This window comes from Chanodichthys erythropterus, chromosome 18, assembly GCF_024489055.1.
Source record: "Chanodichthys erythropterus isolate Z2021 chromosome 18, ASM2448905v1, whole genome shotgun sequence".
In the NCBI taxonomy this organism is placed as follows: domain Eukaryota; kingdom Metazoa; phylum Chordata; class Actinopteri; order Cypriniformes; family Xenocyprididae; genus Chanodichthys; species Chanodichthys erythropterus.
This window is the reverse complement of record NC_090238.1, coordinates 34,744,753-34,864,261: the sequence shown is the minus strand read 5'-3', so window position 1 is coordinate 34,864,261 and position 119,509 is coordinate 34,744,753. Positions and strand designations below refer to the sequence as shown.

General features: G+C 36.4%; 5 protein-coding genes across 8 annotated transcripts; 2 read left to right on the top strand and 3 right to left on the bottom strand.

Annotated features, from left to right (window-relative positions):
* Nucleotides 1-5,574: 5,574 nt before the first annotated feature.
* On the top strand, nucleotides 5,575-11,157 carry crip1 (cysteine-rich protein 1). Its single transcript, XM_067368095.1, has 5 exons — nucleotides 5,575-5,734; nucleotides 10,079-10,173; nucleotides 10,391-10,448; nucleotides 10,746-10,798; nucleotides 10,892-11,157. The coding sequence occupies exons 1-4, from the start codon at nucleotides 5,695-5,697 to the stop codon at nucleotides 10,784-10,786; spliced, it is 234 nt and encodes a 77-aa protein (XP_067224196.1). The 5' UTR covers nucleotides 5,575-5,694; the 3' UTR covers nucleotides 10,787-10,798; nucleotides 10,892-11,157.
* A 14,686-nt stretch (nucleotides 11,158-25,843) lies between these two features.
* On the bottom strand, nucleotides 25,844-61,684 carry mideasb (mitotic deacetylase associated SANT domain protein b). Of its 2 annotated transcripts, none has more exons than XM_067367543.1 (13): nucleotides 61,574-61,684; nucleotides 52,164-53,974; nucleotides 46,298-46,606; nucleotides 45,238-45,595; nucleotides 43,943-44,009; nucleotides 41,101-41,243; nucleotides 40,846-40,949; nucleotides 36,331-36,406; nucleotides 35,789-35,877; nucleotides 32,964-33,110; nucleotides 32,751-32,873; nucleotides 32,171-32,376; nucleotides 25,844-29,941 (listed from the first exon to the last, which is right to left on the bottom strand). In XM_067367543.1, exons 2-13 carry the CDS (start codon nucleotides 53,628-53,630, stop codon nucleotides 29,716-29,718), a joined length of 3,315 nt encoding a protein of 1,104 aa, XP_067223644.1. In that variant the 5' UTR covers nucleotides 53,631-53,974; nucleotides 61,574-61,684; the 3' UTR covers nucleotides 25,844-29,715. The 2 variants fall into 2 exon arrangements, with proteins under 2 accessions (XP_067223644.1, XP_067223643.1); XM_067367542.1 differs by lacking the exon at nucleotides 61,574-61,684 and adding an exon at nucleotides 58,486-58,828.
* Nucleotides 32,316-73,757, top strand: ptgr2 (prostaglandin reductase 2). Of its 3 annotated transcripts, none has more exons than XM_067367547.1 (9): nucleotides 32,316-32,393; nucleotides 63,320-63,438; nucleotides 63,627-63,818; nucleotides 63,893-64,063; nucleotides 66,125-66,334; nucleotides 66,446-66,567; nucleotides 70,024-70,111; nucleotides 70,195-70,234; nucleotides 70,342-73,757. In XM_067367547.1, exons 2-9 carry the CDS (start codon nucleotides 63,436-63,438, stop codon nucleotides 70,404-70,406), a joined length of 891 nt encoding a protein of 296 aa, XP_067223648.1. In that variant the 5' UTR covers nucleotides 32,316-32,393; nucleotides 63,320-63,435; the 3' UTR covers nucleotides 70,407-73,757. The 3 variants fall into 3 exon arrangements, with proteins under 3 accessions (XP_067223648.1, XP_067223649.1, XP_067223647.1); XM_067367548.1 differs by having other exon boundaries at nucleotides 63,577-63,818; XM_067367546.1 differs by lacking the exon at nucleotides 32,316-32,393 and adding an exon at nucleotides 63,067-63,199.
* On the bottom strand, nucleotides 71,032-92,309 carry tmem62 (transmembrane protein 62). The gene is made up of 14 exons (XM_067367545.1): nucleotides 91,916-92,309; nucleotides 89,427-89,538; nucleotides 89,195-89,332; nucleotides 85,213-85,258; nucleotides 84,773-84,914; nucleotides 84,567-84,691; nucleotides 82,865-82,987; nucleotides 82,570-82,725; nucleotides 81,577-81,736; nucleotides 79,477-79,590; nucleotides 79,178-79,262; nucleotides 78,959-79,054; nucleotides 77,277-77,395; nucleotides 71,032-75,824 (listed from the first exon to the last, which is right to left on the bottom strand). Exons 1-14 carry the CDS (start codon nucleotides 92,090-92,092, stop codon nucleotides 75,504-75,506), a joined length of 1,914 nt encoding a protein of 637 aa, XP_067223646.1. The 5' UTR covers nucleotides 92,093-92,309; the 3' UTR covers nucleotides 71,032-75,503.
* Nucleotides 92,310-95,220: 2,911 nt separating this feature from the next.
* Nucleotides 95,221-110,536, bottom strand: hadhab (hydroxyacyl-CoA dehydrogenase trifunctional multienzyme complex subunit alpha b). Its single transcript, XM_067367132.1, has 20 exons — nucleotides 110,441-110,536; nucleotides 109,588-109,629; nucleotides 107,602-107,672; nucleotides 107,381-107,514; nucleotides 107,148-107,286; nucleotides 106,752-106,871; nucleotides 106,551-106,653; nucleotides 105,553-105,675; nucleotides 104,914-105,032; nucleotides 104,766-104,822; nucleotides 104,240-104,349; nucleotides 103,950-104,084; nucleotides 101,850-102,021; nucleotides 101,683-101,769; nucleotides 101,460-101,600; nucleotides 101,289-101,357; nucleotides 100,967-101,162; nucleotides 97,385-97,499; nucleotides 97,084-97,229; nucleotides 95,221-96,025 (listed from the first exon to the last, which is right to left on the bottom strand). The coding sequence occupies exons 1-20, from the start codon at nucleotides 110,505-110,507 to the stop codon at nucleotides 95,880-95,882; spliced, it is 2,292 nt and encodes a 763-aa protein (XP_067223233.1). The 5' UTR covers nucleotides 110,508-110,536; the 3' UTR covers nucleotides 95,221-95,879.
* Nucleotides 110,537-119,509: the final 8,973 nt, after the last annotated feature.

The following is a 119,509-nucleotide window of genomic DNA, read 5'->3' as shown; positions in this document are numbered from 1 at the left end:
AACCATGCCAGTTTGCTAATGCCAAATATTCGCTTACAATAGCGCTCCCTCAGAGACGTATGAATGTCTTGACCATTGACCGATGCTGTAACTGACTGGAAGAAGCAACTCTATTAACTTGCTCTTTCTATGTTTTTCAGTAGCGCAGCTGTAGCTCAGCACTTTTCAAAATAAAGTTGCTTATGGAGTTAAAGGTAGGGTATGTCATTTTCTAAGAGGTTTAATAGCGAGCCAGCTTTGAAAGCATAAGATCCCGTCAAAGCATCAGCGGGGAGAAAACAAAAGCATTAAACTACCTCATGTCTCAAAGCACGTAACGTTACAATAATAATGAAAGTAAACAACTTAAAGAGCGCTGACTTTTTCCACCTGACTGCTGCAGATTAATTTCAGTGCTGAAAGTGTTGCCATAGAAATGCACAAATTCAAGTCATGAACCGCTCCGAGTATAAAGTCACGGGTTTCCATCTCTTCCAAATTACGGTAGTTATGGCGTGAACACAGCATAAGCTTGTTGTTTTGGTTTAGGAGGAACTGTGGCTGCTGTTTTTGTTGCGGTGCTATTATAGTATGAAACGCGCTGATGACATATGGCCCTATAATACACGCGGCGCAATGCGACGCAAGGCGCAGCGCAAGTGTGTTTGCTAGTTTGCGTCCGGAGCCGTTCGCGTTTTCCCGTCCAGCGCCACGTCCTTAAATTAGTAAATGCATTTGCGCCAGTTAGCGCGCCCATGGGCGTGCTGGTCTAAAAAAGAGGTGTGTTCAGGCGCATTGCCGGCGCATTGCTATTTTAAGGAGCTGAAAATAGACTGCGCCATAGACCAACTCAAACCTGGTCTAAAGTCTAAAGTCAGTGGCGCAATATTTTTTTTGTTAGAGCGCGTTGGTAGAAACTGCGCCTCTGGGCAGTGAGTGTCGACTTTGCTTATTACACACAGGGATGCGCATCACACAAACATGCCAAATATTAAAAACAAAAGGTTTTCAGTGTAAAAGAATATCATTGTGTTGGCTACATAAATATAAAAACGTAATGATAAATAGTCATTGCGTGTATTAGAATTAGGCTACCTATTTTCAATTCAGCCTATTACTACTTATAATGATGAACGAAATTGGCTAATTAATTGAACAATCGTGCCAATACACACACATATATATTAACTGACTCATCACCAAGAAATTCCGCCATGTAAATAGCAATCCGCCATGGCGCGAGCGCATCTCGCTCTTAAAGGGAATGGGAGATGACACTCTGATTGGTTTATTGAACGTTACGCCCATTACTCATTAAGAGAATAGGGACAACCCATTTCAAAAATGCGCCCCGACTGTTTTTCCGTCGTTAAAATAGCAAAACTGGATTTGGACACGCCCTGAGTGCACCTGCGCCGTGCGCTTCACACTTTGTGTTTAGATCGTTAAAAAGCTGGAAGCTGATATAATTAACGTTATAGTTATCATTGTCGGTGTAAAAGATAACAGTTTTCAATGAGTAGAGCTGTTCTAACATTATGTTGCTGTTTTATGTGACATTATAAAGACATAACTAGCACGCACTTCAAACAAACAGAATGTATTGTGCATTGGTGTGGACGCTAATATAGTTATCGTTATAGTTATCGCTGTTGATGTGAACGATAGCAACCGTTTTCAATGAGTTGCGCTGTACTAACGCTATGTTGCTGTTTTTATGTAACATTATAAAGATATAACAAGCACACACTTCACATAAACAGCACGTAATTGTGCGCTGGTATGGACTCTTATAGTTATCGTTATAGTTATCGTTGTTGATGTGAACGATAGCAATTGTTTTCAATGAGTTGCGCTGTACTAACGCTATGTTGCTGTTTTCATGTGACATTATAAAGACATAACTAGTGCGCACTTCAAACAAACAGAATGTATTGTGCGTTGGTGTGGATGCTAATATAGTTATCGTTATAGTTATCGTTGTTGGTGTGAACAAAAGTAACTGTTTTCAATGAGTTGCGCTGTTCTAATGCTATGTTGCTGGTTTTATGTGATGTTATAAAGACATAACTAGCGCGCACATCGAATAAACAGAATGTATTGTGTGCTGGTGTGGATGCTAATATAGTTATCGTTATCGTTGTTGGTGTGAACAAAAGTAACTGTTTTCAATGAGTAGCACTGTTCGAATGCTACATCGCTGTTTTTATGTGACATTATATTTTGAATAGTTTTATGGCTTTGCTTAAAGGGTCAATTCACCCAAAAATGAAAATCATTTACCCTCATGTACCTATGTGAATTTCTTTCTTCTGCTGAGCATAGAAGAAGATATTTTGAAAAATGTTGGTAACCAAACAGTTGATGGGCCCCATTGACTTCCATTTGCTCATCATGTTTACCAGATGTTTTCCAGATGAAGAGCCCTTTAAAAGACAAATGCAGACATATGCTGTAAATATGGGTAGTGCAGCTAACTACTTCATCATAAGAGTAGTTTGACTGTGGCTGAACTAGTTTAAAATGAGTATGCTATTTTTTTTAGCTTCCCCAACACTAGGATCAAGCAATATTAAGCCAAACGCTTCTATTATTGTAGGCCATCTACAAACTTTAAAGCTTAATCCTTATGCTTTGTTGAAAAATAAACAGTTAGGGGAAGCGAGAACTCTGGCCTGCTCAGATCAGATAACGCTTTTGGTGATGGTAAGCAGACAATGATAATAGAGCTGGAAGAGACTGGAAGGAAAAATTATCTCTCGGCATGGATTGCTGGATCTACTGTCAACAGAGGGAGGAAATGAAGATCAGTGGAAAATCCTTGATGGTGAACCTCACAGTGTAACACTGGGAAAAGCCCAGTGAACAGGACCACATTACACTGGCCTGCTAGAGATGAAACGGTGGGTGGTTTGTTTGCTGGCAGTTGGAGCCTGCTGAGATGAAACAGTGGCCAGGCATCACTGGGTAAACATGGGTGGCACGATAGTTGGGAGGTTGCTGGTGGATCAGCTGAGGGTAGAGATGTCAAGATAAATCAAACACAGGAAACAAGAGACAGAGAGAGGGTTGCAGATACATACAGATAATGTGAACCATATATTTTCTGCATACATATACATTTCTATTCAATGCACAAACATACTACAGTGGTGTCCAACAGTCTGTGACCACATTGTTTTTTATGGTAAAGTCACCACAAAAGCAAAATAAACAATTCTTGTTTGTTTTTATTGAACATTTCAGTGTTTACTATAATTGATCTTGATATGGATTGATAATTGATTTTTCATGTGCCCTCATAAAGTTAAATCAAAATATCTTCACCTCCCTCTTGCAGTGACGTCTCTTCTCTTCTCTGATGACGTTTTTACTTTCTGAGGGCGGGACAACCTGTCACTCACATGAGATCACAGAAATAGCTAACCACAACCATCCAATGATCTAGTCAATTGCCACTGGACAAAATCCCGCAACTCCCTCCCTACATTTTTCTTTGTTGAAGAAGGCGTTTCAGATATAAGTCACAATAGGAAAGAAAAATATATCTCAAGTTCCATTTTATGTCGACATAAAATTCACTTTTGCATGGTGTTTGAACATAAATGTGTGTTGGCGGTCTGTAAACACAACCACCCTATAATGATAAAAATCCACCCACTCTTTTTTTTTTTAATCCCAAAGTGACATCACTTTTTTTTACAGGCTCCACCCACAACAGTTGACGGACACTGCCGTATTAGCATAGACCCCGCCCTGAATGTGTTGTACACTGTTCGCCATTGTCTCAGCAGCTGTAACGACAAGAATGTCTCATAAGTGATTGAGGTGTTTTGTGGCTGGATGTAAGAGTGAACATAACCGTATTTTAAAGTGTCTAAGATTCAGTGGATTAGTTTTGTTTTTAAAGGAAATGCGCCACAGATCTAATATACACATGCGACTTCTGTCCCTGCTGTTTACATTCACAGACATATCTGACTGTGTTTATGTGAACTTTGTGTGTTTTTGACAACCTTTTGTGTATTTAACAATTTAAACACAATAAAACGTGAAACAGAACTTAGTTTAATACTCACAGGACGCGCCGTCTGACAGACCGCTTTCTGTGCGCGTGCATCAGGTGTGTGCGCTCAGAAAACCATAAATTAGAAATTGATATAGCTTTAAAATGCATGCAGATAAATTTTCATGATGAAGAAGAACTGAAATGTCCCTGAGCGTGATAGCAATAGAGATGATAATCAAAACCAAACAGATGTTTTGTTCGTTTTTGGCAGAGTATCCGATGCATGCAGGAAGCGCTATTCTGGATAGGAGTGTTTGGATGTTTTTCCTTCCATTCTAAAATGGTTATTTACTACTACTTGGTTTAATAAATGATCTGTGGGGTATTTTGAGCTGAAACTTCACAGACACATTCTGGAGACACCAGAGACTTATATTACATCTCGTAAAAAGCGGCATAATAGGTCCCCTTCTTCATTATTTTTTTTTTCTTCTAAGACATAAAATATTTAATTGGTATGAAATAAAGACATTTGAATCACCCTGACTATTTTTTTTTTTCATTTCATAACAAAATATCAAAGTGAATTTTAATTCAAAAACATGTTGATCAGAGAACACACATATTAAAGTCTGTATGAATTACATTTTTGATTAAACGAATAGATCCAGACAAAATGTGTCATGTCACATGGTTAAACAGCCATAAAATGACATCAATGTGTTTGTTTGTTTGTTTGTGTGTGTGGTTTAGGTATTCCCTAAGTTGTGGGAAATGCCGGAAATCTGCTATCTTGTGGGGATATTTTTGGGGACATTACAGTTTGTACAGTATAAAAAATCATTATGTCATTATGTCTATGGAATATACCCATAAAATATGGAAACCCAATGTGTGTGTGTGTGTGGTTCTGCATATCAATAATGTAGGCTATTTCTCTGCCCTTGAAAACGTGTTGAGCAGTTGCCATGGTGCGTTTTATCAATTCAGAGGGTTGGGCAGAGACACACCTATCCTCTCAGGAAATATTTGAGCTGTCAAATACTGATGTTACTTAATTTAAACACACAGATACATTCACAAAAAATCTCCTCATAAACATACAGTTCTCTATATGCAATGCACTAATAGTGAATGAGCACGTTCAGATACACTGCTCTGGCTAAAAACAAACATTCATCTTAAAAACAGATTAGTGATGACCTGCATGTCTGGCACTTTACTGTTAGGCACGGTTGTCTGATTGTGAATGAGTCGTTCAGCATGGTCTCTTCTGAAAAGGAATGAAGGTTTGTGTCTAGTACAGGATCATATTTCCATCCATTTCAAACAAGCATAGAACTTAAGTGCAAACCTGATAAGGATTATTCACACACACAATGAATATCCGTTGTTTGTATCCTTTCTGCAAACTAATTAAAATCCAAATAAATAGCCTACAGAGTACAGAGTAAAAACCAAGAAAATGAGCATACATGTGATGAATCAAGGCGCGTTCTTGTGCACGCGCTCTCCCGCGCTCGCTCTCTCTCTCTCTCTCTCTCTCTCTCTCTCAGGCACCGTGTGCAAACTATTTCCACAGTCCTATAAATAAGGCTGCAGAGTGGATAGTCTCAAACCAAAGGCGTGGCTGTGTGCAGGTGGACTCCATCTCAACTTTATACAAGCAGGACTTTTCTCCTCCGAGGAACTAAATCACCGCAAACATGCCTAAATGCCCCAAGTGCGAGAAGGAAGTGTACTTCGGTAAGACTCGTGTGAAATATTCATATTTACATACAGGCTACTTTTAAAAAAAATGGGGGGAAAGAATGAAAAGAAAGTCAAAGTACGCTATTATGTTGTTGTATAATTTTTAATATAAATATTTCGATGTTTAAATGAATTTTTAATGCAACAGCACGACCAGGAAGAGAGCTGCATGTCAACTGATGCACGTGGACAGTATTTCCTGCTTTAAACTTTTCTAAAACAGTGTTTACTAAATAGCTTGTGCATACATATTTGCAGCAATAAAACATAACGTTTGCACATATTTGGGTTGTATGTTGCTGTAGGGTGGGTAGACTAAATCTTAAATTAGTTTTGAAAAACAGAAAATATATCATAGTATGAATGTGTAGTTTACATTATTATTTATATTTAATTAAATAAAAATAACATTAATATCAGGGAGGAGTCAGCACAGCCAATGCAACTATGCAAATGATATTGTCAGAGGCTGCTTTACATTGTAAAGTAACCTTTTTGCATTGTGCATTCAAACAAACTATTTGAATATTTTCTGTAGCATGAAAGCAACAAGATCATGTTTTAACAAACTTTACTATTTGGCTCGTAATCATCCAGTAATCAGATGGGTATTATTTGTGTAAAAGAATGCAAATGAATTTGTGTATATTTCTGAAGTTTCTGAGCATGCCAAGCTTTTCCACTGAGACTCTCAAATACTGCAAGTCTGGGTTTGGGTTTTGTCCTTTCAGTTAATTGACCATCCCCTTTTTTTTTCTTCTTTTTTTGCTAATTTTACAGTACGTTCTTAGCCAAAAGAAACATACCAGGCTGTTTTTAGTGGGTTTCAACAATCCAGCAGTGGAGTTACAGACATTTTCAGTCACTTTAAAACACAAAGTCTCTCGTCATGTTATTTATATCATTTGCATGTACAGTTTCTCTGAAGCAATGATAAAGATAAAACCTTCACACCGCATCTCACACCATCATCCATCCTGTTCATTTCTAAACCTGTAACTTTTTTTAACCATCACACAAAACCACCTTGTGGCTGTTGCTGGTCTTCCTTCACTCTGAGTTATTTAATGTTCGTATGGAAGCAATTTAATAACCGCAGCCTCTCAGAGAAAAATCCATCGTGAAGATATAAGATAGAGATTAGATACCGGCATAATCAAAATAACTATTTTCCAGCTTTGCCATAACTGCAAATAAAAAGTGGGTGTTCTGAAGTGTAATTTCAGTTATATATATATATATATATATACATGCACAAGTATGCCATAATTCAAAGGCACTGGTGATTTAGTCTAATTTTTGTGGTTCGCTCTCAGAGATTTGTTTGTTTTAATTACAATACTTGCAGTTTCTATAGGTAAAGTGTGTAATTTTATCAACATCAAACGGATCTCTAAAAAAAAAAACGACAGTTTTAAAACCGGTTTCCCAAACGCTCTCCTCAAAATTCTCCTATTGGTCAGTCAAACAGATAGTCCCGCCCCCAGAATCACACCATTGGTTTGAGTCAGTGTTGCTCTGTCGGGCTGGTCGTGAAGCTCAAACAAACAGAGCGATGTTTTGATAGCTTAAAGTCTGAGTGGAAGTCAGCTGCAGATTACAAATCTCTGTGTTGTAGACTTTACACCCAGTCTAGGACACTTTGCATCGATAACTGAGAGACAGATTAGTGTGTCCTCTGTGTATTTGACTGAGGGAAGTTAAGTAATTGCTGTCTTAGGTGTGGCTCAGATGACCAAACTATTTCTTGGCAGCACTGAAAGGGCCCAAACCCATCCTGGTGAATTCCTCTCTGCCCTGTTTGTCCTTTCAAAATGTTCTTTCTCACATGGACCATTGATTCTGCATCCAACTCTCCCAGTATGTCTGGATCATGTGTTCACACTCCAGTACTAAACAAAAGATCTTCCTGTGTCGTCCGCCGTAGTGTGACTAACTGTCTGAGCTGGGATGAGTATGACTCTTATTACAGCTGTTGTACACAATTACAGCAACAATGGGAAGTATGTGTTATCCTTCAACACTCTGCTTACGATGAAGCATTACTTGGTGTCTGGGGTCTTTGCCATCACCTCATCACTTTTTTCACAGATGGGAACTGTTAATCTACTCTTTGTCCATCCTTCGGTTTCTGCATGCCGAAAAGCTCAAACGAATCTCTTCTTTTGAAGCCATAAATCTGACATCTTTCAAAGTGGTCATGGTTGCAGACAGTTTTTGGCGTCCATGAGATGAGATGTAGACGCTTGCCCAAAACTTCCCTCGTTAAAGGCACGATCTCGCACCTCCCCGTAATGTAGACGCCTGAGCATGCATGACTTTGTCTTCCCTTCCCACTTCTTTTACGATGTTCATCATGAGGGTTGTTTGGAGAAATTTTTCTGCTGAGGGCTGCAGATAAAGACTTCTTTATGGCCCTTTTAAAAAAGAAAGGGAGGAATGAATTCCTTTGGGAGTGTCCTGCATACAGCATCCACACCCACCCATGTTCTCGCTGTCATGACTTTGAGTCGAGAACACAATACTCTGACAAGACTTGTAGCGTGCTGGACTGCCAGACTGTTGACATTAAAACCTCATCACGACTTTAATTGAACTACATAATGGCATTTTCCCATGTCTGATTGACTTTGTGTTCCCCAGACTCTTTTCTTAAAACAACTTAAAGGCTAATGAGTGATCATTTAGATTCTTTCAAGTTGACGATGAGGTCATAAACTGGCCCAGATGGAAACAAACATTTCTTTTTAGGCATTTTCTGCATTGACTTTTTCAAAGGAAATCTTTGGGATTCAGATAAATAGATTTACACATGTTAACTCCTTAACCCTTTTTGAGCATAGACGTGAAAATGCATTATTCAAACTTAAATCGTTGTTATTCAAGAATGCTTTGCAATATAGACCTAAGTTCGGTCTTGTTTTAAAGAAGACACAGCAGATTTTTGCAGAAGTGAAAGCCCTTAAATTTAAAGTATGAAAAAGTTTAAATTTGCTGTAAATTAATTGGACTGTACTAAAAAGTTTTTATTTTATATAAAATATATATTCCAAAAATTATTTTTACTCTAAAATCTATATAAAATCAAAGCCATATATATCTAACCAAGTTTTGTTCCAAATTTGAAGTTGATATCACAAAAATTAAAGTTCCCATGAGATTTTGTTTAGGTGTTGTACCAAAAAAAGCCACTGGGTGTCACCCACATTCCATAGTTTTTTTTTAATGCATTCTCCTGTAACAAATTAATACATTTCTGTCCAAATATCACTTCTATCACAAAACAGACACCAAATATGGAAACTTGAGATTCAGACCTTTCCGACGATATGCATTTTGTCAAGATTAGATAAGTTTTGTAAACAATGCCCACTAGGGGGAGGAGCCACTAAAAGAAATTAAAGTACCATTTCCATGGTAACGCATTGTCTAAGTTTTCATAGGATGAATGCTGAGTTTTTAAGCATTCAAATGATACCTACAGTAATTTATGATATTCACTGAAATATGTGATGCGAAAAAAAAAAAGCAATAAATAAAAACAGCGCCAAGCATCCCGCTTATAACACATTTGTTTATATGTGTTAAATAAAGCTCTGCTTCTCACTGATGATGCCAATTCTTAACCAAAATATTTAATTTTTTTATTCACCCTCACATTGATCCAAACTTACGGAAGGGGATTAGGGCCAAGCAATAATGAAAAAATAAAACCATCTCGAGATTAAAGTTGTTAAATTTCGAGATAAAATGTTGAGAATAAACTCATGAGTTTATTGTCAACATTTTATCTCGACTTTTTTTCTCAATTTCACAACTTTAATCTCGAGATGGTTTAATTTTTTATTATTGCTTGGCCCTAATCCCCTTCCGTACAAACTTGTATGACTTTCTTCTTCAAAACATAAAAGATCTTTTAAAGAACGTTGAACTGTTTTTGTTCATACAGTGAAAGTCAATGGGGTCAAAAAACTACACTGAACTGCATTGACGTTCATTGATTACAAGACAAAAAAAACGATCTTTTGTGTTCAATGCAAGAAAGTCACAGATGTTTTGAACAACATAAGGGTGAGTAAATGAAAATAAAATGTGCAGTTTTGGGTGAACCAGGCCTTTAAATATTTATTCAATAATTGACATTTTGGCTAAGAATTGGCATCACTGGAAAAGGAAGGGGTTGGTACCTTCAAAGCCATTTAATTCCCTAGGAACTTTGGATAAAAGCGTCTACAAAATGCTGGTACATTTTGAGAATAATGTGCACTGAAATCAATCCATGCTGGACTATTTTTATGTGGTTTCATGAATTAATGATGTTTATCATTGATGTTTCAGCGGAGAGAGTGTCATCACTTGGCAAAGACTGGCATAGGCCCTGTCTGAAGTGTGAGAAATGCAACAAGACCCTGTCGGCTGGCTCACACGCAGAGGTAAGTCAGTAGCAGAATTACACACGGACTTCTAACCTTTTACTTGGACAGATTAATGTTCCAGGCAGACTTAATGGAGTCCAGATAACTTTTGGCATACTTTTACCTCACATAAACACTTCAGGGGCTGTCAGAGTATTATGTCTTGAGGAAGGTCTTGCATAACGACCCCCGTTCAAGTCCATTAATGTACTGACTAATGTGTTTCACCTCACAGCATGAGGGGAAGCCCTATTGTAACAACCCATGCTACGCTGCACTCTTTGGACCTAAAGGTAAGTTTCTACAATGCTCTGTTTTGAGGCTATCTTTTACTGTGCTGGATAGGGTTACTGTTCAATTAGAGTATCACATGATCTACACAAGTGCTTCGCCTCATAAACACATGGACCGGAACTGCTGTGGAACCACTTTAAAATGTCTCTCATCACAGGAACTTATTCAAATGTATTGAATTATCAAGTTGTACTTAATGCAAATGTCTTCCTGCTACTTATCCAGAGAGTTTTTTTATTCCATCATGCATCCTTATTATTATTATATTTAATAATTTTTTCTCTTTTTGCCCTCAGGTTTTGGACGTGGCGGCACTGAGAGCCACACATTCAAATAGGCAATTGCACAGGTGAGTTTACCAAAATAAAATGGATCAATTTTACTTCTACTTAAAGTAGATGATATAACATGCACTAACTGTTCTCTTCTTTTCCATTTACAGGTTTTTCTCAATCTATAAGCTTGTTTTTAGAAGAGCTTGGTTTTTTTTTTTTTGTTTTTTTTTGTTTTTTTTAATATCCACCGATTGTTAAACCAAAGACAAATGACCAAACCATGTTTTAGAAAGTACTAATTTGTATAATCTGTTTTTAAAATGTTGTCTGCTATAGCAGCACACAATGATGTTTCATCGGGGGCACTAGTCAATAAAGACCCCTTTAAAATTAAACTGAACATTATATACATTAAATGTATGTTTTAAACCTCTACTGGTCCCTCACATTTTTTTCTCAAATGAAATAAAATATATTATAAATATATTAGTTCATCCATGAAACATATTTTTGCGTTGTTTTTTTATTTTAGTATCCCTTTTACAACAACTGTGTTTACATGGACACCTATTGTTTAAAATAATTCTGATTGATGACACATTGGCACATACCATCCTCCTTATTTTCTTTGTTTTAAAAAGCAGGCTTAATATATATGTATTTTGGGTCCTAATTAGGAGACCTAATCAGTGGAAGGAGTATATTAAATTGACACGATGGTCATTTATGAAACTTTGGCTGTCTGAAATCGCATACTTATTTTGAATAAGTGCTTACTTTGCGAACACCAAAAAAGTATGTTTTATGTAATATAAATGAATGAAATCTGGACATACAACATTTGCCATGTTGCCATATCATGTGACCTATCAGCGTCAGTTGCGTCACTTCATCGCAATTCACAAATCCTCTCCTGTGGCATCACGGGATAGCAAAGTGTCCATTGTATGCGCACTTCATCAGGTCATCCAGGGTACTTTTTGCTGAATCTTCTAGAAGTACTGTGAATTTGGACATACTTGTTTTGTTACATACTGTTTTTCGCCTTCTCTATAGTAGTGTTGTCAAAAGTACCGACTTCAGTACCAAGTTGGTACTGAAATTTTAAAAATGTGATGATACCAGCATTTCCCCTTTCTTTGAGTGCTGTTGAACAGGGTCTTCTGATTGGCCATTGTTTTCACACACTCAACAGATATGTGTGTGATTGGCTACAATGATCAATGCTTCAAAAACATGTTTGAAAGCAGGTGGATCAGCGGATCCCTAATAGATCTGCTGATAGATGCCTGCTTTCAAGCGCTCCCATGTGTATCTGTGAAAGCTTTTGGTGAAAAATGTGTCATTGATGTCTATTTACAACATGTTTTTGAAGTGTTGATCATGGTAGCCATTCACAGACATATCTGTTGAGCATGTGAACACAATGGCCAATCAGAAGTGTTTAAGAATCCATTCAACAGCGCTCCAAATGCTAGGGGGAAATGCTGGTATCGTCACATTTTTAAAAGTCCATACTTTGAGTAATTAGTAGGGAAGTATGCAATATCAGATGCAGCTCATGTTCAACAACAACAGCTCGTTCCGTGCGTCATTACGCCATTTCTTCATCATTGCACATACGCAGAACATTCCAGTTTTGTTTTTCAAGTGATTACATGTCCTATGGAACGGATTAGAAAAGGTTTAACCCTAATGTTGTGTTCGGGTTATTTTGACCTGAAAAGAATTTTCCCGTTACTTTGACCTTTTCGGGTTATTTTGACCTGAAAAGAATTTTCCCGTTACAATTACATTGTAACAACAATGGTGTTCCCGGTCATAAATGACCGACCTACAAAAAATTGCTTATAAATCTCCCATTATGCTACATTATCACTAAATATCGGATTCAATCTTTTTGTCAGCTTGTTTTCTTTCAATTACGACAGGTACTATATTTATTTTTGGAATTGATTGATCGTAGGTCTTATTTATCTGAGCTTATGTACCTCAGTTTTAGAGTGGATAATTTTGTCAATTTTATAAAAAAAATATGAAAAACATTTGCATTGTTTATCACATTAGTGTGCTTTAATGATTAAGCAGGAAATTTGTTTTGAAATTTTTTTTATTTTGGTTTTGATTATTTATTATAAAAAAGGCATAAAGTCACACTTGTGGTGTTCCCAGTCAAAAATGACCGACCTATAAAAATAGCTTATAAATCACTCAGTGGCGCAAAAAGTGGGTATGCGCTATATGCGGCGCATAGGGGCGCCGCACCATGGGGGCGCCAAAGCGATGGTTATTTTATTTTTTATTTTTTTAAATAATAAAAGTTATATAAATTTATATAAAAGTTATACATAAAAAAAAAGTTATATAAATTTTAGAGGACTAACAGGCTAGAGTAGGCGCCGGTGCCCTCATAAGATTCCATCATAGAATTTAGACATAAGGGTAATATCGCGAGTGGGCGGGGCGCAGCGCTGAGTGAGCAGCAGTAACGTAAGTGAGTTGTAATTGAAACTCGAAAAAGATGGATAAAGCAAAAAAGCTATCGGGGGCTAAAAATAGAAAAAGAAAGAGGGAAAAGGAAATGACATGTCAAGGGATGCGACAGCAGCTAAATAAGTGGATGGTGAAAGGCAACAGGTAGGATTTAAAATGTGACGTCTATGCTTGGAGGCTTGCAAATACGTTATTCATGTTAACAGATTAGCTAGCATTTGCTAACACTGGGAATGTAGCAGACAGAATATGTAGCTAGCTTAGAATATGCAAAACCGAAGTTGCTGAGCTGAAAACTGAAAAATATAAGGTAGCATGTACAATAAATGACAAGAATCTGGAAAACAACTTTAATATCTCTGGTTTACCGTGGAAATTATGCATATATTTGCTACCAAACATGGAGGCTTGCAAATATTAATGTTGACTGACAAGTGTTTACTTACTTACTGCAAAATAATGTTGCTGATATCTACATTTGGATTTTGGTTAAACCCTTTGGTACCAATCCCATTCATGACACATCTCAATTTTATTAAAGTAAAATGACAACTGGTAAATATAAGGTAGCATGCATAATAATAATGACTAGAAGCTGGAAAACATTACTTATGTAATAAGGCTGGTTTATCATGGAAAGAAATAGTTTTTTTTTTTTTTTTTTTTTTTTTTTTACATATGTGTACATATATAATTATGGTAGGCTTACAGTGGCTGTCTGATATACTTTAAAATAAACATTTATTATTTCAAACCCATACATGATGATGTCCAGCACACTTATTTTTTTTAGAAGTGGGGGTGGGGGGGGGGGGGCGCCAAAATTTTTTGCTGCATACCCCTCTAACACTGGATAGTTGCACCCCTGAAATCACTTATACTATTTTATCACCAAATATTGGATTCAATCTTTTTGTCAGCTTATTTTCTTTAAATTAGGACAGGTTTTGTATTTATTTTTGAAACTGACTGATTGTAGGCCTCATTAATCTGAGCTTATATTGGTCAAAATGACCGTCCATTGAAAATGAATGGGGGGAATTGAAAGTCAGAGAAACAATTAGTGTTCAGGAGCGTATTCATCATGTTCACATATATACATGTGTGCGATCAAAAATAAAGGCCTCTAACGTGTGAATACATGTACACAAACAAACTATTTTGAGTATTACAGGCTTTCTTTTGCACAGAGATGAACTTTTTCCTCAGATCAGTGAGGCCTACGATCAATCAGTTTCAAAAATCAATACAAAAAATTTAAAGAAAACAAGTTGGCAAAAAGATTGAATTTATTATTTCGTAATAAAATAGTGTAACAAGTGATTTATAAGTTATTTCTTCTGCAGGCCAGTCATTTTTGACCAGGAACACCACAAGTGTGATAAGGTTTTCAACACAGCACAAGGGTTGAACCATGCCTTACAATCCAAATTAATTTTCAGTCGGATTTGGCCAATTCATTCCATTTGACATAGTTTTTATTCCATATAAACGCAGCTAATGATTGTTTCAAACAGCACAAGTTTGCGTCACTAATAGAATCATATATGCATCATGATTTTATTACTTATACTTTCATTTTAGAAGCTTAATGTGATACATATTTCATGTTGAGAAGAAGAAAAGCTTTAGGTTACCAGCCAATTGGCACATTTTTTTTATTTGGCACTCGGCGAGTGTTAATATTGCACCCTGTACCCCACCATATATGAAAATACAAGATGGCTCATTAACAGAGCAATTTCCACTTTGAGAGAAGCTGAAGCCAACAGATGTTGATCTTTATAATGAAAAGCTAATCATCACTGGCACGCTTCCAGAAACAGGAAACAGATGCATGCGAGTAGGCAGTGTTAATGTAGAGTAACGCCTCAGAGCACAGCCACTTCCAAATCACGGCCGGCCAGGAAACAACCTGCCAGAGGGGTTAATCGGTAACAAGGTTACTGATTTAAGCGACTTTATTTAGAATACCCTTATATGGTAACATACCAGAATGAACACATGCTGAATCCCATATACATTTCGAGGTGATTGACTCAAAAGGGAGTGTCACTTCCACTCTGTGACTGTTTGACTGGCGAGCCTACACCCCTTCAACTCCTTCCCGCCATCCAACATAGAACGGCTGCTGGCGGGTCATAGGACAGCTGTCGCTATGGTAACAGACACAAACAAGACCCAACAGTGACTTGGCCAAGGCTCAGCATGTCTCTCTTCAGCAATGAACAACGATCCTTTATCATGCTGAGATCTGGAATGAAAGAATGAGACGGATGGAAAGGGTTGTTCCCCGCATTGCTATTTAAAATATTTTTCAGAGAAAGAAGTATTGAGCGCACGCATGCTGAAATGCATCTATTTTTACAGCAATTTAATTGAGATCAGGCAGCTGTGTGGGTTCCATCCCCTCACGCTTGCAACAGGAAGGATATTTCAGATTTTTTTAGATGTAATAACAGAACTGAAACTGCTGTTGAGCTGATACTCAAATAGAGAAACTGCCAATCAATCTGAATGTGCACGTCCTCGTCCTCTTGTTTAAAAGATAACACTCTCGCTTTCTTCACTCACCAGGGTTGCAACATCAGCACACTTTCCTTCAACGGTTTTATGACAGGATATTTTTTAAGTTCCCTTCTGTGAAGGTGATGCTAAAAGGGGATTATTACATTCGCCCAAGAATAACATTGTAGTTTTATGTGGTTTTAAGATGCTCAGAGTCACTGAGTTATGGAATTCATATAAAATTTGTAGCCAACTATATGGTACAAGTAATGGTGCTCTTTCCAGCACATTTCAGCATATCCTCTCTGTTTTTAAAATGACATTTTTACCACTGCACTGCTTATTTTAGGTTTCTCAAATGGACCTTTTTACAATGCATTTCCCTGCAAATGTCTTTTCAGTTTTAGTGTTTTCTCTGAACTGGAATAATCTGCTATTGGTTACAATTAAAGGTGCCGTAGAACGTCTTTTCAAAAGATGTAATATAAGTCTAAAGTGTCCCCTGAATGTGTCTGTGATAGATTTTTTTTTAATTAATTTTTTTAACTGCCTATTTTGGGGCATCATTAATTATGCACCGATTCAGGCTGCGGCCCCTTTAAATTGCGCGCTCCCTGCCCTCCTGAGCTCTCGTCTATAAGTGCAGTTATACAGTGCGTAAACAAAGTTCGCACAGCTAATATAACCGTCAAATGGATCTTTACAAGATGTTCGTCATGCATGCTGCATGCATGCATCGATTCCTGTGAGTATAGTATTTATTTGGATGTTTACATTTGATTCTGAATGAATTTGATAGCGCTCTGTGGCTAACGGACTAATGCTACACTGTTGGAGAGATTTACAAAGTTGTGTTTATGAATTATACAGACTGCAAGTGTTTAAAAATGAAAATAGCGGCGGCTTTTGTCTCCGTGAATACAGTAATAAACGATGTTAACTTTAACCACATTTAACGGTACATTAGTAACATGCTAACGAAACATTTAGAAAGACAATTTACAAATATCACTAAAAATATCATGTAATCATGGATCAGTTATTATTGCTCCATCTGCCATTTTTCGCTATTGTTCTTGCTTGCTTATCTAGTCTGATGATTCAGCTGTGCACAGATCCAGACGTTAATACTGGCTGCCCTTGTGTAATGCCTTGAACATGAGCTGGCATATGCAAATATCGGGGTCATACATATTAATGATCCCGACTGTTACGTAACAGTCGGTGTTATGTTGAGATTCGCCTGTTTTCCGGAGGTCTTTTAAACAAATGAGATTTATATAAGAAGGAGGAAACAATGGAGTTTTAAACTCAACGTATGTTTTTTCCATGTACTGAACTCTTGTTATTCAATTATGCTGAGGTAAATTCAATTTTTGATTCTAGGGCACCTTTAACTACATAATTTTGAAACCTGCTGGACTGTTTCCCTTAAAGGGGACCTCTTATGCAAGATTTATTTTGCGTGGTGTTTGGACATAAATGTGTGTTGGCAGTGTGTGTACACAACCACCCTATAATGATAAAAATCCAACCACTCTCATAAATCATACGCAGTGTCTCAGAACAAGCCGTTTCCAGATCAGTTTGACATCACATTAGCCACAGGCCCCGCCCACGAATGTTGACAGACACTGCCGTTTTAACATAGAACCGCCCTCAGTGAGTTCACAGCGAGTTGTACACAGTCCACCATTGCTGCACTGACAAGAATGTCTCCCAAGCATTTTAGGTGTTCTGTAGATGGATGGATTAATCCACATAGCTCTCTCCATTTACTCCCTAAATCTGAGTCACTGAAGACTAGGTGGATTAATTTTGTTTTCCAGGAAAATGCTCCCTCAACTCTACCGAAATTTGTTTACGTCTGCACAAATAATTTCACTCCAGACTGCTTTGTGAACGAATATCAATATAAAGGGACAATACAAAACAGAGGTTGTGCTAAAAAGTTACTCAAGGATAGATCAGTAAACTGTTCGTGATCCAGCTGTAATTACAGCCTCCAGAGTGATACTGGATATGGCAGTAATGAAGGTGAGAGCACTTTATTACAGTTCATCAGAGTTGATTTACGAATATAAAGTTTACCAGTTTATTAAGCACCACCCGAAAAGGCATAAACGTCTTTATATATTTGTTTACTATTAGTTGTAATGAGTGTTTCTGTGTAATTCGCTGTGTATGTTGATGATAATGCAAGGGAGAGAGAGTTTATGGATAATATTTTCATGCACACATGCACTGTGTTTTATTAAGCTCTTACAGTGATTTTCTAGAATGAAGACAGACGCTTCTTATTTTGTGTGAAGTACACATTTGCAATTAAAGGGCAAACAAGGCATTTGCATTGAAACGGCACTTTTTTGGTCGACCACAAAAAGTGGCAATTTTAATATGCTATAAGAAATTATCTTTTGGGTATTTTGAGCTAAAAGTTCACATACACAATCTGGGGACAACAGAGACTTATTTTACATCTTGTAAAATAAGTTCCCTTCAAAAAAGCAAAGATTAGTAGCATAAAACCAACGGTTACAGCACATCTTATCAGAGCAAACGAAAAACTGTGACTGACTGTATTTGTCGTCTGACTGTATGCACCAAACCGTGATGTCCATACCATATGGTTTGGGATGAATACATGTACCGGTAAACCCTTAAGAAATATGTATTCAAACTACCTTCTACAGCAACACACACACGGACTTTCTTTTCTTTATTTTATAGGTGCGTTCATGCCATGTCTTAATTACCATAATGTTTCTGAACTGTAAAAAGCCTTCACGTGTTTGTAGGACTTGCAATTACAATGCAAAACTCGTAATTTTCTGAGAGCTAAGACTTGTACCACACTGACCAGATCTAAGGGCTTCAACCCAATTCAACTACATGTAACATACATAACTATGACACTGTAAAATAAAATAAAAAGTGTTACCGATTTTTTTTTTTTTTGTAGGGATCATGAGAAGTTATGCAGTTAAATCTTAATAATTCAAGGCATATGTGATTAGTTTTATTGTGCAGAGCTCAGAGAAACTGCAACTAAAGCAACAGCACACCATTAAACATAGAATGAATTTTCCAAAAAGTTTTCCAAATAAATCTTTCAAGCGCATAAATTTGTCCAGGAAAGTACAACAGAGCTCCATTGATAGCAGACAGCCCTGCCAGAATGTGACATGAGGGAGAAGCTGTGGTTTGATGTTGAATCTGGTGCTCATCTCATTTGGCTCTACATAATACTTGTTGAATTAAATTTTCTGTCCCTTCAGTCCGATCTTATTGTATCCACCCTCACTCACTGTTCTTTCCTCACAAACGGCGAAGCAAGGCTGGAAGCAATCTGCTGCAATGAGCTGCACATTTCTCATCATGTTTAATGAGTAAGACAGTGTGTACTAGAGTGAAGTGAGAGACAGGAAGCTACGAGCACTGTGAGGTGTGAGCGGCTGCACATCTGTCTTTGTTACTGTGTTGATTAGCAAACAGGACAAGCTTCCTGCAAAATCCCAGCGGCCGGATGTGTTGATAACCGTTGAGTGCTTGACTATGTTTGAAATAGGATATTTCTTACAAAATACTGCACAGTATACACTGCATACTATTTTAAAAAAATAGTAAAACTGTGGATATTATTCCATAATGAATGATTCCATGGAAACTTTTATAGTGGTGAACGATATAACAATATATTTTTTTATTATTTAATTTGCTCAAATAGCAAAAGAAAAAATCCATGATAAACTGTAAAAAAAAAAAAAAAAAAAAAAAAGTGGTAAACTGCAATCGTTACCTTAAAAAGCTATTTCTACCTGATTTAACCCATAAAAAATGGTATTGTTGGTATAAATTAATGCATGTAGGTTTGTTTAGTGATGTTAAATAATATTTTTGACTTATTTTTGACCCTTGACCAGGAGTTTGACTGACAGGCGAGCTAACCAATCATAACGCCAGATCAAGTCAGGGGAGTTAGTAAATTAACGTTGGTGGTATTGAACTTGAAAAATGGTGTGTACTGACATCTTTCTGTGGTTGAAACAACATACCTTCTGATGTTCATTCGTGTTTATTTGATACATATATAAACTAGTAGAAAGAGATCACAAGCTGCTTGTCGGACGTAGCAACAGTAACTAAAGGGGGCGTGTCTTTGCGAACGGTCAATTAAGATTAATTTAGATGTTACCTTTTGTTTCAGTGTAGCATTTCCATGACTTTCCAAAAGAGAGAAAAAATAAAGAGATTTAGGGTACGTTTACATGACCACGATGTACTAAAAATGGAAAAGCTTTTTCATTGCGTTTTTCGCGTACAGACGACAGAGCTGTCAAAACGATCCTCATTCACATGGACCCACGCTGTATTATATTATATTATATTATATTATATTATATTATATTATATTATATTATATTATATTATATTATATTATATTATATTATATAAAAATAATGCTAGGCCTATAGTTGGTGACAGGGTTGCCCAGGGTTTTCACAACAAAATCTGCCCAATTGCTAGTCAAAAACTAGCCCAAAATTAGCCCAATCACGTTTCAGGGGGCGTCCCATGGTAAAAATTGCGTTCTGTGTGGTAAAATCTGTGGTTTTTGCGGGGTTCCCATGGTAAAAATCGCGTTCCAGTGGCTAAATATCATGTTATTTGGGGTCACTTCAACCCACGGACATGAAAACTTGATAACACTGGTTGGCAATGTCACTTTGTTAAAAAAAACAATACGCGCCTATAGACTGAACATGTAATACAAATGCGCATGACGTCACCGTTTTCACCAATTCTTGTTTTTTTGTAGTTTATATAGAGATGATAACAGTCTCGTTTTCAAAAACACTTTAAAACTTTCACTTTAAAACACGTTTTCAAAAGTGATGTTGTTGTGTGAATGAACAGCCAAAACGTTTTTTTTTTTTTTTAGTCAAAAATGGTGTCGTGTAAATGGCTTTCTCTCAGAAGAGAGAAAGATGTCAAATTTGCCATCACTTCCTCAACCATTGTATTAGAAACATCCTCACAGCCGTGTTTATTTGTTTTTTGAAATTTACAGCCAAGCAGGGCTGGGTAGATTACTCAAGAGATCAGGGACTTGAACCCCAGACCCTCAGATTAAAAAAGTCTGATGCTCTTCCGATTGAGCTATCCTGGCTCTTTAAATAACAGAGAAAGTCAGTGAGTCTGAACTCCTCCCTGCAGGCAGCCTCCCATTGTCTTTTACACAGTCCTTCTATTAAGAAAGTGGTAAAAACAAGATGGTATCCGGTGCAAATTACACTATAATTGTAGGTCTAGTTGTAAATATAAAGGGGAATTTAACTGTAAGACTTTGCCTCTGGTCCACTACCTTCTGAGAATTTTCCCCAAGACACAATGTGTCTATTAAGTTAATTACTAAGAGAGATTATAGGCCTACTCTACGACCACAAAATGTGTACACGTTTGATTTCCATGTTTTATGGGGACTTTCCATATACATAGTGTTTTTTATATTGTAAAAACTGTATATTCTATCCCCTAACCCTAAACCTACCCATCACAGAAAACTTTATGCAATTTTACGTTTTCAAAAATCATAATTTTGTATGATTTATAAGCTGTTTTCCTCACAAAGAATTAAGTGCATTTTAGTACAATTAAAAAAAAAATTTGTATGTTGACATTATTTCATGAGTTATTTTTTTTTTACATTTTGCATTACTCTCATGCATTATTGCATGCATTCATGCTAATTGCATTCTTATTACAATAATTTTCTTAAAAAAAAAAAAAAAAAAAAGTATTATGGTAATGAGATCACCAATGAAAACAAATAAATAAATAATCTTAATGGCATTTTTTTTTTATCTTGTGTAAAATGTGACCCTGCCAACCTGATTTCATGACAAAACATGACTGTTTTATGTGATTTGTATGATTTGATTTGTACGAAAACATCCAACAATTCATCAAATTGTGAAATAGTTATGAATTGCTATGAGAGCATGTTGAACCTGGACACATTTTTGTGAAATTCATCCAGTCAGGAGATTCATCAAACATCTGTTAAATGGATCTGTATCAAGTTTTATATATTTAAAGCAGCTCTTCCTCCATACACTATAAAAACGTGATTCCACAACTTTGCACAAAATTACAAATCTTACGCCAGTAAACATCTCTCCTGTACTGCTGTCTTTTTTAACATGCGCCATGGGGATCAAAATTCGTGGGCTTTCCATTGATTCATGAACAAACCTATCAAATCTGATACAAATGGCCTTCTGGAATTTCCTCCGAACACACTTTACCTGAAGCTTGCATTGTAGATTGTGCAGATCCAGTCCTTTGTGTGTCCTTTTATAAGATAAAACTGATCTCCTCTGATCTCTGATTGCTTCCATATGTTGTCTAAGATTGAAAAAAAACTACAATCTTCTCTCAACAGAGATTATGTTGGCCATATTGTCTCTGCATCTCTTCCAAGTGGGAGGAAAAGGGAGTGAGAATGTGCATGAAACCACCTCACACTGTTCTCGTTTGTCTCTCCCATAATCCCCTGGTGCGCACTTTGAAATACATCAGTCGGTTCTTTACCTACAGCCCAGAATCTGCAGTGTACCGCAGCAACAGTCAACACACCTCCGGGATGTTTCTCATCGTTGCATCAACAAACCTCAGTATGTGGTGGATGTGATTGGTGGCTCTGGTCAGTGTGCAGGTGGTGTTTATGTGTTCTCAACATCATTTCTTTGTCGAGACAAATGGTTTTGGTTTTGCAGTAAAAGTTTGTTCTGACATTTGTAGTTTTCATACGCACGCATAACTAAATACAGCTCTGTGAAACATAGGCCTACCCTTTCATTTGAAAGCAAAAAATGACATTAGTTTTTGTTACTCTGTTTGTTTGTGCATATTTAGCTGAGATGAATCTTGTTTATCTATCTCAATGTTCTGGACAAAATTACATAATTGGTTTCCATCTGCATGAATGCTTAACAGAAACAACTGGAGTGCATGATCTCATGGAGGATTATTTGGCAGATCTTGGCGCCATCCAATGGTAGAGAGAGAGAGAGAGACAGTTTGAAATCCCGAGCAAAGTTGAGCAAAACTGTCCGTTTGTTATATCTACATAATTACATTCCTCAAATGACCCGCCCTCCAACCCTCATGTTTTTATTTTATTTTCAATTGTTTATTTTATTTTACTGTCTTGAATGTGAAATGGTTCTGATGTGTCGAGTCTTATATGTCTGTGTCTTGTTGAAAACAAGAAAACCATTCAACGGCTCTCATCTTGATTTTTTTTAAACTAAATATAATATATATATATATATATACACACACTACCGCTCAAAAGTTTGGGATCGGTTAGATTTTTAATGTTTTTAAAAGAAGTTTCGTCTGCTCACCAATGTTTAATTTATTTAATTAAAAATACAGTAAAAACAGTAATATTGTGAAAAAATTATTACAATTTAAAATTACTTTGTAAAATATATTCAAATAAAAGTTATTTATTCTCGTGTTGGCAAAGCTGAATTTTCAGCATCATTACTCCAGTCTTCAGTGTCACATGATCCTTCAGAAATCATTCTGATATGATGATTAGTTTCTCAAGAAATATTTATTATTATTTTCAGTGTTGAAAACAGTTGTGTACTTTTTTCCTCAGGATTCCTTGATGACTAGAAAGTTCAAAAGAACAGCATTTATCTGAAATACAAAGCTTCTGTAGCATTATACACTACCATTCAAAAGTTTGGGGTCAGTAAGAATTTTTATTTTTATTTTTTTGAAAAGAAATTAAAGAAATTAATACTTTTATTCAGCAAGGATGCATTAAATCAATCAAAAGTGGCAGTAAAGACATTTATAATGTTACAAAATATTAGATTTCAGATAAACACTTTCTATTCATCAAAGAAAAAAAATATTGTACACAAATATTTTGTACAATTGTAAAGAATAAATGTTTCTTGAGCAGTAAATCAACATATTAGAATGATTTCTGAAGGATCATGTGACACTGAAGACTGGAGTAATGATGCTGAAAATTCAGCTTTGATCACAGGAATAAATTACATTATAAAATATTTTCAAATAGAAAACAGTCATTTTAAATTGTAATAATATTTCACAGTATTACTGATTTTACTGTATTTTTAATTAAGTAAATGCACCCTTAGTGAGCAGACAAAACTTTAAAAATCTTACCGATCCCAAACTTTTCTAAATTTTCTAAATATATATATATATATATATATATATATATATATATATATATATATATATATATATATATATATATATATATATATATATATATACAGCTATGGAAAAAATTAAGAGACCACTTAACATTGATTTCTGAACTTGGAGTGGTCTCTTAATTTTTTCCATAGCTGTATATATATATATATATATATATATATATATTCTCCACAGCTCTTTTTTTCAAACCCTGTAACAGACAAAATGGAGTTTTGCACGATTACACGAATGCACAAATTAAAATGAAAGATTTTACACAAAACTTGTTATAAAACAAACATCTACCTCATAACAATTTAATAACTACAAATGTATGATAATTGTCACATTTTTATGGGACTGAAGTTAAAAATAGACAAATTGTGTGTCTCTTTATTTTTGTAAAAATGTTTTCAGTTAAGATGTTTAACTGAAACCACAATTTTATGTGGTAAAGTACCCTCCATGACTATAATACACCTCAAAAATATGAATTAAAGGTATGATACTTCTTAACATCTTCTGCACCACTGTTAAAGAGACCTGAATGATGTCATTTCTGGTAAATGATGTCACATATGGGTCTAAATTATTAAAGGTGGAGAATGGTTGGCGTGACGGGGTTGATGGATGTAATTTTATAGTCTGATTTACATAAAATATCTTCCTTTTTTAGATTTTTTTTCACAATAAAGTAACACAAATAAATACTTACAATATTGCCAAAAATTACAGACACTGTGCACATTTTGTTAAATATTTTCTAAGTACAAATTCAGTGAAGTGCCTCAGGGACATGACAAAATGCTTAAAGGTGCCCTAGAACCAGTTTTTACAAGATGTAATATAAGTCTAAGGTGTCCCCTGAATGTGTCTGTGAAGTTTCAGCTCATAGATTTTTTTTTTTTTATTCAGTTTTTTGGGGCATAATTGACTATGCACCGATTCAGGCTGCGGCCCCTTTAAATTGCGCGCTCCCTGCATATATATTAATGATCATACATATTAATGATCCCCACTGTTATGTATGTTGAGATTCGCCTGTTCTTCAGAGGTCTTTTAAACAAATGAGATTTACATAAGAAGGAGGAAACAATGGAGTTTGAGACTCACTGTATGTCATTTCCATGTACTGAACTCGTGTTATTCAACTATGCTGAGGTAAATTCAATTTTTGATTCTAGGGCACCTTTAAATAATGTCATACCAACCATGCCACAAAATATCACAGGTAGATGCATTTATGTTAATTAAGATATGGAGTCTATATGCAATTAAATGTGACAGTTGTAGAATGAATAATACACGTCAATTTAGTGTCATTTTTGTTACCCTGTATGGCTGTGTTTTGTCTTTGTCATCAAGTCGTGTACGTTTAGCCAAGGTTCATATACAGCCACTTTTTGTATTCATGTTTTGCATGAATATGTTAGTTTAGACACAATTTAGCACCTCATTAAAGTCTAGTTATCATTTGATTTGTAAAATTAACTTTAATGTAACATGACTTTTCTGTTCCAAAACCATTTGGTGAGTCTCATATTTAACATTTACTGTAATTATCTGACGTATGCAACTACTTAAACTTGTGATATTCTTTCAGTAATAGTTATATAACCTGGTGTTATATTTATATTAGCCTCACTTGCCATTAAATAATGTTAAAATATGTAAATATAATGTAAAGATTTTAATTATGAACCAACTATTTATACATTTCATCATAAATTAATTTTTTTCTCACTTGCACATTTTCATATAATCACTATAGCTTTTCTAGTCTGAAAAATAATGTAGACAACAACACCATCATGTGGACATTCAGTGTGCTGCAAGAAAAAATAGAAATCTAAATGATTATCTTGATCTTTTTTATTCATGTCCTCTAGACATCATTTGGCCAATTGAAATACACTCTTCCTCCCCAAATACTGTTACAAATATTGTCATGTTTATTGTGTTTTTTTCCTTATTTATTATTCTAAAACACATGATAAAAACAACTGAAACACAATAAGTTATACTGTAGTAAAAAGCACTTCAGAGTTCTTTCCACAGCCATCATTAGTGTACAAGCCCCTATGAAAATAGCATAGAAAGTGTGCATACAGTTATAGAAGCCTTTTTCATACTTTATATTCCTCTACAGAAGAATTTCCCTTGGCTGAATGAAAGACAGAAACGGGAGGTGCACCATTACTACATTCCCCAAATTAATTTCACCATCATATTCATCTTTCGACAACAACGACAATAACAAAAAGCTTGGCTAAATCATTTCAACAAATGCCCGTATCTTCATATTAGAGCAAATCAGTCTTTTCACATATATGAACAAGTATATATAATATATATATTTTTTAGAAATAACAAAAAAAGACATTAAATAGTCTAGGAAGCTTCTTTTTCTCACTTGGCTTTGAGTTTGAAACAGTTTTGGTGCATCAACTACCCACAACCACGCATGCACACCCATGCAAATAAACAACCACACATGCATACGCACGTGCGCACACACATACACACACACACACACATTCTGCATAGAAGACTTCTGTGTTATTAGCAATAATTGGAGCTGTTACTGTTGGCTGTGAAATCCCCTGTGTGCCTTATCCTTTAAAAGAAGACTCTTTGTTGCCATGGAGACAAAGCCAAGTGCTTAAGTATTTGGCCAGTAGAGAGATAGAAACCCGAGCTGCTTGCAACTACCCTTAAACCCACCAACCATCAGATCTCACATTTGTTCTTACACTAAAACATAAGTTGATTATCTAATACATTTGTTCAAAGACGCTGAGAATAAAATAAAACAAAGTGGAGTGGGAGGGAACTCAAACGTCCCACTATTGCTATTGCACTTACAGTGTGGTTTTATAAATCACGCTCTCAGCAACTATATGCAATCTTCACTTAAACACAGGTAGCAAACGTCCAAAACTAAAAGTCAAATGAGAAAAAGAATCCCCCCCCCCCAAAAAGAAAACAACATAATTATAATAAAACAGTACAAAGCTAATAGTAACAGTAATGATAACAATAAATGATTATATCGAGGACAACCATTATAATCTGCGGAGTATAAAAAAAGACCTTTGTAAAAGTGATTGTCATGTAAAGATAGAAAGTGTCAAAAACATTGAAGGCATCAGCGAGGTCACCATTTAAAATTAAAGGAATAATTATTTCAAAAATGAAAACCCTAGCATCATTCACTCACCCTCGTGTCTTTCCAAAGCCTGACAGCGAACATGAACGGAAATGTTAAGCTGAATGTTCAACCTGGTCATTTCCATGAAGTGAAAATATATAGTAACACCAGGGGCGGCTGTCAAGCTCGAAAAAGTAAAAATAAAATAAATAAATAATAACAATAGTGGTCTATACTACTAATGCAATATATAAAATTAAGTAGTGCTGTCAAATCGATTAATCGCATCCCACATAAAAGTAAATATGTGTGTGTATATACACACAAACATTTGTTAGATGTGACTAATTGATTTGACAACACTACTTAATTTTATATATTGCATTAGTAGTATAGTAGTATTAGCATTAGTGTTGTCAAATCGATTAATCGCATCTAACATAAGTTTATATATTTATACACACTTGCAAACTTGTTAGATGCAATTAATCGATTTGACAGCACTACTTAATGTATTAGCATTAGTACTGTCGAATCGATTAATCGCATGTAAGTTTATATATGTGTGTGCTTATATTTACAAATTTTCATGCTAGATGTGATTAATTATGATTAATCGATTGGCAGTACTAAATGTATTAGCAGTAGTACTGCCAAATCGATTAATCGCATCTAACACAAAAGTTTGTAAATATTATATATATTAGGGCTGCAACGATTAATCGTGATTAATTGTTTGCAAAATAAAAGTCTGTGTTTACGTAATATATATATATATATATATGTGTGTTCTGTGTATAATAATTATGTATATATAAATACACACACATACAGGTATAAAGTTTAGAAATATATGCATGTATTTTAAATATATATATTTATATATATTTTATATTACATATAAACAAATATTTTATATATAAATATAACATTTTTCTTAAATATATACATGAATGTGTGTGTATTTATATATACATAATTATTATACACAGAACACACATATATATTACGTAAACACAGACTTATTTTGCAAACGATTAATCGCGATTAATCGTTGCAGCCCTAATATATATATACACGCACACAATTTATTTACAAACTTATATTAGATGCGATTAAGCGCGATTAATCGATTTGACAGAATACGAAGTCTTTTGCTGTCATTCACTAAAAATACTCTGCCATAACTCTTAAATCCCATGCACATACACCCACGTTATTTTATTATTTATATTATAATATATACTGTATTTATTAATGTATTGAATTATATATTAATAAATGTATTGTCAGTTATCATTTTTCATTTAAGTATCAGTATCTTTTATACTTTTGTCATTTTTTTTCTCATTTTGTTTCAGAGCCAAAATTCGCAATTAACAATTCGCTCCCACAACTTACTAATAAATCAACACTTTTTATTAATTCATTTCATCATTTTAAATAATTTGTGCGCACAATATAATAATTCGTTCCCCTGATTTATTAAATTGCGGCCATGTTGTAATAATTAGTTCTCTTGTTTTAGTTAAACCAAAAAGAGGGAACAAATTAGTTCAACGTGGCCACAATATATATATTTTTGTCGGCATGTCGTGAGGCTTTAATATTTCATTTCAGTTTTAGTTTAAGCAATTTTAGTACTTAGAACTTATTTTATTTCAGTTATTTTCATTTAAGATTTTCCATCTAATATTTATATTTTATTTCAGCTTTAAATCAATTAAAGAATATGATTTTTAATAGTTTTCGTTAACTTTAACGCTATCAAGATGAGTCAAGATTTCCTCACGCAAACCTATTGTTTGGCTATTTCAAGACTTGGAATATGACATAATAGTTATCTGGAGTACTTTTTTTTTCTTTATGGTAATTAAAAAAGAAATATTATATGGCAAAGAGAAGAAAGAACATCCCACTAAGCTTTTGTGTTCAACGGATAAAAGAAAGTCGTACATATTTGTAACGGCACGAGGGTGAGAAAACGACAGAATTTTCCATTTCAGATGAACTATACCTTTAAGATACTGAAAACAGAAAGCCCAAAAATTACAGCACTGGAGATCAGGCGTACAAGCACAGTTGTGCAAGCGTTTGGCAGTCACGTGGAAGAGAAATATACCGTTGTTTTCATTTCAAAAAAGGAGGAAAAGACTTAACACACACGCGCACTTGCTTTTGCGTCCGTCGACGTCCACAGCACTGAATCCATAAAGGTTCATTTCACGGGAGAACAGTGAGTGAGTTCTGTGCAGACACTGATAGATGTGCTGCGGTCAGATCGGTGTGTGTTGGATGAGTCCGAAAGTGCATTTTATAGACACATGCGCACGCATTCACACTGAGATGGCATGGCTTACACTCCCAATAGCCCTATATCTGAAAATTAAGCCCCTGAATGCTTCTACAGCATCGGTCTCCATCTTTGTCCGTCTCATAAACACAAGTAGCACACATACGCACTCACACAAACATCCTACGGGAGTGAGCCAGTCCCTGAAACTCTTCTTTCGGGATGGGATTTTGTTGGCTGGTAAAATCAAAATAAATAAGTCTTTTCTCAGTCACACATAAGGAGATTGTTAGCTAGTGCCAGTCTTCGTCATCTGCATCCTCCTCTTCCTCTGAGGAATCGTCACTGCTGGCTCGCCTGGATTTGCCCTGATCCCCCATCGCTCCGTTCTGCTGGGCGGCCAACATGGCGGCTGCCGCCCGCTGCTCGGCCTCCCTCTGCCGGAGCGCAGCTGCTTTTTTCTCCGCCTCAGCGTGACTCTTCATGTGGGCACTGCGGCTCTTCACTTTAAAGAAGATCCTGGAGAAAAAAAAAATGTTCAGATCTTTAGATCAGTGATTTGAACTCGAGAACTGGTGTGTTGAGAAATCAAGTCCCCCCAGGAAATTGGGTCTCTTTAAGGACCCCGAGTGATCCCATTGGTTCAACTGACTTTTAATGGGTGGTATTTTTAGCGCCTGATTATAATTCCTGCAAAATCACGTTATGATTTATATAATTTAAAATGCGTTGTAATGACCACTAATGCCTTTTAAATGACATGGTTCATATACTAGTATACATATACTTGATTTCTCATGACACCGGATCAGTAGAATTCACAAATTCATTTTGCAAACTGAGTGATTGTAAAGATCCGACTCAAAAGAATGATTTGTTCATAATTCAGAGATGCAGATCATTGAGTCAATGAGAACTGTATCAGTAGGATTCATTAAATATTCATTCAGACCATTTTTTTTTTAACTGCATTAACAGATTCATTGAAAACATCTGACTTTAAAAAAATAAATCATTCACAAATCAGACCTGCAGATTACTGAGTCAATGAATTGAACCAGAGAACCGGATAAGTCAGATTTGTGAACAAATCATTGTTATTTGGGTCAACCGATTCAATGCAAAGGTCTAACTCAAAGAATGAATCACTGATGAATCAGACATGCAGATCAATGAGTCACTGATCTGAACCAGAGAAACGGATCAGTCAGATCTGTGAACGCATCATGAGCAAATAAATCTATTTAGTCTTTTTATCCAAAGCATAAAACCCATCTCTATAAATCAGACATGTAGATCAATGAGCTGAACCTGAGAACCAGATCATTCGGATTCAGACTGGTTTTGTTAACTGGATCAACCAATTCACTGCAAAAGATCCAACTAAAAAGAATGCTTCATTGACAAATCAGAAAATTTCATATTGGGTTAATGACGTGACAGATCATTTTTTTGTCTAAAGGCCTTAATAATAAGAAAGAAAGAAAGAAAGAAAGAAAGAAAGAAAGAAAGAAAGAAAGAAAGAAAGAAAGAAAGAAAGAAAGAAAGAAAGAAAGAAAGAAAGAAAGAAAGAAAGAAAGAAAGAAAGAAAGAAAGAAAGAAAGAAAGAAAGAAAGAAAAAAAAAGAAAGAAAGAAAGAAAAAAGATATGTCATCCAAAGTATGTAAGGTAGTACAACTAGATCTCTTTTATTGAATCTAAAAGGTTTTAATTATACTTTGCTATATATAAAAGGTGTGTGTATATATATATATATGCAAGACGCCTTTGTAAGTGTTTGATTATTACCTCAGTTTCTTTGACTGTAAAGCTGAATACACAATACAATGCAAAAAAACAAAAACCCACATGCTACTTGGAAAAGCAAGCATTTTCCTGCACTGTTGTAAAAACACCTGAAATACCGTCATGAAAATGAAAAATGTGGTTCAGTTAGTAATGTCACAACTCTTAATTAATTACTCTCCAACACTGTAGTTCACACACTGTGACATTTAGAAAGTAATATACAAAACAGCACAGAACACCACAGATAAAAATAAAAACAAAATAAATAAGTATATTTTTAAGTCAATAGGGTACATTTAAAAAATGTAATAATTCGATAAATGAATTAATTTTATTGAATTATTTAATTTTTTTTAAATTTACCCTATTTATTTATAAATATACTTATTTACTTGCTTGCTTAATTAAACTGACCTTTTTTCATTTATTCAAATAAGATACATTTAAATGAATAAATAAAATAAGGTACATTTAAATATTTAATTTAAATAAATTATTTAAAAGTATCTTATTTTATTTACTTAAATTACTTAAATGTACCTTTAAATAAATCATTTAAATTAAATGTTTAATTTAAATGTATTTATTTAAAATGTACCTTATTTTATGTACTAATTCAATTTAAATTCAGTAAATAAATAAAATAAGGTACATTTAAGTAAATTAATAAAGTTAGCACTTTATTTTACAGTCCTGTTCCACATGAACATATTATGTACTTATTATAGCAATTACAATAACTGGGTAATAACTACTGTAGGTACTAACCCTGAACCTACACCTAAACCTAACCTAACCCTAACCTAACCCCATGTAGTTACCTTATATTACAGTACATTCTTGGGTAAGTACACTGTAAGCACACGTACTGTAAAGCCTTAACCTTAATAAAATGTCAAACTATTATCATTAGTAAATTGAGTAAATGCGTAAATTGAGTGTGTATCCCAATAAACTGACCTGCCACACTTCTTGCAGGGAAATTCACCCTCTTGGTTAGTTTGTCCTTTTCCTGTATTGCCGGCCCCAGTTTTCCTGCCTGCGGTTTCAGCGCGAGGTTTAGATGGTGGTGGTGGTGGAGGAGGAGGAAGAGGTTGACTGACCCCCAACGTGGACGGATCCCTAGTGCTGTCCTCCTGACTTCTTAAGACTAAGACGGCAGCAGCCTAACAGGAAACAAATGGTGAGTTTAAGCAAGCACAGCTGAACACACACAGATAGCAGACAGGGAACTTCCTCTGTGGTTGTAAGTTCAAACACATCTGTGTTCACCATTGTGCTCTTCAGCAAGTTAATTGCAGGTTCCTCTGACAGGACGGTCCCTTATAAGTGTACTATAAATGACATTGAATAAACTTGTAATAAAGTATACCACTAGATGGTGCTATAAATATCCTACAGTGATAAACTATGCATGACTATTGCCTCAAACCTCTGGCAGACCAGTTTACTTATTGTTGTTTCAAGTAGGCCAGAACTAGGGATGAACAAAAAAAATTTTTTTTTTTTTGTAACGTTGTACAAATGTCTCCAAACTCACATTTTCAGTGGCCTGTAAAGATTGTGTCACTCTGCCCGGGCTGTTTTCTTGTTTCCTGTCACATGACCCATCCCACTTCCTGCTCTCCTCGTCTTCTTTCCGTGATTCAAATTTCTGTGAACTCTGATGGAGAAGAAACATTACAGTGCTGCACTAGATTGTACGGAATCAAATCATTCAGGTGCACGTACACACAAAGCCACAGGAACTCACTTTATTGTCCACTTCCTCCTCTGTTGTGGCTTTAGTTTCTGGTGGTTCTGCTTCTCCATATATGAGTGTTCCGTTCCTGCCGATCTTCACCTGCTTTTTATACGTGTAGTAAAACTCCACACACTGAGCCACCGTCTTGGAGTTCACCTTAAAGTCAAACATTAAAATAATTCAGAATTACCATAATTCATGACTACATGTCAGTGGTGTTTTACATTTGTCAGGCAAGACTTCTGCGTTCAGGAAAAAGGTGGATTGTTAGAATGTTTTAAGTGTTTTTAGTATATCTATATGGTTGTTTGGATGTTCTAGTTGGTTGCTAATGTGTTGCTAGGATGCTCTGGGTGGATGTTAAGGTGTAGGGCTAGGCGGTATTACGACACTGTTACCGTGATATATAAAATATCTATTGTTGGAGATTTTGTCATATCGTGGTATATAAATATATATGACTATTGACACTTCAGAGTGATGAAATGCATGAATGAGAATATAAAGAGCGAGACGTGCTTGATGTTGAAAAGAGTTAAGCACAATACATAGTATCCTTAAAAGGAACTCTGTGTTGATTGCAAATTCAGTTCTCTTTCATGTCTTATTGCGCTTAAATGGTCAAATACACACACTTATGTCAAACTGCCCATCGCGTGGAGTATCCGTGTAAACACAGCCGGTTATGCATCAAGTGAAAGTAAACAGTTGGATGTGTATCAGTATAATGGATCCATGTGTTTAGTCTTAAACTATAATAGGCCTATACAAATTTTTCTTTACATGATGTGCAATAATACGTGCATGCATGAGATCACAAAAATCATGTTTTCTGTCAAGAGTGGACATTATATTAACATTAATACAGCTGGTATGATCCTGTTATCAGAGGGTTTTTTGAATCACAACATTATTCATGAAGATTCACATCTCTGTGTCTTGACAAAAAGTGTCTTACAAAATTTAAATCTCTATATTGTTTTATGTGAACGAGTAGGCATGATACTTTTTACATCATTTTGAAGCAAAAATTCTAGTCTACAACCTCCAATACCCAGAAGTCTTGTGAACACATATTTAATATTTGTGTTTTGGCCTTATTTCAGTGACTTAAGTTTTTTGTTTTTTCAATAACCACGCATAAAAGTTATTCCTTCAAAAACACAAACATGTACATACATGTTCCTCACATATTATTGTAGCCTAGTTTGTGCTGAATACAGTGTAATGACACTTTTTCCATTAATATGTTTATGAACAACTGAAAAAGCACAAATGTCAGGGCATGTCAAAACTTCTCCAGGGCCCCAAAAATCCTTAGGCTCCAGAGGGTTAAAGTGACAGCAGCCTAATAAACCTGCTGCTCTGTGTCATTAATGTAAATCAAACAAAAGAGAAAATATCTTGCTGCTCTTGACTGAATAACTTTTTTTTAGCTTTAATAAGAATAAATTTACATTTAATTCATATAGTGAAGACTATGCAATATTTTATTTTCTATATTTGCTTATCAAATTTGTGTACTATTTGTTAAAGGCTTGGTTCACCCAAAAATAAAAATTCTGTCATTAATTACTCATGTCATTCCACACCCGTAAGACCTTCGATCATCTTCGGTACACAATTTGAGATTTTTTTGATGAAATCTGAGAGCTTTTTGACCCTCCATAGACAGCAATTTAATTACCACTTTCAAGTCCCAGAAAAGTAGTAAAGACATCATTAAAATAGTCCATGTGACTACAGTGGTTCAACCTTACTTTTATGAAGTGACGAGAATACATTTTGTGCGTAAAAAACAACAAAAAAACGACTTTATTCAACAATTTCTTCTCTACTCTGTCATTCTCCTACACGTTTACATTGTAGAGACAGTGCAGCATTTCCGTGTTCTGCGTCCAAACACCAGCTCAGTATTGGCCGGCTCCTGTGTCAACATCACACGCATACATCGTGCTGGTCACTTGAACAGCATCGGCCAATAAGTCGTCGGCGTACTGACATAGAACCTAAATTAATTTGTTATTTTTGTTTTGTTTTGCCCCCAAAAAGTATTCTCGTCGCTTCATAAAATTAAAGTGGAACCACTGTAGTCACGGGGACTATTTTAACGATGTCTTTACTACCTTTCTGGGCCTTGAAAGTGGTAATTAAATTGCTGTCTATGGAGGGACAGGAAGCTCTCAGATTTCATCAAAAATATCTTAATTTGTGTTCTGAAGATGAACAAAGGTCTTATGGGTTTGTAATGACATGAGGGTGAGTAATTAATGAGAGAAATTAATTTTTTAGGTAAATAAACCTACTGTACCTTTTTTCTTATTTTTAATGAGATAAAATAACACAAAACAACTATCATGATAGATTATATATATATATATATATATATATATATATATATATATATATATATATATTATATTATATTTTATATATATATATATATATATATATATATATATATATATATATATATATTATATTATATTATATTATATTATATTATATATATATATATATATATATATATATATATATATATATATATATATATATATAGTTATTATGAAATAAAATTCCTCATATCATGAAATAAGAATTTGGTCATATCGCCCACCCCTAATAGGGTGTTGTTAGGATGTTCTAAGTGTTTTAATATATTGTGATGTGGTTACTTGGGTGTTGTAGTTGGTTGTTAAGATGATCAGGGTGGTTTCTAGATGGTTACTTACTAGTCAAGTCCCTATAATTAATAAATATATCCCTAAATCTGCATTGTAATATGATTTGTGTGGGAGACTGATACTTGGTGGTTTGTTCAAACCTGCACATACCAGTTTCTGGACCATGAAGAAGTCCTTCTTGTAGGCAGCGATGCCTTTGTTGAAGAAACGTCGTTCCTCTGGCGTCCAGCTGTCAGAGCCTGTGTGGGACAGACAAACGGTCCACACAATCAGAAATCATGTAGCTGCTTATAGACCACCCCCACCCGCTAACACAAATACATTCACGCACAAAGCACAGAGAGAGGGCAAACAGCCAGCACACACATGTCCAGACAAACAATGATGCCGCTGTCTTCTCCCAGGATTTAACAACATGCCACAGACACACTCCCCCTCCTTCCCTCTCACCCACTCCCGTACTCTACCCAGCAACCCACTCGATCACCCAGCAATCTCTCAGTCGAACCCCTCCCCTCTGCCATACTCCACTCCTCAGCTGCTTTTGTTTATAACGGAGACAGGGAGCATGGCTTTGAATGCCAGTGCAGGGGGTTACAGGGTACCGGGCCCGAATACCATACGGATTAACTCACATCACCTCGCCAAAAGAAAAGTGAAAGAAAAGAAAAGTGACGGTGAGAGGGACTTACCCGAGTAGTGGTAGTCAGCCAGGGGGTGCGCTTTGGGAAAGATGGGGTTTTTTAACAACAGGAGGGTGAGGGCTCCCTACAAAAATGAAAAAGAAAGTAAAATTAGCATGGTTGAGGAAACAAAACTGTCTGCGGTGTGTGGCAATAGAGACATGGTCAGGACATGTTATGTCCCAGAGTTGACACGAAGAGATTAATGAGGCCAGGAGAGATGCAATTCTGCTAGACCATCGCTATATCCTTAACAACATGTATAAAAGGCTTTTGCTGAAGGCGTTTATCCCAGCTGTGCAAGTCGCTGGATGATCCCTTTTGTTCTCTCTGCCTCGTTGCACCATACAGTTTCTCAGGGTGCGATAAATCGAGGACATCATCGTTTTCTGGGTCAGCGAGCTCTAACGTGACCTTTTTTCTCATTTATGGCCTTTCTGCCACTTTTATTCATGTGTACAGCAAGTGCCACAAGCAAGACTTGAACTCACATTGACTGCATAAAATCCACAGCTCAATGTGTCAGCCATACTTAATGTATTAATGTCACTGCACTGGATAACAAAACATAATAATACTTTAAAGGGGACCTATTATGCAAAATTCACTTCATTATAAAGGTGTCTGAACACAGATGTGTGTCAACAACCAGCCTATAATGGTGAAAATCCTCCCACTCCCTTTATTATAATCCCCATAAATCATAAACAGTCTCTTTAAACGAGCGATTCCAGATTAGGGGGATGCTCCGCACATGACTGGTGATGATCTGCCCTGTTAGCATAGATACCGCCTTGAGTATTCTGTTGTTGGATGTACCGATAAACATAAGCGTCTCCATAAGTCACTGAATTTTATTTCTAAAGGAAATGTGCCAAAGAAAGTCGGTAAAGTGTTATATATTTGCGCAAATCATTTTACGCTGGACTGCTTCACAAACGAGGGTCAATTCAATGCTGGATTTGCACAACAGATTAACATGAAGGCACATGCTAGTCGATGAGTTGAATCAACTCCACAGCAACTACATAAATGCAGCTCATTTGCATTTAAAGGGACACACACATGAAAAAGGCGTGTTTTTGGTCACACCCAAATAAGGGCAAATTTGACAAGCTATAATAAATGATCTGTGGGGTATTTTGAGCTGAAACTTCACAGACAGATTTTGGGGACACCAGAGATTTATATTACAGCTTGTGTTCATAGTTAATGTGATGAATTACACATGTAGTTAATAGGTTGTGGTTACTAAAAATCACCTTACGACTGTTATTTCAAAGTAATAGAGTGCTGCATGTATGTGTCTAAAAACCTGAAAATTAGTTTTCTTTGCACTTCCAATACTATTGTTCTGAAGTCAGTGTTTTTTTATGAGCTTTTGGGTAAGTGACTGAAAAAAGGCCTGTGGTGAGATATTTTCATGTTTTATTATATGACAAAATGCATCAGTAATGCCCCTCTCAAGCTTTTTAAGCTTGTATGTGTCTTGAGGTTGTCAGAGACATTAAACCCCATTTTCACAGACAAGGCTTAAACTGGTTCCAGATTAAAATGCATGTTTGACATGCTTTAAAATATGTCAGGGCAAGTTGCTTTCAGTTAAAACAGCTCAGTGCCATTGTTTTGTCTCAAGACAAAAAGTTTTTTCTAAGGCACGTTTATAAAAGGCACTTAAATGTCCTAATTTGAACGAAGGCATAATCCAGGCTTATTCTAAACCCTGTCTGTGAAACCAGACCTAAATGTCATCACAACGAGCAGGAAAATGCATCTAGTTGGCTTTCACAGATTTGTTGTTTACTTACGCTCTTAAAAACTATTCCAACTCAAACTCTCTAACCTGTAGATTTCAAATAAACATGCAATAATTCCAAAAGCCAATTGGAAAAAAATAATATTGGTAATGTCAACTTCAAAGTTGGCATCACCAACCCATGATAATAACCTTTAACATGACAGATTGCATTGCAGGACAAACCGTTGGAATTGAAATTAAAGGTCATTACTGTCTGATGTACCCATCTGTCAAAATATCTGTCAAAACCACATTTGCAAGAGGCACAAGACAAGTTATTCATTTGCATGAAACAAAGCAACAAACAAGGTCTAGCAACTTGACAAAACAAAACCCAAGATGCAATAAGATAAAACTATTAAAAGCAACAGCTTCAAACCATTTTCAGTACACCTCTTCTATCACTGAAACTCAGTAAACACCAAAAACCTCACAGACACTTCTCAGAGAGTCGAAGTGACTTTCATTTTCTGCAGAAGTAGTTCACATGTTATACGAACCACAAAGCATCAAACAGCATGTTATTTTGCAGTGTAACACGCGAAATTTGGCTCAGAAACCCAACGCACATAATTTAGTCATCTTCAGTGTGTCGTTCTGGACATGAGCCTGTGATTGACAGGCGGTTGCTATGGCGGCAGTGTGACAGCTCAGCAGTAAGCGGCTGGCTGTTGTGTTGTTGCAGCTGCTGGCTCAACTGAGCGAACGCTGAAAAGAATCATCAAAGCATGCACTATTTGTGTTTTTATAAAACACGGGTCATCAATTAGCAGTTGCATTGGTTTCACCTCGATTGCCAATCAGCGATCATACAGTAAATGAATAAGCTAGGGCTGCCAAATGATTAACAAATAGATTTGATCACACAATATGCTGTTTAATCAATCAAATGAATCACAATTAACTGTATTTATCAATATTAAATGTAATTCAAAAGCGCCATTTTGCATGAAAAGATGCAAAAGATTTATTAAAAGTTTATCGGCCACTTGTTGATTATCAAGTTCAGCGGACAGAAAACAGTCACAGTGTAAAGGCCGTTTACACCGAGAAAGATAGCTATAATGATCACTAAAATGGCTATTATTTTAAATTTAGAACTATATCTTTATCAGTATATTTATTGTCATTGGTATGAACAGGCCTTAAGAATGTAGTAGATGCACTTTTAGAGTCACCTATACTTCTGTTCAATGTTCAACTGTCCAAGTTCACTTATAATAAACTTGTTATCATCAATGTAAAAGGAGACACTAGTTATGGTCAGTTATGTTATGGACCAGTTAAGATGGGGGACTATAATGGACACAAATTAGTCACCTCCGCACTCTAAAAAAATAATGTGCTGGCTAGTTATGAAAACTTTCGTTTGGCTAACAAGCTACACTGAGTTAGAGGAACTTAATAATTTGTAGCATAAACTCAAAAAATTAAGTCGCTTCAACTACCAGTCCTGAAACCAATCTTGTCCATTTTAGTTCAAATCAACAGCTATCATAGCACATGCTGACATAACTTGTTTAAAATGTATATTTAATGAACAAGTAAGATATTACTCATCACTGGCATTAGCGCAGTCATTGCTTATAGAGTCAATGTAGTGTTTACCTTCATGTCTCTACTCTTCGGCACAATGGTAACCACAAAAACCTCAACATTACAGAAACTCTTTTAAATGTCAAACATAACAGCATTAAACACTAACAGGTCTTTCCCCTCACTAAAAACAAATAAATTAACAGTTCATTTCAACATTGATTGATTTGTTTTGCAAAAATATATGGCATTGTATAGTACAGTATAGTAGAATATATTAATACTTTTACAAGACAATAATCGCAACAAACAACAAAAAAAAAATGCATTACAGCATTTATTTATTTTTAGAAGGGTTATTTTAGCAGGGTTGCCAGGTCTGCATAACAAAACCAGCCAAATTGCTATTTTAAACCTGCCCAATCATGGCAAAAACTAGCCCAATTGCCTTCCGGGAGGTAAAAATCGAGTTGTAGGGGTGTCGCTTTTTTTTAAAAAAAAAAAACAACAACACGGTAAGACTGTAAAAGTAGCCCAATTCTGCAGGAAAACCACAGACTTGGCAACCCTGGTTAACAGTGAGTGAACAACTTTATATTTATATGGCACCTAACGGGTTAACTAATGTACAAACTGTACATTTCGGTAACACTTTACAATAAAGTTCAATGAATTTCCCTGAAATGTATATTCCACACATTAATGTGTGAAACAGGATTTTGGGGGATTTTTGAGTGTTCAGGTCTTTGCTGGAAAGGAAATTTAAAGCCTGGACTCCTTAAGACTTTAAATGAATAGCTTTGTCACATGCATGTTGTGTGAATGGCCTCAAGTAAAATGCTGTTCAAGGAAACAATGCAGACCATGTATTTTACATGTACAATTTTCCATGTGCATGTAATGTGTCTGCACACTTTGTCTTTTCAGGCTTTGTAATACAAAATATAATTCCACATAATTTAACTGCTTAAACTGATACTTCCTGTCACAGTTGTTACCAAGAAATCCTTAAATGACTCAACAAACTGCTCATTCAGATCTTTCACACATGTGACATACCCTTCATCCATTGCTCTGACTAATCAGCATTTTAAGAAGAGGAGCAGCCAGGTGTAAACAGGTTTGATTGGTACACAATACAGCAGGAAGTGCAGCTATGCCAGTGTGCTACTGCACCATATGATACTCACCATGATTTCACCCTTGCATTCATACAGGCAGTGCATAGCCAGCTCCTGATTGGTCCCTCCTCCGTACAATGCACTCGAGCACGCCAGGTGCATGAGGTCATCCACTGCAGGGACAAGTCCAGGAAAAGATTACAGTCATGCAGATTTAACTATAAATAAGTAAGGCAAGCTGTAAAAATTTGCAACTTCCTTTAAATTTATTTGATTAAATAAATAGATAAGAGAAGTTAATATGGTATTGTGTAAGTTGTAAACCTCTTTGCTGTTGCTGAGTATTGGCCTCCAGGTCAGGCAGTGGCGCCCACACCAGTTCAGCCTTGTGTAGGTCGTGTTGCGCTGCTGAGCGCTCTCTCAGCTCTGGGACCTCCGCTTGATACCGCAATCCAATGTTTATCCGACTGAAAGAGAGAGAGAGAGAGAGAGAGAGAGAGAGAGAATATAAACAGGCTGCTGTAGCAATCCACACGCAAAAATACATGAGGCCACTAGTGAAAAGATTCTATTTTACACTTTTCTAATTTCAAATACAATTGTTTTTACTAATTATATTATTAGCATGAGAATTTGAGTGATAAGTTGAATAGAACAATTAAAGGGATAGTTCATCCAAAAATGAAAGTCATTTATTACTCACCCTCATGTCTTTGCACACCCCTAAGACTTTAGTTCATCTTTGGAACACAAATTAAGATAGTTTTGATGAAATCTGAGAGCTTTCTGACCTAGACTGCAATGTTATTACCACTTTCAAGGCCCAGAAAGGTAGTAAAGACATTGTTAAAATAGTCCATGTGACTAAAGTGGTTCAACTTCAATTTTAAGAAGTGACAAGAATACTTCAAAACAAACCAAAATAATGACTTTATTCAATAATTTACTGAGCCAGCATTCTGATGTAGAACCTAGAAGCTCTGAACTGTGTTTACACAGCAACAGCATAGGTAACTGACATGGAAGAAGAAATTATTCAATAAAGTCATTATTTTTGTTTTGTTTTGCACACAAAAAGTATTCTCGTCACTTCATAACATTAAAGTCCCCCTGTAGTCAATTATTTTATTTCTTAAAATTCATCTTTTATCACCAAAATATCATATTTAAATGTTTTTTCCAGTGGAAAAAAAATCTTCATGCCTTAAAATAGCTTGAATGTAACTCTACACCCTTGCCTTTATTTAATATACACGAGTCAATGAATATGCAAATTAGCCCCGCCTCCATTTGCTCACACCAGCTCAGAGATCCACTCAGTCAACTTACTAAGGTAAACACTGCACAATGGTATCGCTTTTTACAACATCGGACACATAACAGTAATTAATATGATTAGCCTTTTGCTTGACTACATTATCAAACAGCTAATAATGTGTTGCTAATGTTACACAAACCATGTTCCTGTTCACCATCTCAGAGGCAGACAGCTGCCTTCTAAAAATCAGCATCCTTTCAAACGCTTTGTACAACTTAGAATGTCAAAAAAAAAGCATTTAGTTCATTATTGACATAACATGATTGGTTACAAGGTAGTTTGTGACGTCACAAACACCACTGATTGGGTTTGAGACTCTTTTCACTGCAGTTTTAAGGAGAAAATCCTCAGCAATGGTGTTGACTTATGAATTTGCACATGGTTTGTCTTAAAGCATATTAAAAACACCATATAAACAACATAAAGAACCTGATTTTCACCACAGAGGGTCTTTAAGGTTGAACCAACAGTCACATTGACTATTTTAACAATGTCTTTACTACCTTTCTGGGCCTTTAAAGTTGTAATAACATTGCAGTCTATAAGGAGGTCAGAAAGCTCATGAATTTCATCAAAAATATCTTCATTTATGTTCCGAAGATGAATGAAAATCTTACGCGTTTGGAACGGCACAAGGGTGAGTAATTAATGACAGAATTTTCATTTTCGGGTGAACTAACCCTTTAAGATGAAGTTTGTGCAAAGCCTGATTTGAGAATGTAAGAAGCTACAAGGGGTTGGAAATGATTGGAAGCATGCTACCACTGAAGCATGTCTATAAAATGAGAAATTCCTGAAAACAAAATCACATTCCACTCCAGTTCATTCCACAGGTAGTCTGTGTTGTATCTAAAAGTGTCTGGGTTGAACCAGAATCATTCAAAGACCATCAAAACTTTTTCAGACTGTTGTTTGAATTAATTTATTGCTCATCTCACTGTCAGCTCTTTTTTTTGAGAACTCAAGCATTCATGAGAGTAGACTCTGACCATGGGTATTTGCATAAAATTAACACCCCATGTTTTCCAAAGCCAAATGTTCCAGTATCTGACTGCCAAGGTCTGGGGATAAGACAAGACAGATTGTGTTTTATTATTTTGTTCCAGGATGTGCTCTCGTGGTGCATTGGCCAACTCCAAAATGAAGGAATCTGCAGCCATTCACAGAGAGTTTGTGTCTGTGTATGACTGGAAGAGAGAAAGAATTTCAACCGAACACTGTTCTGACCATTAGATAAACCAGCTGGTACCAGTCAGAGATGATATCCCATAATTCTCTCTGCTCAGCCACCATCCCCCTCCTATTCTGTTCTTAAAAAGAGAGCTCTGAAATTTCCCATGTATACGATCCAAGAAACCCATTCAAAACACACTAACAGAGCAACTTGCGCATGACATAACAGCTCCCCAACCAGCTCCAAAATGAGTTGTAACCCTGAACTTTGCATCTGCAGACTACAAATTACCACTTACCATCAGGTAATACCAACATATCAGCACTGTAAGGCTTGTTTACACCACATGCATTAGCAGTGTGTGAGAAAAAATGCATTAGCATAAATGCAACAGCAGGCTCGAGTTGTGCTTTCACATTCAATATGTTTATGCTGTATAAAGGTGCAACCCTGCAGAAAATAAATGAAAGTAATTTCTGCGCTACTATATTGAGTAATAACTGCCATCAAAACAGTATGCTGAATGGAATCTAGTATGAAAGTAGCAAAAAAAACAAAACAAGTCAAGGTTAACAAAGTAAAGAAATGATCATTTGTCCAGAAGCGTAGGCTAATTAAGGAAACTTGTGAAGCGTATTGTGTGGGGGTGTTATTTGAATAGCATGTGTACTTACGGCTCAATGCTGACAGGTGTAGCCTCACTCATAGCAGAAAGAACTGGAGGGGTTATATCACTGCTGTCTGAACATATATATAAACAAAAAGACTTCGCTTAGACTCAAAGTAAACACTGTTTCTTATATATTCTTCTGATCATGATATGCATAACAATTATGTCTAACTGCATATAACCAGGCTTGTTGAAATATATATACCAAGTCTGTTCCAAAACCTAATGAGGTGCATACTTACACATAAGTGACTGTTTAGAAACCTATTCAGATTGTAATACGGTTAGGACACTGTTTTAGAAGATTAGTTAGCATCTAGGCGGCCTACTAGGTTTTGGAACAGCACTTAATTCTAGGTTGCATTTGGTTGTTAATTTCAAGTAATTCAATTCTAAACTTATGACCTGAACTCTATGTATAGTAGTATGTAAAGGATTAGTTCATCTTTATTGCTTCAGTCGAAAAGAAATTAAGGTTTCTGAGGAAAACATTCCAGGATTTTTCTCCATATAGTGGACTTCAACAGTTACCAACAGGTTGAAGGTCCAAATCAGTTTCAGTGCAGCTTCAAAGAGCTCTACATGATCCCAGATGAGGAATAAGAGTCTTATCTAGAGAAACGATCGGTCATTTTCTAAAAAAAAAAAAATCTAAATTTATACACTTTTTTTAACCACAAATGCTCATCTTGCACTAGCTCTGGATTGCGCCACTCATTACGTAATCATGTTGGAAAGGTCACGCTAACATAGGCGGAAGTACCGATCCAGTGTCTACAAAGCAAACGTGTGCAAAGATTAAGTCAAACAGCCTTTACAAAAAAAGGTAAAACGACGATGTTGGACAATTTTGAGTTTTTCACCCTACTGCGGTACTTCCACCTATGTCACGCGTGACCTTTCCAACATGATTACGTAATGTGTGGTGCATCACAGAGCTATACGAGCAATACAAGCATTTGTGGTTAAAAAAAAGTATATACACATTTTGAAAATGGCTGATTTCATTTAGCTAGATAAGACCCTTATTCCTTGTCTGGGATCATGTAGAGCTCTTTGAAGCTACACTGAAAATGCAATAAGGACCTACAACCTATTGGTAACTGTTGAAGTCCACTATATGGAGAAAAATCCTGGAATATTTTCCTCAAAAACCTTCATTTCTTTTCAACTGAAGAAAGGAAAACAAACATCTTGGCATGACATGAGTAAATGATCAGGAAATTACAATTTTGAAGTGAATTAATCATTTAATTAATTTTATCTGTGTACATTGCAGAGGTAGTAAAAGGAACTCACTGGAGCGCAGAAGGCTGCGGGTGGCAGATTTGGGAGTGGCAGGTGGGGGAAGCCCCTGATTATTTGCTGCTGCAGCAGCAGCAGCGGCCGACAGGAAGGTAGAAAAGTAAAGACCCGAACCCTCTCGAACCGGGCTGAGGATGGGCGGGGGAGTGTAAGGTGGCATGTTGAGGGGGTTGTCGACCAATCGGACAGGTGAACGTAAGTGACTCTGGTAAGGGGTGATGCTGGAGTAGACTGGTGGGACAATAAAAGTGCCAAGTTTGGGTGGGGGAATAAAGAGAGGTTCTGGACGAGGCCGTCGTTTGGCTTTGGCTGATTTGGCGTCAGCTTCACTTCCACTCTCTGTTCCACCATTCTGTAGAAGAAATTAGATGTTGGCAAGATGAATAGTGTGGAAACATTTAGGGGTGTAACGGTACTCAGAAGTCACAGTTTGGTATGTACCTCGGTTTGGGGGTTGCGGTTTGGTACGATTTCAGTACAATAGGAAAAATGGTCACATTTTAGTTTAGGGTCCATTTCTCACTATTAACTATGACTTTTTCCTCAATAAACCCCTAATTACCGTTTATTAATAGTTAGGTAAGGTAGTTAAGATTAGGTATTGGGTAGGATTAAGGGTTGTAGAATATGGTCATGCAGAATAAGGCATTAACATCTGCTTTATAAGTATAATAAAAAGCCAATATCATAAAATGCATGCTAATAAGCAACTGAAATCACAGTTTGTTCCACCTAGCGGCATTTACCGTACAGTCCGGGACGAGTACATGTAACGTTACACCCCTAGAAGAAATACATACACCATATGCAACCTGGGTTATCTTGGTGAGTCTTGTCAGAAATCATAAATCTGGTAGTGAAATGAGGTGGGGGAAGGTTGGATTAGGGTTCGGAGAATGGACAGTGGGGGTCGGGAGAAATTTGTGGATTAATGGGGAGTTTTAATCCAGGGTTTAACAGAGGGGATGGAAAAAATACGAGGGCAAATAGAGAGATCATGGGCATAAAAGGTGCCCTTGATGTTTTGATAAGATCGGTCAGTTTGTGAACTCACCTGGCCTGCGCTCTCAGACAGAGAGTTCCGCAGTGAACGTCGCCGTGTAACAATCACAGAGGTCTTGTAATCGGAGCAGCTCATGTCATGGCTGCCCAAAGGCCGTGAAGGCCAACTAGCTGAGAGGGAAGCCTGCTCGTGATCCGGGGATGAGGAACCAGTCTGCCTCACTGGCACAGATACTGGAATAACCAATGGCATGAGGCTGTCATCTCTGGGTCGCTTGGCACTCATCTGATCCACCTCAGCTGCCCCTCGACCTGGACCTGTTGGGGCAACAGGGGGGCTCCAGGGCCTGTGTGGCTCTTGCTGACAACACAAGATTAACACAGTCAAATTATAGGGTCACAACACCCCAAAACACATTTTTTGAGATGTAAACAGACTCTACATTACTGAAAACACTACAAAAGGCTCATAAATTGGTTATTTTTGCATTTTTCTAAGCAATTTCGTTCTTCCAGGTTGAAAAGCAAAGTCAAAGCAACATCACAGAATGTGAGGTAGAAGCGTGCTTTCGGAATGTGTGACTGGCTGCAGGCATGAATCTACGTCAGCTGGCCCTGAGCTAATCTCTGAATTTATTCATGAGAATGAGCTCTTTTAACCCAATCACAGGGTGATTGGTATAACGCATGAGATCGCATTGCAGCGGAGAATTCAAACAATATGCAAAGAGCACACGAGATCGGTTTCTGCACGGAACGCCGCAATGAGTTTAACAACACTCACCACGTGGATCATATGGATCAGATACAGATCGGAGTGAGTGTGTTTCAAGTTTTTAAATCGACATATTTCTTATCGGGGTGTTTGATTCTGGGTTTTCAGAGTCGATTCCCAACTCCCACCATAGGAATCGATGGAATTGACCCCATTTGCTCCATTTACTTTATGTGAAAACAGGGTCGGCAATAAGAATACAAGATTGCGGTCATTATTACACACTGAATGTAGGCTATTCTTATTTAATAGACTACATATTTTTAGTATCTGGAACTCTGTTCAAGCAGCTTTTTGTGATGAAAATGCGCTTATCACCCTCACCCTACCGTTTAGTTAAATTAGATAATTCATTAAAGAAATCACTATTACCTTCTCTCTCATTTATTTAAAAGGATTAGTCCACTTTTAAACTTTTCCTGATAATTTACTCAGCCCCATGTCATCCAAGATGTTTATGTCTTTCTTTCATCAGTCGAAAAGAAATTAAGGATTTTGAGGAATACATTCCAGGACTTTTCTCCATAGAGTGGATTTCAACAGCTCCAAAATTGCAAGTTTCAGTGCAGCTTCAAAGGGCTTTAAACGATACCAGAAGAGGAATAAGGGTCTTATCTAGCGAAACGATCTGTCATTTTCGAAAAAAAACACCACTGTTTATGCTTTATAAACACAAAATATCGCCTTGAACGTACTTCCCGTTTCTGCATTCTTCAAAACATTTACGCTGAATGTCCTATGCCTTCCCTATTCTACTTACGGAAAAAAACGAAACTGGCACCGCATTCATCACTGTACAATGTTAAGCAGATAATGACGTCAACTTGCCTTGGCTAAAGGTAATTTAAGATTAAGGGCGTTTGTTTTGCTCCAAAAACAGGGACTTAATTTGTTAAGGTTCGGTTGGCTTTCACAAGGCAACATTTCAAAGTGTACCAAAATGTGTTTATGCGAGTAAAACTGTACTCTTATTGGTCAGAGTTTCCTCATCCATCAGGATGATTGACAAGTTCACTCCATGAGCTTATTGTGGCTTTATTTGTGTCTGTCGAAACACATGCAAACACAGTATGAATGTAGCCTTCATTCCAGCTGTTAAATTATATACTACATTCATATTAATGCTGCAGTAAATTGCAGTAAATACGCTGAATGTCCTACGCCTTCCCTATTCTACTTACGGAAAAAAATGAAACTGGCACCGCATTCGTTCTGTAAGTACAATAGGGAAGGCATAGGACATTCAGCGTAATGTTTTGAAGAATGCGGAAACGAGAAGTATGTTCAAGGAGATATTTCGTGTTTATAAAGCATATACAGTTGTATTTTTTTCGAAAATGACCGATTGTTTCGCTAGATAAGACCCTTATTCCTCGTCTGGTATTGTTTAAAGCCATTTGAAGCTGCACTGAAACTGCAATTTGGACCTTCAACCTGTTGGTAGCCGTTTAAATCCTCCATATGGAGAAAAATCCTGGAATGTATTCATCAAAAACCTTAATTTCTTTTTGACTGACGAAAGACATGAACATCTTGGATGACATGGGGCTGAGTAAATGATCAGGAAAAGTTTATTTAAAAGTGGACTAATCCTTTAACTCTGAAATAAAATTCGGCCAAGGCTTTTTCTTGTGACTTTTCACTCTTAAGAATTAAGTAAGCTATTGGCAGCATCCAACGATGGTGACTCATCATTTCAAGGTAACGTCATCTAAATTGGATTAATTTGGTCAGTCATGTTAGAAGCAGTTTTAGGCTTCGTGTCGGAAAATAACAATAATGTACACTTACAAATGCTTAATCTTGTTGGCAGTTTTTATTTTGTTTTTAAATAATGATTAATTTAATTATTAACACAAATTAGGATATCATGGCAAACCAAACTGATATAAACTGATGAAACCACAAAGCTGGCACGGGTATGTATACAATTACAGTGTAATTAGCTGTTATTCTATTGTAAAGCAAACCACAAGTAGGATAAATCTGTGACTATGACATTGTTTCTGCGACAACTCTAGCTTTCTGAAGCACTGTGCTGGAGTCGCCTCTGACACTAGGGCTATTAAGAGTCAAGGAATTAATTGTTTTTCTTCTTCTCCATGGTCATATTTTAATATTAATGTGTCTGTATAATGATTGTGTTGTAGTTCTGTTTTATTGGTTGTTTTCTCCCCTCTTCCACTTTTCCACAGCTTTACACGCCCATTCCTAGAGACTCTTTCCAACTCTGAGGTGGGAACTACCAGACTAAAACAGGGGATTTCAACTTTCCCAACACTTTAATGGTTAAACAAAAGACCTAAATCTCAGCAGAGTGCATCCTTCCTCCGCTCTGTAGTCACAATTGATATGCAAAAGAAATGAGAAATGAGAGAGTGCTTAAAGGCTGATAAGATATATTAGCACAGGAAATGAGGTTAGCTGAAGTCTTAATGAATCAACTGTGACCTCATTTCTGTGCCAGGATGAAACATCTTGCCTTGCAGACTAGCAACAGAATGCATGTGGATGTATAGATCAGTGTCACAACTGACTAACATAATGGCATGCCACCACAGGAGAAGATCTCAGGTTCAGTATAACCAGAATCTACAGTAGGTATGTTAATGATTATGTTAGGTTTACTGAATTGCATCCATACTTTTAAAAAAAACAGGAACTTAAAGAAGAACTATACAAAAGTGGCACTCTTAGTGATTTCACAATGCCTGCAAATTTCAAAACCTCAAAAACACGATTTTTGATTTAGAAAAAAGCATTCTGGGAGGAGCAACAAACCCTTGTTTCCTTTATTGTGAGGGCAATTCCTGTTTCTCCTCATTGCTAACTCTAAGTAAGGCATTAAATGAAAAGAAGACTATTTAAACTTCAAACGACATGTTTTGGAAAAATGCAACGGCATATGCGTCACTACTACTGTGTTACTAACTGGAAGTTGCGTGAAAATCTAGAAATCCCTGAGGATGTGGCCTGTCTTATCTGAACTTCGGCCTTGCTGGCACCACTGAGGCATTCAGCCTAGTACAGGAAGCCCTTGCAGCTCACTCACCCTTGAGCAAGAGCCTGTGTTTGGAGTAGGGAAGGTTTAACTGACACCTGTCGTCACCAGGAGACAAAAAAAAAAAAAACATCACTGGATTATGTACCTACTCCTTTCGAGGTGCTGGAGTCAGCTGACATGAGATTTGCTTTAGAGATTTGCAACCTCTTTACTGGACTGCGCTTTGTGTTCTGTGCGTTATCTGCCCCACAGATCAACAGTATATGTACACACACCCTTTCTTTGTTATCATCAGCTAGATGTCTTAAGGGAGTGCTGCTGTCCTTTATAAAAGAAGTATACATAACGAGGAAAAGCAGACTGAACTAAATGATGTGGCCCAGAAACACTTAGATCCCTTCGTTAAACTTGATTGCTAATTACGCTAATTCTCTCTGTGCGCAATAAAAGAATGAACAAACCAAGAAATTAACACTAGATCCAAGATTTACTGCAATAGGATGAAATCTCTTAATATCTTCCATTCCAAAACAAGTAGTAACTCAATGACATGACAAATTTAACCTTCTAGCTATGCACAGAAAAAGGAAATACAGCTCACTGGCCGAGGGTGGGGTGCACTTGCTGGTATTTGTATGAGGAGTCCGTCAGGAGATAGTGGTTGCAGATGTATGGAAAAGCTTTTGTTTGGCTTGAGAGATCATGTGACCTTATGGCAACAGTCCTGCCTGTCCTCGACTAACTTTACACTCCTATATCATCTGAGAAACCTGTAGAACTTGTACATATTTGAAACAGGTAGTGCATCATCACTGTACAATGTTAAGCAGATAATGACGTCAACTTGCCTTGGCTAAGGGTAATTTAAGATTAAGGGCGTTTGTTTTGCTCCAAAAACAGGGACTTAATTTGTTAAGGTTCGGTTGGCTTTCACAAGGCAACATTTCAAAGTGTACTAAAATGTGTTTATGCAAATCACATGTGAGTAAAACTGTACTCTTATTGGTCAGAGTTTCCCCATCCGTCAGGATGACTGACAAGTTCACTCCATGAGCTTATTGTCTTATTATAGCTTTATTTGTGTCTGTCGAAACACACGCAAAACACTATATGAATGTAGCCTTCATTCCAGCTGTTAAATTATATACTACATTCATGTTAATGCTGCAGTAAATTCAAACGCGCTCCCTCTGGATCTTCCATTGGTGTCTAGTATGCTCTGTCGAGCAGTGTTGGGGGTAACACATTACAAGTAACTTGAGTTACATTATTGGATTACTTTTTCAAATAAGTAACGCAAGTTACTTTTTCACATTTACATTTCATACATTTCATAAATATACTTCATGTATTTAATTTCACTTTATTAACCGATGTCTTTGCTGCTGACCTTACTTTTGATTAGATTTATAAATAAGTGTGATGAACTTCCTTCTTCTGTATCCTTTTCTTCTTTAATCCAGAATGGCAGCACAGCTGAAAGGTTTGTTTGAGCTGCGCCCTCTACTGTACAGGCGTAAAAAATGCATTTCCTTAAGCCTGAGGCTTATTCATTTCACTTTTGGCGTGAAAGGGCCTTAACATTTGTCAAATAGAACTTTTTTTGTTGTTGTTATTAAAAAAAAACAAACAAACAAGCAAGCCCAGACCAGGTGAGAAAAAAGTAACGTAACATTACTTTTCATAAAAAGTAACTAAGTAACGCAATTAGTTTCTTTTTTAGGGAGTAACGCAATATTGTAATGCATTACTTTTAAAAGTAATTTTCCCCAACACTGGTGTCGAGACACATGCAAACACTATACAAATGTTATAATGCAGCAAAGCAGGAATTGAGACTTCGTCGGGACAGCATTCTCGCATGGAGAAGTGCAATTACACAATTTTAAGATGAAGTTGTTCAGGTGGTCTCGGAGCGATTGTTTTGGAGCGGGTTCGAGCACGATTGCCGTGTTTATATATGCCTAAACGAACCGAACCAAGGGAGAAAATGCACCAGGTTCCGAAACAAACACTCAGATGTGAAAACACCCTTAGTCACAGACCAACCTTTCTTCGTTGTCAAAAACACAACTGCTTGCTTGAAACATATTTTAATTTCCCCTAAATACTTGACTGAAAAACTCTCAGTTGTCTTACCTTTATATTACGCGAGGGAAGCGATTCCCTTTCCGAAGCCTTCTGAGCCAAGGTTTCCAGGTTGACCTCCTGCGACACCCTCCTCTTACGGCGTGTGCTCTGGATTACACCTGTTGGGGCGGCCCGGATGTCTTGCGCTGCAGTGGTCTCAGAAGCTCCATTCTGAGAGCCTTGGGTATGAAGATCAGTCGGCATGACAAATGGGTTATCTGAGGCAGGGCCTCCACCCTCTTTTGAAAGCCGACGTGATCTCCGGGGACCCGGCTGTTGGGTCTCGATGGATTGCTGGGGAACCGTTGTGGGAGGCTGAGGAACAGAGTCCTTAGTCTGTGTTGATGGGGGATTAGAAGTCTCTTGGGACTGTCCTGGCAATGAGGGGTGATGCTGATCAAGTGAAGGGGCATGTGTCTGCTGGCCATCAGAGTAATTTTCCAATACATGCTGGTTTTGATGAGGTTGCTCAGATATTTTTTGCTGCTGCACCAAGTCCATTTGTGGTTGAATCTGTTGCATATGCTGTTGTGGTTGCTGCTGCGGAGTCTGTTTTAGTTGCTGTAACTGTGATTGTGGTATTTGTCGAGACTGTTTTTGATGCTGAAGTACCTGTTGCTGCTGCGCCTGTTGTCGTAATTGCTGTTCCAGCTGTTGCTGCCGTTGTTGAATCATTATCTGTCGCTGCATCTGCAGCTTTTGCTGCTCCTGTTCCTGTAGTTGCTGAAGATGATGTTGAGAATTTGTCTGTGCACTGTAATTCAAATTTGGCAAGGTCCGATTGCCCTGAACCACCTGATAGTAACCCGCTACCAAGTTCTGCTTGGGCTGTCCAAAAGCTAACTGAAAGGGTTGTAGCACGGAATTCCCAGTGGTGGACTGTCCGTGCTGCTGTGGATTTAACATTCCAGGCTTTTGTGTCTGCTGAAAAGCTTGCTGCTGTTCCCAATTCATGCCCCGGCCAGGTTTAGTTGTGTCCCTGAAGGTCTCTCCACTTTGTTTTTCAGTTACCCTAATAGCCGATGCCTCAGGTTGCTGCTGCTGTTGTACTGATATGTTCTCATGAATCTGCTTTGCAAAAGCATTCTGAGGCCCCAAGTAAGAGCCAAAGTTCTGGGACCATGCGGCCATACCCTGTGACCAAGTGTTTGGTCGCTGTTGGGGCTGCAAAGATGGGTCTTGATGTGACCACTTCATGGGCACCGTCTGTTGGTAGTGCCCACGACTTTGATCACCCTTCTCTGGACTGAAAATTACAGAATTGAGGTACATATGTGGAGCTTCTGCATTCGAGCTTTCCACACCTCCACTGTCATTATGGCCAGGCCCTGAGGGAGGGACCCCAATGCCATAGTAGGCCTCTGTATGCTGAGAGGCCTCTTTCATTGCCACACCCTGATCGTTAAAGAAAGTGATGCGTTTGCCCGTTCTCTTTGCGTTTGGTTTCTGTTGAGGTTGCAAACTCATGACTTTCATGAATATAGATTCTGGGGTCTGGTGGAGTGGGTGGTTATGGAGACAAGAGTTCAAATCCCCAAACCACACTAAGCTTTCTCTGGTTTAATAAAGAGTCTTAGAGTATCGCCCTTGATAAACAACCCTTGTTTTAAGACAGTTAATGGTCATCCAAACCTACTCAACATGGTAGGAATGCAGGTAAGCTTTAAAATACAAAACTGCAGCATCTCCTGTGCAGAAATAGTAGTTTCAGTATGGTGTAGCTCAAACATGTCTATTTGCTTTTATTCTTCAAATCTTCAGTTCTTGGGATGCCAAGCTCGGTCTTTAGGTTACCTTGTTGCTCATTCATGGGAGACAACCTGAGAAGAAAGTGGTCACAAATATTATGGTTAGCCTTCAGAGTCAGTACTTTGTGCTTAGTGGGGGTTCATTGAAATAGCCATTTCAGCAATTTCATGAATAGGGCCCTAGAGAAAGGATTTGAAAGGGAAAGGTGGATTGTTAAGGGTTGGGGGGAGCTGTGCCTTTAGCAGCTTAGTGCACATGATAAAACTATGCATTCAAGCTAGTTTGTTCAGTATGCACAGAAAGTTAACAGACTCATCTTAGCAACCAACAAACCAAAAATGACACATTTGTGAGATTGCTAACTGTGAGCTGGGGGGAAAAGTGTATGTTACCGCAAATAATTGTTTCTAGCTTCTGTGTAGAGGGGAACAGTGAAAGTGAGTAAAATGACAAGGGATGTACAGTTGCATGCATATTCCCACAGAGAGTGTGAAAATGTACTAGCATAGTTTCACAATGAGAATGGTGATTCCCCCATAGTTCACATTAGCCTCCAAATATTAACTTAAAAATCAATAAAAGTGTACCACTAACCTCCTTTCATAAATCATGGAGGGCTTATGTGTTGCTGTATGTGTAGGTGTATATGTAGCAACCAAATGAATAATCACTGTTTGCATATATAAACAGTTAACTCATGAGAACACATTTGTTAAATGAGATGCATCATGCAAACAAATTAAAAACTACACTAATTTTATCAAAGCATTCCACCTGATGATTTAAAATTATTCTTCTGTGATCTACATTCTTATAATTTTACTTATTGAACATATAGTGTCTCTGCTTTTAAAATCACTTTAGTGCACATCTCTCATGGGTTTTTGCTTTATTACACCGACCAATACAAATGTTCTCTACACTTAGGGCTGTGCCGGTGAGCGTAAAAACCACACCACTGCGGTGGTAGGGCGCCACCATGGTGGCAGGATACCAGTGGTGGTGGTAAGCAAAAAAAAAAAAAAAAAAAAAGTAATTTTTTTGCACATATGATGGTTGTAGTTTTATGTAGACATTGGGAAACGAGTTAAGTGCAAAGCTTGGTTTACAAATGAAATAATGGTTTAGAAGCTAAAGGTAAATTTGAACTAAGACATATGTCAGCTTTGTATTCCATCTTGCGATCTGGCTATATAAGTGTTTTTTGGCTTCAGAAATATCTCATATTTTTCAGTCTTCATCTCTCCTCATATTCAATTTGAACAGTTTGTATTCATTATGCAATGTAAGGAACAATTTATTTGTATAGCACATTTCACACATGTTAGTAATTCAGTAGTTTCACTTTCCCGGGCAATGCAACATGACATATAAATTCTTGCTCATGAAAGAAGATAAGATCGCTCTTTCAACCTTTTACTCTCAGTGTCAGTTTCTTTGGAATATCGGGAGGGATATGAAGACAAGAAAGAGGGCTGCTCATTTCCCCAGAAAAGTGATTGCATGATTTGAATGAAAGGCGTGGGAGGCAAGAAACCAGCAGATGTGTTATTTTGGGTCTTTAGATCTAGCATTCTGCATGCCTTAAATCAAACACAGAGATGAAGTAGTTTGGAAGGATTGCATTTATTTAAATGAATTAGCGACAGAGAAAGAAAGAGAAAGTGAAAGAGCATGCATAAGTAAACTGTCTTTGTCTGTGCAGCATCTATCTAATAATAATTAAGCTGCAAGTTTAATTACATCAAAAACAGATACATTACCACTTTGTTGCAGCTTTTCAGTCAAGCTATTTTATTAATAATAATTGTGTTGATAAGAAGTTTCTGTGCTGCTAAACGTTTGTGTGCAAATGCAGCGCGATGTTCATTCTCTTTGTGTGTGCTTCAAAGAAAGTAGCCCTATCTACACACTATAAAATAGCTCTGAAATATAAACTTTGTGCACCTGAGTCATTCCAGTGTTTGTTTTTTTATTGCACATTAATTATTAATGATAGCTTATATGTCATCAGCAATACATATCAAAACAACCAAGAGAAAGATTCAGGATTTTCTATTCCCTAGGCTAGGTTAAAAATCACAAATAAAGCAATGTAAATTACTCTTAGCATGATTAAATGGAAATATACATTAACAAACTTGAAGACAGCATGAAACTGAAGTTGTGATAGTCTTTTCTTCCCTATTGTGACGTATATCTGGCTTCTAGAACAAGAGAAAAAGTAAGACAGGACTTGATTTTGTCCACTGAAAATTGATTGGATCATTGGATCGCTGTTGTTCTACTGCTGTGATCTCATGTGAGTGACAGGTTGCCCCGCCCTCACGCTAATAAACACGTCATCAGAGAAGAGATGTCACTGCAAGTGGGAGGGGACGTTATTTTGATTAAACATTAGGTGAATTTTAAAAAATGATGATGTGCACATTGCACAGATAAATCATACTGCATGGTCATTCCGTGTCAAATCAACTAGAGTTCCCCAGCTCAAATTTTTTATTTTGTTAATAATTTTTCTGTTGAAAGACAAACATATAGTGATGAAAGCCAAAATATTAAAAGTCACAGATCAGATGTATATTTATTGCATGATCCACTATTTTGTAGAGGGGGGTCAAAATGACCATTTCCACCTGAGAATTGGAGACAAATTACAAGGGTGTAAAAATGACTTTTGAAAGATGGCAGCATCATTATTTTATTTTTACACAGAGATTAGTAGGTCTATTAGTAAAATCTGCTGACTTCAGAAATTTTTGCTTCATTATATGCCAAAGGTGACAGTTCAAAAATTGTAAAATTGTATTTTGTACCTCAAGTTTGCATGCCTGTAACTCAAGACATATTAAAGATATCCTAATATCCTTTTAGATTCTGGTTCTTAAACTTTCCTTTTGGTATCTCTTCATTTTAAAGGCCCTCAATGGTTCATTCCCAGAGATACCGAGATCTTAATGCGGCTCCATGAGTAAATTGGTAAATTGCACACATTTTCAGTGGTCAAAAACCAAATGTGGGTCACTTTGATACTTTGATTTAAAGAGGAATATCTGAAGAACAACAAATGTTGAAACTATCAGCTCAATTGCATATAACATACCCGTGTGCCATAAATACTCCTTTTACATTTGTCATTTTGACCCCCCTCTACAAAATAGTGGATTACTTAATAAATACACATCTGTGACATTTAATATTTTGTCTTTCAACAGAAAAAAATATTAACAAAATCAAAAATGTGAGCCAAAAAAACAAAAATCGTCAATCGTTTTGATTTAATGGTGAGAAAAACAACAACACTTAGCATTCTACAGGCTAATGCTAAAAATAAAAAGTATAATTCAGCCATGTTTACATTACATTTTGGCCAAATCATCTAATAAGAAAGTGTATAACATACAGTAATATTGCGTACAACTCAAAGCAGTCATTTAAAGCTGCAGTATTTTCAGGGATGGCGAAACGCCTCGAGAAACACCCCTAACAGCGCGGGGATGTAAACAACAACTGCATCAACCAAACCACCGTCCAGTTAAAGTGTTAAGATCATATTGTAAATAACACGTTTCAGTAAATTATGAGGCTTATCCAGCGTTCATTTGAAAACTGAACGTCATTACATTAGCAAAACAAGATAGCGACGCACGGTTACACAAGCCAAGGTTGACAACGCGTTTAATAAGCTTGTAACTTAAAGTACGGTTACCTAATCGTACCTACTTCTTAATTTAAACCGCAAACGAATGAAGAACAGCCTCGAGTGCTGAGGCATGAGCGAATTCCCCTCAGAGAGAGGCTGTGGATCAAAACCTAGCGAGCTGCCTAACTAGACAGCACTGTAGGGGGCGTAGACACACAAAAAAAGTTTAAATACTTTTAAAAGTAATATTCTGTCATCATTAAATCAGCCTCGTATTGTTCCAAACCTGTAATTCCTGCGTGAAAATGCAGAATGACAGCCTAATTTACTTTCATTTTGTGAGAAAATACGCGTGAATAGTCATTCTGCATATTGTGTTACACAAAAAGCAAGTCACACGGGTTCGCAACAACACAAGTGCGAGTAAAAATCGACAAAACTCTCATTTTGCGCAATGTCCCAGAACGCAACGCTCATGGCGCGACGCAACGCGTTCGAATGCCTCCTCAAAACGCTGTCTCAAGGTTCAGATACACAGACAGCGTGTTTGCATACTACATGGGTGCCCTTCCTGGACCCCCCTTCCTAGTGAAGCCAGCTCAGCGCGATTTACCAGAAGTCCTTTGTTGCAGAAAAGGGATTATCCAGTCACTAATTCCGTGTCACACTGCAACAAAGTGAGACAACAATACACCCTATGAAGCATGCTTGAGCGGCGAAATAATAAAAGTAGTAAATGACAAGCCCCCCTTCCTGTCTGTTCCTAGTTGTCAACTCTGTTGAATGCAATTTGTGAGCAAGTTAGTTCTTGCTTTCGGTATTACAAGCGCCACACGAATAATATTCTGCAACAAGATCTTGCTAATGATTGATTGTTTTGTGCATGGTTTCGATTTGTTAAGCACGTTTTAAACATTTAAAAGAAAAAAACATCCTTACCATAGCTGTTATTTTCTAAGGTCGCCATAAGAACAACTGCGAGGTCCAATGCAACAGTACAGAAATGACTGCATGCTTATCCACGATTGAGTCATGCAATGCTGACCTCACTCCAGTAATATTCAAGTCAAGAGGTAGATCCTTGTGCAAATGAAACCACCGAGAAATTGAAATGGAGGGCTTCTTTGACAAAATGGCGAACAATTGCACGCGATTTCGTTATTATTGCACACACATGCGAATCAAATCGCCCGAAAGAGTCTAGTTCACTCGTACATGGGAGTATGGAACAACACATTCTCTTTCAGCTGAAGTCTTGTGATCCCCTACTGTCCTGTTAGCCACACCCACTTCCGTTACCATATAAGGCATTTCCCCTTCCATGCGGGGCGCTGTAAGTTACAGCAAATGCACAGGCCATGCGGGAAATTCCGTCACTGGGAAACGTTCTTGAGAGCAGGGCTTGTTCTAAACATCCCCATCCATACCTGAACTGAATCATTCAATTACGGTGTGGTCGATGAGTGAAAGACAAAACACACGTGGTTGAAACTAACTAATGGAAATCCAGCAAATGAGATAAATTTAAGATGTTTATCACAACAAACAAACTGAATGGTTGTTTGGATTTGGGTTACTAAAGTGTGTTGCAACAAAAGAGGTGTGTTGTAACCAACAGTTTAACCAATAAGAAATGAGATACAGGGGTGAAATCACTATGACCACTAACCTCCTGAGGTTATTATACTGTAAAAATGTACAGGATATATATTATTTTATGCATTCTAATTTGTGATAATGTTAAATGATGGATCAGCAGGTTGAACATCTGTGCTTTTCATTAAAAAAAAAAAAAGTATAAATATGATTTTTGAGCAAACAGAGCAGGTTGTAACACTATCCAGTGTACTTTTACTGAATACAATGATTGTCCCATTTTGTACAATGTATAGACCAACATTTCCCACAACTGTGAGAGTGACTAAAGCAAACATTATCTTTATTCTATTTTATTTATTATACTGATATATCTTAAAATATGTCAGTGCCATTGTTTTGTCTCAAGGTGAACACCAGTAATGTTTTTTTCTAAGGCACGTTTATAAAAGTACTTAAATGCCCAAATTGAACTAAAGCCTAATCCTGGCTTAATCTAAACCCTGTCTTAATCTAAACCATAATATAAACTTTCTCGCAATTCTGACTTTATAACTCGAAATTCTGACATTATATCTCACAATCCTGACTTTATATCACGCAATTCAGACTTTATAACTCACAATTCTGACTTTATGTCTCGCAATTCTGACTATATCTCGCAATTCTGACTTTATATCTCGCAATTCTGACTTTATATCTCACAATTCTGACTTTATCTCATGTAATTCTGACTTTATAACTCACAATTCTGTCTTTATATCTCACAATTTTGACTTTATATCTCGCAATTCTAACATTATATCACGCAATTCTGTCTTTATATCTCGCAATTCTGACTATATCAGACAATTCTGACTTTATCTCATGCAATTCTGACTTTATAACTCGCAATTCTGACTTTATAAATAAACTCGCAATTGCAATAAGGTCCGAATTGTGAGATAAAGTCACTATAACCTTTTTTTATTTTATTTTATGGCGGAAACAAGCTCTGATATATGTTAGCTCTGCCATTTTGAATAAAAATGTTACCTATATTTTGTTACCTATATAAATTAAAACAATTTAACTAGAGTGATAATAGGGTATGATTATTATCTTTTTAATTAGATTAGATCAACATCCAAATTCATGCATTTAAAATGTCCGTGTTTTATGACGTTACAACTTCCCCAACTCACTAGTAACAGCACCCTTTGATCTAGACACTCAAATTTATACAGTTTAGGGATACATTGTGGATTTATTAACTACTTTACCATGTAGCAGACAATTACATCACAATCTGAGAGACTTGGAGGAAAAAAGCACCGAGTTACAGTCCGGTTTCCCCTACTGAATGTAACGTTACAGCAACAGAATTCGCACAAACAGTCCTAATCCATCCTCACCGATTCGATTATCAATATAATATTGTGCACATAATCATCATATTGGAGTTAGCAGAGTGTCAAGGCGACCGTGACTGCCTTTTCAACAGTATCTGTGAAAGTTATGAATCTGGACTCTGTAACACCAATCACGCTCGAAGCATCTGTGCATGCGTGCAGAGGCTCAGCAGCACGGACATGATCTAGCATGTGTTGCCGTGAGTAAGGAGACACCCATAGGCCTCATCGTGTCAGTGTTTGTGGACTCTCCCTCTCCCTCTCTGCTGTGCCTTAAAATAAAGTGCAAATCCATCTCAGACATGCGGGCCAGCCATTCACCGGGTATTGCATGTGCTGAGTGTAGCCTCAATAAACAATCTGATGCCTCGAATGCTATTCGGGTGTGTAAAATATTATTCCCATACATTCTGGAAGTAGATGCATATGCAGGCAGACTGCATTCTACATCGCAAAATGCAGATGGGCGCGTGACTGCATAGTTATTTAATAGCAACAATGCATGCATGCATGATTCCCAGCTCCAAACTGTAAATACAATTACAGTTTGTCCTCGAGTCCACTCAGTAAGCGTTGCGATGGCTTAGGGGGGGGAAGGCAGAAACAAGTTTACATGTCACAGTTGTTGCAACACCACCAAATGTTGCACAACAGTAACATGATCCATCATAATGCAGGTACAGAACTGACATACGCACTGCTGACACCATCACTGATTTAAAGAAAACGCATGCATTTGATAAACAGAGAAGTATAGTTGCACATTTGTTGCAGCTGTTCTAATGATAAGCACTTTTTGTTGCCGCTCACATGTGTAGTTGCAATGCTCGTGCACAAATGTGTTCATATGAAACAGTTGCAATGACTGTAAAAGCGCATCTAATTGTTTCTGTCAAAAGTACGGAACCACCCAATCGAATTTATCCTCCCGAGCAAGGTCTTCTTTCGACGATGTCCTGCAGAAACTCATCTTATGTTTCACGAGTGGAAATACATTCAAACTGAATCTAGTTGGAATGACTTATTGCGCGTTATATTACCTGTAAAAACATCTGCGACGTAGCTCCAGCGATCCAGATCTTTTTCGTGTTGCTTTCTAGAAAAAAAAGGGGAAAAAAACTTTAAGCCTTTGCATGTAGCGTCACTTCCTCGTTGGTAACAAGAGCGCCACCCGCTGCAAATTGCACAGTGATGTCATTTTTCTCTTGCACCTTTAACACCGGAGACACCTTTAGTAAATTATGGCAGATTTATTATACGATCACATATGAATATTAGCATAAATCAATGCAAACTTCTCATCCTAATGCCATTTGTGCTTTAAAACAATTAGTGTAGCAAAACCGACCAAAGACTATATAGACTTTGAACAGACCTTCCTTAAATGATTCCATAAGGAATCGCCTGTTAAAGATTCGCACTAGTGTCAAAAGTAAACACACGCGATGTCCGAATTGTGAATGAATGATTCTTTTGAATCGGATCTTTTTTTATTCTGTTCTCGAGTCAACAACTCCGACTCGTTGAACTGAGTGCTCATTTATTAAAAAGTTTTGAGTCAAAACATTACTTTATTTTAGTGCTGTTGTGTAAGATTCAAATTATACTATATATGGTGCTATGTTTTTGTCAAAGCTGCAACAAAACATAAACACATGAAATTACAGTAAATCTGCTTATTATTGTTAAAGGGATAGTTCACCCAAAAATGAAAATTTGATGTTTATCTGCTTACCCTCAGGGCATCGAAGATGTAGGTGACTTTGTTTCTTCAGCAGAACACAAACGATGATTTTTAACACCAACCGTAGCAGTCAGTCATATAATGCATTGAAACGGTAACACCATCTATAAGAGTCAAATAAACACGCACAGACAAATCCAAATTAAACCCTGCGGCTCGTGACGTCGTGACGACGTCGTGATGTCCTAAGACACAAAACGATCGGTTTGTGCGAGAAACCGAACAGTATTTATATCATTTTTTACCTCTAATACACCGGAATAAGTCCCGCCTTCTAAATAAGAGCCAATCGCTGATTGGTAAAGACATCGCGTCACTGCAGCGGCCGTAAGAAGCTCAGGTTCCTATAGAAACAGTTCAGACTCGCGCCTCCGAAATGAGGCACAAGAGACGCGCATTTAGGACTGCATGCGCATTAGCGCATTAGCTTGATCCAGCCTGAAACATACCGTTTTTTGTCATGATTTGAGCGTTTAGAAACACCATTTATGAGACAGCTGTCAGATTTGATTGGTGATTTCAAATATGAAATTTAATAGAAAGCTTGGCAAACAGCTTTGGAGAATTTGATGTTTCCCCATTCAAACAGATAGGAGCTGCACTTGTATTGTCTTAAAGGCACTTAGATGTAGTCACAAAAAAGATCCGGTTCTTTGAACATGAAGTATTCGAAAGAACCGATTCGCGAGTCTGATTTCCCGTCATTACAACACATGCGACCAGTCCTTTAACTGTCTAGCAGCCAATCAGACGAGCGCATGTGCGTCATGTGATTATTTCAGGAAGAAATGCAGTTGCTGCAAGCAAGATTGTGTGAAGATATAAGTTCTGACTAGAAAAGTCTTAAAAAGCATTGAACAATAAAATAAAAAAGAAGGGAAAATGTTGAATGTAAAAAGAGTTGTGTTGCGCTCCCGACCAGGTAAACAATGTTAATGATTTTGCTTAGTTTACACATCATTAGCAATAACATGTAGTCCAATAATCAAGGTATAACTGTGCAGCAAGGGGTTTAGTTCATTTGTTTTTCCTGTATAATCAGGCAAAAATGGTCATCCGGTTCCAGAGAATTTTCGTGTAGAGGAGATCAGGAAATCCCCCGAGTTGAAAGAAGGACAAGTGTTAGTTCGGACACTTTATCTCTCAGTTGACCCTTACATGGTGAGATGACCTACCTTCCTTCTTTCTTTCCTTCTTTCTTCACATTATCTTTTATGAGGTTTGATTTTCCATGAAGTAAATATTCACTATATATACACTATTCACTATAAATATCAACCTGAATCAATTTATAAACAGGCATTAACTTATTCACTTATTCGTGAAACAATACACCAAACTCAATTCAGCGCTGTCGCATGAACGATGATACTGGAGCGGACTACCTGTTGCCATGGAGATTAGATGAGTGTGTGGATGGAGGTGGAGTTGGTATAGTCGAGGCCAGCAAGAATCAGGCATTATCTGTGGGCACTATCGTCACCTCCTTCAACTGGCATTGGCAAACCTATGATGTGATGGATGGCAGCCTTTTACAAAAGGTATAATGTTTATTTTGGCAGGTAGTCTGGATGGATATGAGGCTGTATGATGTGTGGTGTACTCGTTCTTGCAGGTTGACCCAGAGATGGTAGATGGTCACCTGTCATATGCTCTAGGAGCGGTAGGCATGCCTGGCCTCACTGCTTTTTTAGGTGTGAGAGAGAAGGGTCATGTGACTGCAGGTGCCCACCAGACAATGGTCATCAGTGGAGCAGCTGGAGCTTGTGGGTCAGTTGCTGGACAGGTAATGCATAAGGGTTAATATGAAGCTGGTCTGTTCTCTACTAAAAGATAGAGATTTAGTTATTATGAAATGGAGTTATTATGAATTAAGTTTTAATATTTAATGGTAAGGCAGACTGGCCAGTGACACTGATTTCTTGTTTGGAGTTATTTATTAAAAACAACAACAAAAAATATAGCTGCAAGCAGCAATTAAGGGGCCAAGCACAACAGAAGTAAACAAGGAAGGTAGCAGCATACCAATAATGTCATAATGGACTAGGGCTGCACGATTAATCGCATGCTATTCTCACGCGCATTTCGTCAGTAAAGCCGGTTCCCTGATTACCGCTAAATCGCCATCACCTGCTTTCAAATAAGGCGTCATTTAATAGACAGAGCCGTAGTTCACTGAAAAGCCACGCAATATCGCGTTCATATCGCAGATGAATCGCCTGCGATAATGAACGCGATATTGCGTGGCTTGTCTGTGAACTACGGCTCTGTCTATTAAATGACGCCTTATTTGAAAGCAGGTGATGGCGATTTAGCGGTAATCAGAGAACCGGCTTTACTGACTAAATGCGCGTGAGAATAGCATGCGATTAATCGTGCAGCCCTATAATTGACTATGATAGCAACTGAGACAAAGACACTGCGTGTCAATTTTAAAGATGATCAGACCAATGGTACTGTAGATACAGCCAATTTCAATTATAGTGCCACCAATTGGTGCAGTCCCACTGCTTTTTTTGTATTCCCCTTATACATAAGCATGTCAAATTTGGTAAAAAAAAATATCTTATAGACATTCATATGTATGAACACATTAAAAATTACTGACTTTGAATTTTTTTTTGCCACTTACTATCAAAATTTTGACATTTGGCCATTAATGTTTAGTCAACGACCGTCCATTTTCCTACAGTGGTTTCGACTCGATCGGACTATCGGTTTCGAAGATATTCGCAAATGTTGTTTAAACACTTAATCACAACGTTGCACTAACCATAAGGCGAAACCTAGCATGTTTGGTATCGTTGGACTCAGCAAGGATTCAGGAATCCAAGAAGATGAAGTCCTGTGAAAATAAGCCAACCACATCCAAAGTTATAAGCATTTATATTTTCTCCACTAGTTGGCGCTGGTCTGAAACATCTCAGGCTCCTTCAGGGCATCGTGCTGATGACCCATATAGAGTTTCGTAACAATAAAATGATGAAACAATAAAATACAGCATTTTACTTCAAAATTTCAAAATGGCTAATATGGGAAAATTGGATATCGTTCAACTCGGCATGAGACTTTAACAAGATTTTATGATTTTTGGGCAAACCATTCATCAACCATACATCAACCATTCAATGTCTGCTCTCGTGTCAACACAACATACTTGTGAACGCATGTTGGAGATTAATATTTTGTAAATAAAATAGTTAATTATGTTTTTTGGGCACAAACAAAGTACTTGCATCGTTTCATAAAACTGAGGTTAAACCACTGGAGTCACATGGATTACTTTAATGATGTCTTTACTACCTTTCTTGGGCTTGAAAGTCACATAGCTGTCAATGGAGGGAAAGACTGTCAGATTTTATAAAAAAAAAATGTAATTTGCATTCCAAAGATGAACGAAAGTCTTACGGGTTTGAAACTACATGAGGGTGAGAAATTAATGACAGAATTTTTATTGTTGGGTGAACTCACCTTTTAATGGGTAAATGGAAACCCCCCCCCCGCTGTATTATGCTGTCAGGCCAGTAGATGGCGATGTCACTTTGTAAAGAAACACTACACGCCTATAGACTGAACGCGTAAAACACGTGACGTTACTGTTTTCACAAATTTGTGTTTTTGTAGTTTACACGAAGACTGTTACAGTATCGATTTCAAAAACTTGCACTTTGAAGCCCGTGTTCAATAGTTTGTGTTTCAGGCTTCCACTGTTGTGTCGTGTAAATGAACAGCCAAATCGCATTAAAAATAAAATCATTTGCTATTATATATAGTGCTATAAGTCACACTATGTGCCTCATGCATAATACATTCTTGACTTAAACCATTTTCCCCTCTGTTATTTAAGATTGCCAGATTGGATGGTTGTGAGAGAGTTGTGGGCATTTGCGGATCCGACCAGAAATGCCAGACCTTGGTAACGGAGCTGGGCTTTACAGCAGGGATAAACTACAGAAATGCAGATATCAGCTTGGCGCTGAGAGAACAGTGCCCCAGAGGCATTGATATATACTTTGACAATGTTGGCGGCCCCATCAGCGATGCTGTTATATCACAGGTACAGTCGTCACAGTATGTGCTGCCTTCTTACAACAGTTTTTTTTTGTCAATTTTGGAGGGTCGTTTTGTGTTAAAGTGCAATTCTTAGTGCAATTCTCATGCTGTGTAGATGAATCCCGGTGGTCATGTGATCCTGTGTGGCCAAATCTCACAGTACAATAAGGATGTGCCTTACCCACCTCCTCTAAGTGAGGATACCCAAGAAGCTTTGCTTCGCAACAACATAACAAGGTACAAGACAAAAGCTAGTAGGACCTAGTTTTTTGTTTTTGGCCAACATATACATCTATGTATGTTTGTGGTTTTCTTTATATTAATTTGAGGTATGATTTTTTTCTAGTGCTGTCAATCAATTAAAAAAATTAACTGATTAATGAAGCTTTTTTCTGTAATTAAATTTTGTCTCAATTTCTGGGGATGAGATGGATAATTATACACAGCAAAATCCCCAGAGAACATATGGTCCCTCTCTATAAAGAGTTAAAATAACACTGAAGCAGAGTTAAAGTTAATGAGATAATATGCTGTTTGTGGAGTTGTTTATTCAGATCTTGAGAGATATATTTTCTTTTATCTTCAGTAGTTTCATCTGAGGCTGTAGCTGGAAGTCATTTGTAGATATTGTGTTTCTCTTCAGTGATTCTGCTTGTTAACAGCAGGTGTTCATCACTAATGCTCAATCATAACTTAATTAATCACTTAATTATCTCATTGGGTCTCATTCATGAAACAAGAGCAGAACGAATTTTTGTGTAAATCGTGTGTAAAGTGGTTCTGGCGTAAATTTTCGGATTCATTAAAATGTTCGTATTTTCCAAATGTTAGTTGGTACGAAAGAAATCTACACCTGCTCCCAGTCACGCGTAAATAGTACGTTTAACATCCGAACGTTTTGCTCATTAATAAGGCTGCATTTTAATTCACCTTAATAAGGTACATATTTACAGCATTTTGAAAAAAATATTATATATAGTAATTACATACGTTTTTTCTTTTTCTTGTGAGAGCCAGTAATAAGCTGCGTTCACGTCACCTTGTATTTACCGCTATCTTGAAATGACGTTATATTCGGAGCTGTTCACGTCCTTTTGGTCCTTGGACTGGAAATTATGCGTTTCCATGGCACCACTATCAACGCCTAATAAATCAATCTACAGCGGTCAGGTGGTATAGTGGCCACATGTTACATGTGGGAGCTTCCAGAAAACTCCCAGCTTACAAACTGTAATTATGAACTCTACGAGGACGTGAATGCTTTTTACAAGCTAGAATCTTGTAACTACAGGAATTACGAGGCCGCGTGAACGCACCTATAGCATCTGCAAACGGAGCACTTTAATCAAATAATGAATTGATTTCAATAGGGCTGGGCAAACTATGGAACTTGTTTCCTATAAAATGGCCAAAATCCTTCATTTGGTGTCATAATATGATGCCCATATATAGTTGTCATTCGGATTTTATGGGCGGGATTTATGGTAATTGAGAATGAACGTGCACGCGCGTCCCATTTACGACTGATGGGAATTCATTAACACACACACATTTCACTATCACTTCTGACGTTTACGAAGTATTTGTGAATCAGGAGGAGAGTTTTCGGGAAAGTCCGTTTACGCGCAAATCACTCACATATTTACTCGTATATTTACGAATGTTTCATGAATGAGACCCATTAACTTTAACTCTGCTTCAGTGTTACTTTAACACTATATAGAGAGGGACCATATGTGACCCGCTCTGGCGAAATGAGTCGGAAGTCGCAACATTCTATTTTAAGATATGGGCCGATAATGTGGAAAAACAATGAAAAAATCCAATTTTTTTAAAGCTAATTTCAAAGAACAGACTTTCAAAAATAATCTCCCAAAGTTTAGTCCAGATAATTGAGTAAAGGTATTTAAATGGCTATTAAATTTGACATGGTTCTACCGTTTCGACTGACAGGCACTCGATTGTTCCAGCCATCCTCCTGTCAGACTAGCGCTTCAGACTGAAGTTTTCGTGAGGATTTCTAGTTTATGGACTGTTTTGATTTCGGTAATTCCATCTAGAAAGGTATAAGCATTGATGGCATCTATAAAAGAGATAGGCCTATATGAAAGCGAAACGAAAGTCCAGTGAGGAGGACGCACGAGAGAAGAACTGCGCGTTTCATTGGTATGTGTATACTGTAATACTGCATTTACAATGCTTATCAGTGGCATGCACTTTGATTGTGAAAGTGAAAGTGCCCTTTGCAGGGCAGAAGACCATAATTCAAATTAGTATATCTTCAAAACCATTCAAGGTATGACTTTGACTAGGATATCATTTTAAAGCTTATTGTCTCATCTTTCCATTGAAATTTGGGTCACTGTGACTCATTTTGCTGGATCAGGCCACATATGTAATCTGAGCAGAGTTGATTTAACTCTGGGGATTTTGCTGTGTAGACATTCATCTTTATGGTAAAATTGAAAGCCATCATTTCTTTTACCTTTTTGTTGTTTTTGACCCTTGTATTTTAATAAATATTAATAATTATGACACCAACACTTTACATTACTAGTGAAATTTCCCAATTCTCGATTACAATTTTTATACTACAACAAAAACTATTAGCCTAACTAATATAAAGTTCAAACAGTCAGTAATATATATACAGTACAGTCCAAAAGTTTGGAACCACTAAGATTTTTAATGTTTTTAAAAGAAGTTTCATCTGCTCACCAAGGCTACATTTATTTAATTAAAAATACAGTAGAAAACAGTAATATTGTGAAATATTATTACAATTTAAAATAACTGTTTTCTATTTAAATATATTTGACAAAGTAATTTATTCCTGTGATGCAAAGCTGAATTTTCAGCATCGTTCGGTGTCACATGATCCTTCAGAAATCATTCTAATATGATGATTTGCTGCTCAATAAACATTTATGATTATTTTCAATGTTGAAAACAGTTGTGTACTTTTTTTTTTCAGGATTCCTTGATGAATAGAAAGTTCAAAAGAACAGCATTTATCTGAAATACAAAGCTTCTGTAGCATTATACACTACCGTTCAAAAGTTTGGGGTCAGTAAGAATTTTTATTTTTATTTTTTTGAAAAGAAATTAAAGAAATGAATACTTTTATTCAGCAAGGATGCATTAAATCAATCAAAAGTGGCAGTAAAGACATTTATAATGTTACAAAAGATTAGATTTCAGATCAACACTGTTTTTTTGAACTTTCTATTCATCAAATAATCCTGAAAAAAAATATTGTACACAAATATTTTGTACAATTGTACACATTAAATGTTTCTTGAGCAGCAGATCAGCATATTAGAATGATTTCTGAAGGATCATGTGACACTGAAGACTGGAGTAATGATGCTGAAAATTCAGCTTTGCATCACAGGAATAAATTACTTTGTCAAATATATTCAAATAGAAAACAGTTATTTTAAATTGTAATAATATTTCACAATATTACTGTTTTTACTGTATTTTTAATTAAATAAATGTAGCCTTGGTGAGCAGACGAAACTTCTTTTAAAAACATTAAAAATCTTAGTGGTTCCAAACTTTTGGACTGTACTGTATAGCCAACGGTTGAGTTATTTTTAATGCTTTATACAGAATATTTTAATGATTTGATTTTTGACAGCAATATAATTATTATATTTCCAACTTGTACCCAATATAATGTGTTTACAGGGAAAGATTTATAGTATTGAACTACATGGAGAAATTTGAAGAAGGTCTCATGCAGCTCAGCCACTGGGTAAAGATGGGCCAGATAAAGGTAAATCTACCACAGTCATGTTTCCTCACAGGGAAAACAAAACAAACCTTTGGTACACCACATTTCTCCTCTTCATTTTACAGGTGTTGGAAACTGTTGTGAATGGTATAGAAAACATGGGAGGTGAGAGTTTGTTATTGTCATTAATTTCTCATGTGTAGAAGTGTACTCTGCATACATATTGTATGAACTGTTCGTGTTTATATTAATACTATACTTGCGTATTTCAGAAGCGTTCTGCTCCATGATGACCGGAGGCAACGTAGGTAAACAAGTTGTCAAAATTTCAGACTGACGCAAACAACTGCATCTGGAGGCCTTGTGGGAGTTGTGCGGTGTAGTCGTTATAAATCTGGGCTGGTAACCCAAAGGTTACTCTATTGTTGCTTTTTAAAGAGACATTTGAGGTTGCTCCAGTGGGGCTGTCCCTGTATGTCACTTTAGATAAAGGCATCAGATAAATTGATGAGTTTAAAATAAAATTAATTTAAATTAAAATTGGCAGCCTTGCTCTAAGTGTTCATTTTAAACTAAATTTAATGTCAGTCTTCTGTAATATATTGATAGTTTAATAAAAAAAAAGTTTGATTTAAAGAATGCTTGAGGTTTGTTACTAAAAATGTACATATAATCTGTATAATCTGTTCATAAACTAACAGAATGTAACAGAAATCTCTTAGTCTCACCAAGGCTGCATTTATTTGGGGAAAAAAAGAGAGTAAAAATAGCTATATTGTGAAATATTATTTCAATTTAAAATAACACATCAATTTAATTCAATTTAAAATAACACATGATCCTTCAGAAATCATTCTAATATGTTGATTTGATCCTCAAGAAACATTATTAAACATTATTTTTAATGTTGAAAACAGTTGTGCTGCTCAATGTGGATTTTCTTTTCTTTTTTTTTTTAATTTTTGCATGAATAGAAAGTTAAAAAAACTCAGCATTTGCAATAGAAATAATTTGGAACATTATAAATGTCTTTACTGTCATCAATTTAATGCATCCTTGCTGATCTAAAGTATTATTTTCTTTTTTACTGACCCCAAACGTTTAAACAGTAGTATATGTGGCCGGTATCAAGATGGTGAAATGTTTGAAAATAGTCTATTTGATTAGTTTTACCTCTTACAAGTACATTAATTATTATATCATATTATATTAAGACAGATTACAAACTTTTTGATACATTTACATGAAAAGGACACCACAAAATGTGAAAGTCACAATATGAAACCCCTTTACTTTGTTGTACAGTACATGAATACAGCCAGATAAACAATTCCAATGCAAGATGATTCAGAGATCCAGAAATGTGGCAAATATAAATTGAGGTCATTTTCATGTGGATAAACAACATTGTCTGAATAAAGAGTTTTGACATTTTGTGGAGATGCCAATTTTTAAAAGTAAATTCTGAATAAGTAAATATGTATTCATCTTTCACTGAAAAGAAACTATTTTGTGCCTTCCACACACACACACACACAAAAAAAATGTGAACAGCACTTTCTAACATCAGTGGAATTACAAAAGCCACATGATCACAGAAACAGAGAATGCCCATAAAACAGTGCAGAACAACTGGAAGGAATAATCATTACAATATCAATATGTGGATGAATATGTTAAAATAATAATAATTAAAAAAAAAAATTAAATACAGCATTTAAAACCAAATCACATATAAGTAGATATTTCTTCATCAAACATTCAAAGTCCTATTGGTTCACCACAAATCTAGATTAACATGTACTGAGTAAATGTGGAATCTTCTAAAAATGTTTGTTCTCACTGTCGTGTGCCTTAAAACTGCAACAAAACTCTTTCAAAATAACATTCAGGTCATTGAAAGACAAACTAGAGCAGCCTATTGTTCAAGTCTTTACTTTCCTGAGAGAGAACAGAGACCTTGAGTGACCCGACAAAACAGGAATGTCAGTGAATCCACCAGAAACTCGTGTCACAGCTCTTTCTGTCACCTGTCAAGAGGATTATGGGGGCAAAAAAGACAGACCTTAATGACAACACAAAGTTTCTTTTCAAACTAGCCCCCGAAAATGGCAATTGTCTTTAGTTTGTTTGTGTGGTTTGTAATTGTGAACAACCAACTATAAAAGAGCTGCTTAACAATGTTTCTCTAATAAACATGTAACAGAATTGTGCACGTCTGATTGTTTTCATGTGTTCAGTGTTTTATTCTATATGCTACAGGGATGTACCCTTGAGCAGCATTTTCAGTTTAGATGTGTACTATTAAGTGGCCATTATTTAGTGTATTAACTCTATAAACAATTGTGCAACAAAAACGTTCTACATTCATGCTCATTTATTTAAATATAGTGGTTTCTTCCTTTTGAGAGTAGTCGTTTTTGAAATATGCATTTGAATATGTTTAATAGGTGAATTGTTGTTCAAAACCTAGTTCTTCTTACACTGTAAGAGGGTGAATAAAACTTTGGCAGGGAAGAGGTTTACTTTGTGTTCCATACCAAAACTTACAGCTCTGCAAAATACTTAAAAGAATAGCTTACTCAGAAATTAAAATTCTGTCATCGGTTACTCGCTCCAAACCCGTAAGACTTTCATCTTTGAAACACATATGAAGATATTTGTAATGATTACTGACTGTCACTCCATTGAAAGTCCATTGCTTAATATGAACAGATGTAATTTAGGCTTTTATTCACATATAAACATTGATCAACTAACAATATGGAGAACGGAAGTTCAAACTTGATAGATTGACGTGAGAACCAATGAGCTTTCACTTTAAGTACTGTTGAGCTTCTGTAAATACATCTTCATTGTGTTTTGAAGATGAACAAAAGTCTATTGTTCACACCAAGAACGATAACTATAAACATAACGATAAAGATGTAGTTCTAAAAAACGGTAACGATATAGAGAAACAACATCAGCTGTTGAATGATAAAATACGGACAGCCAATCAGAATCCATTCTAATTTAAGCTCTCATGCATTTAAGACATTGCGGAGAAGTTAAAGGTGCAATATGTAGAATTTTCTGTCCACTCGAAGCCTATTCAAAACAAAGGCGTAGCTTGATGACGCCAAGTTTGAGCGCGGAATTTTGGGACATGTGGACTTCATCTCAACGGCCAGTGGAAAAGAATTGAGATAGGACTCGGGAAGAAATCATGTTCATGGATGTGATAATTAATGTTACTGTAGTATGAAGCAAAGCAGGATCAAGTGTTGTGGGAGCTGAACGAGGCCGCTGGAGAGATTGCTAATGAGAGACGAGTGCGACACACCTCACGAGCAGCGGGACTTTTATTATGACACAGTCGCAGGCGCCGCTTCTGCTTTTCCGGTCATGAGTATGAGGTAACGCAGCTCTGTTTATCATATTAGATACATTTGAGTGTGTTGAAAATGATGTTTCAACTTTTCTCTGTGCGTTCGCTCGGCAGCTGCTGTGAGACACTGTTACACACTGCAGTAAGATAGATCGATATTAGAATATCATTAATAAATGCTGGATGGCTTGTGTTGATAAATGGCATGCAATTAATTTTGAAACGTATTGTATGATGGAGAAAATGCTGTATTACTGTTACTAAAAATAAAGCTGCATCACACACAAAAAAAAAAAAAAAAATCAAGAATATTAAATTTAACCAATAAGACTAAACATGTTGAGCTATATAACAATAATTAGCTTTTTGTCTATATGTATATTTAAACAGTTGTTCCCTTGTCTATTAAAACGTGTAATATATTAAAGCGTCTTTGGTGTTTCCATGGTTTCTACAAAATAAACCCGGAAACCGAGGGTAACGTGGGTATGACACAATTGACAGGCGACTCCTCACACGTCCCGGAGCCTTGATTAAAATTTCAATTTTATCACGATTTACAAATAGTTGGAAATATTTGGGATATTGTAAGTACTCAAATGAACAAAATATATAACACTGGCCTAGTGGTTTTTGGATATTTTACTGCAAAATTCTTACATATTGCACCTTTAATTGCTGAGGTTCAGAAAAAGCCGTTTGACAAGTCAAACCTCCTTTTCAAGGATACTTTAAAGAAATTGGATATGGAAAACAATCGGTCATACCCTCGGAATAAATAGTGAGAAGTATTAATGATGAGATTAATATGCCAGGCTAGCAAACAGTGTAATATAAAATTACCTCAGATAGTTTCGACAACTTATTCCACTATATTGACTTTGTCAGCTAAATTCACTGTTCGATTAGATTGTTACACTAGCTTTTCACTCAAACATAGTATGCCGAGGACATCTGCTGGGTAAATGCAACAAGAACAGCAAAAAACGTACACAATTTGACACCGCAGCGCGTGAGCTTACAATAAACAGACCGTTAGCGTTCATTGGTGTGGACGCAAATATCGTTATCGTTCTTGGTGTGAACGGACCTTTTACAGGTTTGGAACAACATAAAGGTTTTTTGGTTCATTTTTTTGGGTGAACTAATCCTTCAATTCTGACAAATTCTGGTCAATGATGGCATTTTGCATTAAATATTTTTGTATAATAACCACTAAACTATACAATTTAACATTGTCACTGGCATTTTCATGTCCCTTGTATCACAGTACAGTTTTTTCTTAACAAAATACCCAAATTTTATTATGCTAAGAAGTCATGTAATAAGTGGGGATAATGTGCAGTCAGCTGATCATTATAGTTCAGATTGTCTAATCTGATTGGCTGATTACGCTCACACACACACAGCTCCAATCTGTTTGTTGCTTGGTGTGACGTGCAAAGCTTGATGCTTTGGCTTCTTTTGAAATTATTTTCAATATATGATTCTGTCTGGAACAAAGTTAATTTGCGACAATGACCAGCTTCATCCCTTAAATTATCCTTTACATATTATTGTGTACTGGCGTAAGAATTTTTTAAAAATAGATATCATCCCCTCTTTAGTGTGTTTTATATGCTTTAAAAACCATTTGAGAGGATCCATTTTGAAAGACCTCTCAGTGAAGTGGCAGTTTCATGCAGATAAGAATATCAGGCAGTCGTATTCCTTTCTTGATTGCTCCTCACACATAAAAACAAACATAATTTGACAAGTACATAATGTGCAGTTTATCAAAGTAATTAGTATGCTCAACCACACACATCTGTTAGGACACTGCTTGGGTTCACAATGGTGGGAACTGGCTATAAAAGCTACCAGTGTCAAAGGGTTTAAACGGCTCCGTCATCCACGTGTGATGCCATCATCGCTCAATACAAAGGATTTGTTGACTATTTTCGCTATGCTAAACTGTAATGGAAATGATTGGCAATTTGATGACTGCGAATACAACGGCGAAAGGAGGGAAGAGCTTGGCACAAAACAACGATACAGGTGAAGGCCTCTCTTCAATGGTCACCATCACAATGGCCGGTTGGTTTTGCTGCCATCAGAGAAACGAGGAGGTGTTCCCCACCATGCCCTGTACACCAACAGCAGGCCCATGAGAAAGGCCCAGGTGCGTACGGGAGACAGGAAGAAGGCCAGTGGCCCGTAGGTCTCCAGCAGGAAGTAGCAAGAATAGGCTTGCCAGATCATGAGGACCAGCATGCCCAAGTGCATCGCCAGAGTCCTCCATCGGCAGCCCGGCCGGCAGAACTGTGAGCGGAAGTTGGTGCCACGACACCTGTGGTGAAGACTCCAGCAGAGGTAATAAGTGAGAGGCATATTGAAGAAAAGCACCTGTGGATGACAGACGGAGGTGTTATGACTCACGGATTATAGCTATGGTTGGGAATTAAACTAAACTAAACTTTCTGATTGGGGTTAGGAAAACAAATGTTTTCTCATGCTGAGAGTTAAGCATATGTGTGTGAGGGCTATTATATACAGCTATGGAAAAAATTAAGAGACCACTTAACATTGATTTCTGAACTTGGAGTGGTCTCTTAATTTTTTCCATAGCTGTATATTGTGTTAAAAAATAAATGACTAGAATAGTTCCTAGTCTCTTACACCTGGTGGGTATGGAAAGTATTCAGACCCCTTTAAATATATTTTTAACTCTTTTTTTTATATTGCAGCCATTTGCTAAAATCATTTAAGTTAATTTTTTTTCCTCATTAATGTACACACAGCACCCCATATTGACAGAAAAACACAGAATTGTTGTCATTTTTGCAGATTTATTAAAAAAGAAAAACTGAAATATCACATGGTCCTAAGTATTCAGACCCTTTGCTGTGACACTCATATATTTATCTCAGGTGCTGTCCATTTCTTCTGATCATCCTTGAGATGGTTCTACACCTTCATTTGAGTCCAGCTGTGTTTGATTATACTGATTGGACTTGATTAGGAAAGCCACACACCTGTCTATATAAGACCTTACAGCTTACAGTGCATGTCAGAGCAAATGAGAATCATGAGGTCAAAGGAACTGCCTGAAGAGCTCAGAGACAGAATTGTGGCAAGGCACAGATCTGGCCAAGGTTACAAAAAAATTTCTGTCCACTTTCATCCACCTCTGTCCTGATTTCTTCGAGGGGAGGGTCTATGGGTGGGCAAATGTATGGGCTTTTATAGATTTTTCAATCTAATGGACAAAATAAGCTTGCGCAATTATTTACATATGAACACGACCGGAGACAACGAAAAAACATATGGAGAGCATCAGCTTTCATTTCTGCTCTGACAGCCGAAAGACCGGCCGAACGCTGTGAGTGTGTGTTAGAAATCAGGAATGGTGAGCGAACATTGTGCTTGGTACATTTTTTGTCTTCAAACCAAACTTGAGTTTTCAGCCGACAAAGTTTATATCCCGTCTGGCTGGCGAGCCTCCCATAATGTTTTGCTCTATCCTCTGTGCTTTTGCGTTTGTCAATACATCATGTTTTGGATCAGGGGTACACTTCCGCTGGAACTACTCGCGTACAGCCATTACCGGAAGCCAATTATTTTAGATTTTAAAGTTATAAATATGGATATTATTCTTACACAAATGCATCGTTTCACTTCAGAAGGCCTTTATTAACCCCCTGGAGTCATGTGGATTACTTTTATGATGGATGGATGTGCATTTTTGGGCATCTAGGGTACATTTTTCATTTCATATGATTCTGGTATTTTTCAACAAACAGAACCAGTTCTGGATAAGAACAGGTTCTTGGTTCCCAACCCTAAATCCTGAATTACCTGTATGACTCCCACAACATATGTCAGACTGCCTTCAAGGAAATGCCCATCCACAAACACACCAAAAGCAAAGCAGGCTCCATTGTGTCCATCAATGACTTCCCCGATGAACCATGGACCTGAAAAACCAGCAGACAAAAAGCAATGTTCCTTCTTCAGAGTTATTGCAAGGACATGCTGTGACTGAGTTCATCCTGACATCTTCATTGAGCTCTTTAGCAAAACAAGTAGGGCTACATAATTATGTTTATCATTTTCCTTGATATTGTAATCATGATTATTAATTTTGGGTCCGCTTCTTTTTAAGTGTCAGGTGATGTTTCTTCAGTATTTACAAAAAAGTTACACCTAAAAAACATCTGACTGCTTAAAGGATTAGTTCACTTCAGAATTAAAATGTTTTTTACTCACCCTCATGTCATCCAAGATGTTTATGTCTTTCTTTCTTCAGTTGAAAAGAAATTAAATGTTTTTGAAGAAAACATTCCAGGATTTTTTCTCCATATAGAGAACTTGGACCTTCAACCTGTTGTTAACTGCTGAAGTCCACTATATGGAGAATATCCTGGAATGTTTTCCTCAAAAACCTTAATTTCTTTTCAGCTGAAGAAAGAAAGACAAACATCTAGGATGACATGGGGGTGAGGAAATAAGGCCATTTGAATTCTGAAGAATAGTTTGCCCCAAAATAAAAATGCTGTCTTCATTTACTCACCCTCATGTACTTCCCAACACACACAAAAAATATTCTTTTTGAAGAAAAACACCTTTGTGTTTATTTTTTGTTTTGTTTTGTGTCCATACAATGAAAGTCAATGGGGCTTGAAGGTTTTTTGGATTTTACTGACTTGAAAAACAAGCACAAACATCTATTGTTGTGTTCCACAGAAGAAACAGTGAAAAAATGGTTACCGAATTTTCTTTTTTGAGTGAACAATCCCTTGTGAACTATTAAAAAAAAATGCCACCTGTTATGTTTTGGCTCAAAAATGACCCGTATAGATTTAAATTTAACTTAAAAAAATTTACAGCATTCTCCTATTGATTTTGCAAGCCCTAATTTTAAACAATGATCCAAATCGTCTATTTTCTGTGTAAACTGGCTTAACATCCATTATGTCATGATATTAATGTGCCAATGTTTTGACATGTTTGTATATAGTTTTTTTCCTTCATTTTTCTTTAGTGTTGAATAATGTTGAAGATAATATGTCTGTTATTGCTTACAATGCTCAACCACTTTAAAAAAAAAAAAAACATTAAAAAAAACAAAATGTATATATATATATATATATATATATATATATATATATATATATATATATATATATATATATATATATATATATATATATATATATATATATATATATATATATTTGGCTGAAACAGGAGTTGACCTGAATGGAATGCTGCAATCGGCACAATTTTATTAGGTTTTTATTAATTATGCAGCCCAAGGTCAAGGGTTGGTTATAGGCATTTATAAAACTAAGAGGTAGTTATCTATAATATAATAATTATGTCATTATCTATAATTCATTCTCTTCGAAGAATTGTTGAATGGAAAAAATACTCTCTTTCTGTATAATAATGATCACAGGCCTTCTACAGTGGTAGTTTAAGTCATTATGTTCCATCCATTTGCAAAACTGTTAAAGTGGTGTCAGGCAATGACTTACCTAATGCTGTACACAGGTTGAACAGCAGCAGAGAGTAGAAGAACACATTGCTCTTACTGACAAGATGCAGGGGCATCAGCGCTTGAGAAGACAGCCCTGATAAATTAGAAGAGTATATAGTGAGAAATGTCAATTATGCTTTGGCACTACGAAGACCATTTATATTTGGTTATAATGGCAGGACAGAAGACTTGTTATATGTTAAAGCAACTGAAGTACCTCTCATTGAAGATACAGGCATAAATCTGAAGAGTACAAGCCCACCGAGGTTTAGTAAGACTATTGCCACAAAGGCAATCCGTGCCTGTGGAAAACGCACACACGGTCATTGAGACGCATTTAATGTTCATTAACAGTAACTTTTATTGTTGTACTCTTGTCCCAGACCCAAACTTGCAAACTTAAAGTATGAAAATCTATCATAAAAATATGATTGAATTTATGATCTGAGATAGAGTGAAATAAACTCTCATTCTAATTTTCCAGCATCACACAATGACTTTGTTGCATTTTCCTACCAGTATGTAGTGGTCTGTGAGGAGGATGAAGGACTGCATGAAGCCAAAGCTGGGCGTGAGGTCCTCCTCCAGTGTGAACTGCTGCTCTCGCACTTTTGAGCGACCTGCCGAGTCCTGGAACAGGAAGACAGAGAAGAGGTGAGATAAGCCCACACTGGGCCATTTTCTTAAAATAACAGTACAACCAGTTCTGCATTTATATAAACAATTTCACTATAGTAAATTTCAAACATTCTAATTTTTATAAAATTATTTAATTTTATTTTTTACACACACACACACACACATAAATGTATATGGTTGCATGTGATTTGATGTTGCTAGGGGTTTTCTTGTTGGTTGCCAGGGTGTTATATGGTTGCTAAGGTTCTGAGTGGCGTAAGCATGTTGCTTTGCAGTTGTTAGGTTGTTCTGGGTTGATGCCAGGGCACTGCTATGTGGTTGATAAGGTTCTGAGTGGTTTATGCATGTTGATTTGAGGTTGTTCTGGTGTTCTTATTGGTTGCCAGGGTGTTGTTATATGGTTGCTAAGGTTCTGAGTGGTTTAAGCATGATGCTTTGATGTAGATAGGGTGTTCTGGGTTGTTGCCATGGTAAAGCTATGTTGTTGATAAGGTTCTGAGTGGTTTAAGCATGTTGCTAAGGTGTTCTTGTTGGTTGCCAGGGTGTTGCTATGCAGTTGCTAAGGTTCTGAGTGGTTTAAGCATGTTGCTAAGGTGTTCTTGTTGGTTGCCAGGGTGTTGCTATGTGGTTGCTAAGATTTTGAGTGATTTAAGCATGTTGATTTGAGGTTGCTAAGGTGTTCTTGTTGGTTGCCAGGGTGTTGCTATGCGGTTGCTAAGGTTTTGAGTGGTTTAAGCATGTTGATTTGATGTTGTTAGGGTGTTCTTGTTGGTTGTCAGGGGCGATGCTATATAGTTGCTAAGGTTCTGAGTGGTTTAAGCATGTTTCTTTGAGGTTGCCAGGGTGTTCTTGTTGGTTGCCAGGGTACTGCTATGCAGTTGCTAAGATTTTGAGTGGTTTAAGCATGTTGATTTGAGGTTGCTAAGGTGTTCTTGTTGGTTGCCAGGGTGTTGCTATGTGGTTGCTAAGGTTTTGAGTGGTTTAAGCATGTTGATTTGATGTTGTTAGGGTGTTCTTGTTGGTTGCCAGGGTGTTGCTATGTGGTTGCTAAGGTTTTGAGTGGTTTAAGCATGTTGATTTGATGTTGTTAGGGTGTTCTTGTTGGTTGCCAGGGTGTTGCTATGCAGTTGCTAAGGTTTTGAGTGGTTTAAGCATGTTGATTTGATGTTGTTAGGGTGTTCTTGTTGGTTGCCAGGGTGTTGCTATGCGGTTGCTAAGGTTTTGAGTGGTTTAAGCATGTTGATTTGATGTTGTTAGGGTGTTCTTGTTGGTTGCCAGGGTGTTGCTATGCGGTTGCTAAGGTTTTGAGTGGTTTAAGCATGTTGATTTGATGTTGTAAGGGTATTCTTGTTGGTTGCCAGAGTGTTGCTATATGGTTGCTAAGGTTCTACGTGGTTTAAGCATGTTGATTTGCAGTTGGTAGGGTGTTCTTGTTGGCTTGTTGCCAGGGCGTTGCTATGCAGTTGATAAGGTTCTGAGTGGTTTAAGCATGCTGCTTTGCAGTTGCTAGGGTGTTCTGGGTTGTTGCCAGGACATTGTAATGTAGTTTCTAAAGTTAGAATGGTTTAAACATGTTGCTTTGAGGATGCTATGATGTTCTGGGTGGTTGCCAGGGCGTTTCTATGCAATTGCTAAGGTTCTGAGTGGGTTTAATCATGTTGCTTTGTGTTTGCTTGGGTGTTCTTGTTGGTTGTCAGAGTGTTACTATGCAGTTGCTAAGGTTTTCTGTGTGGTTTTAAGCATGTTGCTGTTCTGTTTTCTAAGTGGTTGCTTAAGACCATCTGTATGAAATTGTCTCTAGATATTCCTCTTACAAAGTCAGTCTTACAAAGAATTTTTGCTCAATGTATCATCCACCAGACAGAATCTGTTTGTCCAGTTGCTTAGAAAAAAAAAAAAAAGCACACCTTTCCTCAACAAGTCACATGATTTGAGGGAAGTTTCATACTTAGGGTTGATTACCTAATCATTACCTACCTCCACTTTAACTCTGATAGTGTGCAGTCCAGTAGCGTAAAGCGTTGGATCCCAGAGCAGCACATATAGAGGACCCCCTGCACTGACCGCTTTTCCCAGTGGAACTCCATCCACACTCACATACACAGCTGTGATCGCAGACTCAGAAAAAGCCAGGACCCTACAAAACCCGACACATGGCACATTCAGCAACAATTCAAAGTGCAACTTCAAAATGTGACATTCTTGGTATGACAGGACAAGACAGTGTGAGGTTTAGATGCAAGACGATAATGCTTCATACGTCAACATTAGAGCTGCACGATTAATCGTTAAAAGATTGAAATCTCGATTCAAACACCCACGCGATCTCATTCCTAAACAACAAAGATTCGCCTGTGTCTATCAAAATGAAATCTGTGTTTGCATTGCCGCTGAGCCAGAGAGAGCTGTTGTCAAGTGTAGGTATGAAACAGCTTCACAAACAGCTTCTTTTCAACCACACAGCAGTTGTAACAATTTCTTTGTTACAAATATTCATATTATCACAGAAGTACTGGGATAAAAGTTTATAGTTCGTATATAAACACTGATGTCTATTCAAGCAATCAAAATAGAGTGATTCACCTTATGAAAGTAACTTGGCGTTTGAAATAACAATTATATCAATTACATCGTTACGTTAATTAGATGGCGTCAAGTGACTGTTAAAAGACGTATTTGTCATTGAATCATTCATTCAAAAGATTCCTTCAAAAAACCGATTTATCCAGTAATGAAACAAGTCAAGTATTTATTAGTGAGTCATTGAATCATTCACTCAATCCGATTCACATTCACTAAACATTTTAAATAGACTGCAGCAATTTATATTTTGTCAGATCCTCTTTTAAATGACATATTATTTTGTTTAGAATTGTGGGAGAATCATGATCTCCATTTGAAACCAAGAATCGTGCAGCTTTAGTCAACATCCGAACGCTTGAAGGTTCAAGAGGACACACACAGAGACACCTGATGTGCGTGGAACTGCGGATACGACCCAGAGGCTCCACTCCTGGATGAAGGTACTGTGCGTCTTTGGGATTGGTGATCAGCACAGCTGGCCAGTCCTCAAACGTCAAATCGGAGAAGCTAAGCAGGTCATGGTCGAAAGCCAATATCCTGTACCTGAACCAAGGGAGAACATCTGACTGCTTTTTTATAAGAGTTAGGGCATCCTCATATATCAGCTGTTGTTCTTGTACTCAGCTATATTTACATCTTGTTGCATTCCCTTGAGTGTGGGCCTCGTTCTTTGTGAACTTACCTGCGGTTCTCCATCCAGTCTCCCAGCTCTAACTCCAGCGTGCCTCCTTGATGTCGACTGTGCAGTACTGGCATGAAGCCTCCTAGTGTATGAAGGTGCCCACACAAGTACGCTACAGCTGTACTGTAAAAAACACAACAGATGAAATTCGAAATTTAGTAAAATATGATGTGTTTGCATTGAAATGAATGGTCTTATAGGCTGCAATTAGGTTGCAACCCACCTGCTTGCATTCACTTAAAGGGTTAGTTCACCCAAAAAATTCAAATTCTGTCATTAATTACTTACCTTCATGTCTTTGCACACCCGTAAGACCTTTGTTCATCTTCGGAACACAAATTAAGATATTTTTTGATGAAATCCGAGAGCTCTCTGACCCCTCCATAGACAGCAATTTAATTACCACTTTCAAGACCCAGAAAGATAGTAAAGACATCGTCAATGTGACTACAGTGGTTCAACCTTAATGTTATGAAGCGACAAGAATATTTTGTGTGCATCCACAAAATTTTAGTCACATGGACTATTTTAATGATATTTTTGCTACCTTTCTTGGCCTTGAAAGATGCAATGACGTTGTTGCCCATGTGTGGTTCAGAAACATCTCGGATTTGATCAAAAATATCTTAATTTGTGTTCTGAAGATGAACAAACGTCTTACTGGTTTGGAATGACATGAGGGTAAGTAATTAATGACAGAATTTTCATTTTTCCTCACAAGTGCTTGAGAAGAATGGCACTGAATATATTATTTATTACAGCATATTCCCATGCATTGACCACCTGAGTACCAAATGTTGCTTTCAGACCAGAATTCATACTACAGGATCATATACTAGGGTTTACAGTAGCTCAGATGACCAAATACACATCAGATTTAGAATGACATTTGAAAAGTGGCCCAAATCTAGTCACAGCCCCAGACGGCACAGCCACAGTTCACCGGCTCTTTCTGAGTCATATCGCACACAATTGTATGTACTTTACCAATTTGGAACATAGAGGGATTTTTTTTTAATCACAAATAAGTTTACACAATGAGTGAATTTTAAGATGAAGTAATCACTGGATTTACTTAAGTTTGTCAAGTTAGTGACATTAAATATATGAAAAACAGAAAATTTGATGAGGCCCATATGTGAAATAATTTGTATTATTACTAATTTTACAGACAGAAACTTACAAAGTCTATATTCATTTTCAGTTGTTTTTCTGGTGTTTTCAGTATCGTTCGTAGAGACTTAATTATATCAATCTACACTAGTGTTTAAAAGTGTGGAGAAATAAATGCTTTAATTCATCAAGGACGCATTAAATTGATCGACAGTGACAGTAAAGACATAGTTTCAAAAGATTTCTACCTCAAATAAATGCTGTTCTTTTGAAAGTTTAATTGATCAAAGAATCCTAAAAAAAGATTTAACACAGTTTACACAAAAGTATTAAGCAGCACAACTGTTTTTAACATTGATAATAATAGAAATGTTACTTACCGTAAACTGTAAATTATATTTCACAACCTTATGCTTTTAATCAAATTTAATCAAAGTTTTGGCTATGCAAAAATACCCGAATTATGTAAAAAAAAAAACATATCTCAAACATTTTTGCTATTTATAAGCATAAAGCAACATATGATCTGTGCCAGATATCAGTAGGGGGGAAAAAAATCGAATTGGATGACTGCAAGATTTCTCCAAACCTCATGAGCTCTCGGATTCCTGGGAAGGGGGAGATGACTGTAGATGTGGTATAATGTCCAAACCAGATGGACTTGTTACTGCTCAGGCTCTCCTCTCTAAAGGTCGCCAACATGTCCATCTGAGTCTATGGGGAACATTCATATTTCAGTCCAAAGTTGTCATCACAATTACATAAGCAAATCTGAAATGAACACATCTCTCCTACTTGATTGATAATCCCAAAGAAGTTATAGGGCCGCTTGGGTCCAGGGGTCAGAGTGGCATCGGCACAAATGAACGAGTAGTTCCCAAACGGGGTTCTGTGTATGTAGTGGAAGGATCCAACTTTCTGATTGGCAGAGTACTTCCTAAGCATTCAGGAATGGAGATAATAAAACGGTTGACAAGTCAGTGTAAATCTTGTTTAACTGGTCTGACTGGAGAAGTCATTTCATATGGTCTACACTCCATACTGACCTGACTACCGTTTAAAGCAAGTTATTATATTTTGCTGAAAGACAATGTTTGGGAGAAAAAATGCACTGATATATTCTCCACAACAAAACCATTAAAAAAGTAAAGGGTTTTTACATGTCGACTTTAATATCTCAACTTTCTGGTAGCTTTATAGCCATTATGTTCTGCATTTGTAATATTTGTACAGACCTGTAATAATTGTTCACGCTCTCCAGAGAAATAATATTAAAGGCATCTGAGGAGACAAGAAGAGAATATTAGTCAAGATTTCCTGGAAACGGAAGAAGAGTGGGGACAAAATAACTGATAATGGAGCTCTTATTACATGTCTGGCAGCTTTCGTAATGTAACACCAGTTACAGGACCTGTGGGGAAATGGGATAGTGGGAATAGGGGATATGAGAACTGTGCGAGTTCATTAGAGATGCTCATTAGCCTCCACTAAAGCTGATGCCATCTTTGTGGCCAAATATTAATATACTTATACACATATAATATACTTATACTGTATGCATAGTGTTTTCTGTTTTACTGTGGACTTGTCATTGGAAACTTAACATGTCACAAGTGGTTAGTTGTAAAAAGAGGATTAGAGGGAAATATGTCATTATGGCGAAACAATTTTTACAGTTTAATGATGACTTAAATTTCAGTGTTTCTCACGCAAAGCTATCATATGGCTTCTGAAGTTTTAGAATGTAGTGTATGAGTATTTCATGGTACATTTTTGTCCTTTGGAAGCTTTATTCGGAATCGGCAACCAGTTGTATGGAAAAGTGCAGCAGGAACATTCATCTAAATATCTCCTTTTGTGTATGACAGACACAAATAAAAAGTCACATGGGTTTGGAATGAGGAGTAGCTGACAGTAGTTGCATTTCCATTACCCTGGAAGACAATGCTTCATTTTATGTCCCTTTAAATCAAGATAGGAAACTGGAGAAGTAATGATAAACAGCAACATGATGGCAAAGTTGTTATTAATCCAATGAAGTTTGTTCTTGTGTCACAACAAGCAGGCAATATCCTGTTTTATAGAGCTGGGCTTCATTTCAAGTCATTAGTGTGACACAACAGTGTCCAGCTGTCTTCGCTTTAATTGTTTTATTGCCAACAGACACTGGGACAAAGTTGGACAATTATTGTCCCTGATCCAGCAGTGACGTGCAAAGAGGAAACTTAATTCTGATCTTTATTTAGATCACCCACCCAAACCTTCAGACACTCCTTAGATGAAATCTGGATGCAACTGACAATAGAAAACAAAGCTAAAGTGTGTAATGTTAAATAATATTTCAACTGTATGCAAGCTCCATTCATAGAGTGGGAACACTTTAGCTACATCTACATTAATCTGGATTTGTTTCAAAATGCTCTCCATCCACACTAGCGTTTTCCAAAAGCTGCTCATTCACACTGAAACATCTGAAAACACTTAAAATCACCTTACTGTGCAAGCATAAAACATAATAAAAGCTCACGAGGTGATACAGAGAGAGCAGACATAATAAAGTTCTCATGCTATTCTTCTGGCACACTCATTTTATTAGCAAAATATCCCAACACTCACTGTTGCATCCGGGTTGGACTCAAAATTGCAATTCCATGTATGGTCTAAATCAGGAATGTAATATGAAGATTATACAAAGGAACATTTCTCTTCTTTAGCAAGACTATGAAAGTAAATAGCAGGCACAACAATGCTGGTATAACCAAAGATATCTATGGGTCAAATATTTTAGGGCTGTCCTCGACTAAAGATTTTCTAGTCGACTAGTAGACGTTCATTTAAGCGATTAGTCGACTAATCACACGTGTATATTAATAAGCCATATAAATCATAATAATGAGCCTTTAATTGCCTATATGTAACACATTGCCTAATTAGAGCTCAAGCTTGCCATAGTGTACCGGCAAAAGTAATGATTATGAATGTGTCGTGAAAAAACAGCAAAGAGACTGTCTAAACATTGTAATAATTTATTGATAATGTTTTGTGTGTTTTCACCTGCAGAGATTAAGTTGATGATGCTGACTTGTCACCTCCACCCGCAATCGCCTGACATTTCAAACTTTCTATAGATTTCTCATGTCTGTGAGGCAAGTATACACTGAGTTTAGGTGTTTTTTTTTGTTTGTTTTTTTGACGCACTCAAGTTTACAGAGACCGAGACGGTACACAGCAAAATCCCCAGAGTTAAATCAACTCTGCTCAGAGAACATATGGTCCCTCTCTATAAAGAGTTAAAATAACACTGAAGCAGAGTTAAAGTTAATGAGATAATATGCTGTTTGTGGAGTTGTTTATTCAGATCTTGAGAGATTTAATGTCTTTTATCTTCAGTTGATTTCATCTGAGGCTGTGGCTGGAAGTCATTTGTAGATATTGTGTTTCTTTTCAGTGATTCTGCTTGTTAACAGCAGGTGTTCATCACTAATGCTCAATCATAACTTATTAATCACTTAATTATCTCATTAACTTTAACTCTGCTTCATTGTTACTTTAACACTATATAGAGAGGGACCATATGTAATCTGAGCAGAGTTGATTTAACTCTGTTGTTTTCTTTATTTTACAAAAGGCACAGCGTTTTGTTGTTATTGTGATTTTACACAAATAAAAGTTTCAAATGATGTATTACTCTTATCTGTATGACCAAAAATGAGTATTTTATATGTCATCAGCTGTTATCAGAAAAAATGCAAGTGATTGCGCCGGCGCCTCCATGTCTTGCAGTAAGTGCGCTATACTTAAGCCTCCACACTCTACACAAACACTTGGATATGTGCCTAATAATAGCGCACGTTTATCTAGGTTAACGTTAGAGCTAGCAGCCTTGTAAAGTTGCTACTACTTACAAATGTTTCAAACGATAAGCCATATTTGAGGTTGATGGATGATAGGTGAACGTTTGGATTTCCTGCCCGACAAACTAATTTTAACTAACGGACCCGCCGTTAACAATCTGACGCTCATGGACTGCTTGACTTCGCCACAAGTTTTAGTTACCTAATAACAAAACTTCCGTCTGTGGTCCAACATGCACACGGAGTGCAAAATAATTTGCACTTATTTTTGTTGGCAAATGAGAATGATTTGCATGCTTCATCATGGTATTACTGATTTCACCACGGGGTTTGCAGATGATGTTCACTTCACGTAATTACGTCACTTCATAAGGTTCCCATGGCAATAGGGGGGAAATAATGGCGATTTACTTGTGTGAAGTTAATGCAACATTTTTCAACTTTCTGCTAAGATATATGTGACTTTTTTGCAACTAAAATACAGGGATTAAGAAATCATGCTAGCCCCACATATTTTGCTTGCTGAAATTGGCAATTTATGTGGCGAAAGTGCGGCTTATTTGAAAAAATGCGACCCCCGCATAAATATGCGGACTTTGGCTGATTATGCGTTAAATCAGGCGATCGCATAATCGCGTTTTTCTGGAGGGACTGATAAGTCAAATATTAGGGGCACCCTACAATGTGCATCACATGACTAAACATGCGTCATCATTTTCAAATCAGTTTTAACAGTCCACACTACAACGCGAAAACAGCGTTTTCAAATTTATCCACAAAAGAGAGAGTGTTTTCAAAAAGCTCAGTTTTTGTTCACAAAAACACCATCTCAGGGTGTTTACATGACAACGATGTACTAAAAATGGAAAAGTTTTTCCTTTTGTGTTTTTTTACGTACACACAACAACGTTGTCAAAATGATCCCCATTCACACGGATCAGCGAAAATGTCTAAAAATGCGTCTAAAAATGCTCCAGCCCGACACAGCAACACTGGCTCAAGCAATTGCATGATTTGGAGGCAGAACTATCTTTTTACTGACCTATGGCAGACAGGCAGAGTATTCAACACAATCTCATGGCAATTCATAACTATTTTAAATTTTTTCAAATTTAATTTGTATGTTTTCGTATGATCTGCTTGCGCCCCACTGAAGGTTATGTTTAGGGGTGGACCTTCGTGCTTACTTTTCCTCTAAAAATCGTATGATGTGAATCATACAAATTCATACAAAATACCCACCTTTTAAGATAGTTACGTTGTTACGTCATAGATCAGGTTGCAATGTTCAGGTAAACCTGTTTGAAAACAATCGCTATTTTCGCAACTTCATCCCTTAAAAATCAAGGAAAAAAATAATCACCATGGTTTCCCCGAATGTCAATCCATTTTGTGCGTTCCAGCACTCGCGATCTTTTAAGGATGTTGTGGTAGGCCTGCCACTCCACTTCATGTTGAAGAGAGCCAATTTTACTCTCAGTCTTTGCATCTGTTAAGTCCCCTGTTAAATAGTCAAAGAGACACGTGTGTGTATGTGTTTTATGTTGCATATAAAATCTATTTCGACTGTGTATAAATAACATATTTTAGCTCACCTGTGGCCAGCACAAGATCAGGTTTTATAACATCAATAGTGTCACTACAGAACCTTTCAAAGTCTGGAATGCGCCTTGGATCATGGAAACGGCTGATATGAATGTCGGACACCTGCACAGAGAAATCAGCATGGTTGGAAATCAGTTATTAAGGAGGTTTCATGCAGGCCTGTGTGTAGTTAACAGTGCGTATTGGAAATTTCACACATAAAACTTGCCTATTTATAGAACAAGTGTCACTGGCATATTATAAGAGGCATCTCTTATGTGCGAGTCAGTACACAGCTGAAGGTTTCAAGTTTTACCATCTGAACTATAACATAAGGGCTTTATCCACACTGTACATACACATCTGAGTGACATGCTTTTTGTTTCCATGATGTCATACATACAGTAGATAAAAAATGCCAAATGGTTTCTCTCTTACTCTGTACATACATTATATATATATATATATATATATATATATATATATATATATATATATATATATATATATATATATATATATATATATAAATTATTGTTATACAAGTAACAAATTTACGTAAGCAATAAGGTATGAGAGGCTGTGCTGTATCCTGAAGAAGTCAAATAAATAAATAATTCTTATTCACGATACAGCACTAGCCTCGAGTAACTTATTGCTTTTATAAAATGGTTACTACACAATAAAATATTAAAGCCAAAAAATATATGTATCAATGCAACTTTCATGAAGTAAAATCACCAAAAGCCTTCCTTCTGCCGGAACCGACAAATGCTTTGACAAGCGCTGTCAGTCACGGGAAAACCACTTAACTGTTAAAAAGACAAGATATCGCAGCGGACATTTAAACAGATTTTTATTATGAACATAGGACTGACCTGAAGGAAAATGCTAAATCTGAATGCAGGTAATAAACTCGCTCTCTCGATCTCTTTCTCACAATACTCTTCTATAATACAGTAAGCTTCAGTGAACAATATCACTTGAGAACAAAGAGTTTATGTTGCTAAGAGTGGTTGCTAAGAGTGTTGTGTAGTGATACACAGTTGGGTGGAGCAGTCATAGCCATGTTTTATCGTGAATAAAACACAGCTATTGACCAATCAGAATCAAGGACAGGAACTAACCATTTTATAATCTAAAATAAATTACATATTATTAAAATAACTTTTGCTGAATTTGTGTCCCAGCATTCTTTAACGTTTTTTTTACTGAAATTGTGTCATTCTATTGCAATTAAAATACTGAATAATGTAATATATAATGCATGCAATATAATATAATAAATATAATATAATATAATATAATATAATATAATATAATATAACATAATATAATATAATATAATATAATATAATATAATATAATATAATATAATATAATATAATATAATGGTAACACTTTACAATACGGTTTCATTAGTTAATGTGAACGAAGAATTAACAGCATTATTAATCTTAGTTAATATTAATTTCAACATTTACTAATACATTATTAAAATCAAACATTGTGTTTGTTAACATTAATGAACTAACATGAACAAACAATGAACAACTGGATTTTTAACTAATGTTAACAAAGATTAATAAATACTGTAACAAATGTATTGTTAGTTCATCTGAGTTAATACATTAACTAAAGTTAACAAATGAGACCTTACTGTAATACAATATAATATAATATAATATAATATAATGGTAACACTTTACAGTAAAGTTTCATTAGTTAACTGCGTTAGTTAACGTGAACTAAGAATTAACAGCATTTATTAATCTTAGTTAATATTAATTTCAACATTTACTAATATATATATTTTTTTTATTTTAATAATGTATTAGTAACAAACTAACATGAACAAACAATGAACAACTGGATTTATTAACTAATGTTAACAAAGATTAATAAATACTGTAACAAATGTATTGTTAGTTCATGTGAGTTAATACATTAACTAAAGTTAACATATGTATAATATAATAATATAATATAATATAATATAATATAATATAATATAATATAATATAATATAATATAATATAAAAAAAAAACATTTTTCATTAGGGGAAGACTTGTTGTAGGCCTAGCTTACCTGAGATTACATATGACAATAATATGAGCATAAAAATCAATTATATTATCAGTATACCACATCAAAGTATTGATTACTCTTGAATTATGCGACATGTGTCGTTAACAAAAAATATCCTTTTCATTTTTGTAACACTTATAAACCATATAACACATTACTTATAGTCGTGATCATAAATATGAGTACACAATACAGCTACTATCTGCTTCCGATGTCATGCAAATGTTACCTGCTAGAATATTCCGACCTTTTCGTGCTTATATTTCTCTGAAAGAATAATAAATTATTATGGCAGAGCACAAAATAAAAGCCATCCCTCAAACGATCACATGATCAGCTCATTGACAGCCTAATGACAGTGTGACACGTTGTTGTTGTTGTTATTATGGCCTCTGATTAACCTCTGCTTACCTGCACAAACCAGAATATATTGTGCAGCTGCCCGCTGGGATACGGTGGGCCGATCCTCTTGGACTGATGGAAGCTGCGCTTCGGGTGCCAGGCGGTGTCATAACTGTCAAACAGCCAGGAAGTGAAGCACGCGAGCAGCAGCCCAACAATCATCAGCGCCGCGAGCAGCCGGAGCATCCTGCCGAAATCACACTGCCTTGACTGAGATCCGCTCACGCGCTCCTCTGCTTCATGCTGGAGGAGCCTAATGGGGAATTCAGACCTCCTCACATCCTCGGTCACTCGGTTCAGTGAACGCTAGACTGAGGCGCAATGGACGAACAAATCAGCGCGCTGTAATCGCCAACATCATCCATGGGAAACTTCCGGGTGGCAGGATTCTATCCGTAGAAATAAAATTGATGGAAGAAGATGGCGACAGAGGGGGCGGAGCTAAGATGCTTCACGGCCCAGAAGTTAGTTCACCCAATTACTGTCATTAAAGGGTTAGTTCACCCAAAAAATGAAAATAATGTCATTTATTACTCACCCTCATGTTCTACAGCCGTAAGACCTTCGTTAATCTTCAGAACACAAATTAAGATATTTTTGTTGAAATCCGATGGCTCACTCAGTGAGGCTTTCATAGCCAGCAATGACATTTCCTCTCTCAAGATCCATTAATGTACTAAACACATATTTAAATCAGTTCATGTGAGTACAGTGTTCAATATTAATATTATAAGGCAACGAGAATATTTTTGGAGCACCAAAAAAACAAAATAACGACTTATTTAATGATGGCCGATTCAAAACACTGCTTCAGGAAGCTTTGGAGCATTATGAATCAGTGTATCGAATCATGATTCGGATCGTGTGTCAAACTGCCAAACGGCTGAAATCACGTGACTTTGGCGCTCCGAACAGCAGATTCGATACACTGATTCATTGTGCTCCGAAGCTTCCTGAAGCAGTGTTTTGAAATCGGCCATCACTAAATAAGTCGTTATTTAGGTTTTTTTTGGTGCACCAAAAATATTCTCGTCGCTTTATAATATTAATATTGAACCACTGTACTCACATGAACCGATTTAAATATGTTTTTAGTACATTAAAGGATCTTGAGAGAGGAAATGTCATTACTGGCTATGCAGGCCTCACTGAACCATCGGATTTCAACTAAAATATCTTAATTTGTGTTCTGAAGATGAACGAAGGTCTTACGGGTGTGGAACGGCATGAGGGTGAGTAATTAATGACAAAATTTTCATTTTTGGGTGAACTAACCCTTTAATTACTCACACTCATGTCGTTCCACACCCGTAAGACCTTCGTTCATCTTCAGAACACAAATTAAGATATTTTTGATGAAATATGATGGCTCAGTGAGGCCTGCATTCACAGCAATGACATTTCCTCTCTCAAGATCCATTAAGGTACTAAAAACATATTTAAATCAGTTCATGCGAGTACAGTGGTTCAATATTAATATTATAAAGTGACAAGAATATTTTTGTCTATTTAGTGATTCCAAAACACTGCTTCGGAGCTTTACGAATCGAATCAGTGATTCGGATCTCATATCAAACGGCTAAACTGCTGAAATCACGTGACTTTGCTGCTCCGAGCCAATGATTCGATTCGTAAAGCTTGAAATCGGCCCATCACTATATTGGTGTAAAGTCATTATTTTGTTTTTTTGGCGCACAAAAATATTCTCGTCGCTTTATAATATTAATATTGAGTCACTAAACTCACATGAACTGATTTAAATATGTTTTTAGTACATTAATGGATCTTGAGAGAGGAAATGTCATTGCTGGCTATGGAGGCCTCACGGAGCCATCGGATTTCAACAAAAATATCTTAATTTGTGTTCTGAAGATTAATGAAGTGCTCACGGGTGTGAAACAGCATGAGGGTGAGTAATTAATGACATTATTTTTATTTTTTGGGTGAACCAATCCTTTAAATATTATATTTAAAATGTATTAAAAATGTTAGAAATAATAAATAGAAGTTATATTGTAATATTAATAATTATGTGATAAATTAATACATTATTAAATTTAAATGCTAAAGTGTTTTTTTATTGCTACAACATTTTGATTATAATAGGCACTGACTGACAGGTATTTACAGGTGCTAATTTCACTTCATAAATTCATAAAAATCAATCCTTGTTTCTTTATTTTTACATGAACGCCAGCTGGCACCTTCATGGGAATCAAAACAGGATTAAAGGTCAATGTAGATGAATATTGTATGATATTGTACATTAATAATATATTAATGTTGTTGCTAGAACCAATTGTTTTCGCTGTTGTAATGTGCTATATTCTTAATGTAAAAAACGTACAATTTCAAATAAAATTGATGTTTCATGTCCATGACAGTATTATTAACTAAAACTATTATTATTTTTCGTTATTTGAAATAAAGCTGAAGTAAAATTAAGTATAAATATTCAATGAAAAAGAAATGTGGCCTTGGCAAATAATCAAAATAAATAAACTAAAACAAAAATAAATTAAGGCTTAAAATAAATATTTAAAATGAATAAAAATGACAAAAGTACATATTAAAATTACTTGATTTGTTTCTAAAATTAAAACGAATACTAAAAAAAATGTAAAAATAAAAGCTGATTCAAATTATTAATGAGAACTAATATAGTTTAAAATACTAAAATGGTCCATAAATATATTTATTTGGTAAGTAGCACTGGAATATTGTACAGTCAGTTATCACAAAACAAACAACTTCAAGTTGATTCCTTGATTAGTGATTTTTTCCAGATTGGGTGCATGTTTAATTTATGTATTATTATATTGAGCCACCGAGCGCCCCCTGTAGGAGAAAAAGTTCTCTCCATAAGAAAAAGCTAATAGTCTATCAATGACATTGACCTTTCTACTCAATGTAGTTTATTGAATTTAGGAAAGTCTGTAGGAAAGACAGACAGATTATGCTACAATAATGGTCTAAATGAAATGTTCTCATACTGTTTTCTGCTGTAATATAAGTCACTATAAAGAAGCTGTACAGCTAAATATAACCTAATTTCAAAATGTATATTTTAATATAACTGATGGACAACTCCGGTCCTGGAGGGCCAGTGTCCAGCAGAGTTTAGCTCCAACCCTAATCAAACACACCTGAACCAGCTAATCAAGGTCTTTAGGATTAGTAGAAAGTTATAGGCAAGTGAGTTATCATCAGGGATGGAGATAAACTCTGCAGGACACTGGCCCTCCAGGACCGGAGTTGTCTATCCCTGGAATAAAGCTTCTAGCTTTCTCATTATAAAATGACTATATGTTTCATACACAGAAGTAGTACAGATTACGACCCTATTTGAAATGTATCATAACAGCTCTGAACAAACCTCTAAATAATTCTTACATCAGAAAGAGAAGTTCACATGGCCTAAAAATGATCTCATTTGTAAACACCACATGAAGTCAATAAAAACATCAATCATAGAAGACTTTAACATTTCATTTAATTCATTGACATGATTTTTTCTGAGGCCACTTTCTATGTCCAGAGAGAGAGAGATCGAGTGTAAGTACCGAAGCTCACTGAAATTAAAATTATTTTACAGACAAGTGCTTTTGGACTATACGTTAGGGTTTTTTTGACACCCCGGCTGTACTGGAACGTGCCTGATGTCTCTGCCTGTACATTTTATTTGTACACAACCATTAGAAAACAATTTCATCTAAAGAGTTCATTAATATACAAAAACAACCCAAAAACTAAATGGTTTATTTCAGTAAAAGGCTACCACTTGACCAAAGTCTACCTGAATGTTAGTCAAGCACGTGGCATCTTATACAGGGGAAAATTGTTATTTCCTTAACAAGGAACAAAAAGGCCCTTCACATTCTGAACTCTTGCTTTAAGTGCACAATCGATTGCATGTTTTTCATGTAAATCTCTGAAACTTCTATGAAGTCGTAATGGCACATGACGGCTGAAGTCACTTGTGAAATCTCTTGCTCGGATCCTTGGTGTGATCGAGCAGCAGCTGACAAGGAGTAAACTGGTTCCCAAAGACCTCCTCAAACCTTCTCATCTTCTCCACGAGTTTGTCTGCACCGAAGTGGTCCACAAACCTGAAGGGACCTGCATTGACAGTAGGACAATTCAAATAATGAAAGGACTGAATGCAGATGTACCTTAAAGGGGACCTGTTATGCAAAATTCACACATAGACCTCACCCTGAGTGAGCTGTACACGGTCCGAAGCTTTACGAATCTTTTGTTTCGAATCAGTGGTTCAGAGCGTGTATCGAACTGCCAAAGTCACGCCCCCAGTGGTGAACCATTGAAATTTCAAAACACTCATGACATTTACTGAAATCACATGACTTTGGCAGTTTGATACGTGCTCCGAACCACTGATTCGAAACAAAAGATTCATAAAGCTTCAAAGCTTCATGAAGCAGTGTTTTGAAATCACCCATCACTAGAAATTGTTGAAAAGTCGTTATTTTGTTTTTTTGCCGCACAAAAAGTATTCTTGCCGCTTCATAACATTAAGGTTGAACCACTGTAGTCACATGAACTGTTTTAAATATGTCTTTAGCAGCTTTCTGGGCATTGAAAGTGTTAATTATCTTTCTGTCAATGCAGGCCTCACTGAGCCATTGGATTTCATCAAAAATATCTTAATTTGTGTTCTGAAGATTAATGAAGGTTTGGAACGGCATGAAGGTGAGTAATTAATGACAGAATTTTCATTTTTGGGTGAACTAACCCTTTAAGGTTTGTCAAAAGTACCAACTTCGGTACCAAGTCAGTACTGAAATTTTAAATGTGACGATACCAGCTTTTCTCCCTAGCGTTTTGAGCACTGTTGAGTGGATTCTTAAACACCTCTGATTGGCTACTCTGTTCACATGTTCAACAGATATGTCTGTGATTGGCTACAATGATCAACGCTTCAAAAACATGTTGTAAAGAGACATCTTTGACACTCTTCACCGAGCGTTTACACAGATACACACGGGAACGCTTGAAAGCAGGCGTCTATCAGCGAATGTATTAGGGATCCGCTGATAGACGCCTGCTTTCAAGCGTTCCCGTGTGTATCTGTGATTAAGCGCATCTTTAATCTGAAAAAGGACTGAAAAGTTAAAGAAAAGAAATGCAAAAAGTGAATCAAGACTTTAGAGTCTCACCTCCAAGGCAGGGTGGAAAGCCGAGACCGAACACAGCCCCAATGTCACCCTCCACTGGATTTGCCAGGATACCCTCTTGTAGACACAGAACAGCCTCATTCACAAAACGAGACACCAATCTGTACTGTATATCTGAGTCAGAAGATCTGGGTGGAGAGACAGAAAGAAGCAGTGATGATTGAGCAGAAATACTGTTTATTGGATGATAAACTAACTATGCATTATACTTACTGCATTTTCCTGATAAAAAGTCGATTCACGAATTAAAATACATCTAGCCATAACAGTCTGAACAACTTACACTGCTGCATTTGGCGTCAGCTTGAATGTTTCCAAAATCTCCAGAGCTTCTGGGTTCACATCTCTGCTTTTAAGTCCTGGCTGGTAGACGTAGCAGCCCTTGCCTGATTTCCGGCCTAAATAGTGAATTGAGAGGAAATATTTTGTTTATGTGTATGTTAATGTCAATAAACCCAATTAATTAAGAACAATTAATTAAAAGAACAGAATTAATTAATTGAAAGTCTTTCGGAAAGATGTCTTGTCAGCTGAACATATTGTACTTCTATCCCTTAAAATCTTGTTTTCTTTCCTGCAGGGTTCCTGCACATTTTCCATTTAAAATTCCACACTTTTCCAGACCTCTCTGTAGATTTTTCTGACCATATTTAACATAAATGGTTTATACAACCTTAATTTCAGCATCATATTTGGTATATAGTACAGTCATCTGTAAATATCACTTTGAGAAAACCAATTAAAATAAGAATAACATGCACTTATATGATAAGAGGAAACTTAAAACGCTTTATAACCTGCATATATTCATTTGTGACACATCAGTTAGATGCTGTAAATGTGGTTTGATGTTTCACGATCACCAAACAGCAAAGTAGTGTGATTTAGATGTACATTTAGGACATTTGTCCTTTATCTGTTGCTGGTTTGAGTGGCTTGAGAGTAAATATTCTTTTAGCAAAGTTCAAAAGACAAAAAGTTTTGTAGGAAAATGTGTTCCTTGAATTAATTTAGCCATGTTCAACAATCACTAAATGATCACCGAACTCTTGCCATGAAAACACTCTGCTTATATGAAAAAAAAAAATATTATCAGAAATTCTTAATTTTATACTTTAAAAAAACTTAAAGGGTTAGTTCACCCAAAAATGAAAATTCTGTCATTAATGACTCACCCTCTTGTCGTTCCAAACCCGTAAGACCTCCTTTCATCTTCAGAACGCAGTTTAAGATATTTTAGATTTAGTCCGAGAGCTTTCTGTCCCTCCATTGAAAATGTTTGTATGGTAAACTGTCCATGTCCAGAAAGGTAATAAAAACATCATCAAAGTAGTCCATGTGACATCAGTGGGTTAGTTAGAAGTTTTTGAAGCATCGAAAATACATTTTGGTCCAAAAATAACAAAAACTACGACTTTATTCAGCATTGTCTTCTCTTCCGGGTCTGTTGTCAATTTGCGTTCACGACTCCGCTTCTTCTTCTTTCCTGTTTTACGGCGGTTGGCATCCAGCTTATTGGTGCATTACCGCCCCCTTCTGCTCCGGAGTGTGGTTCATGACTCCGCTGACGTGTTATCCGGTGCACCCGAGCTTCGTTTACAGTCTGAGGGAGACGCACGCTGTATTCAAGCTATTCTACATTGTTTGTATTTTGGTATTGCTATATTTTTTAAAATGGTGCGTAAGTGTGCATGTAGTGGATGTCTAGGGCTGGGTACCGAACTCGATACTTTTTAGGTACCAATCGAACTGCCTCGATACTACCGAGTATCGAAAAGTGTCTTGTCATTCGGTACCAAATTTCGGTACCTCAGAATGGAGCCGATCGAGGAGAGGCGCGGAGAAATGCTTTCACTGTCTCGTTGAGGAGCAAGTAACGTTGCGCTACATTGTTATTTATATCTAAATATATAAAACTATACGCGCGAGAGAGACCCTATGTGCGAGAGGGCAATTGAATCAACGGTTTCGTTTTCAGTTTATCTCCGAATGGACGGGTGAGAAACGGCTGTTTATCTGAGCAGCCGGTTCACTACAGATACTGTTAACAGGAAACAAAAGTGTCGCACTGCCTGCAGAAACAGCGGAACGCGCAATGTTTTTTAGACTAGTTATGGACAGGTACAACACACAGCAGCTTTACATCAGCGTTCGTCCCTCAAGTCTATGGAAACACGCGACCAGTTCGTGACAGGCTCGTTCGCCTGCACGAGCACAGGCTCTGCCTCTGGCTCCAGAACGCGAACAATTCTGCTGAAAAAGGGGTATCAGCGTCCTCCTGATACTGCGGATAATTTGCGGGTCGGGCCAAGTGATACAAAAATAACATTCAAATTAATTGCGGGTGGATGAGAGATGAATCATTAATGTGTTGATTTTAATGAAGACACAGAACTCTTATTTCACGGTAAGACGCAACGAACTTGCGTCACTCTTACTTCCGCTTTGATCTTGTTAATAATAATACATTTTTTGAAGAACAATTGCTGAGTGATTTAAAAAGAGCCTCACATACTTAATTTTTTGCATTGAAAACTAAACTTTATTAAAACTATTTGCACTGATTTATTGTGTTGGGTAAATTTTGTTAATTTGTGCTTTTTTTTGTTCCACGCAGTGGCTCAGGACAGGAGATGAGTCTTTGAGTCTGATAAAAAGTCAACAAAGTTAAAATATAAAACCAAAGATTTTTTTGAGGTTATGTAATCTTGTTTAAACAGATTTTTTAAAATTGGTACCGAAAAAGGTATCGTTTAGGTATCGGTATCGAAGTCAAGGTATCGGTATCGTCTCGGTATCGAAAATATTTGAACGATACCCAGCCCTACGGATGTCCTAATCGCCAAAAACAACCACAGCGACATAAAAGTGCATTACCAACGCCGACAGATGAATCGATTCAATAGAATCAATTCAATAGAATCAATTCAATGGAATCAATTCAATAGAAAGGATTCCGGAAGAGAAGACAATGCTGAATAAAGTTGTAGTGTTTGTTATTTTTGGACCAAAATGTATTTTTGATGCTTCAACAAATTCTAACTAACCCACTGATGTCACATGGACTACTTTGATGTTTTTATTACCTTTCTGGACATGGACAGTATACCGTACATACACTTTCAATGGAGGGACAGAAACCTCTCGAACTAAATCTAAAATATCTTAAACTGTGTTCTGAAGATGAATGGAGGTCTTACGGGTTTGGAACGACATGAGGGTGAGTCATTAATGACATCATTTTCATTTTTGGGTGAACTAACCCTTTAATAGGGGAAACAATTTGTTCTATACTTTTTTCCCCATACTTATCCAGACCTGGAAAGTACTCAAATCAATTTCCATACTTTTCCAAACGGTGTAAGAACCCTGTTCCTGTCAAAAACAAAATATAGTTCCAGTGTGTCAAAAGCCGCACTTAAGTCTAACAAGACAAGTCGAACACAGCTTCCCTTGTCAACTTCTAATAAAATATCATTTAATACCCTCATAAGAGCAGATTCAGTACTGAAACCTGACTAAAACGTATCCATATTTATCTCTGCTAAAAATGAAGAAGGCCAACAAAATACAACCTTTTCTAGGATTTATGCAATGAAAGGAAGTTTAAAAATAGGACGAAAATTTTGACAAAAGGTCTAGACTGCTCTACTAACGCATGTTTCAAAATCGATGGCAGATATGATTAGCCTTTGGCTTGACTATGTTATCAAACAGCTAATAATGTGTTGCTAATGTTACACAAACCATGTTCCCATCAAACATGCAATCAAACAGAGTGTACTTTGAAAGGCCATGCTTTCAGCTGTACACATCAAACACATCAAAACTGAAGTGTACTTTGTGCTTAAGCTAGAGAATGTACCTTTGAACCCTTTCTCCACCATGGTCTTCAAGACCTCAACATTTCCTCCTCCAAATCTGGAGCCGAAGGCCTTGCCGAGGTCTTCGGCCACATGAGCTGCCACATCAATGCCCACTTCATCAGCCAGAGTAGCTGCACCCACAGGGAAGCCAAAGCCTGTGGTCAGGGAGTCCAGCTTCTTGGGGTCGACACCTTCCTGTATGTAAAAAACAAAACCATGATCTGTATATCAGGTGTTACTATGAAGAACATCACCATGGCCTGATTTAACACTTTTACAACAGATGGGAATGAATAATTCAAAAGGAAACAGGACACAAACCTGCAATACACGCACTGCCTCAGCTAACATGGGAGCTAAACATCTGGTTGTGTAGAATCCTGGTCCGTCCTGAAGATAAACATTGCATTTAGCTATTCCAGTCCATATCAATGGATTGTTGATCTGTAAAACATGCATTCTGGATTGATGGAAGAATATACAATGTCTCACCCCAACGACGATAATGACTTTGCCTTGCTTCAGGCCGACCGCCACCGCTGAGGCTGTTGTGTCCTTGGAGGTTTTGTCAGTGGTAATGATCTCCAGTAGCTGCATCTTGTCGACTGGAGAAAAGTAGTGCATTCCTATAACCTGAAACAAAACACAATAACAATTTTGAGATCTTCTCAAACTCTCTCACATGGTGGTCAAGAACCCAGTAACAGTTTCTTACCTTATCAGGTCGCTTGCTCACAGCTGCAATATCTTTGATTGGTAAAGCAGAAGTGTTGGTAGCAAATATACAATGTGGAGGAATCACCTGCAATGACAAAATATGGTTTCAAATGTTTTTATATTTAAGAGAGTTTGAAATCTCGATCTTATTTGATATTAACTTACTGCTTCAACTTCTTTTAGGACTTTGTGTTTGATACTCAGGTCCTCGAAAACGGCTTCAATGACCATGTCGGCTTTATTAAAGCCATTGTAGTCTAGCTGTCCCGTTAGATTGGACAGAAAACTGTCCCTTTCGAAGGATGTTATGCTCTTCTTCTTAGTTTTGTCATTTAGCCTGAAAAAAAATAAATAAATAAAAATTATATATATATATATATATATATATATATATATATATATATATATATATATATATATATATATATATATATATATATATATATATATATATATATAAAATTATATTATATTATATTATATTTATTTTTATTTATTTTCTTTATTATTACATGCATACATACATACAATACATAAAAATAAATAATAATTAACTTTTTAATCCATTAGTTTCAGGGCATGTTTACATGACAATGATGTAATAAAAACTGTGATTATTCCGTATATATATTAGGCATGTGACATATCAAATTTTCATGTTGCGATTAATTGCTTAAGCTTTTAGTATGCGGTATTATCATGATATTGAAATAAGTTGCAAAAAAAAAAAAAAAAGTGTTGTCATAGTATAACATGTTTAAGAACTCTTTTTGTAATAAAAAGAACTCTGAATGTTTAAATACAATACACAAAAAATATAGTAAAATTTTCAAATAGATTAAAGTGCAAAAGAATAAGGCTATAAAGATCTATAACATTTTAAAATAAGGTCTCATTATTTAATGCATTAACTAAGATTGAGCAATAGCTACATTTGTTACAAAAAGTATTATTTTTGTTAATGTTAGTTAAGAAATACAACTGATCATGGTTTTATCTCAGGTCCATTAAATAAGTTCTTTTGACTTTAGTAATGCATTTTATATGGTTGATGGGGAAAGTATTCTTAAATGCATTATAGAAAATTTTATAATTGGCAATAAATTATTATATATGGTATTTTGAAGTGCCCACGATAACAATATTGTGCATATTCATTATCGTGATATATCGCATTACCGAATATCGGCACATGTCTAATATATATGTACAGATGACAACCTTGTCAAAATGACCCAGCTCAGCGAAAACAACTAAAAATGCTATATTATGCTGCCAGGCCAGTAGTTGGCGATGTCACTTTTTAAAGAAAAACTACATACCTACAGACTAAACATGTAATACGTATTTGCATGACGTCACAATTTTCACAGATTCACGTTTTTGTAGTTTACACATGATAACGGTATCATTTTTAAAAACTTGCACTTGAAACCCGTTTTCAAAAGTTTGCGTTTTCTGGATAAATTGAGAATCACGATTCTCCCACAATTTTGAATAGACAACTAAACAAAATAACATGGAATTTACTAGAGATTCTGACAAAATGTTAACTGCTGCAGTCTATTTAAAAATTAATTAATTTGATGAATAAATAAAAAATAAAACTGACTGAATGATTCAATGACTGACAAATACTTCACTTGTTTTATTACTAGATGAATCAGAGTTTTTGAACGAATTTCTTGAATGATTCAATGACAATGCCTTGTCACCACCTACTGGTTTAATTGATACAAACTTTATTTAAAGTATCAAGTTACTTTCAAAAGGTGATTTACTCTATTTTGATCACTACTGAATCTAGGGCTGTCAAACGATTAATCACGATTAATTGCATACAAAATAAAAGTTTGAGTTTGCATAATATATGTGTGAGTACTGTGTGTAATTAATATGCATATATAAATACACACAAGTTAATGTATATTTTAAGAGAAATATGTTATTTATGTACAAAATACTTCTATTTATATATAATATAAATTATATAAAAATATAAATAAATACATATACATATACATAAATATTTCTCAAATATATACATGAATGTGTTTGTATTTATATGTACATAATAATTACACCCACATATATTAGGCAAACTTAAACGTAGTTTGTATGCAATTAATCGCGATTAATCTTTTGACAGCCCTAACTGAATCATTGTCATTTAAGAATAAGATAGTGTAGGTGTTTGAATCGAAAATCGCAATCTTTTAACGATTAATCGCGCAGCTCTAGTTTCAGTGTATTTAATATACTCACCCTTTATAGACCTGCTGCTCTCCACGACCGAGTCCCTCCAGTGTGGTGTCCTTAAGAATGGTGTGAACGGCTTTATCTACAGTCACTTGAGCAATGCCAGCCCCCATCAGACCCGCTCCCAAGATAGCAAGTGTTCTGAAAATAGAAAATCAACATGAAGGAAAAATGAATTACTGTTCTACAGGAAAAAAATGTAACTATTAAGTAGCTGCATTGTAAATTCATCCATGCAGTAATTGTCAATTTCCCTCATGAACTTAAATATTGTAACAGACGCAAAAACTACGTACTTTACTTCCTTTTGAGGGGTTCCGAATCGATTCTTCTTGCATGTGACCTGACCGTGGTAAAGGCCAATAAGTGCTTTACTCTCAGAGGTCATGGCTAACTTCCCAAAATTCTGTAATGGAAATAAAAAGTGCATAATTAGATTATTATACACCTCCACAGTCACCAGATATCAGTCCAAAAGAGCAGCTTTGGGATGTGGTGGAACGAAAGATTCACGTCATGGATGTGCAGCCGACAAATCTGCGTGATGCTATCATGACAATATGGACCAAAATCTCTGAGGAATGTTTCCAGCACCTTGTTGAATCGTCGCCACGAAGAATTAAGGCAGATTTGAAGGCAAAAACCCGGTACTAGGAAGGTGTAACTAATAAAGTGGCCTGTTACATTTATATCATAAACATGCAACTCGTTGACTAAAGGCTTAAATGAACAACAACTACATAAATCTTCGGTCTGGGGCAGCCCTAGTTGCATGATTCTGGTTTATTGTACAATAGAGCAGTTTAAACATTTTCACAGCACCTGTGACTCAGCCAGGTAACCTGCAGTCAGACCCTGTTCAACACCAGCTTTCACACTCTGAAAGAGGAAACAAGCAGGTAACACTTAATATGAACTATTTCTACTATGATTTAGAGCTTTATTGAGCACAGAATGACAAAAATCACACCTCAATTATTTTCAGTGGTGCGGGGTACAGTCCCTTGGTCTGTTTCATGACTTTCTTCTCAACTGTATTGTAGATCTGTTGTCTCACAAATGGATAACTCATGACGTAGTCTTGAATTTCTGCAAGGAAATAAATGTATATAATAATCATGTATGCAACACTGATTAAGATAATGAATATTAAAGGATTAGTTCACTTCAGAATTAACATTTCCTGATAATTTACTCACCCCCATATCATCCAAGATGTTTATGTCTTTCTTTCTTCAGCTGAAAAGAAATTAAGGTTTTTGAGGAAAACATTCCAGGATTTTTCTCCATATAGTGGACTTCAACGGTAACGGGTTGAAGGTTGATAGATAAGACCCTTATTACATTTGGACCTTCAACCCGTTGGTAACTGTTGAAGTCCACTATATGGAGAAAAATCCTGGAATGTTTTCCTCAAAAACCTTAATTTCTTTTCAGCTGAAGAAAGAAAGACATAAACATCTTGGATGACATGGGGGTGAGTAAATTATCAGGAATTTTTCATTCTGAAGTGAACTAATCCTTTAATCTTACAAAAGCCAAAATAGCTTATGAGTCTAAATCATTTGAAACTACAACTGTCTTGTAGTTGATCATTGCAAACACTCACTCTGCATCAAGCCCTTTTCTTTGGTAGCTGAGATTTTCTTGTTAGCAAGACCTCTGGCAGCCTCCACAGCTACTTCCTCCAAGTATTCAATAGTCCTCTCTTCTGGACTCTTCAGTCCAGGCCCTGTTTGTGTTTTTAAAAGAAATTAATACTTTTATTCAGCAAGGATGCAACAAATTGTTCAAAAGTGACTTTTGTGTTGATATAAAATCAATATTTCAAATAAACGCCACTCTTTTGAACACTTCAAGTCATCAAAAAATCCTGAAAAAATGTATCCGTTTCCACAAAAATAATAAAAGTAGCATTTCTTAAGCAGCAAATCAGCACATTAGAATAATTTCTGAAGGATTGTGTGACACTGAAGGAATAAATTACATTTAAGAAAATATTAAAATAGAAAAAGGTTATTTTAAAAATTGTAATAATTAGGGATGTGCCTGAAGCCGAATACTATGTTCGGAAAGGAAATGACGCATTCTACGGAGCCCCTAAAGGGACATGGTGATGGGAAAGATATGAGATGGGAGGAAAAAATATATTTCAATGTTTTTGGGTTTTTTCTCGTGAATATTGGATAACTTTATTGTATAGGCTCTAATTTAAGAGCATCAGGGAGCCGCTATCAATATGCAGGGTAATTATTTCACTTTTGAATGCTCACTGACTTTTTACTTTCACTTTCAAATTCATGATCACAAGATATTTGTCAATGACGCTCAAGATCTGTTGCACACCAAATCCTCCGACTTCATCTTGTCAGTCATCTCTCCTTCATGTAATAAGTGAAATTTGATGTACTGTAATGTAACCGACTATCCCTGCAAGCCTAACCATGTCCCTTTAGGGACTCTGTAGAATGTTACTCATTTTTCTTGCCTTTCCGAATTCAGATTTAGGCTTTGGGCACATCCCTAGTAATAATTTTTCACAACATTACCGTTTACACACATACATACACACACACACAACTGCAATACACAGAGAAAATGTTTTACCAAGAGTATCCACCAGCTGGTGAACCAGTCCCATTTTCTTAGCCTTATCTGCACGGATGCTCCTTCCGGTTAGCATTATATCAAAAGCACTGGGAAGACCAAGCTACATAAAAGCAAAGGTGTAAAGAGACAACCACGCTTGAGTTTTGAAGATTCAATCAAGAGAATAATTACTAAACATGTCTGTGGCATATTACGGACCATTTTGGGCAGTCTCTGTGTTCCTCCAGCTCCAGGCAGAAGGCCGAGCATGACCTCAGGGCAGGCCAGAACCGTCTTCTTACTCTTGGTGGCTATTCTGTACTGACAGGCGATGGCAAACTACAAACACACAAACATAATATCAGCTGTGTCATTTCTGTAGAACTAAATGCACTTTAAACCTCAAATTTTATGTTGAACTTAATGTATTGCATAAGTAATTGTTTGTATCACTCATATAGTTTATAATACTCAGATATTTTGCTATATAAAATAGGACAAATGCAAATTTTCATAAAGTGTTTCTTATGTAAACCTATTGTAGGAGGCCTCCAAAACAAAATTAGGCACCTTTAAAATAGCATAATGGGGCACTTATGAACATGAATGCAGTACCTCTAAGCCTCCACCAAGACACGATCCATTAATGGCAGCGACAATGGGCTTAGGAGACTTCTCAATCTTCTCAAACATCTTCTGTCCCTCCTGAGAAAGGCCAGTGACCTCCTCTGCAGTCTTACAGGCCTGAATCATGCTACATGCATGTTACAGTAAAACAACAGGCAAGACATCAGCACTGTATTTGATAATGATCAGCATAACCATCAACAGGAAATTCTGATACTGACCTAATGTCTGCCCCTGCGATGAAGCAGCCGGGTTTGGATGAGATGAGAACAACGCTCTGGACTGTATTGTTTCCCCAAACCTCATCCATAACTTCTGTCATCTCCCTTTGCATTTGAATAGACAGTGTGTTGACCTAGAGATTGCAAGATTACATATTATGATATAATATCATGATATCATTTGAATGCATTGACATGGCTGCAGAGACAACTATTATTACCCTCGCACTGGGATCATTCATGCGGATCACAGCTACATCTCCCTTGACCTCATAGCTCACGTGTGTACGAGCTGAGGAAATATTGAAAATACGTGAAAATGATACATTAAATAATTGAAATATTTTATATATACATATTTTAGGGGTGTAACGGTACATGTTTTCATCCTAAACTGTCACGGTACGGACGTTACGGTCAGACGACGAATATAGTCGGTCACAGGCAATCCGCACTCCAATCCAGAAGGGGGCGCACGCGGTAATGCAATGCTGTTTGCAAACCGCCACAGAAGCACAGAAGAAGAAGAACAGACGATCTATGTTTATGTGTAATCTCTCAACCAGTGTTTCAACCGCGGAAAAACCTCAATAAAACAGCTTGAATATCTCACGTAGCATTACATTTACCTCAGGCAAGTCATTTAGTGTCCACAGCATGTTAGTTCACTAGAGAAATAAACTCTAGAGGGAGCATTTCACTGAATATATGCACTATATTAGATTATTCATTCATTATATTTACTTTACCTGTTAATAATGTCTTATTTACTTAATATATGTTGACATTTATTTATTTATTTATTTATTCACGCCATGTCAGCAACAAGGCTATTTTCATGGCGAAAACAGAATAAACAACAAAATTCATACAATTAACAAAAACTATAAAAGACATTTAATATATATGTTGAAATAAATTTGTCAGGAAAACAAGTTATGACTAACTGTGTAAATGATTATATTTCAAAAATTAATTGGATTAATTTTAGAAGTTAATGCAAAACCTGCCTTGTGCGCAATTTACATGTTTTTTTTTATTATTTGAGTGTTGATTATAATATATATATATATAACAATAAACAGCAACTGAATTTAATAGTTTGGGCTCTGTTGTTAATTGTAACCTTTAAAGGGTTAGTTCACCCAAAAATGAAAAAAAAAAAAAGTCATTTATTACTAACCCTCATGTTGTTCCACACCTGTAAGACCTTCATTCATCTTCGGAACACAAATTAAGATATTTTTGATGAAATCCGATGGCTCCGTGAGGCCTCCATAGGGAGCAATGGACACTTCCTCTCTCAAGATCCATAAAGGTACTAAAAACATATTTAAATCAGATAATGTGAGTACAGTGGTTCAATATTAATATTATAAAGCGGCAAGAATATTTGAGTGCGCCAAAAAACAAAATAACGATTTATTTAGTGATAGCCGATTTCAAAACACTGCTTCAGGAAGCTTCGGAGCACAAATGAATCAGTGTGTCGAATCATGATTCGGATCACGTGCAGACAGCCAAACTGCAGAAATCATGTGACTTTGGCGCTCCGAACCGCTGCTTCGACACACTGATTCATTTGTGCTCCGAAGCTTCCAGAAGCAGTGTTTTGAAATCGGCCATCACTATATAAGTCATTATATATTTATTAGGTTTTTGGTGCACCAAAAATATTTTTGTCGCTTTGTAATATTAATATTGAACCACTGTACTCACATGAACTGATTTAAATATGTTTTTAGTACATTAATGGATCTTGAGAGAGGAAACGTCATTGCTCCCAATGAAGGACTCACTGAGCCATCGGATTTCAACTAAAATATCTTAATTTGTGTTCTGAAGATTAATGAAGGTCTTACAGGTGTGGAACGACATGAGGCAGAGTAATTAATGACATTATTTTAATTTTTGGGTGAACTAACCCATTAATATTATAGTAATGTGTAAGAAAGGGCTACTTGTATGTATTTTTTTCATCCTTAAGAAAACGTTCATTATAATCAAATTTATTTAAAGATAGAGTCACAATTTGTTCAATAAACCACTGTTTAATAAAAAAGAAGCAAATTTATGTTTAGTTTTCTCCCCCTGCTGTACCGAACGATGACTTCAATACTGAGGTACGAAACGCCATGTTTGTGTACCGTTACACCCCAAAAATTTTAATTTTCTTCATTATAAATAATATATAAAAATTTTTTTACCCATCATACAAGCAGCAACTTTAAAGGTCCGCCTGCTTACACCTTTATTGGGGGGGTAAAAGAAGGTAAAAAAAAAATAAAAAAATCACAGAAATGGACTCAAAAGTCATAATACCTAATATAAAAAGACCTCCAAGCAGTGAGGGTCATCTCAGGCTAAGTTGAAGACAGTTAAGATCTACTACAGGAGAATGCATGTATACAGGCCTGTAGAGGACATGACTCCAGAAGTACAGCCACAGATGAACTTTAACCCAGTTTCCCCTTAACCTACACTAAACCCATAATGATAATGTCATACACCTCTCAATAATGATGAAATCATACTGAACTGAATACAAAGGCTCTTTGTGAACAAATCTGATATATTAGCCATATTTTAACAATAATACTGCAGATGTACATGCAATACATGCAGATGTATTAGCAGAAGTTATAATTAAAACAGCACAGGCAACAAATCTGGAGTTAGCGAATATTAAACACGTTAAATTATTTTATAACTCAATTTTTTTTTACAATTTTTCTTTATGCATTAAGAGATAATGGCAAGCATTAGCAATATGCATTGAATGGGAACACAGCATGTCACTGCGTTAACTCTACTGTTAATAAAATTAAATTAACAACAGCATTTATTATTTCCTTGCAATGTTACTACAGCGTAAACTGCACGCGCATAAATCTAAAACATTGATCACTAGACCTTGAGTTAATTAGCAGTTGAGCTAAGCTACTTCAGTCAGGTGTGAGTGAGATGACTCTACAAAGTGTTTTATTTACGCTAGTGTCAAAGCGAAATACAATAGGGATGTAGAGTCATTTAGGGAAAGATTGTGTTGGTGTGAAGTACCTGGAAACAGGGTATATCTTCTGGTTGTGAGTCTGGAGAGGGAACCGAGGGCTCGTACGCCGGCCATGTTTGGAGGTCAATGTGTGTAATGACAGCAGGAAGACTGGAGGAGGAGGAGACAGTATTTCACTGTACTGCCACAGACCTGCTGAACACTACCAATACACCAACTCGAGAGTGAAACCACTTCAGATAACGATTCATTATATTATGGGTTTAAAAAAAAAAAAAAAAAAACTTGTAGGTTTAAATGGGGGAAAAAATTCCTTGATTTTCAATGTGCTATCAGACCTTTGAACATTTATGTTGCATAGTTTTTTTCCAGTTAAACCTAGAAATAAACAGAAGACTTATATATACTATGCATATACACATAGGCAGGGATGGGCAGTATTTCAGATACATGTATTTAAAATACGTATTTGAAATACAAAATACTATTTTGTATTTTAAAGCCTTTGGAAAAAATCAAATGTAATTTGTATTTAAATACATTTAAGATGAGTATTTTTGTATTTTCAAAATACTCAAAATACTTTGAGACAGTCATCCTCTTTATCAGGGTGTTGTTTTCATGCATCAACTAGTTGTGTTTGAAGCATTAACCTTACTGCATGGTAGGGATGGGTGATATCATATGACAATATCGTAGATTCGTAGCGATGATATAAATTGTGAATCGATGGAACTTTTTCTAAATCGTTTACATAGATAAGACTTTCCACTTTTATGCTTGACGTGCTCTCCATTGTATAATTCTGTGAAACGACAGAGGGCGAGTAATTGTTCTCCAAACCACCAAAAAGCAGCGATGAGAGGAAGTAGACTGCCGAATAATTTGTCAAACACCTCTTATACTATGTCAAACACTCGTCTCATGAGAAGTTTGTGAATAAATGGATTTCTTCACATGTAAACCGATTAGGTTGTGGGTCATTTTGACGACACATGTGAAAAAGTTTTTTAATGCACTTCTTAAACCCTAACCAAATAATCAAGTTAAAGGGTCATGAAACCCCAAAACACTTTTTTGAGATGTAAACAGATATGTATAGGCTGCACATCATTGAAAACACTAAAGGTACTCAATGTTATTCATAAGTGAAAAATAGTTATTTTTGCATTTTTCAGAGCGATTTCTGTCTTCCTGTTTGAAAAGCCGAGTCGGAGCAACGTCACAAAATCTGACGTCATCGTGTACTTTCGAACATGCTGACGTAGACCGTTTCGAGCGATTCTCCACATATATTCATGACATAAAGCTCATTCAATCCAATCACTGCGCTGTAGTATGCATGCGATATGAGGAAGTGTCACTTTTCTCGCCTCGGTCTCTTGTCATTCAGAGACATATCGTTGGTGTTCGTTTCCTCAGTGTTACAACACAATGTGTTTTCCTGCGACGCGTCCAGAGCAGAGGTTTGTGTGCATGTAGATTGTTTTGCTGTAATCTACCAGCACAAATGGAAAATATGTTCGCGTGAGATCGCATTACAGCGGAGAATTCAAATGTCACAAAAGTGCGGCTCATTCTCCTCTGCCTGCTCTAGCTGCGTTCAAACACGCGAGCCGTAGGCTGTTTCCCTCAGCACAGCAGCACATGTGTTGTTTGTATTTTGCCCGCGATGCGGTCAGAACTGGAGTTTGAATACGAACACATGAAAAATACGATTGTTTTTATGTTATACACGCGGAGCGTGCATATGATCGGTTTCAGCGCGGAGCTCCACGATGGATTTAATAACACTAGCCACGTGACACATAGCTCATACAGAATAAAGTATCCGTGTTTAAAGTTTTTATTTCACACATTCTCCTGCACCAAACATTAACCAGCACAGTGTAGTTATGTACACATATTTCATCAAGTCTTCTTCAAATGAATTATAAGTGCAAACTGGACACTGATACAGTGGTGTAGCCTATCTGAACGCAACGACACGATTATTCTAAAAGACTGATTTTGAGACTGCAGCGCTCGTAAACGTAATCAAAGTAACCTATTATTAGCCCTATTAAATATTCTTTCGCATTTCTCCCTTGGGCTTGGGAGTTTGTTGACATTTTGTCCGTGCTCATAAATTTATATTTATTATTCTGTATAATGAGTGTGTTGTATGTCTCTGTTTCACTGGTTGTTCTCTCCCCTCTTCTCCCCCTCTACACTCCCACTTTTTCAGAGCTTTACATGCCCGTTTTCACAGACTTTTTGAAACTCAGAGGTGTGAACGACCAGGGTAAAACAAGGGGGTTCATGACCAGTAAACTTGAAATTGTGACTTGAGACATTAGAACAAAACATATTAATATGATAACATATGTATAACACTAAATTGAACAATACTGTGTTATATATGTTTTTTAATTCATTAATTATTTTATTTCAATTAACGATTGTATTAAACACGACCATTACTTTATTCATTATTTCTGCTATGCAGGCTTATTTTGTAAATGTAATCATTTTAAATTTTACAAACATGGTGCTTTATGAAAATGTAACTGGACACATTTCCAAATTGTGATTGTGTTTACCCATCTATGCAAATGTTTGTTTATGTAGAAACGAAATAATTAGGTTAATCATTGTCTGTCTCTATCAGTTTAGTGTAGTGATTGTGTGCATTTGTGATGACAATAATGAAAGATACAATACACTTTTAGTTTTATTGTTCACCAAAAAAAAAGTGCCAAATAAGTTTTTATTTTAGGTAAACTTTATATTTTCTAATTATATATATAGAAACAAATAAACTTTACATTAAATACATACAAAAGTTACTATACTACCTGTGTAAAAAAAAAAGCATCAAAAGAGTTTGAAATTGAGTTTTTGCTGTTGTATCAAAACTGATATTGATAATTGTGAAACCATGCCATATATTGTTACTGTGAAGTAAAATTAAGATTTTGGTCATATCACCCATCCCTATTCTTTGCTATATAGCAGAAAAGGTTCCCACAGTTTTACAGTTTTTTTAGTAGTGTTCACCATAAGTAATAGACTACATTGTAACCTTGTCAGAAGTAAATAAATGGCTGCTATTTTGCACTACATAAGTTTATTTGTAATTACCAGCAAGGAAGCAAGCACTTAAGAAAGAGAGAGAGAGAATGACAGAGAGAGCAGAAATGAGGTAAGTTTCTAAGTAGTTGCACACATCTAAATGCTTTTTGGCATTCAGAATAGGCCCAGATAGATTTCAGCCTAAGAGGGATACCTGCACTGAATCTTCAATTTCACATGTATTTTGTGTATTTTCAAAATACAAAATACTGTATTTGTATTTAAATACATTTTCCCACACAGTATTTTGTATTTGTATTTAAATACATTTTTCCACACAGTATTTTGTATTTGTATTTTAAATACATTTCCATGTATTTACGCCCATCTCTGCACATAGGCTACATAAGGACGGTAAATGGAAGGATGGGTGGATATATTTCTAAAATGTATAGGCCTATATTTCTCTAAAATAGCCCATATTTTTATTTAAAGCTTCTCAAATCATGCTGGATAATGGCAAAATAGAGATATACTACCACATTTAGAAATGTATGTACTTTCTTTTTTTTTTTTTACTGAACTTGTTATGCTAAAAATGTAATTTTAGGCTATTAAAGGTGCAATATGTAAGCTTTTTGCAGTAAAATATCCAAAAACCACTAGGCCAGTGTTATATATTTTGTTCACTTGAGTATCCCAAATGTTTCCAACTGTTTGTAAATCGTGAGAAAATTGCAAGTTTAATCAAGGCTCCGGGACGTGTGAGGAGTCGCCTGTCAATTGCATCATACCCGCGTTTCCCTCAGTTTCCAGTTTTATTTTGTAGAAACCATGGAAACACCAAAGATGCTTTCATATTTACATGTTTTAATAGACAAGGGAACAACTATGTTATATATCTCAACCCATTTGTTTAAATAAAATTTTCTTGATTTTTTTTGCGAGTACCATGTTTTACCGGGCCTCAGAGAAAAACACTATTTTGTGAAGTAGCTAACATAGCATAATCAGATGCAGCTTTATTTTTAGTAACAGTAATAAAGCATTTTCTCCATCATACAATACGTTAAAATTAATTGCATGCCATTTATCAACACAAGCCATCCAACATTTAATATGATATTCTAATATCGATCTATCTTACTGCAGTGTGTAACAGTGTCTCACAGCAGCCGCCGAGCGACATTTTCAACACACTCAAATATATCTAATATGATAAACAGAGCTGTGTTACCTCATACTCATGACCGGAAAAGCAGAAGTGGCGCCGGCAACTGTGTCATAATAAAAGTCCCACTGCTTGTGAGGCGTGTGTTGCACAATCGTTCAGCTCCACAACACTTGGTCCTGCTCTGCTTCATATTACAGTAACGTTAATAATCACATCCATGAACATGATTTATTCCCGACTCCAATCCCTTTTCTTTTGCACCGTCCGTTGTGATGGAGACCACATGTCCCAAGATTCCGCACTCAAACTTGGCGTCTTCAAGCTACGCCTTTGTTTTGAATAGGCCTCTAGCGGACAGAAATCCTACATACTGCACCTTTAACTCTGCAACAGAAGCATTTTGGACCCTATTTTACATGTTTAGCTAAGTACATTATTGCATATTGTGGTTTATGATCATTCAAACACATGCCAGAGTTATTTTAGTTGGCCTATCATTGAGATAGCCTATTTATATTTTCTGTTTTTGTTTTTAATCTTATTTTTTTATTTTTTTAAATGGCTTTATTTTCATTAAATGAAAACCTTGACAACTAGGTCAAATAAAGCAAGTTTTAAAATAAGGTTTACAATAGTTTTTTTATATTTAAGTTTAAGTTTTTTATATTTAATTTCAGTTAACATTTATTTTATTTCAAGAGAAATAAATTAACCATGATACGTGCAATCAGTTGCAATTCTGTAAACATCACCACAGTTGTTGCAAACCTGCAATGTGACATGCATCCACAAGATGGCAAACACGCAATAAAATGACAGTAAGACAGTAATTTACTCCATCTATTGTTTGTTTGCATACTCCCCTTTTTTTATTGTATGGCATGGTGCTGTATGTCTAATGACTTTAAATTAAAGATTTTAAAGAAACTTTAAAGAAATTAAAGGTTTAAAAACACACATAAAAGGCAGACTAAAAGTACTAATTGATAGATCTACGATTACTCTGGTTTAATCCACGTCTTCTGAAGCAATCTAATTAGTTTTGAGTCAGATCAGTCAGAGTTTGTTTTTTTGTTTTTTTTGCTATAAGAACTCTTTGGTGATCATGATTGCAAGCTCGGACTTATAACGTTGCAGTTACGTTGTCAACAAATTACCAAAATATTACTGAATAAATACATAAATGGAATGTTATTTGTTATTTTGGAATATAAGAAGACATATGGTGTTGTTTTGAGATGGCAGTTTGATTTAAAAAAATTACAATTTTTCAACATTGTAGTTACCGGAGTTGGACAATGTAACTGAAACACTGGCCAATATAGTGTTGGAGGTTTCACACCTATATATGCATGTCCTGGTGGCCAATCTTCACTGATTTAACATTCCATCAGTAAGAGCAGAGTGTGAAGGCTGAATTAGCAGAGCAATAGCACAGCTGTACATGAAATATTGCAATCCACACAACATAATGTGGGACATATCAGAGTTCAAAAGAGGACAAATTGTTGGTGTGCGTCTCGCTGGCACATCTGTGACCAGGACAATAAGTCTTTGTAGTGTATCGAGAGCTGGTATCCAGAGTAATGTCGACATACCTCCATTTAGGATAAACCACAACCAACAGGAGTAACTGTTGACACGAGAGGAAGGGATGTCCAGATTGTATCCAAAAAAACATAAAACCACAGCTGCCCAACACTGCAGAATTGTTCACCTCGACTCTCCTGTTTCTAACAAAACTGTTGAAAAAATTGTTTCAACCAAAACTTTGGTCACTCATACCAATGCCAAATGTTGGTGTCATTGGTGCCAACAGTGCAAATGTTGGACTGTGGACAATGTGAAACACGTATTGTTCTCTGATGAGTCCACCTTCACTGGCTTTCCCACATCCATGGAGTTACGTTGTGGAGAAGACCCAAAGTGGCTTAACTCCCAGACTGAAGCACGGGGGTGGATCAGTGATGATTTGGGTTGCAATATCATGGCATTTCCTACTGTGCTTGATGGACACATCACTGCCAAGGACTACTGAACCATTCTGGAGGACCATGTGCACCTAATGCTTCAAACATTGTGTTTCGTGTTTCAGCATGATAATACGCCAATACACACAGCAAGACTTGTGACCGAATGAAAGAGATGAACATGGCCTGCACAGTCACCAGATCTAAATATTTTTGAGTCTCTCTAGGGTGTTTTGGAGGAGCGAATCAAGAAACGTTTTCCTACATCAGCCTCACATAGTGACCTGGACACTGTTCTGGAAGAGGAACGGCTCAAAATCCCTCTGGCCACTGTGAAGGACTTGTATCTGTAATTCCTAAGATGAATTGATGCTGGATTGGCTGCAAAAGGAGGCCTTACACCATACTATTAAATTATTGTGGTCTAAAACCAGGTGTCAGTTTAATTCTCCAATACCTGTATGTTGACAAAAAGTCATCAAATAACCAAAATATTACTAATATAGCTGGTGTTGTGAGTTAAAGACAATTGTAGTCAATAATTTTATCCCTTAAAACTCACAAAATGGCATAATTAAACGTTTTTCCCTGTGAAAAAAATGTTTTCATGCCTCAATATAGCTTGAATGTAACTCTAAACTTTTGCTTCATTAAGTATACGGAGACCTATTAGTATGCAAATTAGCCCCGCCTCCACTTACTCACACAAGCTCAGAGATCCACACGGTCAACTTTTACTCAAGTTACTGTAGTAAACGCAGCACAGCAGTATCGCTCTTTAAAGGGTTAGTTCACCCAAAAATGAAAATTCTGTCATTTATTACTCACCCTCATGCCGTTTTACACCCGTAAGACCTTTGTTTGACTTCGGAACACAAATTGAGATATTTTTGTTGAAATCCGATGGCTCAGTGAGGCCTGCATAGCCATCAATGACATTTCCTCACTCAAGATCCATTAATGTACTAAAAACATATTTGAATCAGTTCATGTGAGTACAGTGGTTCAATATTAATATTATAAAGCGACGAGAATATTTTTGGTGCGCCAAAAACAAAAACAAAATAATGATTTATTTAGTGATGGCCGATTTCAAAACACTGCTTCAGGAAGCATCAGAGAATTATGAATCAGCGTATCGAATCAGCTGTTCGGAGCACCAAAGTCACGTGATTTCAGCCGTTTGGCTGTTTGACACGCGATCCGAATTCATGATTCGACACACTGATTCATTATGCTCCGAAGCTTCCTGAAGCAACGTTTTGAAATCGTCCATCACTAAATAAGTCGTCATTTAGTTTTTTTGCAGCACCAAAAATATTCTCGTCGCTTTATAATATCAATATTGAACCACTGTACTCACATGAACTGATTTAAATATGTTTTTAGTACATTAATGGATCTTGAGAGAGGAAATGTCATTGCTTCCTAGCCATCAGATTTCAACTAAAATATCTTAATTTGTGTTCCGAAGATTAAACGAAGGTCTTACAGGTGTGGAATGGCATGAGGGTGAGTAATAAATGACAGAATTTTCCTTTTTGGGTGAACTAACCCTTTAAAACGTCGGGCACATGACGGTAATTAATATGATTAGCCTTTTGCTTGAGTACATTATCAGACAGCTAACCATGTTCCCATTCGCCATCTCACATCTCAGTCTGCCTTTAAAAATAAGCATCCTTAATGCTTTGAACAACTTACAACGTCAGTGGAGAAAGGCATATAGTTCATCATAACATCAAAATATACTTATGCATAATTCACCCGCTATATTGTTAAATGTACCTATCAACTGAAAAATATAACCTGGCTTCGCTTGAGACTCCCCAGAGCGGTCATAGTTAATGATATGCTAAAGCCCGCCCACACATTGACGTGATTGGCTACAAGGTAGTTTGTGATGTCACAAACACCAGCGATTTTAAACCGCGTCTTTGGTTCACTGCAGTTTTAAAGAGAAAATACTCAGCAATGGTGTTGACTTATGAATTTGTCTTAAAGCATATTAAAAACACTACATAGACATATAAACAACAATAAAAACTTGAGGGGGACTTTAACTGGGATTAATATAAATATTGACACATTACTGAACTAAGTTCTGGCAGATTTATTTCATTATATTTTGTTTTTGTGTGTTACACTGGTCTCATTGTAAGGCTTGTACTTTCCTTGTACGTTCCATCTGAACTCGGGACCATTCTCACATGATAAGCTCTGTCATCCCCATCCCCTTCATCATACTCTCAGTTCAACAGTCAGTGGGTTTTAGTGAACTTTTCAACATTTAACCTATTTAAAAAGCAAAAAATCTCCTTGCGGATTTACAGCAATACAAACAGAACAAGATTGCTGAATAACTGTCAATAACGGTCAATCAATTATGAATTGTTACAATAGTAGATAGACACACATCAGGTCTCTTATCCTATAGAGAATTGATTTGAAGACTGTGCAATGACTGAATAAGAGCCATTCTCCATTGTTGTGAAACAGGGCCCCATACACTGCTTTACTGATTGCATCACACTGCCCTCATTAAGTGCTCCCCACCCTTATCCCAATACTGTTGTTTCACAACAAACGTCCCCTGATGCTCCATATGGCCATGCAAGAGTAGAAATCTATTTAAAGAATTCAAGCTAGTCGCTACATACTTATCACAGTGATTGTGTGCTCATGTGCGAGTGTAGTCAGTTCCAAGGTCCATTCAAGACATGATCTGTTTGTACAGCTGTGCAAGGAACAAGTTGCCATTTTGTGTGAGAGGACACCGCTGACTGCTGCATCTGTTTCAAGTCAGCATGAGATCAAAATTGACAATTCTTTTTTATTTTTTATGAAATATTGCAGTGATTATTATAAATGATTTCTGATATGAATGTTATTCTTTTTTAACTTTCCCTCATAATCTT

Bases quoted from the DNA above. Each gene is read 5' to 3' on its own strand.
- crip1 (XM_067368095.1), top strand. From the start codon at position 5,695: ATGCCTAAATGCCCCAAGTGCGAGAAGGAAGTGTACTTCG. The intron at 5,735-10,078 runs GTAAGACTCGTG...TTGATGTTTCAG, and splicing joins CGAGAAGGAAGTGTACTTCG to CGGAGAGAGTGTCATCACTT. The intron at 10,449-10,745 runs GTAAGTTTCTAC...TTTTGCCCTCAG, and splicing joins TGCACTCTTTGGACCTAAAG to GTTTTGGACGTGGCGGCACT.
- mideasb (XM_067367543.1), bottom strand. From the start codon at position 53,630: ATGAAAGTCATGAGTTTGCAACCTCAACAGAAACCAAACGCAAAGAGA. The intron at 46,607-52,163 runs GTAAGACAACTG...TTGTGTTGTCAG, and splicing joins TTCCCTCGCGTAATATAAAG to CAAGAGCCACACAGGCCCTG. The intron at 33,111-35,788 runs GTATGTGCAGGT...TTTGACTTTAAG, and splicing joins TCTTCATGGTCCAGAAACTG to GTGAACTCCAAGACGGTGGC.
- ptgr2 (XM_067367546.1), top strand. From the start codon at position 63,160: ATGTTGAATGTAAAAAGAGTTGTGTTGCGCTCCCGACCAG. The intron at 66,335-66,445 runs GTACAGTCGTCA...CATGCTGTGTAG, and splicing joins GCGATGCTGTTATATCACAG to ATGAATCCCGGTGGTCATGT. The intron at 66,568-70,023 runs GTACAAGACAAA...ATGTGTTTACAG, and splicing joins CTTCGCAACAACATAACAAG to GGAAAGATTTATAGTATTGA.
- tmem62 (XM_067367545.1), bottom strand. From the start codon at position 92,092: ATGCTCCGGCTGCTCGCGGCGCTGATGATTGTTGGGCTGCTGCTCGCG. The intron at 79,591-81,576 runs GTAGGTAATGAT...TTCCTGTTCCAG, and splicing joins CTATCAGAGTTAAAGTGGAG to GACTCGGCAGGTCGCTCAAA. The intron at 79,263-79,476 runs GTAGGAAAATGC...CGTTTTCCACAG, and splicing joins TCACAGACCACTACATACTG to GCACGGATTGCCTTTGTGGC.
- hadhab (XM_067367132.1), bottom strand. From the start codon at position 110,507: ATGGCCGGCGTACGAGCCCTCGGTTCCCTCTCCAGACTCACAACCAGA. The intron at 104,823-104,913 runs GTGTGATTTTTG...TTCCTCTTTCAG, and splicing joins CACCACTGAAAATAATTGAG to AGTGTGAAAGCTGGTGTTGA. The intron at 101,601-101,682 runs GTAAGAAACTGT...GTTTTGTTTCAG, and splicing joins TGAGCAAGCGACCTGATAAG to GTTATAGGAATGCACTACTT.